Source organism: Mauremys reevesii, linkage group 2 (assembly GCF_016161935.1).
Source record: "Mauremys reevesii isolate NIE-2019 linkage group 2, ASM1616193v1, whole genome shotgun sequence".
NCBI classification, from domain to species: domain Eukaryota; kingdom Metazoa; phylum Chordata; order Testudines; family Geoemydidae; genus Mauremys; species Mauremys reevesii.
Window position 1 is genome coordinate 47189874 of NC_052624.1, and position 107526 is coordinate 47297399.

The 107526-nt window shown below is 42.2% G+C and overlaps 1 protein-coding gene across 1 annotated transcript; it reads left to right on the forward strand.

The window, feature by feature from the left end:
- Positions 1-34684: 34684 nt before the first annotated feature.
- COL1A2 (collagen type I alpha 2 chain) lies at positions 34685-84796 on the forward strand. The gene is made up of 52 exons (XM_039526219.1): positions 34685-34932; positions 37680-37687; positions 38352-38369; positions 39061-39096; positions 40919-41002; positions 42652-42708; positions 46305-46349; positions 46456-46509; positions 46822-46875; positions 47258-47311; positions 47921-47974; positions 48275-48328; positions 50077-50121; positions 50418-50471; positions 50588-50632; positions 52856-52909; positions 55091-55189; positions 55291-55335; positions 55441-55539; positions 56128-56181; positions 56280-56387; positions 57335-57388; positions 57528-57626; positions 58787-58840; positions 59090-59188; positions 59997-60050; positions 60770-60823; positions 60964-61017; positions 61473-61526; positions 62441-62485; positions 63820-63918; positions 64965-65072; positions 66866-66919; positions 68810-68863; positions 69535-69588; positions 69699-69752; positions 69859-69966; positions 71437-71490; positions 71602-71655; positions 72797-72958; positions 74542-74649; positions 75836-75943; positions 77949-78002; positions 78109-78216; positions 78392-78445; positions 78815-78922; positions 79621-79674; positions 79821-79928; positions 80860-81106; positions 81744-81934; positions 82814-83056; positions 83850-84796. Exons 1-52 carry the CDS (start codon positions 34863-34865, stop codon positions 83994-83996), a joined length of 4089 nt encoding a protein of 1362 aa, XP_039382153.1. The 5' UTR covers positions 34685-34862; the 3' UTR covers positions 83997-84796.
- Positions 84797-107526: the final 22730 nt, after the last annotated feature.

Here is a 107526-nt window from a genome sequence, read left to right on the forward strand (position 1 = left end):
GGTGACTGGAGAACTCGTAAGTGGATGACATCAGATACCATTAAACCTGATTAATTGGGAAATACAGTGATGATTTTTAAACACGTGTTAAGATCAAAAGAATTGGGAACACGTGGGACAAAAGATATCTTTGTTTAAAAATTGATCCAGACCCTTAACCTGTCTTGTTTTAAAGACTGGGGAAAGCTTGCAGGCCATAAATAAAACTAGAGCAAACCATACTGATTTTTCTAAGGTAAAAGAGAAACTGGAGCTTTTATTTAAAGAAAAAAAGAATGACACATCCCCAACCCTTTTCTTTTCTGGGTCAGCTTACATATCCCTTCAGGTATATGGTATTTTAGAAAAATCCTATCTGAATAGGAACAATTGTTTCAGATTATCAGATAATTGTAATGTATTGGAAGATTTTATTATTGAAGTGCAGCAGGGCCTTTATGCAGATGCTTACAAAGATGAGGTATTCACAAGTAAATAAGCAGCACAAACTCCCTAACTTACTGGCCCTTGCTGGCCTTAGTGATGGTAGTTTCTGCGGTCCAACAAGAATCTGAAGGAAAGAAGTAGCCCTGCCTTCCCACAGCAAGTATCTTCATCCCATCTCTGCAGCCTGGTCCAGTCTTCAGCTTACTTTCCACTTTCCATTTCTCACAGCAAACACAGAGGGGCATTTTCTTTTCATCTGCAGTAAAACTTTAAGGATGAGCTCCCCTTTCTGATACAAAACCAATCTCCCGGGATTCAACAGTTCTGTAAGGGTGAAATTCACCCCTGTGCAGTGAGCCAGCGTGAGGCTTTGTACCACATATGTCCCATTTCGAGGGAACAAATGGGATTTAAGCTGCATATAGGCATAGTTGCTGGAAGTAGGAGTGCTGGCTTGCCCTAGTAATAACAACCCAAATACATGGTTTCTGCTTTCAGCACCCCCACTATAGTTCCAGCACCACTGCATGTAGGCCTTATGCTGGTCCTCTGCACCAAAGTGAATTTCCTTTAAAAAAAACAATAGGGATCTGTTTCTCCACCTTCCTCTCAGATCATGCAAACATATCTCAGTGAACAAGGAGGGCTTCCAAATTCCCCCAACCACTTTTCTTCTTCCTGTAATTTGAAGGGAAAATGTAATTACTGCTAGGATAAGGTCCATGCTTTTGAAAATATGTAAAGACTCTGATACCACCTTGATATACAGGCTGAACACCCAAAGAGACAATAGCTGAGATAAGGGAAAGCACAGAGAATATAGTGATTTAGCCTTAGTTTTTAAACTTAAAGGCTTAAGTCCCATACAAAGGCATACAGTTACATCTGCTTTGGGATATCCTGTTTTCTGCACGAGCAATGAAACTCCAGCAATCTGTTTATGCCTGTTCTTTTTCCCTTTAATCTCAAAACGAAGTTCCCTCTGTAGGAGGTTAGAAAAGAAAATATAGTCTCTTGCTACAAACTGTTAACAGACTCTTGGTTTGCTTTGCTCACTTTAAGTATTTTGCTTAGTTTGGCCTGTCACTCTGTTTTTGCTGGAAACTTCATTTTTCTCTTGGTCCGCTTTCCAAAACCACAGTGCACTGAAAATGAATTCCTACTCCAGGGTGTCGCAGATTTAAGGACTTCTTGCTTTATACGTTCATTTTATCATATACCTGCTCTCTAGATTTTAACAGCTATATTTGTACCAATGCAGGATACTTGTACCATTTTGTTCTTAACATTTTAAATGTATACTGTGAAAGTATTAGCTAGTTACAAAGGAGGATCCAGCTGGCATCTTTAATGGAAATGATTACAGCAGAAACATTTGCAATCACTTAAGAGTGGGCTCCCATAATGCTTAGCAGAAAAGGCTGAAAACAATTCAAAGTCAATGCACTGTAATCTAAACGGGGAAGACAAAAATGAAAGACAATTTGTGGCAAGCAAAGGAGAAAACTTCCTCAATGTTTAGGGCCTGCTAGGTGCAAGATTCTTAAATATGTTTCATCTGCCCTACTACATATGCATAAGACATAAACATGTATGAAACACAAATATTTTGCAGCTTGGCTACAGACATTGACATCTGTTTCTGCTTAAAGTTATACCTCACTTTGGCGTGCATTCAAAGATCAGCAGTACTCTGCAATGCAGTGGAAGTTTAAAAATAAGTATATGGGCCATATACTCAAGTGGTGTAAATTTGCATAGCTCCCTTGAAGACAATGCAGTCTTTCCACATATTCTCTGTCTGTTTTTGCTTTTGCTCTACAGAAAGGTATGATGGACAAAGTCCACACTAGAGCTCCAGTCTTAAGAACATAACATAAGAACATAAGAGCGGTCATACTGGGTCAGACCAATGGTCCCTCCAGTCCAGTATCCTGTCTTCTGACAGTGGCCAATGCCAGGTGCCCCAGAGGGAATGAACAGAACAGGTAATCAACAAGTGATCCATCCCCTGTTGTCCCTTCTCAGTTTCTGACAGAGAAGCTAGGGACACTTTAGAGCATGGTTTTGTATTCCTGCCCATCCTGGCTAATAGCCATTGATGGACCTATCCTCCATGAACTTATCTAGTTCTTTTTTTTTTAACCCAGTTACACTCTTGGCCTTCACAACATCCTCTAACAAAAAGTTCCACAGGTTGACTGTGCATTGTGAAGAAATACTTCCTTTTGTTTGTTTTAAACCCGCTGCCTATTAATTTAATTTCATGATCCCTATCAGAAGGAATAAATAACACTTCCTTATTTACTTTCTCCACACCAGTCATGATTTTATAGACCTCCATCATATCCACCTTAGTTGTCTTTTTTCCAAGTTGAAAAGTCCAGGTTTTATTAATCTCTCCTCATATGAAAGCTGTTCCATACCCCTAATCATTTTTGTTTCCCTTTTCTATATCTTTTCCAATTCCAATATATCTTTTTTGAGATGGGGCAACCAGGTCTGCACACAATATTCAAGATGTGGGCGTACCATGGATTTATATAGAGGCAATATACTATTTTCTGCCTTATTATCTATCCCTTTCCTAATGATTCCCAACATTCTGTTAGCTTTTTTGACTGTCGCTGCAGATTGAGTGGATGTTTTTAGAGAACTATCCACAATGACTCCAAGATCTCTTTCTTGAGTGGTAACACTAATTTAGACCCCATTGTTTTATATGTACAGTTGGGATTATGTTTTCCAATGTGCATTACTCTGTATTTATCAACGCTGAATTTCATCTGCCATTTTGTTGCCCAGTCACCCAGTTTTGTGAGATCCCTTTGTAACTCTTTGAAGTCTGCTTTGGACTTAACTAACTGGAGTAGTTCTGTATGATCTGCAATTTTTGCCACCTCACTGTTTACCTCTTTTTCTAGATCATTTATGAATATGTTGAACAGCTCTGGTCCCACAATTTACCTCTCTCCATTCTGAAAACTGACCATTTATTCCTACCCTTTCTTTCCTATCTTTTAACCAGTTACTGATCCCTGAGAGGACCTTTCCTCTTATCCCATGACAACTTACTTTGTTTAAGAGCCTTTGGTGAGGGACCTTGTCAAAGGCTTTCTGAAAATCTAAGTACACTATATCCTCTGGATCCCCCTTGTCCACATTCTTGTTGACCCCCTGAAAGAATTCTAGTCTTGTTACAGTTGTATACAAACTACTGTGTAATGTTTTCCTGGGAATCATTGGAGTTAAGATTACTGTGCTCAGAAAAAGCCCCGCATAGTCCTAGTCATCAGAATCATTCTTTTATTGGACTTTAGACTGAAGAGTTTATATATATTAGAGGTATAAATGGCTGAAAAGCATCAATGCTAAAATAATGTGAAAATAAAGCAAATTGCTTGGGAGATGACTCAGTGTCCTCTCTCTCTCTCCCCTGCCCCCATTAAATGGGTCATTTCACATGCTAGGGAATTAAGAAATTAAAACTGGGGGAAATCCTGGTTTATATCTATCCAGGGCTCTAAGGTTCATATAATGAACCTGCTGCCTGTTCTCACCCCCCTCCTTGCATTTCAGGGTGTGTTCTCCCTCTGTTGTGTACATAGAGCAGCGTTGCCAACTCCCATGATTTTAACATGAGTGTTACCATATATACTGTTTTACTTGGAGACAGCTCTTGGAGACAAGTGATTTATGTAAGAATCTTACCTTTCATTTTAAAAAAATTGTGAAGAAAAGCCAGAAGACAAATGAAAAAGCCCAGTTTTTAAAAAAATATCTTATGATTTGGAGGGGACGGACTTATGATTTCTGAATGTTTTGGGGTTACCAGTTACTACATGGAGTATAATATAGCTTTGGAGTAATTGGGCCAGAGAGAGTGATAAGGACTCTATAGCTTGGTGATTGTAGCACACAGCAGAGAGGTGGGAGACCCAGGGTCTAGTGATCCTGTTCCAATGACTCTTTAATTACTTATACACAGTGGAACAGGTTCAACGGGAGTGAATGAGGGGTCCCCACATCAGATTATCCCATAGCTCAGTGAAGAGACAGATTAAGATTTATTGGGACCCTGGGCACAAAGAACACTTGGGCCGCCCACACCAGCCCCCTGCCATGGGGCCCTACCCCGCCCCTCCGCTCCTCTCCTTCCCCCTATAGCCCCGCCTTCTCACCTAGCCTAGGGTGACCAGACAGCAAGTCTGAAAAATCAGGATGGGGGGGCGGTAATATGTGCCTATATAGGACAAAGCCCCAAATATCAGGACTGTCCCTATAAAATTGGGACATCTGGTCACCCTAACGTGGCCAAAAGCTGGGCCATGATAAGAGCTGCCCAGGGAGCCCAGGCCGCTGTGGGGAGCCCTGGGCCCTCCATCTGCCCTGGGAGGCGTGCCCTGAGGGGCAGGGACACAGGCCAGGGGCTGCTTTTGGGCACCCTGGCTCCCCACCCAGGGCAGGCGGAGGATCTGTGCGGCTCTTATTACAGCCTCAGGTGACCATACATCCCATTTTGGCTAGGACTGTCCCCTTATTAAGCCCTGCTACAGACATCCTGACTTTTTGGCAAAACTGGGCTTTTGTCCTGTTTGTTCTTGCTAATTGTCAGTTGGCAAGAGCAAACAGGATAAATGCCCAGTTTTGCCAAAAAGAGGCTCGGGAGTGGGGGGCGAGTTGCAGGGCGAGTATGCGGGGAGAGGCTCAGGCCAGGTCTGCATTGGGGGGAGGAGGTAGAAGAGAGGGCTCAGGCCAGGTCCACGTGGGAAGGTGGGGATGGGAGAGGGGCTTGGGCCAGGTCCGCATGGGGGGGGTGGGAGAGTCTGCACGGGGAGGAAAGTGGCAGGGGAGAGGGGCTTGAGGCAGGCCCACACGGGGGGAGGAGGGGGTCGGAAGAGAGGCTCGGGCGAGCGGCTCAGCCAGCTCTGTGAGGGGGGGGGCACGGGAATACGCTCACCCTGTTACTGCTGGGCTCTGGCTTCTGACCTGGCTAGAGGGTGGGGCCTCAGGGGAAAGGGAGGAGCAGGAGGCAGGGCCAGAGTTTCAGAGCTCCTCTGGGGGCCTCCGAGTTGGGTGGGGCCGTGGGCACAGGCCCCAGGGGCCTGTGTGGTAATCCACCACTGGCTCAGTGGTTAGAGCACTTTCCTGAGAGATGGGAGACTCTGTTCAAATCCTTTCTCCCATGGGGTTGGGGAGATTAAACCTGTGTCTCCCATATTCTGAGCAAGTGCCCTAACCTCTGGGATATAAGTTGGTCACGATCACCACTGCTGCCTCCTCCTTCAGACAAATTTTGAATGAGCCCAGGTTGTGGGTCGCTCTGGGGCTTAGGTGAGAGATAGGTCCCAGTATCTAGAGTGAGGCCTCAGAGCATAAGCTCAGAGTCAGAAACTTAGCCACTGAGAGAACTTTTACTCTGAAAACTGTGGTGCAGAGTGAATTTAGAAGTCTATAGGGTTAAGCAGCAACAGACTGAGGGTTTTGTGGATCACAGTAGAGCCTAAAACTGGGGCTTAGATGCGTAGGTCTGGGGTTTAGGTGCCTAGGTACCTTTGTGGATCTAGGCCTAAGTGACATGCCCAAGGTCACATAGGAAGTCTGTAGTGGAGCAGGGAATTGAACTCATGTTGCTGGCTTGTGCTCCAACCACTGGGCCATCCTTTCTCTTGAAACAGGGCCTTGGAGTCTCATAGTAAAAGTCTGATCCTCTACTGACTGAGCTGTCCAGGCTCATAGGTTATCTCATTGACACCTCTGATCCTGTCCTCAGTCACGTGGACTCTCTCTCCTTCCATTCGTGATCTTAACATCCCTGTGTCAACTACAGCAGCATGTTAGGAAGTATTTAATATATTTTAGCTGTCTTTTAATGTGATTTGCAGCACCAGCCAGCTCAGTGGACTGCCAATATGTCAGCTCTGCGGACCACAGTTTGAGAACCCTTACTATGGCATTTACAAAAGTCAAGAAACAGAAAGGTGTTGCCTGCCTGCCTGCCATCTATCTATCTATCTATCTATCTATCTATCTATCTATCTATCTATCTATCTATCTATCTATCCCTTTCAAAAGTGTATGGAAGGTGTTAGTCCAAATTTAATTCTAATCAGAGTGTAGGAATTGCCCAACTGGTTCACCTTTTCTGGTATACCATCTCCAACAGTCATCAATACCAGCTGCTTCAAAGGAGGGTGTAAAACCCCCAGTAACTGGGTGGTAAATTCTAAGGCACTGAACATGGATGAATCCTGCTGAGATGTGCTTGAAGCCTACATAGAGATGAGTGTAATTACTGCTGATTCCTAGTGATTCATCCTGTTATCTCCAACCTAGATATAAGAGGGAAAGGAGTGTGTCTCTTGGCAACAGCAGGAACTGCAGATTGGGCTAAAGGAGGCCCTGCACAGAAATCCTAGGAATGGCTAGTCTTGGGCAGAAAGTGCTTATTCTGAGGTTTATCTATATCTCTATCTATATTTACATTAGGACAGTATCGAGCACCTCACCATCTGTAATGTACTTGTCCTCACAACACCCCTGCAATGGAGGTAAATAATTTAATCCCCATTTTACAGATGGAGACCTGAGGCACTGAGAGACTAGTGACTTGTCTAAGGACACAGCCTGTAGCAAAACAGGGAATTGACCCCCAGGTCTCCCAAGTCCCAGAGTAGTGCCTTAACTGCAGGGCCTCCATGCTGCTCTTTGTTATTTAAGTCACTAATACAGCCAAACAGAGGAAGGGGGGTTGTTTGGATAACGTACATTCTGTATATTTTCTGTTAAGAACAGAGCGGGATCTCTGCTTGCTTACACTGCTATAATAAACAACTCTGCAAAAACATATTTATGAGGGGACTTTCTCAAACCCAGTCAGTTAGTGTGTCTCTTATATCCTGATGTAAGTAACTGGTATCCTGTATATATTTTTACAAATCCCATCTAGTGTAATTTTGGATAATATAAATGACTAACTTTTTGTTTCCTATTAAGCTCTTTCCTTCCTTACTAGTTTTTGAATTATGAGAGAGGGTAAACAAGAGTGCCCGGCTGATTTTCACTGTATTCATGATTGTAGTATATACCCCTACTGTGTCACTTCCTTACTTGTCTCTTCCCTACATTAAATAGCCCTAGCCTTTTCAATTGCTCACCAAACTGAAGTCTTTCCATGCCTCTAGTAGCTTCCATTGCTCCCTTTTTATTTCTGCTATCTTGTTTCTGAAATTGGGGGACCTGAACTGAACACACAGTGAAAGGTGGTGGTATATTATTTGGGAAAATACTCCTAATAGATGGAAATGAAAATTCCTCACTATTGTAGCAAGCAGAAAAGAACAGCAAGTGAATACCTGGAATGGGATGTTTTGTTCAGAATGTGTAAGGTTCTAAAGTGTTTAATGAAATAAGTTGAAGAGTAATGAAAATATATGGAGCTTTATTTCATCTGCTTAGTCTGAGGACTTTCTGGAACTACCTCCTTGAGTCCCTAGTCACAAAGGCACTATGTGTGGTCTCAAGATGTTGTCCAGACTGTACAATGTCTCTGTGAGAATGACTAAGGGAGAGAATGTATGTATTACAGATTAGATGGGTATTGGTTATGTTCCACACCTGTGATATGGGTGCTGTTCAATATTCACACACTCCGTTATTTTACTATCCTATAACAATGTCCCAATGAACCAAATAGTGGATGAACAGGCTGCTGTAAACATGAGGCACAGTGGGAGAGCAATGTCAAGTCCCTAAGCTCTATAGCACAAATCATTATAGGGGCCTCAATTTAACTCTAATTTTGTGTTTGTAATTTTACACTGTCAGTCAACAATAATGACTGTGCAAATGATGGAATTTAGACCAGGAACCACCATGGCATCTCTGATTTTGAGCCCAAATGAGCTGATAGTTTTTTGCTGCTTGATTTTTGAGGAAAGAGGTGGAGGGAAAATCCCCAATAACAAGAATTTCAGATGGACCAGAAAGCAGGATGGGGAGATATTACAAAAGGGAAAACTAATAGGAAAGGAAAATGTGTTAGTAATACTAGATTTTTCTTAGAAGAGATGGCTTATTGGAATTCAGTTATTTTTCACATTTATACAGTGGTATGTCTTTGATAAAAACTAAATTTGGTGAGTGTTAGAGTGATACCATTAGTAAAGGGAGAAGATGACGACTTTGGCAGCATCATTTTGGACATGATGAAAAAGTGGGGAAAGCGAGGAGATTACAGCCATTAAGGTGAGAAATCACCAGAATATGATCTAGCATTTTGGCAATAGGATTTATGCAAGTACAAATTAGACAACCTATTAAGTATGCAGCATCTGGTCCTCAAGCTATTAATTTCACATTAAAATTAACCACATTTCAACTACTTATCCCTCCTAAAATGTGCACTATAAGATATCATTGGTCTGAAACATGACTAAGCTCACATAAAAAGTAACTAGCCAGACCAGGATGTGCAGAAGCATAAAGGTAGAGTGGAGGGAAGGAAGGGTTCTTGTTTTATCTCAGAGGTTTTTGATTTATCAGAGCTAGTTCACACATCACCAGATCAGTGATACCCAAGAGAAGACTGAACGTTTCATTAAGAGCAGTACATTACTTATTGACACTTAACCAGATTATGGGCATTCAGAGGTGAAAGTATTAGCACAATAGGTTAAGTAATACTGTTGTTCATTTGTAAACCAAAATCAGCATTGTGGAAAGACCTCTAGATGTTTTTTAGCTGAACTGAGCAAGCTACAAGCCTCAGCTAGCTCTAAAACTTTGTTTGGATCTCTGTTTAAATAACTGGGGCACTGCTGTCTGGCAAGAGTGGGTTTTTTTAGATTACTTTAGGGTATGTCTACACTACGGGATTATTCCAATTTTACAGAAATCGATTTTTGGAAACAGATTGTATAAAGTCGAGTGCACGCGCCACACTAAGCACATTAATTCGGTGGTGTGCGTCCATGTGCCAAGGCTAGCGTCGACTTCCAGAGCGTTGCACTGTGGGTAGCTATCCCATAGCTATCCCATAGTTCCCGCAGTCTCCCCCACCCATTGGAATTCTGGGTTGAAATCCCAATGCCTGATGGGGCCAAAAATTTGCCACCAGTGGTTATGGGTAAATGTCGTCAGTCAACCCTCCCTCCATGAAAGCAACAGCAGACAATCATTTCGCACCCTTTTCCCTGGATTGCCCGGGCAGATGCCATAGCACGGCAACCATGGAGCCCGTTCAGCCTTTTTTCAAAGATGGTTACCAGCCCTACTGTACCGTCTGCTGCTTTGCAAGTTGGCAATGATGGTTACCAGTCATACTGTACCGTCTGCTGCTGTCATGGGTGCTCCTGGCTGGCCTTGGTGAGGTTGGTCGGGGGCACCTGGACAAAAATGGGAATGACTCCCCAGGTCATTCTCTTCTTTAAGTTTTGTCTAAAGGGAGAGTCAGTCCTACCTAGAATATCAGGCAAGCCTACTAAAGAACCAGAGAGGCAAACTGCCACTCTGGGTCAGAGCCCCAGAGATCCCGCAGAAATGATGAGCTGCATGCCATTCTAGGGGATGCCCCTGCAAAAACCCCACCTGTTGCTTCCCTCCTCCCACACCCCTCCTGGGCTACCGTGGCAGTTATCCCCCCATTTGTGTGATGAAGTAATAAAAAATGCATGAATAAGAAACAACACTGACTTTATTGCAAGCAGAAATCAAAGGGGGGAGGGGAAGGCAGTTGGCTTACAGTGAAGTAGAGTGAACCACCATTCTGCAATTGCTAAGCCTATAGCTGAAAATGGGAATCTGTGACAAGCACTAGGATAGAAGCACAGGCAGGACTGTGTGTGGGCCTTTGGTTGACACTGGTAAAATACAAAATGTCCCAGGATATGTATGTTGGGGGACAGTTCTAAACGGCAGCTTAATTTTTTTATTTGCAGCAAAATGTAGAGGACTAAGTATCTGATTGTGAGCCCTGGTAGCAAGGAGTAGGCTGGGATAGGCGCGACCGTGTGGTGCTGCTGACTAGGAGAGCAGCCTGAGGCAGAAGCCTCCAGCTGCCATGCTATTCCAGACAGGACTGAATCTCCTTTAGACAAAACTTAAAGAAGAGAATGACCTGGAGTCATTCCCTTTTTTTGCCCAGGCTCCCCCGAGGCCAACCAGGAGCACTCACGGGACGACAATGATGGATATCAGTCCTGCTGTACCGTCTGCTGTCCGCAAGGCAAGGCAAGGGGATGCTGCTGTGTAGCGCTGCAACACCGCATCTGCCAGCAGCATCCAGTAGACATACAGTGACATTGAAAAAAGATGAGAAACGATTTTTTCCCTTTGCTTGCACGGGGTGGGGTGGGGGGCTGACGACATATACCCTGAACCACCCGCAACAATGCTTTTGACCCTTCAGGCTTTGGGAGCTCAGCCCAGAATTCAAATGGTTTTCGGAGAGTGCGGGAACTGTGGGATAGCTACAGTTGTCAGTCACTCCTCCCTCCGTGAGCGTCCATTTGATTCTTTGGCTTTCTGGTACGCTTGTCTCAGCTCCTTAAGTTTCACGCAGCACTGTGTTGAGTCCCTGTTGTGGCCTCTGTCCATCATGGCCTTGGAGATTTTTTCAAATGTTTTGGCATTTCGTCTTTTGGAATAGAGTTCTGATAGAACAGATTCATCTCCCCATACAGAGATCAGATTCAGTATCTCCCGTAGGGTCCATGCTGGAGCTCTTTTTTGATTCTGGGACTGCATGGTCACCTGTGCTGATCAGTGCTCCACGCTGGGCAAACAGGAAATTAAATTCAAAAGTTCGCGGGGTTTTTCCTGTCTACCTGGCCAGTGCATCTGAGTTCAGATTGCTGTCCAGAGCGGTCACAATGGTGCACTGTGGGATAGCTCCCAGAGGCCAATACCATCGAATTGCAGCCACACTAACCCTAATTCGAAATGGCAATACCGATTTCAGCGCTACTCCCCTCATCGGGGAGAAGTACAGATATCGATATTGAGCCCTTTATATTGAAGTAAAGGGCTTCATTGTGTGGACGGGTGCAGGGTTAATTCGGTTTAACGCTGCTAAATTCAGGATAAACTCATAGTGTAGACCAGGCCTTAGAAAGGTTACTGGCATGTAAGAGTGGATAAATACAGACTATGTGTCACTCCACTTAAAAGCTATCTGATTATTAATCAATTAACTTTGAAGTATGCATTAAGGGGAACAAGCAGGTTTGGTTTTTAAGGCAGCCTTATTAATAGCAGGAATTCCAGGAAATATATTTGTCTTTTGTTGTTGTTTTTTAAACAAAACTCTTAGGAGTGGATGATTAGGAATCTGAATGCGTCATTGCTATATGCCAAAGAAGCTCCTACTAAATGTTACTCTTTTTTTTCAAAATGTGATAACTCAAAGGCTAGTTATTTAAATATTTGAATGTTTTTCAAGCTCCCTAGATAAACAATAAGCCTTTGTGTATTTGTTTCTTATTCTAACATTTCTGATGTTAATTTTGTCTCACATTTTACAAACTTTCAAAAGATGACTCCATTTGTGTTCATGAAATTCTGCAGGCTATTGGCTACCCTGAGGTGGGTCTCTCTCAATATCTCTTGTTGGAACTATTCTACATTGTATGAATAATTAAATATTCATTGGACTAGAGAGTGATACTGACTGCATAGGCTGGTAGTTATGACATTCACTGCAGCTGTGGGAGAACCAGGTTCAAATTCCTACTCTGAATGGGGCAAGGAGGGGAGTTGAATCTGGGTCTTCCACATCCTATGGGAGTGCCATAATCACTGGGCTATTGGTTATCTTGAGGTGGGACTCTCTTCCTTGCGCTAAGCAGAAATTCCATCCTGGGCCTGCAAAAGTTTTTTGTCAAAACTTTGATGTGGTACTGAGACTTTCCATAAAAAGTGTATTGGTTTAAACTAATGGCATTTCCCATTGAAAAGCATTTTATCACAAAATTCCTGACTGGCTCTACTAGATTATGTGATTAATACACAGCACCATGTAGGGGAAGATATGGAGCAGAATGTGTCTTAGAGGCACTGGAGTTCTCAGGGAATTGTTCATTCTATCTCTCTCTGGAGATGCTCCTGACAGATGCAGGGGTGCTGGATCTACGGGTACTGAGGGTGGGGCAGCATTACCTGGCTTTAAGTGCTTTCCATCATATACAGGGTTTACAGTTTTGTTCAATGGCTTTCCGCATCGCCACTATAAAAAATGTTCCAGTGCCACTGGAAAGATGTTGACTTCAGTGGGAGTGGAGTCATTCAGAACACCTCACGGGATCGGACCAGGGAGTGAGGAGGGAGGGGCTGTACATTGCTCGACTGAACCTTAAATTTTAAAGTCACAGCTATGAAAGTTAAACCATTCTTAATTGCAGCAGAATTAATAGATGAGCTCATGTTGTATTTGAAAGGGCCAATCCTATCTCCATTGGAAGATTGGATCAAAAGTATATCATTGTTTCTTTCTCTCGTAATCATAATCTTCATAAGTTATTTGGTGAGTTACATACCTCCTGCTTAGGAAATCCACCCAGCATGTGTGAGAGAAATGTATTTCTATGGAGGCACTTGGATTGCTCTTTGTTTAATTAATTTGCCAGCCTCCCAACTGCTTCATTGGGACCATGCACCTGCTGCAAATATTCATATTCAAACCTTGAGGGGGAGAGAATGCTTTTCATTTGTTTTTATTTTCTTTTGAGCTCATAAATATGAATAGCAGATTCTGAGAGCTGAGCACTCCTTGGAGCTTAAGGAGACGGATGTAATAATAGAAGAAGCCTATTGCAGTGATAGCAGCCGTGCCACATAGCTGACTAGATGGCACAAAGCCAAGCCATAGCACTTCAGACCTCTCCATAGGCTAGAAGCAAACGTGGCTCAGCAGTAAATTCTCCAAACCCGAGCGCATGCTCCCAAATGAAAGAATTTCAAGGAGACTTTGCCACGCTCTCCTTAGGTCTGGCATAGTTGCTTTTGAACACATTTCCTATCCTCCATTTCTCCCGCTTCTGTATCCTTCCAAATCCGCTTTTTAGCACCTCTTGCCAAAAGAGACTGATCATGTTGGTGAGAGCCAGTTCAATCTTTTCCAGACTTGTCTCTCTTAAAACCCTGCACAGTGAGGTACACAGTCTCTAAACAGGAATTTTTGAGCATTAGCAAGCACAGTGTCAGGTTTAGTCATTAGAAAGAGAAGAAGTAGAATGTTGCATGGTATTCAGGGTGTCCAATGGTAATTACAGCTTAATGGTATTTTTGCATAGCCTCCTCTAGACAGGAAATGCCAGCAAACACTTCAATCTGAAGCATACGCAGTCACAATAGTTACAGTGAGTATTGAAGAGTAAGACAGAAATTCCATTTTTGACACAAAATACAGCAAAGGGACTAATAAGAGGTCTCCTTGAGTCAGGTGATGACATGACCATCTCAGCTTTCATTTAAGAAAACAAATCTTGCCTTCATGGTTGAAGAGAGAACTTTGAAAATGTAACCCAAGTGTGCCCTCACACACTCAAATCTGAGGAGAAACGAGAAACCCAAATGTGTTTCTCTTTTGTAATATATCATGAGTCTGGGGGGGTCTGACTCATGATTTTTGCACACTTGGAGTTGGCAATACTGATATCTAGACCACACCCCCTGATCACATCAACAGGCCCCTGTCCTCCCACCTCAGGGAGAATCCTGTCACCAGGGGGTCTGTGGACTGCCTTTTTCCACATATTTTAAGAGAGCAGGAATTGGGGCAGCAAACATCAGCCCCATGCTCCCTCTCCAGTGGTGGGTTTTCTGGCATGTGCCTGTACCTACATGGCACTGTGATTTTGGCCTTCAGTGGCATGTTTTCACTTAGCTTAGAACTGGATAGATCATATTGTCCAAGACATACAGTGCATACAATGCAATTACTGTGAATGAATCACCATTAAACTCTAAAATGGGAACTTTGTTGATCATTCTTCTTTAAATAAAAGAGTACTGCTAGATGCCCTTGCCAGACGGAGACCATAGTTCCAACCTACCCTTCCCAATTGCCATTCGTATCTTAGAGTAATGTATATATTTAGTTCTTTAAAGTGTCTGGTTTAAAAAACCATGAGTCATGTGGATTTGGTTGCAAGCTAAATAGCTATTATACTGACCAAAGGGTGTGCCCTTCCATGGGCTTTTCATTTTTTGGGACCATGTTTATATGCAGCAAGCTCAGTGTCTGTGAAACACGGCACAGCACTGATTAGGGGGAATCAGGACAATAGAAAGTTTTATCTAAAACAGGTTCTAACAAAGCAGCTAAGTAGTGGTTGTATATTTTCAACTCCTATGGGTTCAGGATATACCACAATTTTTGTATACATATATAACAACCCTCTTTCCCCCTAAAAAACATAGCTCAGATGTTTTCTGGGTCTAACACTCCTCCTTTTCCCTGAATCACTATATTAAAGAAATAACACTCTAATTTAGAGAATTTGCAGCCATCCAGCTTTCTCTTTAAACACTGCTGTAACTACCAGGTTTTTTCTTACTGATCTTTTTTCCCCCCTTTCTGTACTTTAAAGTCAGAAGCATAATCTAAATGAACTTTCTTTGCTTAAACAGTGAAATCAAAAAGGACTTGAAAACGTTTTTTAAAAACTGGAACGGGGGGAAATGGCTGCATCTCTAAAGCATATTTGGAGTTTTAGAGAGATACTGTATTTCCCGGCCAGCTGCAATGCATCAAGGCAGACCACGAAATGGCTTTGTAGCAGTTCCCAGAGCACACTGGAAAGCAAGCCAGACAAGACTGTTTTGACTTTTTTGTTCAATGGTAGGGGAGGCAGAGAAAAACAATTGTGCTGGATGCCCCTGCAATAGGCTAATGTAAATATATATTTAATAACAAATAATATAGAAAACATTACATCTTGGGTTTTACTTATACATTGACTATATATTAGACAGATTCAATACAACCTGGATGCTATACTGTTAATAAATATGAATGCCTAAAAATATGGCTAGTTTTGGTCAGATACTGCTCTTATATATATTGGTGTAACTCTGGAATCATTTCATTGAGTTAACTTCAGATTTACATTAATGTAACCAACAGCAGCTATTTTTTTTCTCAGAAAACAAAAGCCATTCCTCTGATGTTGACTAGGGCTGTGTTTTTACTTTCTTCCTCTTATACGTAGAGAAAATGCAGCCCTCGTTGCTGTAGAAGGGGCGGTGAATTGCCTGGCTGCAGTACTGTCTCTGTCTATCCGACATAAAAGTTGCAATGATCGCAGGGCTAAGGAAAGACAGTTTCCTCCCCAGGATTTGAAAAAGTTAAAATTGCAAGAATGTCTGAGCTGAGTCCTGTCTAACTCCCTGCCCCCATCCTCCAGGCTGCATTTAATTTCAATAAACTATTTGGGGTGGAAACCATTCCAGAGGTCTAGTGTGACTCATGCTATCCTCTCTGCTTTACAATCTTTAAAACACAAGTCAGCTTTATAAAAAGTTCTATCTTATCTGATGAAAAATAAAATATGCAAGCAACTTCTCAGTCCCTTAAACATATTGAGCTTGATCCGGCCATCCTTTACTTCAGTGGCACTTCTCCAGTGAGCAAGGATTACAGGCTCCTGCCTCTTTTTCCTAAAAGAAAGTATCAGATTTTCTGGGAGTTTTACTTGCACAAGATGATGATGTGGATATTTTTCATTCCAAACTCCCATGCTATGGGTGAAATCATAGCCCCACTGAAGTCAAAGAAAAAACTCCCATTGATGTCAGTGGAGCCAGGATTTCACACTGTAACTTATTCATTCCAAACTTTTACTAATTTAGGGACCAGTCCAACAAAATAGAAAACTTTCTCTATACCAGAGACAGCTGCCCAGAAGTGCCCAGAACTAATAGCTATTGATACCTCAGTAAGGCCCCAGTCCTACTAATACTTACCCTAATACTACTAGTACATGGAAGGAGTCTCACTGAAGTCAGATTAAGATTCTCCCCCCTCATCTGCACACAAAAACACAATGCACCTATCCAGTTATGCAATTTTATACAAAACTGTGATGAAAAACTTGTGTATAACTGCAGCTGGTGACCAATTTATATTGTGAAGTGTGATGACTGATAGCCCTGTATAACTGTGATCCTAGTTAGCATAACTGTATCTGCTATTCCAAGTAATATTTCTGAATCTTGCTAACATTTATATAGACCATTTCATCCTGAAGCATTTTACAAACAAGAAACTAGTACATATTTAGGGCTTCTAGGGTTTTGGAGTTTATTCATTTCTTTTTTCAGGCTTTATTTTGAGCAACTTTTGAATTTTATGTAGATGTCCAAAATCAGGGTTTTCTCTTTGTGTATACTGTAATGAGTAATGTATGTTATTATGTATTTTAATGAGTAATCTCTTTGTAATGTTGCCTAGTGAACTTTAACATACTACTGTTTCAAACAGCACTATGGTAAAGCTCACTAAGGAACCTGGGTGCTAACCAGTAGGGTTTACACAGACCAATTAATGTACAACACATTATAGCACTTTAGCAATCACACACACCCTGTAGTGCATATTACCACTCCATGTAGACAAGCCCTTAGATACAAGTAACCATTTCCAATGGTTTTCCAATGTTTATCTAACTGATTTCTTTCTTTTGTTTGTGTGTCTGTTGGGGGTGTTTTATCAGTGTTAATCGGTCAAAATCTAAAATTAGAAGACCTATACACATTTCATGCTGTACACTGCACACTTCCTCCATCACTGAAATGCAGTTACCTCTGGGCTGAAATAAATCTACTGTTTAATGGTACACAGTAACATTACACAAAAGTTTTTAGGAAAGAAAGTGAAAACTATTAGGTAAAGACAGGACCAAATCAGTCCAATGAACACCCAGAAACCCTAAAATATTGGGTAGCTTTAAACTAGTCACCATTTAGACCCAACATCCAGGGGCAGCTCCAGACACCAGCACGCCAAGCGCGTGCCTGGGGCAGCAAGCCGCGGGGGACGCTCTGCCGGTCGCCACAAGGGTGGCAGGCAGGTTGCCTTCGGCGGCTTGCCTGTGGAGGGTCCGCTGGTCCCGCGGCTTCGGCGGACCTCCCGCAGGCGCGCCGCTGAATCCACGGGACTGGGGACCTCCCGCAGGCAAGCCGCCAAAGGCAGCCTGCCTGCCGTGCTTGGGGCGGCAAAATACCTAGAGCCGCCCCTACCAACATCACTAAAGTGGTTCAACAAGAATATCTCAGAAACCAAAGCACTGGCGAGTGGCACCTCACTGCAGTGTTAAGTCAGCTCCCGTTTTCTGCTTCTGCAGACATCCCAGATCCCCTGCTTTGCTCTTTCTTCTCTCCTCCCTGCCATTCTTACCAGTGAGCCTGCTGCTCTGTGCACAGTGAGCAGTCAGCACGGCTGCAGCTGTTAAGTGCCAGCTAGACAGCCAGTCACTTCTCAAAGACCCTCTGCCCACCTGGCTTCCTACTCAGCCGGTGTTCCCCTCCCTACCCACATGTCTGAATACCTCTGCAAAATAGCACTGCCAATATCACTACATCCACACAGCACAGCCATTCTGGGCCCATGAGCTACTACAGGCTGAGTTCAGGTGGGAAGAATGTAAGTACCCAAAATGAAATTTGACTAGGATGCCTGGGTTATCAACTTAAGAATTACTGCCCTCCCCCCCAAAAAATTGTCTTGGGATATTGAATCTCCATGGGCCACAGCTGGTTAGATCCTCAGTTTCATGTCAAAGATGGCAATTCTAGCAGCACAGTGCCCCTTAGAGCCCTAAGGACAAGTAGATGCATATTTAGAATTCTGTGGTAGGGGAAAGGTGTTGAGATAAGCCAGCTGTTGTCACTCACCTCCTCTAACTTCCCCCTCTGCTCCAGGCCCGCCCCTGTCTCTACCTTGTCTCCCTCGCCTTACTTGAAATGCACAATGTAGGCTAACACAGTGACGTACATGTCTATTTTGTGAACAAACTACCTGACTCACCTGCATGAATTCCTGATATGCAAGACTATACAGCTACATAGTTGCCTATTAAGCCCTCTGTGAGTGCACATCAGAGATTTGCATGTGTGTATCTTGTATAAACTAGGCCGAGAGGACCAGATTCCCTGGTCTGTTCTGGCCCCCTTGTGTCACTCTAGTAGCTCACAGGGTCAGCTGAGGAGCCCACAAGTGTGTACAGCCAGAATAGCAGGCTCTAGGCCACCCTCCCAAACAGCCCCCCTCCTCCCGCCCCTGTGTAGCAAGTAGAGGTGGTTGGGAATTTTTTGACAAAACATATTTTTGTGACTCACTGTGGATGTAAGAGACATAGGTTCAAGTTCCTGCTCTCGGTCAGTCTCTCTGGTGCAAAGATGACTTATTTACACAAAGTGGAATAGCTGCAACTGGAGAGCATGAGGCAGGATGAGAGACTGCTCTGTGTCTTGGTGTTTAGGACCCTCACCTGCTCCCTGACAGATCCAACTTCAAGTCCCTGCCTGGAATCAGGTGGAGCAGGCACTTGAAATTGGGTTCCCACTTCCTATGTGAATGCCCTGGAGCACTGGGCTATTGCCTACTCTGGAGTGGGGTGTACATGTTCTCTCTCTTTTACTTTTGTGAAAAATCTCCAGCACTCTCAGTTTCATTCCAATGCAAAATGAAAACAAATTCTGATGTGTGGCTGTTGGAGCACATCTTGAAATCCCTCGGCACCCACATCACGGATGTAGTGCAAGCTAGGTGTGGGGGTAGTCAAAGCTGGGTAGGGATCAATGGGAGTTTCCAGTCCTAACTTCAGAGATCCTCACCCACTCTCACACAGCCATGGCAATACTGTTAGCTTTCTGCCAAGCTACTGTTGGCTGGCAGACAATGCCTGCACTGCAGCCACTCTGGTGCAAATCCCAGTGTGCGTGTAACACCGACAGATGCCGGTTATCATGATTGAATCTGGAGCTTAGGGCATGAGCTTCTGTTGCATGAGCTAAAAGCCCTATGGCTCTTAGCTGAGGCTGTAGAGAAGACTCATAATCTCTCTCTCTCTCTTTCTTTCTCTCTCGGTGCCACTCAATGGGACAGAACACCACACTCAGGAGGTGCGTAGGTTACATGCACAAGATTAATGCTGATTTAGGAAGCATTAACTGATCTGAACTTTAGTATAATATGAAAGGGAACATGCAGTTTATAGAGGCTGGTTCCTCAGCCAACATGTCTGTCTGTGGACTGCCTAGAGAGGACACCAAGGGCTATGTGCTGGAAGGGAAACATTCTGCATAGCCCTCATTCCCATCCATATAACTTGTCTGTGGTTAAGATTCCCTCCACATCATGTGGATAGGGAGATAATGAAGGCCTATGATGCTATATCTTATGATGCTGGTTCTTGCTTAGCAATTATACCATGAAAGGGTCAGTTCTACCTACTTCTATAATGTGTTTCTGGGATAAGATAGTGTTTATAGATTACTCCCTGCTAATCTCTTTACAGATGTGCCTCACTTAAGTTTTTGCTCAGGCTTCGTGTTATGACAGATCTGATATGTGTCAGTGAATACATGCCTGCTTTCCTTTCCACAGACAGGCAGCGAGTCCTAGAAGACATTTGACTCAGTGTTTATTCTGATCTTTTTAAAAATTTGGAGTGTGATTTCAGCTATTTATAAAATAGCATCAAAGGCACAATAGTTAAAAAATAATCCGGATAAATGTTCTGTTCTATTTTAAAATTACGTGGGGTTAAGAGTGGTGCTTAAAATCATTTCAACCAGAGATAGAAGAAAATTAATTAGATTAATTTTGCCCATCCTGACTTCCATGCAGGATTATTCTCTATGGTATAGTCTCAAGTACTTTGTCTGGTCCAGTCTTGGATGAGGCAAACAATGGGATTTCCACCATTGTTAAGAATTTTTTTCTGATATTCACCCTGAACATTGTTATTGAGTTCCATCCTATCACTCCTAATTAAAATGTATCCCCTTGGACCACCCTCAACAGTTCCTCTCCCTCTTGGGGCTCAATTATAGCCTTGGTTAAAAGACTCCCCTTGAATTACATGAGAGATTCAGACTCTCAGGAGGGAGAGGAATCCAATAGTTTTTTTTCCACCCTTAATTTCTATGTGTGCTTCAAGCAGTGCTGCTCTGTACTCTAGTCAAAACTTAGCATTGCAGAAAATTCCACAGTCTAATCCTATGATTCTAACCACCTCACTTTTACCCCATGACATGAAAAGTGCAATAGAACATTTATTCTAAATATCTTTAACTACTGTGCCTTTGACAGTGTTTTATAAACAGCTGAAAACCTATTGCATATTTTACAAAAGAGCAGAACAAACAGTGACTCAAATGTTTACTAGAAATTCTACAGCCTTCAGATACTTGCCGTTTTTAATAATCTCACCCTACTATAAATTCTCAGTAGTAGCTGGAGGCAGAATATACTCCTAAAGGAGAAAACAATGAAATAGCTCCTACAGTAGATGAGCAGGATGATGTTTCAGACACCAGAAAATAGATTTAAAATCTATTTCCCAGTCCAAACCTTACATAAATAATTCAATATGAAGAAATAGCCTAAAATTTGCGGTTTTTTTAATTGTAAATTACTTCTTATTCAATTCAGCCAGAGTGAGGGAATGAAACTTTACACCATTTACTAGCTGATTCATAAATCTGAATCGTAAGAACCTCACTGGGGACAAATTAGCCTTTGTTACCAGCCAGCAACTACATTAAAAATTGCCCAGTCAAGAGTTCTTCTACAGTAGTTATGCCAGAATGGGGGAACAGGGGAGTACTGCTTTTCTATATCAGTTTTATTCATTATTCATTATCAATGAAATCTACATTAACCAGACAGAAAATGTCTTTAATCTGACAGGCAAGATTACATGTACAAACTTGCATCTTCCAGAAGGAGACTACTACTGCTAGTCAGTCAATCAGGCATTGATCCTGTCTCCACTGAATACAATGAGAAAACCCTCTTTGATTTCAATGGGACCAAGCTCAGGCCTTCACTGTTACTATTTAACAAAATCCCACAGTGCTAGATATAGCTTGACAAAACTCAGAGTTCACAAATATAATCTCAACAGTTGGAGTTGCATAAGCATTTAGAGGTGTAATTCCTTTAATCTCTAACTCATTTTACTGCATGCATAGCCCAGCATGATGATGTGTTTCATTACACCTAGTGCTCCTCTTGCATTTGGGGTAGCAGTCTGATTTTTGCTTCCAGCAACTTGGAAGGAACCGAGAAATCTGAGAGTCTGGAAACTTTGCCAACAAAAGTTCAGCTGGGCCAATGCAGTCTAAAAATCATCTGGAATGTGACACCCTCAAGTGCTTTTCAAAGTAAGTTATGGATTTGGAAGCAGCTGCGGAAAATGTAATTTACCCTTACTCAGAGCAAAGAAAAAAGTGAACTTCCTTACAAGCTAAGACATGCATGCCCTCCTCTAGTTCACTTTTCTCTTCACTACATCCCAGAATCTTCTGACATCCTGCATATCAAGTGTTTGCGTAGTATAGCTAGAGTTCAGAAATGCTGTGTGATTAATCTTGCCCTAAATTTTTCAAGTTTAAACAAACAGTAAAGCCCAAATTTTTATATATGTGTTTGTCTAAAGTGAGTATGCAAAATGCACACATGCAAATTGAGGCTGCATGTTTTCTTGCACAAATCCTTGAGTTACACAAGCACATCAGGTATTTCAGGTGCACAACTAGGGTGTGTGCAAAAAATATGGACATACTTCTGTGTAGTCACTTTTAAAAAAATTAGACCTGGCTATTTACTACTAAAATATTAACTAAGGATATGACTGTCTCATATTTTCCACCAAGTGCAAAATAATAGCTTCAAGCAATATTTCACAAGAGAGCTTAAATTCTGAGTTGAATTTTATAAACTGGTGTTTAAAAGAGCACTCAAAAAATTAGAATATGACCAGGTACCCCCTAAACGATAGAGCAATGCATAGCAGAGCTAAAAGCCTTTTATATTTGGCTTCTCTCCAGTTTCATGGAAAGGGTAAAAGGAGGGAGCCAACTTTCATTTGCAGCCAGTGTATTTTTTTTAGATGTAAGCAGTGCATCATCATGATGAATTCAGTGAGGGAGTTCAACTCCAGTTGGCTGCATCACCCAATGTCCATTTCCCATTAACTTAGAGGGCAGAAAACACCGGCAGTCACACTCGCCTTCATGAATGGTGAGCTTTTCACAGGCGAGTGATTGAGAGAAATTGGAAAAAAAAATAAAAAACCTAAATCCCCAAAAGTCACTGCAATGATGTTGCTTTAACCAATGGTCATGATGCTAGCCATTAGATTATTAATCCATTTCACACCTAGTCCTGCAACCTTGATCCTCATAAATATGAATTTCAGAATCAGATCATGTAGTTCAGCCTAGCTTAATACTTCACTGAAGTTCACTTTACTTTCAGTTATGACTAAAAGAAGCACAAATAAAATAAATAAAAACTTGATTTTTGTAGGGAGTCCAATAACTGGCATTTTTAAAGCTCTAGAACTGGCATGATTAAAGGTCTAGAAAACATGACCTATGAGGGAAGATTGAAAAAATTGGGTTGTTTAGTCTGGAGAAGAGAAGGCTGAGAGGGGACATGATAACAGTTTTCAAGTACATAAAAGGTTGTTACAAGGAGGAGGGAGAAAAATTGTTCTCCTTAGCCTCTGAGGACAGGACAAGAAGCAATGGGCTTAAATTGCAGCAAGGGCAGTTTAGGTTGGACATTAAGAAAAACTTCCTAACTGTCAGAGTGGTTAAGCACTGGAATAAATTGCATAGGGAGGTTGTGGAATCTCCATCATTGGGGATTTTTAAGAGCAGGTTGGACAAACACCTGTCAGGGATGGTCAAGTAATACTTAGTCCTGCCTTAAGTGCAGGGGACTGAACTAGGTGACCTCTCAAGATCCATTCCAGTTCTATGATTCCATGATTTCACAACACCTAAAGTGACAACTACCAACAGTGGGCCAGACCTGGTCCAGTCTAGTCCCTGTTATGCCATCATAGCAATACAAATAAGACCTAAATGTGCCCTACATAAGAACCCTAAGATTCCCTTGGCTTGGGAGGGTGGATGACCAGCAATTCCTGCTTGTATATTGGCCCCTAGGAGCCGTAACAAGTTGGCTCAATTTAGAACAAGCCACTAGTTATGGCCCCAGGATCTGGGTGTGGAAAGCTGTCTTTGATGCCTTGGTCCCGCTCAGATGTTCCAAGCACCAGTTGACTGAGATGTTTTGAATTCTGAAAATTCAAATTAAAAAAACCAGGCGAAATGTGAATAATTTTTCCTTTTCTGCTAGCTCGACTAATGAGGATTCAGCCCATGGTTGTTAGTTACACCTTAGGGAGTGGGATAAGCTTCACTTCTTGTTAGAGATGTTCTAAAACAAGAATCGCATCCTAAACTACCTCTGTCTCCTTCCAAAAATGGATAGTTTAGATAAAATGGTACCTGGACTGAATCACCCTTGATTTCGAGTTTGCTTTTGGAAAACTAAAACCTAATCAATCAGATCAGGGGTGGGCAACCTGTGGCCTGCTTCCCGCAGCTTCCCTTGGCCGGGAACGGTGAACCGCGGCCACTGGGAGCTGCGGATGGCCATGCAAATGTAAACAAATGGTCTGATTGCCTGCGGGAGGATTACCCTGACAGGCCGCTTGCAGCCCACAAGCCACAGGTTGTCCACCACTGAATTAGATGTTGCAAAGCAACAATACGGCCTCCTCAGCACATCTCTACTAATTACATTGTATATTTTACTTTTTCTCAGAAAATTTAATTTTAGCTTTTATGGCGGGCACACTAGAACACTACTGAAAAGTAGTTTAGACCTAGTCATATATATTTTGTAAATAAACAAGATTCAGTTCAAAACCTAATATGATTAGAAATATTTTCATGGAATTCTTTGGTGTTTCAATATTCCCCAGAAGTGTTGGGAACCCAAACCCAAATATTATAATAATATATGAGAACCAAAAAGTGAAACAGATCATTATAGGACAGGCAGATAGACACAATTAGAGTAAACGTTGCAATATATTTGCATTTGTATCCTGAACGTTCAGATATTTATAACTTCTTGGAAAAAAACATTGCCTATTCACCTGGAATTTTCTATTCTTAGCCTCAGGTCATTGGTGGATTTTTCTGACAACTTCAACTACATTTAAGTTAGGGAAGTGAAGAAAAAAAACTGTACTTTTCTCACTGAGCTAACATAAAGATGGGCAAGGTATATATATTCTGTGTGCAACTCCTGGATTCTATCACATACAATTCGAAATGTTACAGAAAACAAATAGTGGACATTAGTAGCCAGGTATACATCCCACTGAACTGTCAAATTCTTTGGATGGGGGTGATCTTTTTAATGAGATTCTATCTAATACATGTACCTAATAATAAACTGCTCAGCCACTCTAGTGTGCTATTCGATATCACTCTTATGCTAGTCACTCATTTTTAAATTTTTATTTTTCATAGCCTTTAGCCAGGCAGAGAGGGTCAGCTACTTAAATATCTCTAAACTTGTTATTGAAAAAACCTCTCAGCACTGTCACAGTGCATCAATGTCCACAACATTTCTTGGTGTTGAATAGCCAGTAGCTTGCCCTGCACAAAATTTGAATAATTACATTGCCAATGAAAAACCTGTTATGAAAACACTAAGGTCTATTTCCGGGGTGCACAAACTGGGGGGTGGGTACAAAAGGTTCTCAGAAGTGGAGGGGGCTAAGAAACTCCAGCCTTTCACCCTTTTAAAAAACAAACAGAGAAAGAAAAGCACAGACTGGCTTATTTTCAACAATCTGATAAGTTTCATCATTACAGAAGGCTTACTGTGCCTTTAAAATTAATTTTGATTCTCATTAATTTTAAAACAAATTTAATGATTAATAGGTGATATTAAGACATAAACTGGCAACATATATAATACTAGTTGAGAGCCTGGGACCTCTTGAGTGAGTCAGATGCTCTAACACTAAACCGAATGAATGGTCTCAGCTCAGTGTTTCCCCTCCACCTTCCAGCCTGAAAAACAGTTTCAGATTACAAGTAATGCACAAAACCCCAGTTTCACATTACAAGTAAGGGAGGGAGGGGCACAAAAATCCTGTGAATGTAAGGGGGAGCACAATTGGAAAAGTTCTAATAGAAACTGCTTATTATTTCACACACTTGCCTGCCTTCTAAAGGACAGTTTGGGCCAGAATCTTATATAGATATTCAGTGCAGGAGAGGGTGGAAAGAGCCTTCACTTTGGGAGTGAAAGGGCCAGGCTAGCAGGAACAATTATAGTTCCTGTATCCAAGGGCACATAAGCACTAGTCTTACCGTACTCCTACAGGCCCAGGGGCCCAAAGGGGTGGAGAGGAGATGTGTTCAGGGCCCACACCAGTGCACAGAGCAGGACCAGTGCATAGGGAGAGTCTGCTGTATGGTGCAAAGGGACACTCCCAGTGAATGCTGGAGTCTACATCCTGCTGTTGAGCTGGCTTAATTCCTGGTGCTCCTCTGGGGTAGGGTAGCTCTTCACCAACTACATCACAAAGGCACATCTGTGCCTTAAATGGGGGTGATCTCCATTTCAGTCATCCGCTTATTGAAAGTGTTCTCCAATCAGACAGCACCAAAATGGGCCGTAATATTAGAGACTTGTCAGTGCATTTAGCATTCAGCACTCATCATTACTGTGTGTGTCTTCTCACTATCTTCATAAGTATAAAAGCGAGTGTGCTCATCAGGATTGTTTGTGAGATGTAGCACACTACTTTCTTTCCTTCATAAAAGCACCTATATAAAACTTCAGTAGTAAAGGTGTAAAGCATTTTAAAAAAGCCATTGCCAACCTACTAAATGAAATCTGAAGAAGCATATTCTTCCCTGGTGTAACTCCATTGGTGTCTGGCTTGCTATCATTTAACCTGGTTTTTCGACCAATTATTTTTATTGTGGTTGTTTTGTTTTTTGAGGTTGAAGATCATTTTAAAAGTACTTTCTGAGTTTTTATGTCCTTTTTGCTTCTACTATAGATCATAATCCTGTCAATACTAAATTTGTCAGCCTGGTAAATAGAAAGGGAGAACAAAACTAACTTTATGCGGTGCTTAAAGTAGACAGAGAAGTAACTCTAACATTCTGTCATGTGGCTTTTTCAAAAGAACACTACATCAGCCTGTCTCCACTACCAACAAAGTAAACGGGATTTCCCATTCAATTACTTCATTGGGAACAGAGTCAGACCAATGGGGAGAGCTCTTTTTAAATTCCAGTTGATGGTTTATAACTGGAAAATGGTCTAGAGGTGAGGTGCATAGGGTTCCAAAAAACAGCTTGCTTCCTAATTTGCTGTTGGAAAAGTGTGAACCTTCAAAAATTGCCACATAAATATTGTCTGTCTCTGTATTAAAGTCTGACCGTTGACCTAAACTAGAAACATTGGTTGATAGGGATCTTAAAAGTAGACAGCACATGCTGGGACTGATGCATCTAGCAAAGGAATGACAAAATGGTTTAGTTAAAATAAGAACCAATCAGAGCCTTCAGTCGGGATTTGAACCAAACCTTGATTATATTGGCATTCCAGGAAGCTTCGTGGCCCCTACACAATATATAGCATTTGAAGGATTAAGAGAAGATGGGAAATACTGTACCTACATTAACTAACAGCTACTACCATCCAGAAACCTGTTGATTGACTATCATTGCTAGAATTTGTGTCACATTTGAGTAGGATAGCCAGTTTTAGTGGGGCAGTCCTGAACTAGTCCATTGAAACTAAGATTTTGTCCTCACTTCAGTATAATAATGGAAAGTTCTCCTTTTTGTCTGCTCCTCTTGTCCATAGAATAGTCCTTCTCCCTGGGCTGTCAGGTTACAGCTGTCACCAACCTCCCCTCCCCACTTCGTCATCTGTTCTCACTGGAACCAGCAGTGATAGTTGCTCCTCCTGAGAACAAATGAATTCAGCACAATTATTATTTATTTATTTTCAACAGCCCATGATGATATTGGAGGGATGGAAGCCTTAAGACAGCAGTGACTGTAGCTCTGTTCTTTGTACTAGTGGAGAACCTGTTGGGCTTGTTCTCATACTATTAAGAAGGACCTCATTGGGCAACTTCTCCAAAGGAATTTGTGAGGAGAGAGACTAAGCTCAAAGCAACAACTTCCTAATAAAGGAACATAAATATCCATTGTTGTTTCTTATCAGGAGTGAACATCAGACTGATTGGCCTTGTGTCCTCTTTTACCACTACCAGTTTTGTTACAGTTCTCCAGATTATCTTCCAGGAAGTGAAATAGGATCCATCAATAAGAGGTGCAAGAAACAGTGCACACAGTTGAGGTAGGAAAAGGAAATAGAGAGCACTGAATTCTTTCAATTAAAAAAAAAATTCTCACCCTCCTGCACTAGTTTTTCTAGCATATGTGCTTTAGTTGAGAAAGGCATAAAACATAGTATAATTTAGGCATTGCCTTCCCTATTGTGGCAGGATACAATAAATATAGAAATCCACATTTATACTGGCTAAATTCTGAGGGTTTACCAAACTGTACTTTGCCTTAGAATTAACTATCGAAAAATTTGGCTGCACAGTGAAAAATAACTACTCATTACTGATAAAAGAACCAACCAGTAATTTCTAAAGTAAAATGGATACTGCCATCTAAATCCTAAATTATTAAAATATTAACTATTGCAGTTTTCCGTGTCTCTGTACAAAATCCTCTATGCAAACACAAAACAATTTCTAGTCATAATAAAGAAAACATAACTGGCTATTTAGAAAAAAATCTTCCCTATGTCATCTAGGGAGCACCTTCCCTTGGATATGCATCCTTCATATTTGGATCCTGTTTGGTATGCACATCTACAGTCTAACATAGCCAGCTGTACAGGTAAAGACATGTTGCATACTGCACATGTCATCTAAAACAAGACAGAAGTTTTTTTTATAGAAAGCAAATTAAAGTGAATTGCGCTTCTGAAGTGACTGAATTCCTGCAGGCAATGGGTAAAATTTTCAAAAGTGCTTAAGTCTCATGTTTAAAAGAGACGTAGGCTCTCAAATCTCACCAGTGAGACTTACTTTGACACTTTTGAAAATTTTACCCAATGAGAAAGTTCTTTCCTTCTGGGGCTACTTTAATAAAAATTCCATGACTACTGAATGATTAAGGCCTTTTTTTGCTCCTCTCTTCACCGTGAAACTAATGGAGGGAGATGTCTCGGTTATTAATATCTTCACTGTTTCAAAGCAGGAGGAATAGAAAGAATTGAGGAAATTAAATTACAAAGTAAAATACATAAAATGATATAGGGAAGCTGAAATATAGCACCTAGATGACTTGTCAGTGACAATTTCATCATGTAGTGGACCACATTGATCTCTGATGTAACTTCATTGAAGTTATACTAAGAGTGAATTTGACCTGATCTCCCTTGAGAAATATGCAATGTTTATAAAGGATAAAGTTGTTCATGGATGCCCTTGCATGGATGCACAGTGAGGAGGAAAGCCCTCCGTTTTGCATGCCCCATACAAGATCTAGGCAATTGCAGTCCTCACTACTCTCCCCGGGGCAGGGAGGGAGTGATTGAGAAAAGACAATGCCTTGGCTCTTGCAGCACAATTATTTACAGAATGAGGCCAGTGAAGCACAGGAAGTCAGTTGCACCCCACCAAAAGGGTGCAATACTGAGCCTGCCAACTGTTTCTTCCCTGCCAACTCAAGTGCTGGAGCTCACGTCCCTACTACTTCTGACACTCTGATATTAAATCCACTGCTGATTAAGCTAGCAACCAATAGCAATCAGTCCCCAGCTAGCTCAGGAAATAAATGTGTTTTTATATTGAATCCTAAAGGACCAATTTTGACTTTTCCATTGTGAATGAGTACTAGAGTTGAATTGCCCTCCTCCAAGAAGATCTTGTTGTCCCCAAATAGTTCAGTCCTGGCGACAGACAGCAAGGACCTCCTATTGACTTCAGTGACAGATGAACTGGACTCCAAGAGCATTCCAACCAGTCGTAAAGTCCATCTCTGTATATAGGAGTGGTGGTTTCAGAGATGTAGACTCTTTCCTTTCAGCATATTATAGCTCTGTAATGGTATATTTTCTAGGAACAAAGGATTTGCCATACTGGATTAAACTACTGGACTGGACAACTATTTCAGATTGAGGATTAGTTTATAGTTCTTTGAAGAAATGAGTAGGGAAAAATTACTCTTTCCATGAGTGAATCCTCCCACTGGAACTTATTGCAAAGAACTCTATCTTTCTGACCATTTATATCAGCTTTTTTTAATAGACATGCTACAGGATAGAAAATTATAAGAAATAAATCTCATTTGGCTTTCTCTGGAAGCTCCTATCTTTCTAAATTTGCTTTTGTAGCAGAGTTGTCAGGGGATATTTTGTATTAGCAATTTCAGTTTGAATTTTGCCTAGGGCATTGCTGGCTATAGTGTGTTTAGACAAGATAATTTATTCAAATGCTGAATAAGATGTAATGCAAAAATGAATCCCAAGAGTGGGGTGGCTGATACTATATTTTTCTCCATTTTTTTTTATTTTAATTTTGGTTAGGGCTGGTTGGTCAAGACATTTCTGTTATACTAAAGGCTGCAAGGTATGTCATGTTACTCTTTCCAATTAATTTCAATGTGCCTGTGCTAGCAAAAGTATTTACAAAATAAGAACTTTGCTATAGCCATTATTTTCTGCCAGAAATGCATATAATTTTCCAGTTCACAGTGTGGTTCCAAAAGGAGGGAGAATTCACTGAAGACCCAGTGTTCTTCAGAAACACTTTAATCTTTCCAAGCATCAGAGATGGTCTTGGCATTCTTGAGTAGACTTGCTAAGCAACATTTGACACCTTCTCCTGAGCATACCTAACTGCTGTATGCCATGATCACACCACTATGAATGAGACCAGCCTGAAGATTTTGGGGGAGAAGGATCAGATTCTCTTTTAAGGAGAATAAGAATGATGATTCTTTTGGACACACCCCAAAATGAATGAATTTTGCTTAACTTAGAATGTGTGTGTGGTGGAAGAGAAGAGATCTCGCTAACCCTTCTCCCCTTTCACCAGCCCAAGAAAGAAAAGAGCTGGAGATTCACTTTAGTAAAGAACAGAAAGCTGAGCTTCTCTCTTACACGTCTACCTCCCCCAAATCAGGATGGCCCAGGGCTTCATAGACGCCAAAGGCCAGCTCTGAGTCTGAGAATACCATTCAGAATGTGCTATTACGCGCTATATCCCAAATTATGTCTGGCTGATGTGTGGATGCACAAGGAGGAACAGATAGCTGAACTCTGTTCCCTACTCTCTCTGTGCAGCTGCCAAGTACAGTCAATCTCTGCCCAGAAAGAAGCACAAGACCTACTTTCACCTAATCACCCAGAAGGGCTCCAAGTCATCCTAATGGGGCTAGAGAAGAGGTGAGTTCTTTGTCCGGGACCCACAAACTGACCAGCAGAACAGGCCAGGCACAAAGGGCCCGACTGTGAGTGGCCCCAGCATGGCTGCAGAGAGAGGAGAAAAATGTTTTTCTCCTACACATGTACAAGGCAGATTTTTTTACCCTACACTGAGCTCCAATGGAACTACTTCAGATTACACTGGTGCAATAAAGAGCTTCCTCCTTGACTGTAGTTTTTCCAAACCTGCTATGGGTCTAATGGAGAAACCGACCAGTCAGTAGGGAAAAGCTATGCTGATTGCTGAAGGACCACTTCCTTCTTCAGTTCATGTAAGAGGTTTCTCCATCTCCCTCTCCTCTGTATGCAAAGGACTGGAGCACTCCTGTCTCAGAGCCAGCTGGCTTTACAGCTCACGTGTGGTGATGCAGCGCTGGCAATGGTGTCATTCCCCTTCCTGCCCCCTGCATCCCACCCAGATCTGAAAGGGTGGGAGGTGAAAAATCCCTGTCACCAAAGCAAGGGCAGGCTGATGTAGATGTTTTTTGAATGATGGTGGAAATGGGCAGGCGAACCTTCTCCCACATCCTGGAGGAGCCCTGCAAATCAGACAATAATTTATGTAACTATAGATTCTGCTTTTTTTTTTTTACCCCACAAGATGCTGGCTGATATGGAATTTGGCATTTTAATCCCAGTCCTGCAAGCTGTTCCATGTGACTGGACTTCTGCACCAGCACAGAAACCCATGTTGGATGTGTCCTCCTAGGCCTTTAATACACTAAACTAGACAGGCCGCCTTTATCTGAAATAATTCAGATGGATTAGAAATTATTTTATTTGAACAGATTCAACCCACCTGTTCGGTGTATAGTGATTTATGCTCCCACTGAAGTCATTTAGAGTCAAAATTATATTTTTAATGCAGCAAAGAGACACTACCAGGGTACAGAGTCAGATGATTGATTTCAGTGGGACTATCCCAAGCATAAAGTACTATTTATTGTGAATAATAGTGTCAGGAACATCCTTATTATTTTCTTTCTTGACATGAGCCTCACTGAGTGAGTTTGATACAGTTTAAGAAATTTAAATATAATGGAATTAAATAAGTTAGCTGGGTTCTCTTTTTTGTCATATTGTATTTCAGTCACTATCACACATGAAATACACAGACTGCAGATAGTATTTAAGGTTTTATGCTAAGTATCATTGTTTTACTACTGTATTATAGTCTGTTAGTCTGGTGTAAGTGCTGGAACTAGGAGTGTTGGGGGCCTGAAGTCTAATCCATCATTTAGGGTTTACACTCAGGGTAAATAGCACTCAGCACCTCCTCTGTACTAATTTTTCCAGCACCCCTGTTGCTGTGTGGTAGGGTGTATTTTGTCAAATGAATACATGATTTAAATCTATCCTGTAGCCAGAATAGGTATAATTAGATGTTTTAGGTAAGAGTGTGAAGGTTTGTTTGTGATGCATGTTTTTAGCGTCAGTGCTCTTGTTTGTTAGAGCAAGTCCCATACCATGACTGAGTATTGGTCTGGATATAAACACACTTCCATAGCGATGAGCGAGGGGTCACTAATTTCTCCTTTGACCGGTTCTGGTAACGCTACTGGCATAGAGCATGTCAAATAAAACAACGTGGCATTAGCTGCTGAGTCAATGTGGCGTGCCCGTTAAACTTCCGCTGCTGCTGCATCTAGTACAAAGTGAGGTACTTTCTGCAATGTCCAGTGGCTGCAGCAGCTCCCATTTTCCCACTACCCAGCAGCACCTGGCCGAACACAGTGGCACTTCAGTATACACCTAAACTCTGACCGGAAACGTTTCAGCCAAAAGGAAAACAAGAGCTCAAACAGCAGAGATGCATCTCCAGTGCGCAGAGTTAGCATCTCCGAAGAACAGCTGCTTTCCTCTGCCATGGGCTCCTCTGAGCCGCCCTGCCCCATGTACACAGAGCAGCCTTTTGGAGAAGCGGGGATCTGTTGCTGCTAGTTCGTGTGTCTGGGCAGGAATGTCTCTGCCTTGGAACAACAACAACAAAAGGGGAGGGGGAGAAGTTGTGAACAACTGCAGCCCGCAGGCCCCTTTCTCGCCCCTGCTGCTGCTGGGAGCTGGGGCAGGCTTGGATCCCAGCCCCCCGAGGCTAGTTGCCTTTGCAATTAACCGCGTCTGTTCTGCTCTTGGCTCCTTTTAATGAAGCTTCGGGTTTTGAGGAAGGGAAGCAACTTACTGGAGGGGGGTTGGGAACTGCTCCGCGGGAGGCAGATCGGGCTGCACCTGAGCTACCTACAGCTGTCTCGGGCCAGGGCAGCGGAGGCAGGCAGACCTGAGCTGTTGGAAACCCAATCTTGGCACTTGGGAATGACCACGTCAGCTTCCCTTTCAGCCACCGCAGATCACAGCGAGCGAGGCCGCCTGCTGCAGGGGAAGAGGCAAGCGAGCCGAGAGATGCTGATGCTGGAGACAGATTTAACCCCAAGTGCCTCTAGCTGAGGCCATGGCATAGAAAATCTGGCACTGTAAGAGACTGGGGAAAGCTCATCTCCTAGCGTCCCGCGCCCTGCTTCTGTGTTGCACTGGGAGCCAGAGCCCTAAAGCTGGCAGAGGTGGAAAGGAACGGGGGGGACTAGGAGGTGAGGGAGCAGGGGTGTCCGGGACCCAGACTCAGGGCACTTAATTGTAACGGGTCGTAAATATGTGGCATCTTTGATTAGTTAAATTTCTGTTCCAGATGAAAGGGGGCACATGGGGTGGGGAGGAAGGGGGAGACCAGGTGGCACAGACAGGAATGATGGAGCACTATGTATATGTATGTATATAATCTGTTAATAGCGTTAGCGTCTATACAGCCCACTGCAGAAAACGTTAAAAGAGCTGCACTTTGCTAGCTAGGCGCTGCTAACGAACAGCTGGGACCATTGCTCAGACTGTGTTGTTTCTTTGGTAACCGCTCAGACTGTGCACCCACGCAAACTCCCACTCCTCTCCGTGCTCTCCGTGGGGCCGAGGGTGGCACGGAGAGTGTCAGTGGGGTGGGAAATTGGCAGGACCCGTTACTGAACGAGGTGGTTCTGGGGCTGGTTGCCAGCCTGTGCCAGGCGGCGGGAAGCAGGGCACCGACCCCAGTGGTTTATTGAAGGGGGGCTGGGCTGGCGGATCAGGGGTCTGAGGTGCAGTAGTGCGGGGACGCATGGGGATCCGGATCTGATGGGGTCGGTAGGAGCGTCCGGCTTGTGCTGCTCCAGTGTGGGACTCCCGGGGAGCAAAGCCACAGCAGGCTCCAGGCCGATCCAGCTCTTCCCTGTCGCCCTCGCTGCTTCCCCCTTCCCCACCCACCGTGAGACGGGCAGGGCGCGAGGTATCGCAGGACCTGGACAGCTCCTGCTTTGAAAGCAGCTTCCCGGCGGCAGCTCGAAAGCTCCCGAGCAGGTTGGCCGCTCCCAGCCCCCCAGCCCCCCACCCCCCAACGTGGAAGCCAAACCAGACAGCGAGTCAGATTTTCCTTTTTAAAGCCTCAAAGTGGCCACGTCCACACGAAGAATGGAACCAATTTGCCCCCCCCCGCCCCCCAGCCCTGTGCCCCGCCCTCGCTCCAGCCCCCCAGCTGCTGCCAAAGCTGCCGGGGCAGGTCGGAGATAAGGAGCACGTGACGGCCTGGGAGCCTCGCGGGGCCCCCAGGGCTGCTGCTCCGCCATTGGCTGCGAGGCGTTCGGGGACCCGCCAGCCCGGGGAACCTCCTGCCGTATAAATACGGCCGAGCGGGGCTTTATTATTTTAGCATCCCGGGCAGCAGGTTTCTGCTAAGTTTGGAGTTACTCGCCACGACTGTATGCCTGCGTCCCATAGGTAATATCTAACCACCGACCAGGGGCTCTGCAACACAAGGAGTCTGCATGTCTAGCAACTAGACATGCTCAGCTTTGTGGATACACGGATTTTGTTGCTGCTCGCAGTAACTTCATACCTAGCAACATGTCAATGTAAGTGCTTTCAGCTTGTTTGCGGTGTGGGGAGGTCTCTCTTTTTTGGGAGGGGGGGTGTCCTAGACTCCCCACTCTCCCTAGACTTCTTGTCCTTTGAGGGTGAGGAGCGGGTCGGGGGTCTGTCAGTGTGGAGCCACACAGCCAGCATCTAATGTCATTGCCATTGAGCCAGTGCAGATTGACCTCCCAGTTCGGATTGTCACTTTTTTAAAAGCCACACACACACACTCCCAAAAAAACCGCTCTTTTTCTGTCTGAGGATGGCTGGAGGCCAAGGAGCCCCCCCTTTCTCCTTAAAGAAGATGGGCTGTTTTCCAAAGGAGAATGGAAAGTCTTCATTTGTGAGCAGATGCTTCAGCTCCTAGCAGGGGGATATTTATAGGAGGCAGAGCAATCCTCCTAGCTGCACTATCATTATACTTGTGTAGCACTTCGGACTAACTTTTTAAAAGGTCCATGGGGTGCGGGGAATTGGAAAGCAACAGCTTACCCTCTCCTTGCAAGAACAGTAACGTTAGGGCGTTGTACATCTTTGTTTGGGCTGCTGCTGCTGGCTTCTGCCCAAGTGGCGCCCTCTGGAGGGAGGAAACGAGTAGTGCAGGGGACCCCGTCTCAAAGTCTGTGGAGTGGGAACGGATTTACTCTGGAAAAGAATAGAGAATGTCTCGGTTGGTTAGCTCCAGCCCCAAAAGGAGGAGTTATTAAAGTTCAGATCCCTCGGGAGTTGGCTGGTTGTTTTCTAGAAAAGTTAAAATCCTACATTTGGAGAGAGAAAGAAAACACTTTGTTAGGAAAAAAATCTGACAATATGAAAAAAAATGTTTCTTGAGCTCTTGTGTAAAAGTGAACTAATATTCCTAGTATTGCCTTATGGAGACACTGAGCTCTTCTCTTGCACGCTCACTTAGCTCAGGAATAGTGACCCCTTCTGGTAAACTTTCAAACCAGACGTTAGAGGTCTTAACAAGTCTTATCTCTTAACTGAATGAGAAATTCAAGAGTCCCTTTGCTTTAATGCAATGTTTGAAATTCATTTGCACACCTAACACTTGTTTCTTTAAATGACCTTCTATAAAAATGAGCTGTGCATAGAGCTCATGTGGAAGCATCTCTAGACAAGTGATCTAACTGGCTAAATACATCTGTGCCAGCTGTATTCCTTCAAATGCCACATGGGTGCCATAAGTAAGCTTTTGAACACAATATTCCCATAAATTTCCCCTAAAATATCCAATATGTTACACACAAGCAAACTCTGTTTGTTCTACAGATGATGCTTTTACTCAATGACATCCTTTCTGACAGATGGTTGATCTGTCAAGAGCATTAAGTCAGCAATGACTTTGCGATGATGACCAGTGTCGAATAACTGATTGTCCAGAGCACAGAGAGGGATCTAAAGATGTAAAAAGTTATCATTGTAGTATCTTTACGACCATACTGGCTTCCTCTCTTCCACTATTTTTTTAAATTTTATCTACCGTACTTATTATCAGTTTGACCCTCGCAACTCCCTGGTTGAGGCTAAACATAGACATTTTTCTCCCTCTGGTGGTAAGAAGAAATAGTAACACATTTTGCAAATCCAGTAACGTTTTAAGAGAGAAAGAGACCTTCCAAAAACAAAGGGGATTCATGGGGTAATCCCATTATGTCAGTCAACCCTAAATTTAAGAACATCTGACCTTTTCCAAAAGCATAATAAGGTGAGAATTTATCCTGAAATAATTATTTAACACCCAGAATTTTACATTTTTAGAGTTCAGTTTCGTATTTGGGAGCACACCAAGTTGATGTTTTAGTAATATGTTTTACATATCAATTTTCTGTATATTGGATTATACCAGTCATCTTTCTGTTAAACTGTACCAACCACTGGCATTGGTCTTGATCCTAATAAATTGCCAAACTAAAAATTTAAGAGATGCAAACCCAATTTTTAAACATATCAATTCTGTGTGGTCAAAATGTAGTGTAAAGTACAGATTAACATGCTCAATTTTGAACCAGAATAGACACTTTTTGACTAAATTGCTTGCAGTTTGTAAAAATTAAATAAAATGAGAAAAACATAATTTTATAGATTTTTCATTTTGGGGATTTAAAGCACTAAAAAGCAGTGAGAACCCTTTGAACAATTTGTTATGTAGTACTAAATATCAAAAGTGTCCATAACGAACATTATTTATCATTTAATGGCTAATCTAGTTACTTTCTTATACAGTGTATCTGTAGTCATTGTGCTTAGAATTCTCATATCAGAAATATTGGTGAGTTGAAGTAGGCCCCTCCCACAACTTCATAAAAATGAGCTTGGAGCCATTTACAAGAAAATGGAAAATTATTCCTTTCAGTCAAGCATCAGTGTTGCTGGATTTGTCCCTCTATCTGTCTCTATGTCTCTCTCTCTCACACACAGACTTGCTCTCCTCTCCTTCTCCTCCTCTTTCCCCCCGCCCCCCATCCCTAGGCCCAATCGTTATTTTGATGGGAGATTTTCCTGAGAAAGGGCTGCAGGATCAGGTCCACATAGTACATCCAAGTCTTACAATATAAAATGTAGGTCTGTATTTAATTTCCTTAGTCAATCTGTTTCTCCACATAAAATCTCAATAATTGCTACTGTAAACATTTTAATAATATTAATTAAATGTTGGGGTATTTTACAAGCATTGAAATGTAAGCTTTTTAAAGTTATTGTAACCTACAATCTATTTTTTCTTCTTTTTCCTTCCTTTTTCCAGCAAATGAGGTCAGTATAATTTCATTCAATATACAATATTCACCCTTAACTAACTAGCTAGGCACCATTTTTCTTCAGAATTGGCATTCACTTACCTTAATTCCCAAGATGATCATGGAAAAGCTAGCGATCATTAAGTGCTATAGGGACTATCTAGAAATGTGCCCACCCCAATCTCCAAATGGGCAGGGCTTTTTTAAGAGACTGCCTTCGTAGGTGAAAATAATATAAAGAGGAAATAACATAGCGGTGACATTTGGATATTATACATGGCCCTTGGGTTGGAGATTATTATACTTTAAAGCTTAAGTAACTCTATAAACGTCATTTCATCAAAAGGATTATGAATGAATTCAGGTGTGCTTTTATTTATACCTTGTTTGCATGCTGTGGTAAATATAAACTAGCCAATTTTATACGTAGGTTTTTAACAGATATCTGTATGTAGTAATAATCTAACATAATGTGTACTATGTACATAATTCCTCCTAGATTTTAAAGCAATTTCACAAATATAGTCATTTATATAGATATATAGATATAGAATTTTTTTTATAAAATATAGAACTTGATTTAAGAGGCTGAATCTCTGTGTTTGTACATTATAGTAATTTAATAGGATTTGGGATGGAACTGTTATTAATTTCAGTTTTGTTATAATTCATTCTTTTAGGCAACTGCAGGGCGGAGGGTAAGCATTGTTGTTGTTATTTATTAATGATTAAGTATTTTGGTAACATGAAATATTCACAGGCAAACTAACATTTTGTTGGATATAGGTTGAAAGGAAACATATTTAAGCTGTTTTTCAGACACTTGACCAATTTAGCACTTAAATTATTAGACAGTAAAAAGAAGAAAACAGCTGTTGGGCTATATTTACACCAGTGTAAACATAGATTCTGGATTTACACTGTTTTACCTGACAGCAGAATTGTGCACACAGAGAACTAAGTTATATTTAGGAAAGCATTCTTGAGAACATTTCAAAAAGCAATTGATGACAAATACACATTTTACACAACAGTGATGCCTATAAGGACAGAGAAAATACATGTTGTTTTTAGAAATAAATAACATGTTAGTGCTAATTATTCAGTGTGGAGTAAAACAAAAATCTGCTTTACATGGATGTGTTTCCACAGACTATTCTGTGCTTATCTGACTAAAATATTGTTATAGTCTACTCCTCCTTCTCAATAAGTTAAAGTTACTTTGATAGATATAACTGATCTTTTCCCTACAAGTGACATATATATTAGTAGTTTTGTCACACTTTCACAAATTGATTATTCTAAGCAATACAATTTGTTTATATGCATTCATATATCTTGATGGAGGACTGCACAGCAAATTACATTGTTTTCTTTCTCTTCCTACAGGGTCCCAGAGGAGACAAAGGGCCACCAGGAGAAAGGGTAGGGAACCACAGTTGTTGTTCAACTATTTTTGTTATAACAATTGTCTTTGGGGGAACAATAGAAAAGAACCAACCACATTAAAGCACAAGTAATGAAATAAATTCACTTCTGAGAGTTTTGTGTACACACTTTTATAAAAAGGTATACTACATGGCAGACCAAATTCTGCCCTGAGTGACACTTGTGCAGCTTGGTTAAGTTCTGCCCAGGTGTGAGTTCAGAACTTGGCCTAGTACCTTTGGTCAATAGTCTTTAGAATAATTTCCAACTGTACACAGTGGAGGTAGGTAACATGAAAGTGGAGAAGAAAAGCTGACATGGAAAGGTGCAGACTCAGAGCTGGTTCAAAGCATTGGATAAAGATAAAACTATGTAAAACACTAAGCAGAATAGACAAAGTCTGCCCTGAGAAGCTTTCACTTATTGTAAATCAAATATACATGACTTGAAAAAACTTTCGTAGGCAAATATATATTCTACTGGTCTACTGAGAAGGAGGTGTTCATTGGTAGATTTTGTTTATGTAACTGTAAATGAAGATAGTTACATATCTAATTACAACTTTCACATACTCCTATTATTTACATTCATTTTCTTTTTCTGGTTTGCTCTGGTGTCACACAGCAGTTTCTTTGGGAGGCATATTTTTTATCTTCACAAGGTGCAGTAGTGATGGCTGTGATTTTGTATCATTTTATATCATGGAAATGCCATGATATGGTGCATATTTTGTGTAGCGATCACCTACAAGCTTTAAAGCCCACACTGTAAACCATCAAGAAGAATACATATAGTTGGGGCTGTATATTTGCCTTACACTACTTATTTCTACCTAAATCCATTTAAGAATTATTTTCCCTATTGTAACAATGTATAGATTGTGTGTGTGTGCATGTGTACAGTGGTCCCAATCTTGCTCCAGCTGAAGTCGATGGGAGTTTTACTGCTGATTTCATTTGGAGAATGGTTTGGGCCCAAAATACAGAGTAAGCTAAATGCTGTCCTCAATCACACCTGTGACTGAAGGCACAGTGTAGCAAGGTTGCATGGATTTGGCTCACAGTTTGGTTGTGTATATGCAGTTTCAAGCAATTATAGCAAATGAAGAGTATCATCCATTGCGGTAGAGGGACAGAACAGAAAATCTTTATAGCACTCTGTTTTGCTTCTATTATCAGATTTGTAACTATATTGGGCCAGATCCACAGCTCAATGTAAATTGGCCTCGTTGCATTGAGTGTAATGAAGCTATGCTGATTTACACCAGTTGAGGTTCTGCCCAGCGAGCCGTCGCTGACTTCCCCCCAGTTCTCAGGGGCAATTTTGTACACCCAGTCATTTGTGTCCACAGTTGTTGCATGACCAGTTATTTGTACCTGCAGAAGACTTAATTTGTGACATTTGGGCACAAGTGATTATACCAGTGTCTGCTGCCCATACTCACTTTGAATATCCCCTTAGTGCTACTTAGTGTGAATAAGGATGACAGAATCTGGCCTTGTGTGTGCAAATGGTGGGTACAAAATTTGACAGTACTTCAAAATTGAACACCCCAATTTAGCAGCCACTTTTGAGAGCATGGATCTAATAAAATCTCCAAAGAGCCTCAATGCTCTAAAACATAGGAAACGTACTGTTAGGGTAAAACAACATGGCAATGGAAGTTCAGACTTTTTAGAAGTTGACAGTCAGCTGAAGTTGCACATATGGGAATGTTGGAGAGTATGTCCTAGCTTCTTTCTTACTTATGATTTCACAAGTTCAGAGTCTTCTTCAACTACTCCTAACATTCACTTCATTTTCATCTTTTTGACTCTAGGGTCTACCAGGTGTACCCGGCATAGATGGTGAAGATGGTCCACCAGGGCCACCAGGACCCCCTGGTCCTCCAGGTCTTGGCGGAGTAAGACATCCAGATTTTCATTACTGAAACTGATCATCCACGCATTGTAGCATCTGATGATTAAATATACCTATATCAGAAAATAAAGGCATTTCTCTTTAGAATAGGATAAAACATTCTGTTGGGCTTGGAATGGGATGGGATTCTTCATTCCATTTCACTGAAATGTTCTTCAAGGGGTATATTTCCCATGATGAATTTGGGACCCATATAAATGTCAGTAGGGTGCTTAGCACATGCATGAAGGGGAGAATTAACGCCTTGATTCCCTAATGCTATTTTTTTTCTTGTCTGAACATCTCAGATCTGTGCACCCGTAACATATTTTTGTTATTCAGGAATTAACTAAATGAAATCCATACTGATTAAGCACATGGGCAAACAAGACAGCACTTTTTGCTGTTGGCTTCAGGTGAGGGGACGTTAGTATTGAAACCAAGTGTAGAAATAATATAAAATATATAAAATATAAATAAAATAAAAATCTAGTAAAAGTACTGTTATGGTGAAACAACATGGCTATGGAAGTTCAGACTGTGCTAGCTTTTTAGAAGTTAACAGTCAGTGTTGAAGTTGCATATATGGGAATGTTGGAGAGTATGTCCTAGCTTCTTTCTTACTTACTAGTAAATAAACTACATCTTTCTTCCCTCTGAATTTTTCAGTATGAACAATATTAGTGTCTCAGAGCTTAAATGGATCGTGTCACGTCTAGCCTTCTTGCAAAAACAATGTGTGCTTCACGTGTTCTCAGAAGGCCGTGATATGCCTGTTTAACCCTTTGAGTGCCCTACATTAGCGTCATGAGAGGCATAAGGTCTTAGAGATGACGTGTTAATGGGCAGGCACTGTAAATCCCTGGGGCACCAGGGAGATTAACCCACTTTCATCTTCACTGGGAAAAGAAATGGGGTTTGTTGTTTGTTGTTTTTTCCCTTTTAGCAGACATAAAACTGAAATAAAAAGATTAAGTTAAAATAATAGGAATTTAAAAGGAACCCAAAGCATGAAAGGAATATTTTCTATTTCATCTTGGTTTAAAGAGTTGGACAGAGCATTTTCTCTCTAAAGATTTCAGTAAGGAAAACTTCTCCTTCTATAAAAATCTGCAAGGCTCATGTTGATGGAAGTGAATAAAGTCCACTATAGTTTTCTTGAGAATGTAGGCACTTCAGATATTCTGAAAAGCTGCAGAGCCCTAGCTCACTTGAAGGCTCAAAGGGGTGGAACATTAAGTGCAGCTGATTGGTGCAATGATAAATGTACATAATGTCTCAAATTGAGACTTGTCCAAAATGATTTAGGTGATTTAAGAATATTTACCTCTTTCAAATGGGCGTAAGTTATATGTTCTGAACTTTCAACTCACGTTATCAGTCTCTCTCAGCTACTGTTGAATAAATGTTGCTGAGAGAGTTGTGTGAAATGGCATAATTATTACTAAGGAAAATTTAATTTTTTGAATAAACACAAATGCACTCAATAAATGTTGTCATTATTATAGATTTTAAGGAAATTAAAATAAACCATTATCCAGCAAATATAACAAAAATCAGATAATCTGAGCATATAAAATAGATCTGAAAGCCTGATAGTATTAATGAAGTTCTTATGTGTAATATGAATTTCAAACATTTTCTCTCCTACAGAACTTCGCTGCTCAGTATGATCCATCTAAAGCAGCTGATTACGGCCACGGACCCATGGTAGGCGAACATTCTCCTTCATTTGACAACTTACATAGATATGTTTATTAAATATTTCATTTGGATCCTTACTACATATCTTACATGTATCATAACTGACAACATAGTTCAAAATGTATGTGATGATCATATCAGAGTCTGAGTCAATGTAAAGATTTTGCTGCTCTTCTGATGTAGGGCAATTGAAAATGTTTGCAGTACATTCTTAGATCTAGACCCTCTGCTGGTGTATCTCACTGTAGTTCCTTTGATATCAGCGGAGCTATGCTGATATAGACCAGTTGAGGATCCGACCCTTATTTTGTCAGGGAAGCTCATGTTCTGATCTTAGGTAATTTCGTTTTATTCACTATCCCTTTCCTCATAATGAGACATAAGAAAATTGTGTTTTGGGAATGAAGAATGTTGACAGTGAAATGAATCTCAGTCATGCCAAGCTGGACCTGGTAAGAGCTACCTCAGCTAATTCATCTCAGCACCATTGATATGATGAACTTGTGGAAGCAAGTTCTGCCCCCATGACTGTATGACTCCGTTGATTTCATTGGGGTTGCACGGGTTTAATAAGGGCATAATTTGGTCCCTGTATTCTGTGAGTCATTTACTCTCAATGCTTATCACATCTAAGACTAATTAGGCAAAACAGACATATAAAATACGTCTCCCAGTACAGAGTGATTTGAGTAAAGATCAAATTGTTTTTGATAAAAAACATATAGGCAAAGCCCATTCTGAGGGAGAGCCTTTTCTACCTACTGCTGCTAAATCTGTAGAAAGGGACATTTTAGAAGTATATTTGCTTCTCCATTTGGATCATGTTGTGTGTGTATGAGGATAGCAGAATATGGGCTAAATTCTGCCTTCAGTTACATCTGTGCAACCCTATTGTAGTCAGAGGTGTAAATTAAGGTAGAATTTGTCGCTTGTCTCCAGGAACAGTGACTACACACCATAGCAGTGTTGCCAATGTACCTAAAATGTAATCAGTGAGTTAAATTCTGCCCTATTTTACAGCTGTCCAACCCCCTATTCAAGTTACTAGTGGATGTATGGTTGTAATTCAGTGTAGAATTTCTCCCCAGCATGTTCAGCTAAACTGTTTAGTACTGAGATTGATCAATTAGTGTTTCCATTCCTGAAAACAGCTTAGATATGAAACTTTCATAAAAAGATGTTGGCACACCTGCGTGTCATAGCATTAGTCACACTCATTCCCTCCATAACCAATATGTATCACTTGTTCATATATATATGAACTCTGTTAATAGATCATAAAAATGTATCTGTACTTTGGCAGTGTATAGAGAAACAAATAGCAGGGTGTCTTGTAATGCTTCAGTGACAACTCTGGAGAGGGATAAAACAATTTACAACTGAACAGCTAGATGGAGGCTGTCTTTGTCCCTGAGAGGAAGTGAGAAAATGTAGATGAGGATTCATTCACCTGTGACTGTCACTGCTGCAAAGTGCTAACTAAAGAATTTTCCACCAAGAGTGAACAAATAGAGTAAATCACCCCCCTACCAGCAACACCAATGGTGCTACATGCAGAAAGATGAGCCTACGCCCGCTTGTTATTTAATACTTTTTTCTTCTGTTCCAGCCCTAAATAAAAATGTACTGCAGTGAAAATCAATCTGCATTCAAAGCTTTCCTTATCTTCAATGGGAGTTTTGAGTGCAGAAGCACTGAAAGATTGGACAGAATGGAATTTATACATATTCAAAATGAATCTGAGCCATGCCCATGTTTACTGTACTCCTACCTTCCCCACATACCAATAATATGTATAACCAATCATGTGAGAGTAAATAACTGTGGTCTCCATGAAAAAGTTAAGATTAGGATATTATTGTGAGGTAGCGATGGGTAAATGATTCATTTTTAATGGAAACTACTATTCTACAGGTACTGAATGAGTAAATTCTGTTAGCATGAATAGGAATAATGCACCCATATGGCAAGAAGAATGGACTCCTTAATCATATCCAAAACTTGTGTGATTTCATAGTGAGAAATCTCTTAGATCTTGAATTTTAGCAAATTCTGCTTGTAGGAAATATTTTATTCTTTATTTCTAAATGCCACAGAAAAAAATCATAGGGAAAAAAATGGGGGTGGAATTCATCTTCATACAGAGAGCCAGTGCAAGGCCTATGTATCACTCCAGTCGTACTTAGACCCTATTTGAGGGTTTAAGTGAGACAAGTAGTCCACAGGCCTTGTGCAGGGAGTCCACATAGCAGGAATTTTACTCCAAACTATTACATATTTTGGTAACCATATCATGTATTGTAAAATACAGTTTGTGCAGTCTCACCACCTACTAAGATTTCTCTCGACCCTATAGGGAAATGCCCTTCTTTCAATAGGCATATGTTCCCTTCATTAGTTTTAATGAGGACTGTTCACATTTTTAAGAGACCCTAATGTTACATAATCTAATGTATTGAAAAACTGTTATATATTCTTTCACCTTGCTCTCAGAATATCTAAAAATGTTCCCAAATATGTATTTTAGATTATTATAATCTGTTAATTCTTAATTATATCAGTTATGACATAAAGCACTCTCGATCCCATAAAATATGAATTTGTATGATAGAAGTTTAGATAGATGAGTTGGGGTGGCTTATTTGTTTGTTTCTGTGTTTGCTCTGTACTATATGAAACAATTGTTAACAGATTGTGTGCTAGTCTATTAACAATCCTCTTTAAGGACATAATTTGGGTTCATAATATCCGTTTAGCACAATAAACTAGTAACACTTTATGGATTGCCTTATGAAGTTCAAAAAAATGCAAAGTGGAGAATTTAAATAAAAATAATTTGTCTATATCTGGCAAAATATTACATATGCAATGTATACACAGAATCACTTTCCAAAGTCGTACACTGACAGGGATTTTGCAGCATATAGTAATAGTAGCATATATAACCATTCATTATCTACATTTTTTTTCTCTTATTGCCCTGCCATGATACCAGTTTTCATTTTTCAGTATCTCTTCCTTTCCTTTGAAGAGCCACTGACAAGGTCGAGAGACCCTAAAATGTAACATTCTCTAACAATGGCTTTTTTGTTGTTTGTTTATGCCTGTGGGGATGTGCAAGTTGTGACATCATCCTTTCCCACTGTCTGTTTGCTCAGAAGAATAGTGCAGGCAAGCCAAGAGGAGGAATGACTGTGTACAAGGGCACTTGTATCATATCCTCACCTACAAGCCAAAAAGAAAGTAGGAAGTCTAATGACTTGTCAGCATTGGCAGTGTGCCTTTGATAGTTTCATTATATCCCATATATACTGGGATGAGTTGGTGGTAAGCTAGTAGGCAAAGCAGAGTCAGGGAACTCCTAGGTTCTGTTCCCAGCTCTGCCTTTGACTGGCTGTATGCTTGAGACACATCACTTTAACCTCCAGTGCTTCAACTATTGCACAATGGCAGCTATAATCTCGTCCTACCCTTCGGGAATGTTGTCAGACTTAATGAATTAATGTTTATAACATATTTTGTTCTCCTCAAATGAAAGATGCTACATAATGGCCAAGTATTATTATTATTATGCTAACGGGTTTTTTATATGTTTTTTCTAGGGTATAATGGGACCCAGAGGCCCACCTGGAACAAGTGGACCCCCTGTAAGTGTATTCGGATTGCAGTCATTGGGGTGGGGAGGAGTATATGCATATAGAATATGAATAGTTTATTCTGTAAGACGATATTAAGAAAACTTATTTCTTCTAGGGTGCTCAAGGTTTCCAAGGACCTGCTGGTGAGCCTGGTGAACCTGGTCAAACAGTAAGTAGATTTTTCTCCCCCTTACTGTTAATTTGAAGTGGATCTGAACTCTGAATTTTTTGTTTATGTGCATGTCCAGGGGTATTTGAATTTGTTGTTTCTGTTTGCTCCTGTCACAGAGATAGGTCTGAGCAGTGAGGCTCAGACTTCCACGAGTCTAAAGTCAACTGGCTTCCACAAAACTTGGGATGGAAGGACTCAGAACCAGGGTCCCATGTCAGGCCCATCTCTAATTCAAATTGAACATCAAAGCAACTGAGCGGTCTCACTTCAATTGTCCAACTTCACATAATCCTTGTGCTTTTTTTATAGGGTCCCGTTGGTGCCCGTGGTCCGGCTGGTCTTCCTGGAAAGGCTGGTGAAGATGTAAGTAGTTATTAAACACCATTCATCTTCATTAGAGTCAGATGTTCCTGATTAAAATCTCTAAATTAAACTAATCTTATTTAAATGGCACCCGTAGGTGTTCTGGTGACAATTACTCGAAAGTGTAAAACACACACCAGAAAATAAACCACAACTCCCCAAACCATTGATTTTATAGAAATCATGTTGCATTTTGCAAACATAACGTAAAAAAGACAAATGTTAAATCTTTCCATATGTGACTTCAAGCCTCAAAAATACAGGAAAAGTGAAATTAAAGCAAATGTAGCATCCATGTATTTAAGATAACCTCCACTAATGTTTAAAAAGTGGTTCCATTTCCTTAGTTACACAACTAGTTTTCTTTTCTGTCACTTTTTAGGGTCACCCTGGAAAAGCTGGAAGACCTGGTGAGAGGGGCGTTCCTGGTTCTCAGGTGAGAAATCGCCTATCATATATTAAACAGAATAATTGTCTCATAGTTGATAAAACCTGGGGACATTTAGGAAAAGGAATATATTAGCAGACTAGTAATACTGGCCTGAATGGACTACTCTGCTATTCTGCTGCCATTCCATACCCTAAGGGATTCTTCTGTATGTATATTCTTATGTATGGAGCTAGAGAGTCTGTGTATCAGAAACGTTTAGGGGCTCGTATTAATTTTTTTTTGGTGGGGGGAGGGAATTGCACAGAAAGAGGAGAATAGATCCTTTAGTGTAGAAGACTACACTAGTATAGAACATATTTGATGTCCTAACAACAGCTATGATCTACACCCTATGCATCCCACAGAAGAACTTGGCAATTGGCTGCTTATTGTTAATTTTGCTTAGTAGTTAAGGGCCTGACCCTGTGAAGGATGGAAATTGACAATGCTGAGTATTTCACAGGTTCAGGCTCCCAGCCTATAGCTAAAAGCTTTTTCCTAATTTAGTAATCTGGTCAATACATGAGTATATTTTGTGAAAGTTATCGTTTTTCTCTTTAGCTATAATTGCTAATGTGAGAGACAGTCCTTCACTCTCCCTCTGTTTCCTTTAAGGGTGCTCGTGGTTTCCCTGGAACTCCTGGTCTGCCCGGCTTTAAAGGAATTAGGGTGAGCATATTTCTTACCTATGTGGTCAAGTCTGAAAATATCTCAGGATATTCAAGTCCCCAGAAATCTTTCACAGATTAATGTATGTGAGAGATATTGTAAATATATGGACTAGCAAAATGAGTCTTATTAAACCTTTGAGTTTGTCCATGATATAACAAAATGGAAGAAAAAACAACCATATGATTAGCATTGAGGGATAGTGGAAAGATGGACCTTCCACATGTGAATGACAGTTTGTAGGCATGAATAAAGATTTGCAACAAGATACATTTTAACAACGATTTTTATCCAATATAGGGACACAACGGTCTGGACGGTCAAAGGGGACAAGCCGGTGCTCCAGGTGTCAAGGTAAAAACTAAATCAGAATAATGGCTTTTAAAACATAGGGCACTTACAACTTCTTCCAGCAAAATACACATGCTATTATCTCCAATTCCTCTCCTATATTGTCACCTAAACATTTCTCAGGATGAAATAATTCCAACATCAGTTGACCCATGTAACAGAAACACATGCCATTTCTTAACAAGAGAGATCATGCCTGGGGCCTTGATCTGTTACTCATGAGAGTAGTTCTACTGAGTAAGAGCTGCAGGACTGGACCCCTAATGATTAGCTTTCCAGCATGATTAAAAAAAATCATGATTCTTCTGCCCCTACACCCTAAGTCCCACGCAAGAACTGGGCAATTGGTTGCTGTAAGTCCATTACAATGAAAATCTTTCCCCTTCCTGAAAAATGTTGTTACTTAGCCAGGTATTGTGGTGCTGCCTTCTGTTAGAACATTGACGGTTAGTGATGTTGCTCTAATTTAGATTGAGTTGGTCTTTCTGAGCTTTTTTCTTCACAGTGCCACACTTCAGCAACAGATTTAAAGAGCAGCCTTGCAAAACTGAATTTAAACATGGCAGAGAAATGCAGAATCACATAGATATTTTTAACAACTTATTAGGTTCCCCATCTAGTCATACTTTCTTTCCTTCATACTTTTCCTTCCTTTTCATTTCAGTCCTTCATAGCAATGTTGATAGAAACAACCAACTGGGAGATGGCATGCTTCTGCTTATTTCACACTAGAGGTTGGATTTTGACAGTTATTAAATCAGCAACCCACAAATTTCACACAAAATTCCTTTTGTCACTTTTTTCTGGGGGCTTGGTAATAAATGCTGTTGATTATAGTACAGAATTCTCATCTCTCTGTGCAGCATGCTATCTGATTGCTGACTTCTTTAATGGCAAGCTATTAGGCTATCAAAATTTCTGTTAAATACTTGTAGGGGAAAATCAGACAAAAAGTGAAATGAATGAGAGAGCAATTATTAACACATAATGTCTGGAAACAGATTAAGCCAAATTCACTAATGGTGTATCTGTGCTGATTACAGGGAAGTTACATGAGGGTTAAATCTGGCTTTTTCACTTCTTTGCAGGACCCATGATTCAGGGAGAACAGATATATTCCCAGGGACTAATTTACATGAATCCATGACATATAGAGTGCAAATTATACCACTGATTCATAAGGCTAAATGAGCCACTATTTAGGGAATTTTAGCTCTGCTACACATTAGACCTATTTATACCTTTTTATTGTCACAAACCAAATACATCATATGGTATCACTGCATACAAATATATGTTACGCTGTCAACCAGCAAAATTTATTTGTTCTCAAATTACATTGCAACAGTTCTTGCAAAACTATATTGTAGCTTCATAATCCTTCTACAGAACAAAATATTAGTGCTCTAGCACAGTGATTTATTCACCTATGGGACAGCATCCAGGGCAACATCTAGTGGTCAAAGGACAGCGAAAGGTGTGTTTAGTTGGCTGACTCCCATACGTATCTCTGATCACTTGCCTCAAGATACAAGGCAGCGGGGGAATGGCTTACTTCTGGCCATTAGATGGAGTGGGCTGACCCAACATTTGTAATCTTGACCTAAGGCAAAAAAAAGGGAGGAGGGGGGTGATTCCCACTGAGATCAGTAAGAGTAAGATCAGGCCCTTACAATCTCTGTAGGGCCATTGAACAGTCCATTAGAAATGTAATTTAGGCCTAACTGATGAACAATTTTTATTGTTAATAGGGTGAACCTGGCGCCCATGGTGAAAATGGTAGCCCAGGACAGGCTGTGAGTATTTGCTATTGTTCATAATGTAGAAAATTACTAAATCTGTAAGATATTTCTCAGCTAACTCTTCTAATGCTTGCCAATCACTGTGGTCAATTTTGTTAAAGTCAGTCATCCTAATATAACAGTGCATGTTTAACTGGAATGACATTCTTTGCCTGATCAGAATTAAAATCTGAAACCTATTCCTCTGAAGGATGTTAATACAGTGATGGAGGCAAAACTGAAGTCATGTCTTTCTCAGTGAATGTTGTGCCACACATGTACAAAATAACTAATTAAGTGTATTCTTCCAGGGTGCTCGTGGCCTCCCCGGTGAAAGAGGAAGAGTAGGTCCTGCTGGAAGCATTGTAAGTGACTTCATATCTGTATATTTTACTTACCATAAGTCATATTTACTGTGCCTTTTCAGTAGGTATTCTTTAATCCTGTGTCAGAAGTTAATTCTCATATTTTTCTCCTGTAGGGTGCTCGTGGAAGTGATGGCAGCGCTGGCCCCGCTGGTCCTGCTGTAAGTTATAACTTTGGTCATTTGGGGCAGAGAAGTGGTGTTATTTTAGGTCTTGTAGCCATCTCCTGAATTATGCAGAATTTTCCATTGTTCAATGAGATTATCTGTGTGGCCTTTTCTGTTTATGATTGTCTGTTAACCAGCAGGGAGTCAGTAAAATATGAAGTATAATGTCATTTTCAGTCACCACTTGCTGAGATTCTGAGACATTAACATTGGCAGAACATACCTGACATCTGAAAGGATCAAATTGTACTCTCATTTACTCATTTCTATACCAAATGGACCAGGCAGCTGGGATTTTATTTTACTTTTCAAGGGCAAAATAAGACCATTTTAATTGTTTCAAAGGCAATTTTCTCACACTGAAACAAATTCAGATGAGTTACTACTGATGTAAAATCCTAAGTAGCGGCTGACTTAAGTGAAATCACTCTGGATTTACACTGATGTGCGATCCAAATCAGACCTCTGTGTGTGCAGAATTACTAACTTTGGCATACCAAATTTCAATGTGTAGGTGATCTAATGTCTGATCCTCCTTGAGACTTACTTTAAAAAAAACTCAAGTGCTTTTCCACTTCCATTCTCCATGCCTCTCAGAATTAAAAACATTCCAAACGTCAAGATGATGGAAGTTCAGCAAATGGCTACTTTTCATGCATATTACTTCTGATATGGATTTTTAGCATACATTTATTGCATATGTATCATACAGGGTTTTTTTAATGTTAGCAGATACAACCATTGTGGTTATTACCTCTGGGTTAAAAATCATAGAAAAGGGGGATCACGGTGGTTCCTTCAGTTATATAGTAGATTGGATAGAAATAATCTACCAAATTCTCCTCTCAGTTACACTGGGAAACCCCATTGACTTCATCTGGATCTATAGGGGTAGTTGCTGTTGATGAATTACCCCAGTGTAATTGAGAGAAGGTCTTAGCTCAATAGAAACAGAATGAGATGATGACAGTACCAATAATCGGTGAATCATAGTTATGCTTTCCCTTAATAATTTAAGAAAAAATAACACTTTTTTGTGTCGTTAAGAAGAGCAAAATAAAATGAAGGCTATAAATCCACCAAAACAAAGAGATTTAGTGCTATCCCTAACTCATCTTGTTGTGTCTAGGTTCTGTATGCCAGAATATTTGTCCCATAATAATTCCAAGCATCAAGTCTCATAGCAGCACCTAGATATGACAGGGCCAGTGGAACGGCAGGTTAATGCTGAAATCTGTGCTTTTTCTATTTTTAAAAACAGAACCACTTTAGTTGAATAAAGATGTTTATGTTAATATCATCCTGAGAGTCTATGTCATAAATATAATACAATTTGCCACCCCTCGGCCACACCCCAGTTCTGTATTGTACTTAGCGGAGTAATGATTGAAACAATTGAATGGCTAAAGTGCTGCATAACTGTTTAAGTATGGCAACCCACAGTGACTAGTGCTTACTGTGGATTGTCACAGTTACAGAGCATAAGTTGTCTCCTATTCATCACAGTGGAAGTGAAGTTGCCTTTTGTCTCATCCACCCACAAATCCTGGTTTCCTTTTGGAGGTAATCATGGTAACTATTGTACAACCCATTCTCATCTTAGGGTTAAATCCTGCCCTCTGCTTCCCTATGGCCAGATCTATCACCTATTGAAGTCAATGGAAGGACTCACATTGACTTCAGTGGGAGTTGCTTCAGGCACTAGAGTGCAAGGTAATGCAAAGAGTTGAGGGAACCTTTCCCTCTCCCATGCAAACAGCTGGCCAGTTGCCCTACACAACACACATGCCTAGTGCAGTGGGGTGTACAGTTGATAAGCATCAGCAGCAAGAAGTAGCTGGTGCACTGCTCCTGGCCAGAATAACATGCTCCCCCTTTGTTTGTTGTGGTAGTTTGCTGTGAGGAATCTTGCCTGGCACTAGCAGATGGCTGCCTCTGCCCATCTTGTACTTTCCTGCCCTGGCCATGTGTTTTGGTTCTAGGACAGGAGTCTTCCCTCATTTACAAAGTCTTAACCCACAATGCAAATATTACTCAGCATCAATCCTAGTTCTAATTGTTTATAGAAAGCTGAACTTGTCACTTCTGAGATTTAGAAGATGCATGGATAAGTAATTGATCAGATACATTTGTATTTTGGCACATATTTATTTCAGCAACTAAGGTGCCTGTGTTTTCAGTAATCTCTCTAAACACTTTGTCTCTTTCATTTTGTAGGGCCCCATTGGTGCTGCTGGTCCTCCAGGTTTCCCAGGTGCTCCTGGTGCCAAGGTATGAATATCTTCTTTTAGAGGAAGGTGAAATGTACCATCTAATTCTCATGCACAGCAAAATGTGCACTCACATCTGACACTGCAGCACTTTCAAACCAAACATTATTGTTACAGATCAAATGAGGAAAAACCCTTACAGTCTTTTGGAAATATTATTACATATATACATAAGTAACCATATTTTGAAATATGGCAGCTTTTCCACACAGCTAGACTATTTTAATTTATTTTTTCCTAAATAATCACAGGGAATGTTTGCCCCAAATGATCATAGGGAACATGTGCCCAAAAGGATTACATAAAACATATTGATTGCATACAGGGTTGTAAAGTCCAGCCGTGGGCTCTTTGGTACAAATCTGTTCCATATTCAGCACTCAAACTGATTGCCACATTGGCAGTGATGTAAACTGAACTTCTCGGAGCAGAATGAATGCAGAATAATCAATAGAAGAAATGCCAGTAAGAGACTCATACTCTGGACCTCAGAGCAGGATTTCCTCTATAGTTAATGATAGATTAGATGAAATCTGAATCTAAGAAGTGAACAGATAAAGGCACTTATGGAGATATAGAGCCTGGTTCATCACTACTTCACACCTTGTGCAGTTATGTATACCTGTGACAAGTGGAGGTGAAACATGCCAAATCAGCATGGGAGCATTTTACACCCACTTGTCACAGGTATCAAAAACTACACAAGGTGCAGGTTGGTGGAGAATCAGGCTCCTTATTTCCTGAGTTCCAAAAATTACTATGAAGAATCTACAATTAAAAATAATTATAGCTTCACTTTAACCCTCAAGTAAATAACTTGTCCCCATTACAGATTATAGATCTTGGAGTTCTTATTGAGTTAAAACTCCCATTAAATAAAATGGGATTTTTTTGATGGAGAAAGGATGGCAGGATTTAGGCCAGCGAGTCAAGTTATGTCCCATTTGGGAGTTGTATTGACAACTTGCCAAGAGGCCAAGGGCTACACTGATTTTTGAATACGCTAGAGTAGTTTGCTGGTGCTACCCTCCTCCTTAACATAGATATGCTTCCCACGAAGATTACATGTCCCAGCAGACAAGTCTATCTTGATTCATATTTAGATCAGAATGATGGAGAATTGTTTGCTGGGATCCTTAGTCTTTACAAACTAAAACTCTGTATTGAAGATGACGCATGCATTCTTGATAGAAGTCAATAGCTTTAGAAACGAAATAAAACCTTACCCAGAGTGTATCCAGTAACAGCAGAGAGTCTGTGCAGTCAGTTTATGAATACATAAGTAATCAGAACAATTATGAGTCCGAGGGCTGAGTTTTAAAGAGTCTATCTCAGCTAAGATAGCCTCTAATTCTGATGTATTGTTGAAAAAAGAGAAAAAGGTAAGATCCCATAAAAAGGTGTAATTGATACCCTGCCAGTAGCTTATTATAAATTCAGATGCAAAAAATTAAATTGGGCATCCCTTGCCTGGAGGAACTTTGAGACCGATTCACGGTTGCCCTGTACCTTCTGTCATTATTTGCAACAGTGCAGACTGGTTCCATAATTGACTTGCTGTGTGATCTTGGATAATAACATATGGTCTGATTTTTCAGGGGTGCTGGGGACCCACAGCTCCCATGAAAGCCACTGACTTCCATGGGAACTACATAGGCTTCCAAGGCTCAGTGCCTCTGAAAACAGGTGAAAAGGCTATGTCTACACCGTGACCTAGGGATGGGATTCCCCGGATCGTGTACGTATACTCACGTTAGTTCTTGTTAAGCTAGCACAAGTATAAATAGCAGTGTAGCTGCGGTAGCATGGGTAGAGGCAATGGAGGCACAGCTGAGCAGTGCCGAGTGCACACCCACCCACCTAACACCAGTGGGTATGTATTTGGCACGGTTCAGCCATGCTTCTACTGCCACTACTCGTGCTACCATGGCTACAGTGCTAGTTATACTCACGCTAGCTTTCATCGAGTACATGTACATGACTTGGGGAATCACACCTCAGCTCATAGTGTAGACATAGCCTCAGTTTCTTCATATCTCACACAGCAATAACAAATGCTGACATTTATTATTAATCTCAGGTTGCAGTGGTATTACTAGTGTATGCTGAAAGACACCATGCTGTGGTATATCTACTGCACTGTTCTTGTAAATGAAAGGTCTGATACCATTTTCTCAAATAGGGTGATATTGGAGCTGCTGGTGCTGTCGGTCCCAGTGGTCCTGCTGGTCCAAGAGGTGAGCCCGGACTTCCTGGTGCTTCTGGCCCCGTTGGCCCTGCAGTAAGTTAGCTTCAATCTTGCTATCCGCAAATGTGAATTCTTGGAGCTTGGGGAGTAAGCAGAAGATTATATTAACCAATACCTTTTGTCTTTCTTATTAGGGCAACCCTGGTGCTAATGGCCTTGCTGGTGCTAAAGGCGCAGCTGTAAGTATCTCTAAATTCAAGCTGAGTTGCTTCAGAAAGCATGTTTCAATTAAAGTGACAAAGAAGATAATGAGATTGTTATGTTCTTTCTTTTTTGCTTAAAAGGGTCTTCCTGGCGTTGCTGGTGCTCCTGGTTTGCCTGGTCCTCGTGGTATTCCTGGACCTGCTGGCCCAGCTGGTGCAGCTGGCCCTAGAGGACTTGCTGTGAGTGGCATAGTCTATAGTATATCTCTATTTTATAATGGCCAAAGTCTCCACACTTATAAAACCCGCTGGATATATTTTATCTTTAATGACAAACATTTTAGTTTTTCTTTCCAAGGCATTTCAAGTTACACATAGCAGCTTACTTCCATGTTTTGCCACCTCTTGGCTTGTTGTGACTTAAGAATTCATATGTTGCACATCCTTACGGTGTGCTGACCATAAAGCTCAGTAGTTCTTGCACACTAAAGCTATCCAAACCTGTGTAAGGCAGTAAGATGCAACAACAGTCTTAGTGCCAACTGAGCAGCAGGACCTGAATGCTTTAGGTCAATTGATGTTATTTTAATTGATATTTTAACATATTGTTTTCTACGAAAACTAATTCTTTAGTTCCATGTGTGTTAAACCAAAAAAATCCATCAAACACATACCAGGAATGGCCCCTGATTGTCTATCAAAATAGAATGATGCAGGATACCCCCATTAGATTATTGAATAGTTCTTTGCTGCATAGAAAGCTTGCACAGGTGGAAGAAAGTATTTTTTTAGGGTGTTTAATTCTGTGACCTCTTTGCTTGACTCTAGGGTGAGCCTGGCTCTGCTGGATCCAAGGGAGAAACTGGTAACAAGGGTGAACCTGTGAGTATGGTAGCACATGAAACATGTTTCAGTGAATGAATTTTACTGTAGCCTGTCGCATAAGATTCTGATCTTTTTCTCTGTTCACATTAAAACAGGGTGCTGCTGGTCCATCGGGTCCCGCTGGTCCAAGTGGTGAGGAAGGCAAGAGAGGCCCTACTGGTGAAGCTGGTGCTACCGGCCCCTCTGGTCCAGCAGGTCTAAGGGTAGGTTCTCCTTGCACATTTCAGTCAAAAAAAGAAGGGAAATGACACAGCAAAGCTAGAATGACAAATACAAATAAAGAAATGAAGTCATTAATGCTGCTATCCGTACTATTCTGGCTAAGTCTAGCCCCCTTGGAATGTGCCCATTGAACAGATATTGTATCCAGTCATCTGAGCCATTTCCGCATAGTACATATTAATGCTGCAGATTATGCTTGTCCTCAAAGTATATGTTTATGGTTGGTTTCAATTATTGTTGTTTGTTAAATATTTATTGTTTTTAGAGCCCCACAAATGCACTTAGCCCTTTAAAAACACATTGATACACATAAATGTAATCGAAAGCAAGGGACTCGATCCTGCCAGGCTGGGAGTATCTCTGACAAGCTGTTGATGGCACCTCCAGCTGGAGGGGAGAAAGACCAGCTTCCTGCAGGAGGCACTCAGCCCCTCCTAGGATCAAGTGCTCACCCGGAGAGGAAAGAAAAGGGAATGCTAATCCCATATGTGTTTCAGATGACGATCAGTGATTGGCTATAGATCGAAAGGCCCCGATATTGCAATCTGAGCTGCATGGGCAGTTCCTTGTACTCATGTGGAACGTCCCAGGAGTCAGTAAGGCTCTGCTTGGGTGCAGGGGCCCACCTGCATGGATCAGATTAGAGGATCATGGCCAAAGTCTGGCCCCATATCCAGAGTTGAATTTTACCAAACACTGAGGGTGCTCAGAACAAAAGTCCTGGTTCAATCCATTAGAGCTCTGGGAAAACACAAAGTTTGGATCTCTCTCAGGATCCAGATTTCCCCACAATTGAGGGTGCTCAGATCCAGACTCATCTGAGATATCAGCAGTTCTGGTTTGTATTCTGAGCTTTAGCAAACTCTGCCTTAGCAAGTGACTTAATCTCTTTTCCATTCTTAATCTGTTTTGTGTTTGTTTTTCATAGGGTGTTCCTGGGTCTCGTGGTCTCCCTGGATCTGATGGCAGAGCTGGTGTTATGGTGAGTTTTTATACAATTTACTTCTAGTCAAGTAGTGTAATGCAGGATTTCTTTAGTTATATATATGGATGATAATTATGGCTAATCATCTCTGCCTTTGTTTAAATTTTTTTTTAATTTTTCTTTTTTTTTTTGGTAGGGACCTGCTGGAAGCCGCGGTGCTCCTGGTCCCGCTGGTGCTAGGGGTCCTGGCGGTGATTCTGGTCGCCCTGGTGAGCCTGGCCTCCTCGGTCCAAGAGTAAGTCTGAACTCAGTAGCTTTGCTAGAGAATTGCAAAAAGGGAAATGACTTCCATTTTGTGGGATAAACTATTCAAAAATTAGAGAAGATTTTTGTCCATTATCACAGAGGATAACTGGCAAATTTCCATCAGCCTGTCATTATACAGAGACCTCAGTGACATTTTCTGCTTCAGTCCCTGGGGCCATGGGTCTGGAGCTGGCAGCCAGCGTGGCCGCGGCAGGGTTCCAGCGATGGGTGACAGCCTCCTCAGAGTCCCCGACAACCTCCTCAGGGGGCCTTCCTCAGGGTTCCAGTGACAGACAACAGCCTCATACATGTGGGAGGGAGGGAAGAGAGGGAACCCTGCAGTTCTCAGTCACCATGGTGGCAGGAGACACTATGGAGCTGCAGCAGCAAAAGTCACAGACAGGTCACGGCTTCCGTGAATTTTGTTTATTGCCCATGACTTGCACTATATGTGACTTATACTAAAAATAACCATGACAAAATCTTAGCCTTAGTTATTACTTATACAATGTGGTAATTATGATCATAGTTCAAATTTGTGTGTCTGTTAAAGTTTTCTCTAAGCCACATTGGCCCATGTTGTTAGTCATGTTAACTGAAAGAACAATAAATCTTGTCCATAAATTCACATGAGTTGATAGATTATCTAGGTTATCTATACTGCTCCCATTAAAGTCAGTAGCAAAACTCCCATTGAGTTCAGTGGTGCAGGATCTGGCCCTAGTCTGTCACTGCCTTCATGGCATTGGTTTTATTCTCTCTAATTCACCCTCTGTAAAATTTGTCTCCGTCAGCTTTCTAATGAATGTATAAACCATTAGCCCCCAATTCTGCAAACACTTATGCACATACTTACCTTTAAATTTGTGAATGTTTGCAGGATTAGGGCCTAAATGAGTTTAACCAAGTGGCACACGTATTATAAAATACAGTATACGGAATTAAAATGACTGTTTTCAATCTCTGTGGGAATATATTACTGAGTTCTGCTTTAATGTGTTTTTTGGTGCAAACAATAGGAAATAAAGACTTACCGTATTTACTGCAACTTATTTAGATAGTATATAGAAAAAGCTGGAGGGGAGGGGTTGTTTGTTTGTTTTTAATGATCTGAATGAATTTCATGACAATAAAACCTTTCTGTTTTAGGGTCTTCCAGGTCAACCTGGTAACCCAGGCCCTGCTGGCAAGGAAGGTCCCGTTGTAAGTATTCTTTTCTTTACATTAAATTTTCCAAATATATATTAAAACTATTGTCACCGAAAGGAGAAAACATGTACTGAGTGACTGTATATTCAGATATGCTCTCCAATTTTTAAAAGTAAACCATATACACTCGATCTTTGCTGTTTCCCCATAAGGGTAACTCTTTTCCTTACATCACGGAAAGAAACTGAACCATGAGCCCATGATTAAAAAATAGGTATTCAAAAGTATGATTGATTTTTTTAGGGTTTCCCTGGTGCTGATGGTAGAGTTGGCCCAACTGGTCCAGCTGGTGCAAGAGGCGAGCCTGGCAACATTGGATTCCCTGGACCAAAAGGTCCCAATGTAAGTACAATAGAGCAGAGTGAGCCTACTTCTTGGTAGAGAGTTATCTTCATAATAATTATAGTTAAGCACTTGAATCTGCTTGCATGCCATTTGCATTGTTATTTATTGAGTATAGTATACTTAATGCTATCAGGACATTTTTGTCTCTCTAGTAGTTTGTGCAGTAACCCAAAATAGAAACAATATTTTTTCAACAAACCGGTAGAAAATGTTTAAGGCTGTTATCAGAATAAGTGCATATTACAAGATATGTTCATTTTAGTGCTGCTCTCTATATTTATTTGTTCTACAAACGTTGGTCCCCTGCATGCATTTCAGCTATAGAGGAACTGCAGGTCTGGCCCTTCAAAAGCTTTCTGGATATGCCTGAACATATACGGTCTGACCTAAAGCCCATTGAAGCCAGCAGAAATACTCCCATTGACTTTAGTGAGTTTTGGATCAATCCTGTAGGTGTGATAGGTAATTTTTACACTCAAGCCCCTGGATTTATGGTGTTGCCTAGTGAAAACCACCATGTACAGCATCTCAGAGAGCAGAACTGAGTCCTGCCAATATAGATGAATGGGGATTTGAAAAAAAGGACAAGATAATTATTTCTATTGTATAGATGTTTTCTCCTACCTCTTCAACTATCCAGTGAAAAGGTTTGGAAATATAAGAATAAAGGAACATGATAATAGATATTGTGGCATGGAAAATAACCATCTTTGATTGGCACTTTAACTGTTTCCAAAATGATGACTTGTTTAATTTGTTTGTGTTTCTCCCTCCCTCTTCCCCCCCACTCCCTCATTTACTGTAGGGTGAACCTGGCAAACCTGGTGACAGAGGCAATGTTGGTGTTGCTGGCCCACGGGTATGAGTATATTTTATCTAGTAACATATAGATAGGAGGTAGGAGAGCAATAACATATATTCAAGGCCCCCACAAAGAGAAGATAGCATTAGTTTGTGCAAGTGAACCAAAGAAGAATTGATGAAATTGGAGAACACTCTGTAAACATGTATCTAACCATCTATCAGTATACATTGGACTAATGTTAAATGTGAATTACTCTGCTTGGTTCACCCCGTACATTAGATCTCTTCCTATGTAAATCAGTTCTGAAAAGGAAAGCTTATTCATTTCCAATTTATCCCTCAAATCCTGTTTTCTTCATATTATTTATGAGATTTACTAAATCTCCAGTGGAAGGGATTGCTTATCATCCACATCCTGCCGTCAAGAACTCTTTTCTTTTTCTATGGCTGATGGATCAAATTCATTCATATAACTTCACTAAAGGAAGTTTCAACCAGGGATGAATTTGACCCCATGACTTCTAGTTAATTCTAGAACCATAGCCATCCCACAATACAATTGTGAGCACTTCTGCTATCTTCTTACAATGCAGCTATTAAACACAAATGGATAGAAATCTGAGCAGAATAAAGACTCTTATTAACTAGACTAGTTGCAGGTACAAAATAAGCTGTTGTGGCCCTATACTTTCAGAACAAGTGTGTAATTCAGAAAGACAGGAAAGCTTGGATTTATAAATGAGTCATCAAATCTTTCTCCAATACTGTGTTTAGGGTGCTCCTGGTCCTGATGGCAACAATGGTGCTCAAGGTCCCCCTGGCGTTGTTGTAAGTAACAGCTTCTACATCATAAACCTAGTTGCATAATGTTCTTGGTTTAATGTTAAACTACAGGACTTCCAATATGTAAAACCTTCTCTTGTATTTCCAGGTCCTAGTTAAGCATTTTTCTTTTTAATTCCTTCTAGGGCAATCCTGGTGCAAAAGGTGAACAAGGTCCAGCTGGCCCCCCTGGCTTCCAAGTAAGTAAATATTCACTTGCCAGACGTTATCCCATATATTTTATCATTCATAGTAGCAAACACTAGAGTTAATATTTAATTCTCCTGTTCTTTGTAAACTCACCTTCGCCCATTCAGAACTTTCTGGGTAGATCTCTATATAGCCAGCTGAAATCTCAAATATTTAGACTTCTTCAGTGTAATTGTGTCAAAGCACTCAATGTATGAATAAACGTCAAAAATATTTGGGCCTAGATGTCCTTTTTTACTCCCATGCAGTGGGACTACACAATTGTTCTTATAACTTAGGACCAGATCAAAGGCCCATTGAAATCATCTGGATGATTGTTCTTTCATGTTCTATACTTGGCCTCTTACTGCTGCTTTGCTGTAATATGTGTAGGCTCTTCTGTAACAGTCTGAAATGCATTCAGTATTTCAGGTAATAACTTTATTCATATGTGTATTTCTTTTAGGGTCTCCCAGGCCCCTCAGGTTCTGCTGGTGAAGCTGGTAAACCAGGTGACAGAGTGAGTAACACAAGCAGTAATAGTTAGAATCATAGAATATCAGGTTGGAAGGGACCTCAGAAGGTCATCTAGTCCAACCCCCTGCTCAAAGCAGGACCAATCCCCAGACAGATTTTTGACCCAAATCCCTAAATGGCCCCCTCAAGGATTGAACTCACAACCCTGGATTTACAGGCCAGTGCTCAAACCACTAAGCTATCCCTCCCCCAACTTGATGTGCTTTGATTAAACTCATACATAAGGTGAAGAAAAACTAAGTCTAGTTTAGATCCTCCATTTATCAAAATGAAAAGTGTTCCATATTGTATGCAAAGTTTCTATCTAATTTATTATTAAAGGCAGCAAAAAATCAAGATGTTCACTTAGCAGTTGAGAGTATTTCATATTTCAGAGTTCTAGTTTGAACAAAGCCAAACCCTGATATGACTTTTCAAGCCTGATCTGACTTACACTAGTATTTCAGGTTGAATATCTTTAAAAATAGACTGACAATAAATGGAAATTATTTGACATAAAATTTCCATTCCAAAACTTCAGTATCTGCTATTCCTCCAGCATTATTCTAGTTTATGCCAGTGTAATTTCATTAAAATCTACTGAATTACATGGGCATAAAATTGAGGTAACTCAGTGGTGAAGCAGGCCTCCAGAGTATGCATAAGATTGAAAGCTAGACCTGCCAGTGCCATGGGATACTGTCTGGCTGCATGTTTGGGGAGGAAAGGGTCTCTGTGCCCTTTCATCCTCCCCCACCTTTGTGCACCGAAGACCAGGTTGTGATGTGCCATATTTGTCATATGTTATTGCACTCAAAAGTATTTCTAACTAGTATTTAAAAAACAAATGTAAGACCACAACAATCATGGCAAGCCTGCTTTAGAAATCAGCTTAACCCATGTTTCTCTTTTGTCTAGGGTATTCCAGGTGAATTTGGCCTCCCTGGTCCTGCTGGCCCAAGAGTAAGTTACTCCTCATAGTACATTTTCAAACTCTGTCTTGAAAAAGCTTTATTTATGTACATTTCTAATAAGACTTGATAAACTCAGGAGGAATGAGAATTCTCAGCCCCAGTGCATGCGCCGGGCCTGCTAATCCTCCCATGTAGTGGGAAAATAATGGGGATGGCCTGCTGCTCCCTCCCATGTCATGTTTGACCTCTGCATATGCATATAAGGCCTGGTCCAAAGCACAGTGAAAACAATCAGTTTCTTTGTGTTATGGATCAGGTATGTTGTGCACTAAACTACTAGCCATGACCCCAACACACCTAGTCACTTCCAAACCTACCTTACCTCCAACCCTAGCATGATAGTGTAAAGAGATGCTGCAGAAGCTTCTCTGCATTGCACAAAGTAATCCAGAATCCCCCTGCTCGTGCTCAGAAGTAGACAAAACACTATACTTCTGCTGTGGTGGGCATAGAAGGCTGCTCCACCTTTGGACATTGTTTCTTTAAAACACATGTTTAACTAGTTGCTTTTCAAAATATGACCATATGGCTACTAGCTGAAGCAGAGAATTCATGGCAGTATTGTTCTCCTGCCATGCAGGAAAAGCTCTGATTGGGAGACATAATTTACATTTTATTTATGTTGTCTCTAAACTGCTTATCAGAAAACTATCTGGTTGGCTTCAAAACATTTAGAAGCTGGGAGATGCCTTTTTTTCCTTTTAAAAACTGTATACATAAACACTTAATGTTCTTAGGGGTGATAATGAGCATTACTGAGTTAAAACAGACAATAAAGATGCTTGTTTGATAGTTACGATGGCCCTAATCCTGTGAGCTGCTCCATATGGGTGGACCCACATTAGAATCCTAATCCTGCCCCCAAATTGTGCACATGGATATTGTTAAGAGAAGTTGTGTGCACCCTGTCCAGAGGCAGAATTTGGTGCTTAGAAAATATTTGTATTTTAACTGGCAATCTCTCTCAATTTAAAAGCTTTTGGGGTTTTATATTGATAGGAATGTGTCAAAAACTATGGACCAGATTCTCTAGTGCCTAGTGAAGTCATTTATACCTGTGCAAAGTGGGTGTAAAACTGCCGTTCTGATTTGTTTGCATTTTGCACCCAGTTTGCACAGGTATAAGTGACTACACAAGGTGCAAGGTCTTGGCAAACCAGGCCCTTCGAAAGGGTACATGGAATATAATTTACACAATATGAATGCCAGTGTAATTTTTTTAGTTTGCACAACTCACATCAAATAAAGAGTTTGGTGCAATCAACCAATCGTTTAATGGCTCTGATTTATAAAGGACAACTCAAACCAACCTGTCTCTTTCAGGGTGAACGTGGCGCTCCAGGTGAAAGCGGTGCTGCTGGTCCTGTAGGTTCCACGGGAAGCCGTGGTGCAACTGGCCCACCAGGCCCTGACGGTAACAAGGTATGACTTTGCAAACTGCTACTGCTATGACTACTGAAACCTTGCTGACCGAGTGCATAACTCCACTTGATGCTGATGACAATCACCTACATATATCCTTGAGACAGTGGGCCAGATCCTCAGGTGGTGTCAAATGGCAAAGCTCCATTGAGACCTACTGTGTACTAGTTTGTTATGCACTGAACATTTTCCCTTCACAAAGAATGGGAGTGGGATTCCAGCTAGGAATCATTGATACAATTTATGTTAGCTAAGTGTTCCATTCGCCTCTTTTGAACTGGATTTGTACTGTGCCTGACTCTTTGTGCCAAACTTTCATCAATGCAAACATTAGCACCTACATTTCTATATCTTAATTACTGATATCCGTGGAAACGTGTGAGCCCAATGATGAGCTGACACAAAACTGCCCCCACAAAAACAAAAGCCTGGTTGAAGCCCGGGTGAATCTGATGCTTAAGTTTCACTTGACTCACAGATCAAATTGCAAAAGCTGGAAGCAAGAGCATCATTTAGTGACTGAGGATCACAGCTAAAGTCACAGAGAAACAAGGAAAGCCAGGCATTGTCTTATCTTTGCAAAATCTCATCAGTAAACTTGAGTTTGGAATCCAGGCTCCATTGTCAAGACCTCCAGATTCTAAAGAGTCAGGGAAATAGTTTTGATTTGGGCCTTTTCTCTAGTAGAAAATTGGGGTGATGTGGGAGAGGGGGGCAGGTTCCTGGGCAAAATGGAAGATCACTGTTGTTTTGGAAGATCAGGCTGTTCACCTGAAGCAAAATTCAGCCGTGGAGTGAACAAGCACTACTCCACTGCCTTCAGGGAACTCTATTGAAAGCAGTGAATTTGCACCCATTTACCACAGGGATAAATTTAAAAAAATCTTCTAAAATTTGAGGTGGACTATTTGAAGATAAGAATGATTTATTGAGTCAGTCCTTTGAAAAATTCGAAGAAAGATGGGGAATTCAATACTAAGATAATTTTGCTGAGACCCTTATAGAACAAATCATTCCTTTCTTACATGTTCCCTTGTTACTGCTAGGGTGAACCTGGCAATGCTGGTGCCGCTGGTGGTCCAGGCCCAGCCGGCCCTGGTGGAATCCCAGGCGAGAGAGGTATTGCTGGTGGCCCAGGAGGCAAAGGTGAAAAGGTAAGTCACCAGTTTCAACCAGTTTCATTGCCACTGAAACACATGTGCACAGGTTGCGGGGGACAGGGGAGGACTGTTTGTGTTTTTAAACAATTGAACATAGAGGTCACCTGAATATAACTTTCACCAAAGCTGAAAAGTTATGTGAAACTGTATTTCACAGAAACCCACCACTAGCACATGAGTAAATGGGCTATTTTCTCAACAAAGTCATGATCTTGTGAGGTGCTGAAAGCCTCCTCTCTGATGCCGGCACCTTGACTACCCTTGGGAATCACTAGGAGTAGAGGTCACTTATCACTGTTCAGGACTGGGCCCCATGAGTTTACTGAGAGATATATTAAACTTGTCTTCCTTGAGTACTAATTACAGTCAGAATGGAGCTATGTAAAAAGGGCTCCACCTACTTTGCTACAACTCGTTGAGGGCTGAGCACTAGTTACAGGACCTGTAATATTTATGATATGTAGTTAGCAAATGTAGAACGACTACACGTAGGCAGTTTCATACTTAGGGCATGGTATTTTCCTTCATCTGGCTCATCCATTCACAATTTTATTCTTGGGAAATGGATTAAGAAACTCTTATTTTAATTTTGGAATTAGGAATGCCCTTCAGTTTGCCTGAGCAACTCACCCCCATTCATATTACTACTGTGTATAAAACTCAATGATGAACTGCAAAATCTACTATCATTTTGTCAGATACTCCAAATGTGAAGTGCCTAAGTGTATGAGTAATCTAGGTATCCAAGGGGAATCAGAGAAATATCTCAGCAACCAAAGCCTTTCTCAGTCTGTGAGAGTATGAAATCTAGTGAATGACCTCTAAGCCTGAGGTTGGCAATATTGCTTCATTTGTTTTGACTAAAGGAATCAAACTGCATTCAGCTAAAGATGCAGTCAAAAAGGGATGAGGCCTGGAATTGCCTGACACTCTTTATAGGATACAGTATCCAGGTAGCTGCCATGTGGATCAATGCAAAGCATAGTACATATTTGAGAAGAACAGTTAGGACTGAATCGTATTCTGATTCCTTGAGGCTACAGTGATGGCCAATGACTATCCTTCTTGTGACCCTCGTTCACTATGTAACCATTTATATGCTCCCATTGTGTTCAACAATTATTTTTCCTGCTCGAAGCATAAAGTATAATGCGGATTCCCAGGAGAATTTGTACATACTGCTTTTATGGGCCAAAGGAAAAGGGGGAGGGAGCAGCCTGATTCATATCTCACATTGGTGCAAGCCAGATTGAGATCAGTAGCAAGTCCCTCAACTTTTTCACAGATTATAATTTATAATTGAATCTTTAATCCCATTCAAACACGCTATGACCTGGGAGGAAGGTTTATGGCTATGGAGCAGGATTTCCATGTTAGGAGAAGGGGAACTGAGCTTGCAACTCTTTTAACCTTTCTTTTGTGCTTTTTGGGGTGGCCCTATGTCATTCCTCTTCCTCTGCAACTTCACTCCACAACTCACTGCTTAGCACAAGCAATGGCACACTGAGCAATGCATTTGCTATTAAACTATCATTAAGGATAGTCAGATTTCAGTCTGCATGTTAAAAAGAGAATGTGCCCCAAAATAAAGATTTCCTTCTGCACTCAAGATACACATACACTAACTGCACATAAAGGAAGGAAGGAATTATGTCGCCATGTATGAATAAGAATTGAATGGGCACCATGATGATGCAGTTAGAATAGAGAGTTTAGATCTCTTTTTGTCTCTGGCCTTCATTAACAATATAACATCATGGGGTTTGTTTGTTTTTCCCTGTTTCCAGGGTTTACCAGGTGCCAGAGGCGAAGCTGGGGCAACAGGAAGAGATGGCTCTCGGGTGAGTATATCAAGTCATTCTATTATCACTGAATTTAGCTCCGGACACTTCAGAAATGCTTTTGTTGAAGGGGAATGAACAAGATTTACAAGAGCATATTCAAGCCTTTCCTGGAGTCTAAGATCTGTTCAGGTCTTTTGCAAAGTCAACATTACAGGGCCAGCTTCAGGCACCAGCTAAGGAAGCAGGTGCTCGGGGCGGCCAATACAAAGGGGCGGCCCTCCATCTGCTGTGGGGCGGCCCATCCGGGTCTTCGGCGGGAATTCGGCGGCGGGTCCCTCAGTCCCTCTCTTTCTCTTTGAGCTTCTGCCAAAGAGGAAGAGAGGGAGTGAAGGACCCACCACCGAACTGCCACTGAAGAATGGAGCGGCACGATCGATCTGCCACCGAAGTGCCGCCGATTGGCTTTTTTTTTTTTCCCCGTTGTTTTGGGTGGCAGAGAACCTGGAGCCAGCCCTGGTCAGCAACAAAATGGTGTTTAGACTTCAGCTCTCCATATTTTAAAGAAAAGCTTTAAAATACACCAGCAAAGTAAAATAATAACTTTATGAGTAATACTGAGAAGGATAAATCTGAAGTCCCAGCTTTCTCCAGTGGAAGGGAACCAGAGATGTCTCAAGACACTAAATGTTTTGCATTAATGAACTTGAAGATCTCACACTTCATTGCTTCCATAGGCTGAGCTCCTTGAACACCCCAGGGACTCCTTGCATCCCTCCATTCCAACCTCCCACAAGCTCCCTGTATGCCACCCTCCCATCCTCCTCTATTTCAAGAGTCCCTGCAATTCTACCACTCCTTTCCCCCATGCCTGGGCTCTGTGCGCCCTCCCATTCCTCCCTTCCCCCATCACCAGCACCATTTCTTTTCTTTCTGCCTGGTGATAAGTCATTCAGGGTGTTTAAACTGTACTGGAAGATGGACAGGGCTGAGACAGTGTTGGAAGGTGTTGATGGCTGGCATCAATTGGTTTTTTGTTGTTGGTTTTTTTGATCTATAGACAATTACAGACTTGACTGAAGCGGATGGTTCTGTTAACCAAATACCAGGGGCTTTGTGTGCCCCCCATCCGCTTTTCTGATTTTCACAAAAATCAATAGCGTTCTGCCCACTGATGTCTAGAACACTCCCTAAACTTTCAAAATTGATTAGATGCTGTGTTTTTGCATTTTCCCATTGCATACAGATAAATGCCATCGAGCTGAGTATAGGGCCTTGCTTTACTCAGACAGTTATGCAATGTGATGTTACCCCTTTAGTTACAAATTTTCACACTATATGGGCCCAAAACTGCAAACCCATGAATCACAGGAGTAAAACTCATATAAGCCAATAAGTTGTTCATTGAAGTCAATGGGTCTAGTCAAGTAAGGTTCCAGGATCAGACCCTATATATCCTTTATACGTTAGATGAAGTGGAAAAGGGGTAAACAATAGACATATACAAATTAAGGGCCCAGCCCTGCAATTGTTCAGTGTGTGGACTCCAACAAAAGTCAATGAGAGTTATGAGTGTAGATCAATGGCAGAAACAGTGAGGTAACAATGAGCTCGTTTTTCATTTGTTCTAATTGAAGATCTCTTGTACCGCAAAGGCACATTAGTTTTTTTCAAGAAGGTGCTCATTTTAATGCGAAGGTTCAAAGAGGCCTTGGGATACTCACAGTCCACATGGGAACTTGTACTCTGGGAGCAAGAGAGTAATGAAACATTTTTTCCTCCCAAATTTTGCATCATATAACTTCATAGCTAATAAAACAACATTGTCACACTGCTGTCTCCAGAAGGAAGAACAGAAAGGAAAGGCAGTGGAGCAGAAAGAATGGTCACTCTTGCTTGTGGGAATGTATGTAACCAGAAATCATGCCACGTTTCTGTCTTGCTCTTTAGGGTATTCCTGGTGCTGTTGGATCCCCTGGCCCCGCTGGTGGCCCTGGTGATCGGGTATGTCTCTGTTTGCTTTTTTGTTACCAATGTAACTTTTGCATGAACATTTAAAGGATGCAGGGGAAAACATAACCAGTCTCTGTTTAGAATAAAAAGAAATTCCATTCTAGCTAGCATTGTAAATAGACGTTCGAAATCTTTCATATACTGCCCATATTGGGAGGGCTACCAGAGGCTATAAAACCTTGGCAAGTGAAGAAGGATTGCCACCGCGCTGCTCTGTCCTAGGCAAACGGGTCGGGGTGGGAAGAGTTGTAGGAGTGAAACATAGAGAAGGTTCTGGATTGGGTCCTGCCTTTCTGATTACACACTTAGCATTCTGGTCGGGAGGGGAGCAGGCAGGGGTGATGGAGGAACACATATCAGCTCATCATTGTTTTGAAATACACCGGCATTTAATCCTTGGTGACAATTTCAGGAAATGTCCAAAAACCATGCAAAAAATGCAACTCAGTAGCATTAAATAGGTGAAAACTGGCGTATTTCTGATGAAGAGTAATATGTAGCGGTGATCTCTTCTCATTTGCAAGCATAGGGGAGATGAGTACATAATTCCCCCATGAATCAAAGATAAGGCCATATTATCTAGAGGACGTCCCCATTCTGCTTACAGTCAGGGTGATTGCCAATGGCACATCATAATGAAAATGTTCTTTGGTATATTTTAGGGTGAATCTGGTCCTGCTGGCCCTGCTGGCCCTGCTGGTGCTCGTGGTACTCCCGTAAGTAGCAACTTAGAGAACATTTCCAGATGCAAAAATGCTACATTCAGAAAACAACTACTCTTGAGTGCTGACAGCTTTATTCCTGGGTATTTCTTCTCTCACTCTAGGGTGAACGTGGTGAAAGTGGTCCTGCTGGCCCTAACGGATTTGCTGGACCTCCTGTAAGTACCAAGTGTACAATTCACTGTCAAACGCTGCAACCTTCTGTTGTTGTGTTCCTTCAAAATATATTTTAAACGTTTTTTTTATTCCTCTCTGTGTTTTTAGGGTGCTGCTGGCCAAACTGGTGCTAAAGGCGAGCGGGGTCAGAAAGGACCTAAGGGTGAACTTGGTCCACAGGGTGCTATTGGCCCAGCTGGCAATAGTGGACCAGCAGTAAGTAAACTGAATTTACTATTAAAATACACTGACCCTTGATGAAACTATGCAACCAGGACAGCTGGCAAGTGGGCTTTGAACTTTAAACAGTTTTGTTTTGTTTGTTTCTCTCCAAGTTTCACACTTTCAAAACTAAAGTTTTAAGCTGCGAGAAAGGTGGTGATTTTGGTTTGCAAGAGTTTGTGAGAACTTTGTCATCAGTTTATTTGGGAAAATCAAATGAATTCCCTTACCTCCAATGACTCTGATCTTGATTCATAACACTGAAACTTTGAGTTAAAAGCAAAACCATAAATGTGTCCAGGTTACTAAGAAGACCTGAGATCATCAATACACCTGCAGTCAAGTTCCTTGTTAACAAATTTTAATAGTTGTCATAAAGGTTTTTACTCATTTCTCTTAACAAAAGCTGTTATAATTTACACAGTCTATTTCCCATTTATAAAAATGCACCTAGCCAAGACTGTAGGCTCAAGTGTACAATTTAATTTTTTAGAAGTACATAGAACAAATTCAGGTTCAGCCAGGATCAATATTAAATTCCTCCTAACACAAGTACCAAAAATCCCCTTCACTTTGTTCATGTCCACTCAACTGACTCCTTCAGACAGAGGTTAGGAAAATAAGTTTTGCAACATGCTATGAAGGTCAATATATTGAGGCTGTGTTAGGCCAAACAAAGAGATGTCAGTAGGTAAATTCCAAAGTTGAGGATCCCTCACTAAAGGCATCCTATCAAAGATAAATATGTTCCTTAGGGGCTGGACTTTCAGACCCATACTCCTCTTGTACATGTGCCCCTGCACATGTGGTTTTGATGGAACCGTTGTCACATCCAAGTGATGTAATGTAAGACGTGGGAACTATGTTGAAAAGATGCTGAAAGTCAGGACCTAGATCCTTAACTATTCCCATTTTGAGACTTTACAAGAGGAAATTTCTTTACGGGATTGTTTAGGGCTTTACCCTTCTCCATATGCTTCCAGCTAGAGCAGTATCCTGTCTTGGCTTTATTCAATCTATATAGAGTTGTTGTAATATCCATACAACACATATATAAGTGGTTTCTTCATGCCCTTTGCCAACTAAGCCATTGCTATTTTGTTTTGTTTCTGAGTTTGTGGGTGTGCATGTAACATTTGGAAGCCAGTTTAAATTGAAAAATCTTTCACTTAAAGCCTGAAGCCCTTGCTCAGTTTGTACCAAGTCCTTGGTATGCTGACTTCCATGAGTTCACCTGCATAAGGTTTGAGTGAAAGCTAAGCAAAGGAACTCAGGATTTGTCCCCAGTATTCAAATATGTACTCTGATATTGGAGCAGGTAGAGCAATCCTGCTTCCATTAAAGTTGATGGCAAAAATCCCATTAACTTTAGGCAGAGTAGGATTGGGACCTTTTTCTGTATCTGGAACTTTGGAGGTTTTTTTGTTTGGTTCATCGTTTTCCCTTTCTCCTCCTCGCATACAGGGTCCCGTTGGTGCTGCAGGTCCCGCTGGTGGTCGCGGTGACGGTGGTCCTCCTGTAAGTCTTTAAGCTTCTTACACCTCCATTTTCTCTTGACTTTGAATCATCGTTCAATGATTCACCTTCCAATGATTCAGTCCTCACCTTCCCCTTGATTTTTATTTGTAGGGTATCACTGGTTTCCCTGGAGCAGCTGGCAGAACTGGTCCTCCCGGCCCTGCTGTAAGTAATTGGTGAAAGTAGTTTATCAGATGACAGACAGGCTGAACCCCATTATGGACAAATCCCAATCTCAGTTCCATCTATATAAATCATTGACATGAGAGGAGTTAATCCTGAATTACACAGGTGTAACTGAGATCAGAGACAGGCCCTTAATTACTTAGCACCAGGTGTTTAAATGTGCTTAGGTTCATAGAGTTGCAGATGGGTACTTAGAGGGAATTTCAAACCTCTTCCCCCCCTCCCCAATTGGGAGTAGATGCCTAGGCACTTTTGAAAATCCCATTAGGTATCTGTCTGCATTTCTAGGTGCCTAAATACCTTTGTAAATTGTGTCTTTTGTGCTAGTTTCTGCTACCTGTATTCACACTGAGTAGCAACTTACTCTGGGAGCAGTTCCATTAACTTCAGTGGAAGTGTTCCTAGGGTAAGGCAGTCCTCAGCTTGGGAAAGAGTGTGGCAGAAAATCACTTTTTGCCCACATTTTCAAAACTGAAATTCTGCCCTCTTTAAAGTGCCCTAAGTTGAGCACCCAAAAATGAAGGGACCCAAAATCACTAGTTCCTTTTGAAAATTTGGACCCTTAAACTTTGGGTGGGAAATTTTTTTCTTTAAGATCTAGTATGTAATCTAATAACACATGCAAAGGCTGGCACATTCATCATGAAGGTGCTTCCATTCATTTGAAAAAGACCTCTTTTTTTCCCTTGTCTGACATTCCTGTATTTAATTATGTTGGATATCACCGCATGTCTGACAGAGCTAAAAGCTGCTATAAAGGGTCCAGCCAGACTGGAAGAAGAAAATACCCTGTTATAAAATTGATTACAATAATGTGAATAATCACAGCCAGTAGGCACAGAACCAAGACTATAGTTTATTCTGGGGCAAATTGTACCACTCTTATTTCACACTGCTCCTTGGGCAGTTCCATTGATTTCAGACATACATGGTGAGTAAGGGAGGGAGAGGTTGGAACTTCTAACTTTGTAATGAAAGTTAGACCCCCCTAAATACCTTTGAGGATCTGGGCCTAAATCCCTAATAAACTATTGCTGAGTGCCTTTTTTGTTTCATTGAGAAATGATGAATAATCTCTGTCTCTTCAGGATAGTGAACTAATGTTTATATTTAATCCTAGGGTATCACTGGTCCCCCTGGTCCTCCTGGCCAATCTGGCAAAGACGGTCCTAGAGGCCCACGTGGTGATACTGGTCCAGTTGGTCGTCCTGGTGAACAAGGTCCTGGTGGCCCAGTTGGTTTCGCTGGTGAGAAAGGTCCATCTGGAGAGCCTGGTGCAGTTGTAAGTCACACAACATCTCTTCTCATTCCTAAATGTTGCTTTTAATGTAAATATTACAAATCCCAGTACAGGTCTTGTGCTTCGGCAGTTTTCTCTTTTAGCCCCTATCTGGCGAAGTGTGTAAACTCATGCTTCCCTCTGAGTATGTCCCTAAATCCCGCTGAAGTCGATGAGACTTAAGCACATGCTTGAAGTGAAGTACATGCTTAAGTGCTCAGTTGAATCGGGGCTGTGAAAGGCAAAGTGTGTTGTAAGTTCTCTGAGTCAGCTTCTGCTGCCTTTACTCCTGCTGAGGAGCATTAGTCTGAGAACACCCTTCTGAGACCAATGGGGCTATTTGCAGAGGAACATACTATTCGGTCTGAGTAAGGGTGACAGAATTTGGCTTCTGCCATTAAACTATGGGGCAAGCATGCTGTTTTTCCACACAATAAAAGACCAAATATGATGCTAAGGAAGGCATTTGTAATTGTATGTTTTAGACAATTTCAGGTCACTTATGCATCAGAATCCCTAATAAGTGGATGGAGGTCTAAGTGATCTAAACTGTAGGTTTTAAATTGTACAACAACAAAATTGATCAGCGCTCTTCAACTTGCACTCACAGAATTACTAGCCCTGCTAAGGCCAAAATGATATTTTGAGGTCTTAGAGTATAGGCTACCTTGGGTTATCACTGTCTACTTCTCTATCAGTTATTCTTTCCATGATCTATTTTATTTTCAGCAAACAGTTAATTCTGTTGTGCCACACATATGATTTGTGCATGCAACTGACAATAATGCTAATGAAACTGTGTAGTTAAATCTGTATGCATCACACTTAAAAAATTCCCCCTTATATCCAGTGTAAATCTTTGTAGAACATTTCTGAACAAGAAAATCTAATTCTGTATTGGAAATATTGGATAATGGAGCTATAGGCCTGATTCCCCACTACTTTACACCTAGCATAGTCATTTGCACCTGACTTAATGAATATGGACCCTAGCTGGCTATTCTTGGACCAAACTAGCTCACCTCTTCACAATTTCAGCAAAATAGACGAGTACAGCAAAGGACCCTCAACAGCAGAGTGTATGTTCACATTAGTATCTTTAAATCCTTCCAAAGACTAGAGGATCAGTTTTTGTACTATAGCATCTCATTGAATAGATTTATCCTATCACTGTACTGAAAAATACCACATTCTTTATGCACAGCCCTCCCTCTATGGCATGCCAAAGGCATGGGCTATTACAAGGGCTCAGCAGAACATGGAGAAAAATAAATTTTTCACCAACAAAACTTTTCATTGGAAAATATTTTTGTTGGAAGAGTTTTGAGCAACTATATATATTAGAGACTTTAACTTTGAAATGTAATGCAAAATACAGAATGTCTAACGTCTCTTGTATGGGAATTATTGCTGAGAACTATGTAGTGAGATTCCTCTGAAAGTACTTGGTTCAATTATGGGATCAAATCAAATTGCAAAAATTTAGTGTTGGTAAAAAATCCATTCAGATTTGCAATGCCACTGCAAAGCTCCCTTTTCAATAGACAAGGACCATAACATTCAATGTTCTCTTCTTCCTTCCTCAGGGTCCTCCTGGTACCTCAGGACCTCAGGGTATTCTTGGTGCTCCTGGTATCCTTGGTCTGCCTGGCTCTCGGGGAGAACGTGGTCTTCCTGGCATTTCTGGAGGAAATGTGAGTCCAGGACATCCATTATATTGCTTTTATCAGACAGCTCCAGAGATAAAATTGACATTTTCTTTAACATTTAATCTAGGACATATAGAACCAGATTCTGATCAATGGAGCCAGAACAATGTAAAATTGATGTGAGATCAAAGAGTGGCTCACTATATTTAATGCTTGCTTCAAAGACACAGTAAGACTGATTTTGAGATTTGGGATTTAAAGTATAGTAGAACCTCACTAATTCTGACTAATATGCTAATCTGTACATCCCATCACTTAATTTGCACCCAAAAAAAATCCCTTCTTACATTTTGGAATGCCTTATCCCCTGTTCTTTTTAATTTTGTGTGTTTACTTTCCCACTAATTGCAATGCACAGTAATTGGTAATGGATCTCTCCATCATTAATGTCAATTAATGAGGTTCTCTTTTACTTTGTATCCCATGGGCTAAATCAAGTCAGTTATACACTTATGAATTAAAATGTTCTTTAGATGACACACAGATGCTCATGTCACAAATCCACCTTCATCAAGATCTTAGAGAGACAAGGTGGGTGAGGTAATATCATTTATTGGACCAGCTTCTGTTTGGGGGAGAGACAGGTTTTCAAGCATATGCCAAGATTTTCCAAATGGCAGCAGTCTAGGACCTCATGCAAAAATCCAGTTCCAACTTTGTGTCTAACTCGCATGTCAGATTACCACAATCTCTCTCTCTCTCTCTCACACACACACACACACACACACACACACACACACACACACACACACACACACACACACACATGGATATTGTGCATTTCAACAGTCATTTTCAACTGTAACCACCTTATTTGTGTCTGGAAGTGAGGACATCAATTAGGCATGCATTTATAGCTAACCCTCGGCATTTCCCCTTTTGAAAACCTGTTCCAGGATGTGTAATATTAATCTTTCACTATAAAGCTTTTCTTTCCCGCATTGCCTGGGGGAGGGAGAAGGCACAAAGCACGAAGTAAAGAAGATTGCTTTTTTGTAATCAGATGCATATATTAGTTTCTCCAAATTCTGCTTTACTTCTGGAACTCCTCAAAGAGATATTTCTTCTATGGGTGCAGTTCATGGGCAGAAATAAATATTCAGAAAAGTGTTGCTCGATAAAGCCAGTACGTGAAATGCAATACAGTGTCCTACTCTTTTTCCCTTCGTAGGGTGAGCCAGGACCTGCTGGTATCTCCGGTCCTTCTGGTTCACGTGGTCCCTCTGGCCCCTCGGGTGCTTCTGGTCTGAACGGTCCCCCTGGTGAAGCTGGCCGTGATGTAAGCTACATTTTATATCATTTTAGGGAAGAGGGGTGGTAGTTCAAAATAATGGGAAACATATGTGCAAAAACAGGACATTGCTGGAGAAAGTTCTGCTAGCAAAATTACATCCTACACAGTTTTAGGAGCAGATTAAAGCAGGATCCTTGGAAATCCAGGCCCCACATCAGCGGGGTCCTAGATGGAGCAGTGAGTCCAAATCATAGTGGGAAGGCAGTCAGCTTCCCTCACCTCCTATGCTGCAAGCTCTTCCGGGCAGGGATCATGTCAGAATAGGGCCTCGAACATGATTGAGGCTCCTGGGCACTATGGCAATATGAGCCAAATCAAGGACTCAGGAGTGGGAGGAAGATAAGAGTCTTCCTCTTATAGATAGAGATAGCTATCAGATAGAGAAGCTGAGAAAGATAATCTATCCTGGGGTAGATGACTGGGCTAGAAGGAAGAATTTATCTGGGAGGCTAGTTATCCTATAATTTTTAAAGTACTCAAAACCAAACATCATTTAGACATAATTCACCCCTGCAGCATTTGTATCTCTTGTAGTGAGTTAGTGAAATGTAAAAATAACATTGAATGAGGAATGCAATACACATAATCCTAAAAACAAAGTCTTACCTTTGAATTCAAAGCCAATGTTAAGGGACAGAAATTAAGCTCATACCTCGAGCCTTCAGAATGTAAGCTGTTAATGATTGCACAACACCTTGCATGTTTTAAGCACTACCAGAGAAACAGTGAGAGTTAACTGCATAATATCTCCCTGTGTGCTTGAATTGACGGGAAAGAGCCCAGAAAAGGTAAGGGTTTCAAAATCACATATGCCGTCTAAAAACGTTAAGGAGCAGACTATGGCTTTTAAGCCTCACTTCTATGCAGTGGATAACATGAAGCCATCTGTCCAGGAGGAGCACCAGAGAGGCACAATCAGTGCTGAAGCTGCTTCTTGTGGACTAGAGAGAGTGTGGGGGGAGCCATCTGCTCCCACTGATGTACTGGCCTTGCTCTGCAAGCTGGAAGGGAGGGCTATTGTTCCACCTCCTCTCTGCCCTCTTCCCCTTCCCTGGGGGGGAAACAAATCCTTGAGAGAGGAAACCCTTTGCCCAACCATGCTGTGAGGAAGGCATCTTGCCCGGCCATACAGCAGCCATGCATAATCTAATCCTCTGGGGCGTAAAAAAAAAGTAGTAAATAAGTTATTCTGCTTCCTATAATTGTAGAATAATCCCCTCGATTGGTACATATTGCTTAAACTTAATTGATAAGTTTAAGCGATGCCTCAGGTTATTAGATGCTCACAGGATCACAGTGTGATCAGAGAACATTCACTTTATTTCATGAATTTCTTAAAACATAAATAACTCTGTGATGTTCACATCAAAAGTTAAACGTCCATAACATCAGGGAAGCAGCTGAAATCAACCAAAAGGTCACAGAGGAAGAAATGTATGCTTGCTAACACGAGTTGGCACTAACGAAGTACCACAAATAGAGTAATTGGGCCATGATTCTACTGTTTGAAGTCTGTGTAATGATTTCACCACTCCCTTGCCAGCCCCCACCACTGGCACTTTTTTCAAGTAAGCAGAGTGCCCTTTGCTAGGGTGCCTGTTAAGTGAAGGCTACTGCTGTATTGATATGAAGATCAATTGAAAGGCTGGAGGTGAAAAACAATTTTCTTCTTCTACTGAATCTGGCCCCTGCCTTCTAAAATATTTGAATTCCATCCGATCATTTATACGACTTTAACAGATTTGAAATGTCTGAGGATGGCTTTTATACGGCACGTAAAATTGTACAACCTGTCAGTATCCATCCAGAAAGTAGGTAGCAAATATAATATGTGAAGTTTGGCTTTGGTTGGTTGATTGGTTGTTTTTGTTTGTCAAGATTTGTGCTCTTTTTTTTTTTATGTCTGAGTTTCATATTCACAAGGAACTGCAGTGGGATGCACAGCTCTCGTTGATGATAGGGTGACTGGTTTCTTATGCTGTTTTAACAGGGCAATCCCGGTAATGATGGTCCTCCAGGCCGTGATGGCGCTCCTGGTTTCAAGGTAAGCTTTCTCCTTTGTTTCATACTTGTGGCAGATATGTGTCGATCCTTATAAGAAGCCAGTATTGATACACTGTCTGCTTCCTCTCACCTTCCCTTGTCTTTAGGGTGAGCGTGGTTATCCTGGCAGCAATGGTCCCGCTGGCGCCGCTGGTGCTCCTGGTCCTCATGGTTCAGTTGGTCCTTCTGGAAAGGCTGGAAATCGTGGTGAACCTGTAAGATAAGACTTTAATTTCTCATATTACTTAAAACACTTGCTAGTCCATAAAACAGATCTTAACCATGGAACGCTTACTGCTCACTTGTCCTGGCAACAAGTAGATACACGGGGCACTGAGCTTTTCCATTAATATGATGTTATAGCTTACATGTATTTTTTGTGCGTTTCAGGGTCCCGTTGGTGCTACTGGTCCTGTTGGTCTTGCCGGTGCAAGAGGTCTTGCTGTATGTAATTTTTTTTTAATCTCTCAGCAAAAAAGTTTAAGTAGGAAATGAAAATGTATGCTTCATTGCTCATTAAGGACCCAATCTTTAGTGATAGAGTCCTGAGAGGAGCATTATGGATTTGAAAATATTTATATACCTAGAATTGTTCAAATCTAGATCTGTATCTCCCTCCCCTGGGACTGATCCACACTCCCTTGAGCAGATTCCACATGTGTTAATAGAATCTATGTTCAAGTTTCACGACAAGAATATGACATACTGTAGACTACTCATAATTCATTTTCATGTTGGCAATGTCTAGAAAACGTTTCAAAACATTCCGTTTTATGTTTGTTTGTTTTCTTTTGTTGTGTTTTTCTTCTCCAGGGCCCACAAGGCCCACGTGGTGAAAAAGGTGTACCAGGTGATAAAGGACCTAGAGGCATGCCTGGTTTTAAGGGACACAATGGATTGCAGGGTCTGCCCGGTCTTGCTGTGAGTAAACATTTGTAATAATTTAGAATGGGGAGCACAATGAAAATAAATAAAATTACCACAATGTATAAAGATTCATATGTGCAACTCTGTAGGCTGACACCACCCCACAAATCTTTCAAAGGCTGTGAAATATGCCTAGATAGTTTAGTGTTTGTTGCCGTCCACATAAAATACCAATTTTTAAAAGGCCTCTAAAACTTTTCCTATGAATGTCATACAGCACACTTGAAACATAGAGACACAATTTTAGAGATTGGTTTTGAAATGTGACCAACATTATATTTAAAACCATATTCATTTATTATAATACAATATTTACCCGTTTCTGTTATAATGTTGTAATACTTTAGCACAAAAAAATGCAAGATCCTCGTATAGATTGTATTCTCTTTAAAAATGTGACATTCCTTTTAAGAATTTTGACCTTTAAATAAAAAACTATTTTATTTATATAGAGGAATGTTACTGTCTTAAAATATCTTCCTTAGATTCCAGTTGATTGTATGGTGCCTTTCCCTCCCCATGCCCCCAAGAATAGCTACTTTAACTCTTCCTGTACTTCACTAAGGAGGCAGGATCAACACCAGCTTCCCATTCTCAGAGCTCCAAGCCTTGGGGCATGGCTGACCAGTATCATATTAATATAACTGTGTATCAGTGTTTTTAATCCTGGTGTGATTTTTTTTTTCCAATAGGGCCACCACGGAGATCAAGGTGCTCCTGGTTCCACTGGCCCTGCTGGTCCAAGGGTATGGAAATTTAAGTGAATACTCTCTATTCATTTGGAATATGGAAAGGGCAAGTAACCCTCTCCAATGCCTCTGACGTTTTAAAAATATATTCCTAATTCTCTTGTATTGTTTACATTCATTAAGAAGTTGTTGTTCTGTTGTAGGGTCCTGCTGGTCCTACTGGTCCTCATGGTAAAGATGGTCGCAGTGGACATCCTGGTCCTATTGGACCTGCTGGAGTGCGTGGTTCTCAGGGTAGCCAAGGTCCTAGTGTAAGTTTGATTTTTTTTTTGGTGATAAATTAAGGGCACAAGCTGAAACCATCACTTAATAGCCTCAGTGGTTGGCGGGGGCAGGGGAGTAGGAGTTAAGAAGAGAAAATGGAAGAGATTTCTATGTTACTTTTTTCTCAAACAGGAGCAGACTTTTTATTTCACATTCTAACATGTTTCCCTACAAAATTAAGATTTGTTATAGGATAGCATTAAAGACAGCTACAGTACAACTACTTATGGGGGCCTACAGATGAAAGCACAGAACTAGGATTCTGGAGAGCTGAGTCCTAGTCTTGGTTCTGCCATTGACATGTTTTGTGACGTTGGGCAAGTCACTTAATCTTTTTGTGCCTTGGTTTCCCCAGCTGTAAAATAGGGATAACTATATTGGTCTTAATTTGGAAAGCCCTTTGAAACCCTCAGATTAAGAGCACTGTATACATGAAAAGTGATGATATGATTATTATTATTATTCCTATTCCATAGACTGACTATATGTCTGATCCTGGCCCTCACATTTCTGGTGTGCCATTCAAACATTTAAAGTAAATAGTCACGTAAATTAAATATGGGCCTAAGATGAGAAGACTGAACCAGCTGTTCATTTAAGTTCTCACTCTTTATACGAGAATACGAACCTTAGATCTAATTGCAGAGTCCTTATCCAAGTTGATGACCGCTTACTGCTTGTGAGTACATACACAAAGATGATGCAGTGGCCCTAAATCTTGCATCTGTTACCTTTTTACCCAGCAATACCCATCACAAAGCAGCTCCCTACCAGCTATTTGAGACTAGAGCTGAGGATCCTGTGCCTTAGAGTAGGGCTATTCATGCAAGTAAGTATTGGGTGTAGTGTGCATATCAGTGCAGTGCCCAGACTTATATAATGAGATACTCTTTGTCTTCTGACATTGAACCTCTTTAGGGTCCACCCGGTCCACCTGGTCACCCTGGCCCCCCTGGCCCCAATGGTGGTGGATATGAAATTGGCTATGAATCTGAATACTACCGAGCTGATCAACCATCTCTCAGACCTAAGGACTATGAAGTTGATGCCACTCTGAAATCATTGAACAACCAAATTGAGACCCTCCTGACCCCAGAAGGCTCCAGGAAGAACCCAGCCCGCACCTGTCGTGACTTAAGACTCAGCCACCCAGAATGGACCAGTGGTACGTTAATGCTAGATGGATGCCTCTTCTGGTTCGCTGGTTGTGTTCAGCTTAGTAGCATTCTTTCAGTGTGGTTTCCTGATAGACTATGGCCTGATGTCAGCAGTTTTATTCTTTATGGGTGAAATGTACCCCTGTGCTGAGAACCAGCACAAGGCATATACACTTTAAGTCTTCTTAAGCCCAATTAGTGGTATTAAAGTGGTGTATAGTACTTGGGCTGGCCATTGGCCAGAGGGTAAATTTAACTCTTAATACTCTGGACAGGCAGTGGATATTATTAAACTAATAAATCATCAATGAAACAATAACTCCTACCTGTACTGACAGCACAATTACACAAGCTCACCCTGAAGAGTTTCCCTTCATTTTCACTGTGGTGCAATCCTCACCACAAAATCAATATGATAATGATGTATGCTCAGCATTCGAAAGTAATGCAGTGTCACACATTAGCAATATTCAAATACAGATTTCTTGCGATTTGCAGGTTGCCACTGTAATATTGTACACAACTTTAGTATCTATGTTATCCCTCTGGGTATTTATGCCGTGTCTATTACCATAGTAGCTGAGTGCCTGCATGAGGCTGAATGCATTATTAGTGACCAGGTTGTTTGGGGTTTTTTTATGACAGGTTTCTACTGGATTGATCCCAACCAGGGGTGCATCATGGATGCCATCAGAGTGTACTGTGACTTCTCCACTGGTGAGACTTGCATCAATGCTAATCCAGAAACCATCCCCGCTAAGAACTGGTATGTCAACAAGAACCCCAGGGACAAGAAGCATGTGTGGTTGGGCGAAACTATCAATGGTGGTACACAGGTGAGTGGCCAAACAGTGCAAACTCGAGTGAATTTGTTTCCTACCGTGCTGTCTAAAGAGTTGGCTGCACAGTAACCCTTTGCAAAAGCACATACTAATGAAAACACTCTCCTAGTGGAGGGACAGGAGGGAATGCACTAGCCTTTCATCTTTGGAGATCAGAATTCAAAGTTTGGTTTTGGTAACAATTGCAAAATGGGTTTATTGGAATCATCTTAGTTTCCCTTTGAGAACATTATAGACTCACAACACAGTTTATCACAACTTAACATGTTTACTAGTCAGTGCTCAATGGAAGCCTGGAATTGGTATATCAGGCATGTTCCAAGTCAGTATGGGGATATAGGCGCTGAATAGGAATATGTATCAAAAATCCATGCGGGACTTTTCTTACATTTTTGCAAACTTTATAATTTGCAGTCAATTTATCTTTAACATGTTGCTCTGACTTATATTGGACATGCTTGGGAAGACCTTTACAATATAAACACATCAGTGGATTCTTCCTAAAGTTATGACATCGTAACTCTTCGCACTGCCATAATTAAAAGAAGAGAGATGCCCACCAGCGTGTGGATGTTTACATTTGTAATTTCCAGTAATATAATGAAAAAAACAGATACACAACCCCCAACTGTAAATAATTCCGTTTGTTCAGTTACATAGATCTAATTAGGTTATTTTTTAACTGAATAGTTTTGGTCTTGTGGTGAAATCTCAAAGTGCTCAAGATCACAAACCCCTGAATTCCATGGTTTTCACATTCCTGTAGCATCCCTGTTCACTTCAGACACACACACACACACATCATGTGAGCATATTATATCCCATTACAGTTCAACAAATATTTCATTTAGAGTTCTTCCCTCCTGTTTTTAGTTTGAATACAACGAGGAAGGTGTGACCTCCAAGGACATGGCCACCCAACTTGCCTTCATGCGTCTGCTGGCCAACCATGCCTCCCAGAACATCACCTACCACTGCAAGAACAGCATTGCATACATGGATGAGGAAACTGGCAACCTTAAGAAGGCTGTTATACTGCAGGGATCCAATGATGTTGAACTACGAGCTGAAGGCAACAGCAGGTTCACTTTCAGTGTTCTTAAGGATGGCTGCTCTGTAAGTACTACTGGAAGCATGGTTTCCTGTTTACTGTAGTGGTAGAGTTGGATATTGATATAGAGCTAGATTACCAATCTCCTCTGCAGGACATTAGTCATTAAAGTTCATATTGTGTCAAAGATAGTTAGTCTCTACTGTTGAATCCTACCACCCTCTCAATAGGTGTGCACAGGCCAAAACACCAAAATATCCCACTTTCACTGTACAGGGGAGCCGCAAGGTGGAGAGCACATTATAGGCATTTCACCCCTCTACATACCAAAGAGAAAGCTGCATGCAGCTGTCTAACCCAGAGCACAGAGGGAATGATGTGCAAATGGGAGAAGTGGCAAAAGTCCACACATGTAGCATATCCAGTAGTCCAAAATCCTACACTTGCTACTCCTCCATATCCTGCCTAGCTACTAGAAAGCATCTCCATACTATCTGCTTCAGGCAGAAGCTGAGAATCCTGTTCTTCAACCCTTCATTCAGTTCTTGGAGCTTAATGACCAATGACTGTGGCAGTGTCCTCTCTCTGAGGATTTGATCTCTAGTGCATATATTACTATATTAAAGACAGAACACAGAATCTGCTGCTGTGGGTGATCAGATAGCGGATACATTAAGTTAAAAGATTAAAATAAATGTTTCTTTTTATGAAAGATCTGTAGTTCGGCATCTAACTGATGACCTGTGCTAATAAAATTGGTTGTAACAGATTTCAGAAGATATTAAATTCACTGGAAGAAATGTTGGTACCATAAACAGCACAATAATTCTTCTAACTATCACTATTATTATCTTACAGAGAAAGACCAATGAATGGGGCAAAACAATCATTGAATACAGAACGAATAAGCCATCTCGCTTGCCCATCCTTGACATTGCACCTTTGGACATTGGTGGCGCTGACCAAGAATTCGGTTTGGACATTGGCCCAGTCTGTTTCAAATGAATGAACTCAAACTAACTTAAAACCAAAAAAAAAAAAATCTCTCTTTGCCATTTCTTTTTTTATACTGAAAGCTGACTCCTTCCATTTCTTCTGTTCATCTACTTGCTTAAACTCTGGGCAAAAGAGAAGGAGAAGGATTGATTGGAGCGTTGTGCAATGCAATTTAATACAGCCCCAAAAGGACTCAGAAGTCTTTCAAGATTTTAACACCTTGTTTTGGGAAATGTCAGCCTTTGTAAAAAAACAAAATAAAAAATCATGAAAGTTTGCACCACTTGTGGCCTTTGAATATCTTCCACAGAGGAAGTTTAAAACCACAACTTCCAAAGGTTTAAACTACCTCATACACTTAAAGCCAAGTGTGATCCACATTCAGAGTAGGTACTTCTCCATATGATCTGAGGTGCTTTTAGTCCCATTCGTAATACAAAGGTGCTAATTTCAGTATGATAGAGGATCTTTCCAATACTTGAACTTTGATGGTGCTAGCAGCATTTGAAATACCACTTTTCTGTATTAAGTTGTATTGTTTCTTTGAAATCTGTCTCAAAATTTTAGTCAGAATGTCCCATCTCACCCCCAGATTAAGCATGTGGATCATTTCTCTCCCCCCGCCCCATCTTCATCCTCTCCTCCAAATTCAGGTGCTCATGCTTTTAAATCTCATATTCATCCTCTACGATGGGTAAAAAGAAAGCATCATTTCTCAAAAAAAAATTGTACCTATTTTGTATATGTGAGATGTTTAAATAAATTGTGAAAAAATTGAAATAAAGCATGTCCAGTGTTCCAAAAGAAAACATTGAATGAGTAAAGTTCCTTGCTTAAGTGCATCAATAGATATTTGTACCCAGTATATGCATTGTTAATTACCTGGCTTCTTAAAGCAAAAAAATAAAAATTAAAAAAAAAAGCAAGATACAGCACTTCTGCTAAAATATCTGGCTACATCCAGGCCCATATTTGGTTGTTCTGAATTATTTGTTTGCTAAATACACTAAAACATTCATTGAAAGCCTGCTTGAGTACAGTTAATAGTGTAGCAATAACACAATGTAATGCATTAAGCGCCAATTAATGCTGACCTTTTTTCTATAAACTATAAATGTGATATAACCCAGGGTCTGTCCTTCTTTGCTAATTCTTTGATTAAATTAGTTAGACAAGAGTGGGAATATGCAATCAGATCCAACATTAGATCTAGGAAAAAAAATATTTTCTTTACTCCAGATAGCAAAATACGTAATTGTTTGATCATGCATACCCCGCCCAACTATGAAATGAAATGGCATTTTAAATTATCTTATTTTATCTCTGCACGCACGCATGCACACACACACACAGTCTTTTCTGCTCTTTCTGGCATTTAGTCTAAGCAGTGAGGAAGTTGTTTTTCTCTTTCTGAACTAAGCATGCAATACATTTGCATAGTTTCATTTGTCTGTCTTTGCCTGTTTGTTGCAATGAGATATTTATTTGCTGTATTTCAAGACCATATGGAAATAGCTTATTGATATGTTTGTCTACTCAGCTCTTCAGTTCAACATCTCTGTTTTGTAAAGTCTACAGACAATTTGGCAGCACTAGGCATCCTGGTGTGACACTTGATAATAAGCAATAATGGATTGTTGCCTTTCTTAAAATATTAAAGAGATTCATGGCCAAATGCCACCTGGGGTGGAGTGGGTGCAAAAAGTACAGAGGGAGCACAGGGATCTGCATCCCACCCACTCTCTGTATCCGACAGCAGCAGCAAGATAGGATTCTTGCTTAGCACTGATGAAGGAAAAAGACAGAGGACCCAGTTTCCCTGGTTCCAAATGGCCATTGTTTCCTGGCTGGTGACAATCTGTTGAATCTGCTATTGGTAGGAGCTTTGACTTTCTTGAATACATATGCAGAAGTCAAACCAGGGAACTATTTAAAAATTGTTCTCTATATTATTAGAGGATGTTTTGCTAAGGAGGATGTTTTGGTAAGCACTAACAGTACCTTCAGCACCATACAAGACACAGGAGATGCTACAGTCCTTACTAGGATGACCAAACAGCAAATGTGAAAAATCGGGACGGGGGGGGGAGGGGGGGGGTAATAGGAGCCTATATAAGAAAAAGACCCAAACAGCTGGACTGTCCCTATAAAATCAGGACATCAGGTCACCCTAGTCCCTACCCCAAGGAATTTACTGTCTTTGTCTTTACATAGCTGGACTGAAATTCTGACTGGATTAGGATTTCTGGGTGTCTGAGATTAGGACAGCATTTCAGAGACAGACAGCAGCATAGAACACATAAGGACAACCAGAGGAGACAAAGCAAGTGGTGAGATGGGCTTTGCTAACAGACATTGTGTGAAGGTAGATTTGCAGAAAGTTTACAGAACAAAGCTCTCTGTAACCAGAGTGGAAGTACCATTGGAGAGGTGACACGCCTCTCTGAACAATGTGGAATCCAAAGAGAGAGATCAAACTAGAAAGGGGTGATGAGGGGGAAGGGCGGAGGGGTGTAACCCCACAGTCTGATACCAAAAAAAGGAACCCCTTTCCAGCCTTGTTTCTGGACAGCTGAATAAGATTAAAGGCCCAATTTCAAAATGCGTTCTTTATTTGTCCACATGGACCTTTTACATGTCAACAAATGGAGCCCAAGTTCAGGCTGCTGAAATTATGGCCCTTTGAGTCTAAGGATCTGAGTAAACTGACTGAAGGGTCACTGCCAGTTTAAACTCTACTCAGTTTTAAAAATAGGTGAGAAGTAGTTTCACGTACTAATCCTGCCCCACAACCCACCAACCATTGTCTTATTTTAGTTCTACAATCATATTTTCCTATTTTAAAAAATATTTCCCCACTGATGTATGAAATACAGTGTTTAAAACTGCAAATATTTTGGTGCTCACCTGGATCAGAGAGAGGCCAATTAGCTTCTAGAAAGATAGAAGTGAAATTATCTCAATAGGGTATAAAATTTTTCCCATGTTTGAGTGCCCTTAGGTGCACCTAAGTACCTCCAGCATATCTGCAGACCTTAGGATGGCTTAGGTGTCTGGTAGAATTAGGCACTGGCCCTATTCATCTAATTAGTGTTTTGGGGAAGAGACAAACGCTAGCTCAGCAATCATTTATGTGCTTAAAATAAAGTGATTTAAGGCTTGGATTTTGAAAGTGGCATAAGAGAGTTGGGCACCCAATTCATAAATTATATTCTAGGCATATAATTGTTGAGCTGGTTCAGGATGGGATTAGTTTCTTGCTATTCCCCAGATATTAAGGAGCTGGATCGCATTAGTGCCTAACCCCACCAGGCTTCCTTGCAGACTCCCTAAAGTGGTGTTTCTAAAACCTAATCTAGTTATTTCTTAGCTACTCAGACAGTTATGTGCCTGTAGTGTGAGTGAGAGCTCCTCACCCACATCCATGTTCCTATAGTCTTTTAAACTAAAACCTTGAATGCACCCATAATGCAACCCTTTAGCATCTTTGCACTTCTCCCTATCACAGACTTTTGCAGACATGAAATGTGACATTGGCAGGGGATTCTGCCTCAGACAAAAAAAATTAGAAAACTAAGAGAAGAAGGAAATGGTGACCCCTATATATTTTAGACTCCACACTGGGGCCATGAGTGAGGGAGTAGTCCTATAGTGGGGGGTTGGACAGGGTTGAGGCAAGAATCAGGATGAGGGTGGGCTGAAGAGGGTTGGTAGGGAATCTGGGTTATACTGGGTTGAGGAAGTGTTGTGACTAGGCGTAGGCTGGACAGAGGGAGGGTAAAGGAAAGTCTCAGGCCCTGGGCGGATTGGGGAAGGTTTGCATGAGTTGGTGCCATGAGGTTGGTAAGAGATGATTAGAGATCATGGGAGGGAATCTTAGGTGATGTGCAATCCAGGGTAAAGGAGAGGCAGGACAATGGGGTCATAAGAAGGCAGTGCTTAGCCCTGTTTAAGTTAAGGAGCTGAAGATACTACCAGAGGCTGAGAGAGCTAATGGTTAGAATGACTGGATACTCCTCTTCTCCGCCCATGGAGCTCAGTGCACCGTAGGATAAAGCTGGAAAGGGAAGATATGTTTAGTTTTCTTCATCTGGCTTTTCTGGCTTGTGGTAACCCAGTACTTTTATGTTGATTAGGTGGAGACCTCAACTTCCTCCCCTCCTCCTCAAAAGAGAATTTAAATCCCTTCTTCATTCCAGGCTTGGCGAACCCAAACATTTCATGCAGCTGACAGAAGAAGAGAAAAGAAGGCCCTTTTCTCCTTTACTTCTGGTTGAAATAGCTCACATAACTTGTAGACACTTAAGAGTAGGAGGGAAACTACAAAAGACAGCTGCTTCCCACTCAGCTGCCTTCTGGCTTCTCGCCTATTCCAAGTAACCTATCACATTGCACCCTCTGCTGCTTGTATGCTAGAACACATAACATTTTCATTTAACCAATCCTGTGATGCACCAATGGTAACCTCTAAAAAAATAAAAACTTATTTTGAGATCATGTGCATTACACATGGAAATAGCATTAGGGAAAATATTTACAAAACAGACTCTATGAGGTATAGCCACACTATTCACAATTGACAGCCACACATGGGCATTATACAGGTCATCCCAAATGAGTGCTGATAAAACCTTTCTCCACCATCAGGTATTCACCACATACATTGCAGAAGAAAGTAACTTTCCTCTGAGTTACACTTTTTAAGATAAGTGAAATTAAATAGGCAGCAGATTTAAAACAAACATAAGAAACCTCAAGAGAGATGGCTCTAGAATGGCTGTTAAAAAGGGTCACTGAAAATCAGCAGCAGCAAGCCACCCTACAGCAATAACAGCAGCAGCAGCTGAAGGGAATTAGTCAAGCACCAACAGGAATAGCAACAGAACCTGATATAGCAGATGCTGGCTGCGCTCCACCTTCAAGGAGCAACCAGGGTGGCGGCAAACACTAACCCCACCCCACCAGCACGATGCCCATCTCAGTGAAACTGGCCAAGAAGGGCCCAGACGATGACCCTGAGGTGTTCCTCACTACTTTTGAGTAGGCGGCATCTGCCGCGGGATGAGCCCAGGAAAACTGGGCTGTGCAAGTGGCACTCCATTTGTTGGGACCAGCTCAAATGGCCTACAGGGAACTTGACTTGGCTATGTGAAGGTAAAAGAGTAAATCCTCAATTATTTAGACATCACTGAGGAGACGCACTGGTGGCAGTTCCAGGAGGTGTGCCCTTCAGGTGCATGTCCATGGATGGTAGCCCAGAAGTTGAAAGATCACTGCTGGCTGTGGTTGAAGCCAGAGTCCCAGATGGATGTACAGGTGGCAGAGCTTGAACTTACAAAACAAGTCACCCAGCTTCTACTGGTGGGAGGACAGGCCTGGTGTTAAGGCATCAGCCTGAGACCCTGAAGAATGCCATGAGTCTTATGGAGCCCTACCTAGCCTCCTACAACACCTCGAGATGCCTGGCATGGGGGGCAGTCACTGAGAGACAGGGAGACAGGCCAAGAGCAGTGTCATGGGATACAAGGCCCGACTTGGTCCCACAAGGACCCTTAAGGCAGAGAAGAAGCCAGGTCCCCTCTCCAGGGCAGTGAGGAAGGACAGCAGCTTGGCAGAACCCTCTGCTGCTTTTAAAGGTTCTGCAATCCCACATGGTAGAACCTATGGTGAAGCTTCAGAGAAGTCAGACCAACAGGGCAACAGCTTGCCATGCCACACCCTGACATCTGTACCATCCAGCAGGAAATGCTTCTCCTGTGGACAGGAGGGCCACTTCTGTAGGGACTGTCCCTATAAGGAATATGACTTTGCAGTCTTGGGCCCATAAGAAAAGCCCTGCCAAGCTAATAGTCCCAGTGTGGGTGAAGGGAAAGAAAATAATAGACCCTGATCCACCGGCAGCTTGTAGATCTGAGGAAGGACACAGAGGGAATGATATTCCTCCAGTGTGTCCCTGGAGATATAAAACCCACAAATTTACCCCTGGGGACAGATGCAAGTATGGCTGAGGGTGGGGGAGCATTCAGCAAGTATGTGGGTGGATTTAGCAGCTGGGTTGGCCTACCTGGTTATACTGGGCAGGGACTGGGAATGACTCAGTGAGGTTCTGACAGGGCAAGTGAAACCTCAACCTTGGGACCTAAGTCCCTCCTCCATGGAATGGGTTGGGGTGAGCAAAGTCGATGATCCTGGTGAGGGACCATCTAGCCATAAGGCTCAACCCACATCCCTAGAGACCTTACCAAACTCTCAACTCAAAGTAGAGCCCTTTAATGCCCATGCAGATATCCTCGCTCGAGACACCAATTTTGTGAGGGAACAACTGGAAGAGCCCACACTCTCCCACAAATATGAACAATTAGCTGTAGTAGACAGGGAAATTGTAAACCCCCAAAGAGAGAAACAATAGCCCCACTTTGAATTACAGGGAGAACGACTTTATCACATAGAATGAGTAAGACAGACTGGGGAAACTGGGGCCCAGCTGCTAGTTCCCAAAATGTATATGCAGGAGATACTCCACTTGGCCCATGAGATCCCCTGTGCAGGGCATCTAGAGAGGGAGAAAACCTTTGATCTTCTTGCAGCCCACTTTTACTGGCCTGGGGTGTTCCAAGATGTCACAAATTACTGCGTTTCTTGGCCAGATTTCCAGGTCTCAGGAATTACATAGACACTTCTCATTCCACTATTCCTAGTAGAACCCCCTTTTGAGAGGACAAGATTGGTCTAGTCGGCCCCGTGGAAAAGAGTTCAGCAGGTCATCAATATTTTTAGTGATGGTAGCTTACGCAACATGTTATCCAGAAGCCATCAACGAATGGCTACGCAGATGGTGTCGGCGAGAAGGGTTTGGATTCTTTGACAATGGGATGGTCTTCCAAGAAGAAGGATTGCTAGGCAGAGACGGGCTCCACCTCACGAAGAGAGGGAAGAGCATCTTTGCAAGCAGGCTGGCTAACCTAGTGAGGAGGGCTTTAAACTAGGTTCACCGGGGGAAGGAGACCAAAGCCCCGAGGTAAGTGGGGAAGTGGGATACCGGGAGGAAGCACAAGCAGGAGACTGCAAGAGGGGAGGACTCCTGTCTCAGACCGAGAAAGCGGGACAATCAGCGAGTTATCTTAAGTGCCTATACACAAATGCAAGAAGCCTGGGGAACAAGCAGGGAGAACTAGAAGTCCTGGCACAGTCAGGGAATTATGATGTAATTGGAATAACAGAGACTTGGTGGGATAACTCACATGATTGGAGTACTGTCATGGATGGATATAAACTGTTCAGGAAGGACAGGCAGGGCAGAAAAGGTGGGGGAGTTGCGTTGTATGTAAGAGAGCAGTATGACTGCTCAGAGCTCCGGTATGAAACTGCAGAAAAACCTGAGAGTCTCTGGATTAAATTTAGAAGTATGAACAACAAGGGTAATGTCGTGGTGGGAGTCTGCTACAGATCACCAGACCAGGGGGATGAGGTGGACGAGGCTTTCTTCCAGCAACTAACAGAAGTTGCTAGATCACAGGCCCTGGTTCTCATGGGTGACTTTAATCACCCTGATATCTGCTGGGAGAGCAATACAGCAGTGCACAGACAATCCAGGAAGTTTCTGGAAAGTGTAGGGGACAATTTCCTGGTGCAAGTGCTTGGGAACCTGGGGGGCAGTGACCATGAGATGGTCAAGTTCAGGATCCTGACACAAGGAAGAAAGGAGAGCAGTAGAACAGAGACCCTGGACTTCAGAAAAGCAGACTTTGACTCCCTCAGGGAACTGATGGGCAAGGTCCCCTGGGAGAATAACATGATGGGGAAAGGAGTCGAGGAAAGCTGGCTGTATTTTAAAGAAACCTTATTGAGGTTGCAGGAACAAACCATCCCGATGTGTAGGAAGAAAAGTAAATATGGCAGGCGACCAGCTTGGCTTAACAGTGAAATCCTTGCTAGTCTTAAACACAAAAAAACAGCTTACAAGAAGTGGAAGATTGGACAAATAACCAGGGAGGAGTATAAAAGTATTGCTCAGGCATGCAGGTGTGAAATTAGGGAGGCCAAATCACACTTGGAGTTGCAGCTAGCCGGAGATGTTAGGAGTAACAAGAAGGGTTTCTTTAGGTATGTTAGCAACAGGAAGAAAGTCAAGGAAAGTGTGGGCCCCTTGCTGAATGAGGGAGGGAACCTAGTGACGGAGGATGTGGAGAAAGCTAGGGTACTCAATGCTTTTTTTGCCTCTGTCTTCACAGACAAGGTCAGCTCCCAGACAGCTGTTCTCTGCAGCACGGTATGGGGAGGACGTGACCAGCTCTCTGTGGAGAAAGAAGTACTTCGGGACTATTTAGGAAAGCTGGATGAGCACAAGTCCATGGGGGCGGATGCATCCGAGGGTGCTAAAGGAGTTGGCCGATGACATTGCAGAGCCATTGGCCATTATCTTTGAAAAATCATGGCGATCGGGGGAGGTCCCGGACGACTGGAAAAAAGCTAATGTAGTGCCCATCTTTAAAAAAGGGAAGAAGGAAGATCCAGGGAACTACAGGCCAGTCAGTCTCACCTCAGTCCCTGGAAAAATCATGGAACAGGTCCTCAAGGAATCAATCCTGAACCACTTAAAGGAGGGGAAAGTGATCAGGAACAGTCAGCATGGATTTACCAAGGGCAAGTCATGCCTGACTAACCTAATTGCCTTCTATGATGAGATAACCGGCTCTGTGGATGAGGGGAAAGCAGTGGTTGTGCTATTTCTGGACTTTAGCAAAGCTTTTGATACAGTCTCCCACAGTATTCTTGCCAGCAAGTTAAAGAAGTATGGGCTGGATGAATGGACGGTAAGGTGGATAGAAAACGGGCTAGATGGTCGGGCTCAACGGGTAGTGATCAATGGTTCCATGTCTAGTTGGCAGCCGGTATCAAGTGGAGTGCCCCAAGGGTCGGTGCTGGGGCTGGTTTTATTCAATATCTTCATTAACGATCTGGAGGATGGTGTGGACTGCACCCTTAGCAAGTTTGCAGATGACACTAAACTGGGAGGAGTGGTTGATACGCTGGAGGGTAGGGCTAGGATACAGAGGGACCTAGACAAATTAGAGGATTGGGCCAAAAGAAATATGATGAGGTTCAACAAGGACAAGTGCAGAGTCCTGCACTTAGGACGGAAGAATCCCATGCACTGTTACAGACTAGGGACCGAATGGCTGGGCAGCAGTTCTGCAGAAAAGGACCTAGGGGTTACGGTGGATGAAAAGCTGAATATGAGTCAACAGTGTGCCCTTGTTGCCGAGAAGGCTAATGGCATTTTGGGTTGTATAAGTAGGGGCATTTCCAGCAGATCGAGGGATGTGATCATTCACCTCTACTCAGCACTGGTGAGGCCTCATTTGGAGTACTGTGTCCAGTTTTGGGCCCCACACTACAAGAAGGATGTGGATAAATTGGAGAGAGTCCAGCGGAGGGCAACAAAAATGATTAGGGGGCTGGAGCACATGACTTATGAGGAGAGGCTGAGGGAACTGGGATTGTTTAGTCTGCAGAAGAGAAGAATGAGGGGGGGATTTGATAGCTGCTTTCAACTACCTGGAAGGGGGTTCCAAAGAGGATGGATCTAGACTGTTCTCAGTGGTAGAAGATGACAGAACAAGGAGTAATGGTCTCAAGTTGCAGAGGGGGAGGTTTAGGTTGGACATTAGGAAAAACTTTTTCACTAGTAGGGTGGTGAAGAACTGGAATGGGTTACCTAGGGAGGTAGTGGAATCTCCTTCCTTAGAGGTTTTTAAGGTCAGGCTTGACAAAGCCCTGGCTGGGATGATTTAGTTGGGTTTGGTCCTGCTTTGAGCAGGGGGTTGGACTAGATGACCTCCTGAGGTCCCTTCCAACCCTGAGATTCTATGATTCTAAGCCATCCCCTGCAATTGACCAACACAAGCACAATAGAAAACAAGTTAATGAAAATCTTTTCCAGAGAGGCCTTCCATGGAAAATCTTAATGGACCAGTGGCCCAACCTTATATTCAACCTAACACCAGACTTATGTGGCCTCTTGAAGATAGACAAGTTAAAAACATTGGTCTTCCATCTGCAGACTGATGACTTGCTGGAATGTTTTAACAAAAACCTCAAGAGGATACTAAGGGTGTTCATCACCGCAGACCCCAAATGCTCAGATCAACTATTGCCCCCAATACTGTTTTGCCACCTGGAAGGTTCCCCAAGCATCCACAAGTTTCTCCCCTTTCAAGTCGCTATATGGCTAACAGCCTAGAGGTATCCTCTATTTTTTGTGAGAGTCTTGGGAAAGTCAAGGGCCACAAGCAGAAAATCTAGTCCAATATGTCCTCCAGTTACATGAGCGGCTTAAAAGTTGGGGGCCTTCACCTGTGAGAACCTACAGGCATCTAAAAAATGCCAGGCAGCAGCCTACAACTGAGGAGCATGGTTACAAGTGTTCGAGTTAGGGCAGCGGTTCTGGGACCCCCAAGCTCCCCTGCTCAGCCCTTGCCTCACCCCCTTCCCCGAGCCCCCGCCTCTGCCCTGGCCTCTTCCTTGAGGCAACACCTCCATTCTCTCCATCTCCCCTACCTCCATCGCTCGCTCTCCCCCACCCTCACTCATTTTCACTGGGCTGGGGCAGGGGTTTGGGGTCCAGGAAGGGGTGCGGGCTCTGGGAGGGAGTTTGGGTGGGGGGGGTGCAGAGGGATGTGCTGGCAGCTTCTGGGAACTGCATGGACCCAGGGTCCTCGCTCCTCCCCCTCCCAGTGCCTCCTTCATGCTGGGGAATAGCTGTTCCCCAGCATGAAGGAGGCACTGGGAGGGAAGGGGAGGAGTTGAGGGAGGGATGGATGGGTGAGGAGTTGATCAGTGGGGCCCGTAGAGTACTCTTGGGGATCTCCAGGGTCCGCGGACCCCAATTTGAGAAACACCGAGTTAGGGGATCAAATTCTGCTATTGTTACCAAGCATGGCATCCAAGTTATTGACCCAATGGCAGGGGCCTTTCAAAGGTGCAGTGAAGTGTAGGCCCCATCAATTATAAGGTCTGACATCCCGAGAAGAGAAAGGGCACCCAAATCTACCATGACAACTAAAGGCCTGGTGTGACAGGGAAGCCTTCCTGATCACTCCCTTTGCCACCCACTCTGAACTAGGACCCGAGATTTCGACGGCACAGATGGATAACACTGCCAAGTTGAGGGAGATGTTTGGGGTTGAACAAAAGGCCCAGATGGAGCAGCTGATACAAATGTTCCCTCAAATATTCTCCCATCATTCCTGGTCATATATACCTAACATACCCCACATTGAGACCGACCCTGGGCAGATGGTGAAAGAGAGCCCTTGGCCTCCACCCCAGAAGATGTTGAACACTGTCAGGATCAAACTAAGCATGGTAGACCTGGATGTGGTGGTGGAGTCCCACGGTGAATAGCAAAGCCTCATCCCAAAGCACAATGGCACAATGAGGTTTTTGCAATGACTTCCTCAAGGTCAATGAGATATCCAAGTCTGATGCATACCCCACACCACAGGTGGACAAGCTACTGGAACGGCTTGGGGCAGCCAGTACCCGTCTACAACTGACCTTAGAAAAGGGCATTGGCAGATCCCCTCAAGTCCAGAAACCAAGGAGAAGACCACATTTGCCAAACCCTTTAGACTGCTAACAATGCCATCTGGGCTGCATGGGGGGGACGGCAACCGTTCAATGGACTGGGTACGCCTTCCACATGGACACTATGCCACAGCTTATTTGTATGATATAGTCATATATAGCCCAGACTGGGGCAGCCATGTCACCATGATGCTACAGTCAATTGCTGAAGCCAGCCTGACTGCCAACCCAGCCAAGTTTAGATCTGGAAATATTGAAACCATGTACCTGGGAATATACGGTGGGAGATGGACGTATACGCCCACTTGTGGACAAACTATAGGCCCTGACCAACTACTCCTGGCCAAAAAAAAGTGAGACAATTTTGGGGGTTGGCTGGATACTACAGATGCTTCATGCCTAACTTGATCATCCTTGCAGCCCCCATTAAGAACTTGACAAGAGATGAGAAACCTTCAGAAGTTCAGTGGTCGGATGAGTGTGATGCGGTCTTTAAAACGCTGAAAGTGCCGTAACCCAGTGCTCTTCAACCTAGAATTCTCAAAGAAGTTTGTACTTCAGACAGATGCATCAGACATGGGAGGTGGGGCAGGTCTCTCCTAGACCTTTAAGGGAAAGGAACACCTCATACGGTACTTAAGTTGACAGTTGTTCCTGCATGCAAGAGCCTAATCCCTAATAGAAAAAAAAAAGCCAGAGCTGTTAAATGGACCATAGACGCCTTGTACTATTACCTGGTAAGGAGCCCCTTTTTGCTCATTACTGACCGGGCATCCCTCAGATGACTGCATACGATGAAGGACATGACTGTAAGGATCATGCGTTGGCCTTCCGGCCATACCAATTCCAGGTGCTTCTTTGGGTGAGCCAGGCTCATGCTAATGCCGATTTCTTTTCTCAGAGTACAGATGCTATAACGGATGAAGAGAACAGGCACACCTTGGATAAATGAGCTGCAACTATACTATGCTTCTTGTATGGAATCATTTCTTCTAAAATTAAGTAGTTGGATCTTATTGTATTAGACAGACATAGATAATTCACAAAACAGGCCACATCTCCCAAAGAGATACAATTTACAATTATGATAAACATTTAATAAAATAATGCTTATGTATATGAGGTCTTAATTTGGAATCCCCCAATTTAAGACATCATATAATTAAGCACTACAGTAATTCAAGTCAGGCCATTTACCTACTGTAGGCGGCTAAGCATGGATTTATGTGCCTGATTTTATTTTTTGGTAGAAAATTGTGATACTTTTGGCTCTAATTACATGAGCTGTTCTTGTATAAAGATACATGCTGTGAAAGTACTAAGACCTTTCCCATCTTAAGGACTTATATGGGATGTAAACAATAAACTGTAGACTATAAATAGGTAAGTCGTAGAGCTGGTTGGAACATATTTAATGAAGCTGACATTTTTTCATGGAAACATATCCATTCATATGAAAAATTGTGCCTGATTCAGAGTAACCTAGGATGAAAAACTCTGAGAGCAAGGACTTAAAGCTGGATCTCCTCCACTCCAGGTGAGGACCTTAAGTATCCGGGGGGGAGAGATCAGGACGGGGGAAGAACAGACAGACTGGCACATGTGCACACACACACAAACACAACCCTCCATCTCTCCCTGATTCAAAAACGGAAACAGACATTTTGACATAATTCTGTTTTTGTGAAAATGTTCTAAGAGTTTTATTTTCACTCCAGTGTGGAAAAACTACAAATCTAAAAACCTCGGAAGTTGCCGCAAAATGGAATTACCATCTTCTAGTGAAAAGTAAGTCACGATCCCCTCACAATTATTTTAAATGTATGTAATTGTCCATTTAAAAACAAACTTTTAGAGACCATTCATTGACAAAAATTTCCTTTCATTCAAATAGTGGAGAAAGCAACAGTCCTGGCAATACAAACACACTTCCACCATAGTGCACTGAAAAGTACTATTATTATTTTTAATTTTTGTTTTGTTGTAGAGCTTAGCCATCAGGATCCTATAGAAGTCACTTTTCATAGCAGCTATTTAATCCAATTTACATTATGAAGGGCTGGCATTTGAAATGAAATTGTAAGGACTGTGTACAGAATTAGGAAAATGAAATAGAAATAAATATCCACTTAATATTGAATAAACTAGTTCCCTTGGAAATGTTTAATGATCAAAAGTGAGCCATAAGTCACATCTTGAATTTTGATAGAAACATATAATTCATTTTGAACTTAGATGACTGATACTTGTGCCAGAAAATGACCATAGATTTTATGTAATGTTCCTTCATAAATCACAAATACAATCTATGTTGCAATCTCATGCAGAAAAATCCTCCACAGAAACAGGATTAAGTAAAACTTTGCATAGGGTTGTCATAAATTACTCCTGTTGCTAGGAAATTGCTAATTTTAGGAAATCAGCCACTATAGTTGCAATACAATAAATAAATAAATAAATAAATCTTGTACTCGACTCCTGGTTTCAAACTCTACAATTAAATTCTTAATAAAATAGGTCTTATTAGTCAACACATAATCACAGAAATGCAACAATATAACAAATGTTAACATCTAAATTCACTTCCAGATACAAGAGTTTGCATTCCCACAATTACTCTAGGGTCCTTATGTTAACTTTTAAACATATATGTTACCCATCCCACCACACCTCTTGTTATTTTTCAGGCTATAGAAATTGTTTTCTTGGCTTGAAATGAAACATATAAATCTTGTATATAGCTTATTTTGCATAATTAGTAAAACAGAGCGGCTTTATTACATCACTGTAGATCAGTGGCTCTCAACCTGCAGCCCACTTAGCACAGAGCTGTGGCCCAGATACATGCTAAAAAGACTAGCCTTTTGCCAGGGTAATGCAGCACACCCAGGTTTTAGGTGGCGCTCCACTCCTGGGGTCGGGTCCGTCTGTCTGACTCTGTGCAGCTGCCCAGCCCAGCGCCCACGGCTCTGCTCCTGGCCCCCCTGTGGGCAGGGATGCTGGGCATAGAGGACTGTGGGGGTCTTTGGGGGGGGGCACTGTGGTTCTTGACCTGCAGCCCAATGTAACACACTGTGGGCTACCGCCCTGTGCGGGACCAGGCGGCTGGACCCCGGACCATGCAGCGTGGGACCAGGCAGCTGGCAGCTGGACCCTGAGACCCTGCTGTGTGGGGCTGGGCAGCTGGACCCCAGGGCCCTGCTGCCAGCATTTAGGCGGAGGGAGCTGGGGCAGGGGAGCGCGTGGAGGGCCGCCTGCAGCAAGTAAGGGGGGGAGGGGCGGAATGCAGGGGAACTCCCCACCCCAGCTCACCCCTGCTCCACCTCCTCCCCAAGCACGCCATCGCTGCTTCACTTCTCCCACCTCCCAGGCATGTGGCGCCAACCAGCTTAGGCGCCGCAAGCCTGGGAAGCAGAAGTGAAGCAGCGATGGCGTGCTCGGGGAAGAAGCAGAGCAGGAGTGAGCTGGGGTGGGGAGCTGCTGCATGGCTCCCTGGGCCAGGGAGGGGAGCTGCCATGGGGGGGGGGTGCCTCAGGGGGAAGGGAGGGGTGGGGAGCTGCCGTGGGGTAGGTGCTGCAGGTCTTGGGGAGGGGGTGGAGCAGAGATGAGCTGGGGTGGGGAACTGCTGCACAGCTCCCTGAGGAGGGAGCTGCTGTGGGGGGGTGCCTCAGGGCAGAGGGGAGGAGCTGCTATGGGGAGGGGGTTGCCTCAGGGCAGGGTGGGGCAGGGAGCTGCTGCAGGGCTCGGGGAGGGCACAAAGTGGAAGTTTCGCCTAGGGCGCAAAACATCCTTGCACCGGCCCTGAAAACTAGTTTGCAGTGCCCTCCACTCCCTGGCTGCCCAGAGCTAATGCTAATTGGGCCACAGGCTGAGAACCACTGCTGTAGATGAATAGCTACAGTGCACCACCTATTGGCTTAAAAAGTAATTACTGGGTGTTGGAGAGTATGTAGCTTTCATAGGATATCAGGGTTGGAAGAGACCTCAGGAGGCCATCTAGTCCAACCCCCTGCTTGAAGCAGGACCAATCCCCCACTTTTTTTTTTAACCCTAGAACCCTAATGGCCCTCTCAAGGATTAGAGTTTACAACCCTAGATTTAGCAGGCCAATGCCTCAAACCACTGAGCTATCCCTCCCCCCTTTGCTTAAAGTCAGATGAACCATTTTTTACTGTCAAGACTACTAGATGCCTGACTGTATCCTCAGTCTTCTGAGTTACTTGTAGCCAAGAATATCACAAATACTAATTCTGCAGTAGGTCAGCTCTTTTAGAAGAAATAGTTTGCTGCAGGTACTGCAAACATCTATTCAGCTAACATGTAGGATGCTGCCATGCAACAACCCCCATCTTATTTGAAGTTGACAACACATGCTGTAACAGCGTTGTGGAGCAGGTAACAGCACAAGTATTAGAAACTCTCTTTAAATTAGAGTTATGGCAAATGGGTGTTTTTTATTTACAAACATCCAAGCAAATCATTGTGGGTCTGATCCAGCAAACCCTGATATGTATAATGAGGGGGTACCTGTTAACAGTCTTCAGATATCTGAAGAGCTGTTATAAAGAGAACAGTGATCAATTGTTCCACTTGTCCACTCAAGGTAGGATGAGAAGCAACTGGCTCAATCTGCAGCAAGGGAGATTTAGTTTAGTGTGACGGGGCATGCAAACCCCACACTGGAAGACAAGGAGTTAAGCAGGGGCAGCTCTAGACATTTCACCGCCCCAAGCAGGGCAGCACGCCGCGGGGGGCGCTCTGCCGGTCGCTGGTCCTGCGGCTCCGGTGGACCTCCCGCAGGCGTGCCTGCGGAGGGTGCGCTGGTCGCGCGCAGCCACCGAACCCTCCGCAGGCACGCCTGCGGGAGGTCCACCGGAGCCGCCTGCCACCCTCCCGGCGACTGGCAGAGCACCCCCCGCGGCGTGCCACCCCAAGCACGCGCTTGGCGTGCTGGGGTACGGAGCCGCCCCTGGAGGTTAAGGAGCAGCTCTGGGCTCTAGCAGCCACACCTGCAAAACCTGCACAAGCTGGAGACAGTTTAAAAAGGGAAGCAGAGCTGCTCAGTGGAAGTAGCAGGGCAGGGGGAAGTGGGCCTCTGTTCTGGGAAAGTACTGTGTAAGTGCTCTTGTTGCCTGAGACTGGCAACACAGATAAAGACTGCAAAGGAGAGACTGGTGACTGATTGTGATGGTCAGAAACTTTATATGTGGTTCTTTAATTTACCCCTTGGGAGAAAAAGGGGTCTTAGGTAGGAAGTGATCCAGGGAGGCAGTTGCTTACCACCCCAAAGTGCAGGACTTAGCTGTCCACTATTGGGCTCTGGATTGGAGCCTGGTGGAGAGAGTGGGACTAGGCTCCTCTGCCAACTCCAGAAGGTCTGATAATAATGGGAGCCTTTGCCTGGGTGGAGAATCCAGCTGGGGAAGACCCAGCGTGTATGTCTGTGCAGCAAAGAAAAACCCATGGCTGGCCCCTGCCAGCTGACTCAGGCTCACAGGGCTCAGGTTGTGGGGCTGTTTCAGTGCTGTGTAGACTTCTGGGCTCTAGGACCCTATGAGGTGGGAGGGTCCTAGAGCCTGGACTCCAGCACAAGGCTGAGCCCCATGAGCCCAAGTTTGGGTTTTCCTTTGCTGTGTAGACATACCCTGAATGTTCAAGGGCCCAGACCAAAGTCCCCTAACTTAAGGTGAAAGCCCTTGTTATATCCTTGGGGGCAGCCGGTTTAGGAAGAAATCACTTGAGGCCAGACAGCAGACAGCTAACAAAACTACCATTTTATTTACAGACACAGAGCTCACCCAACCAGCCGAAGCTGGCTGGGCTATCCCCTAATAATCTAACTCAGTTGCCATAGGAACAAAAACCATGACAACCAAATACACAACATATTCCTCCCCCCCTAATAAGAACATTCCCTAAATAAAACACACACTAGACTAGAGAAGGAGGGTAGACTGCCTCCATTCCCGGCTAAACCCTGAGGATTATTTTGCCCCATAACTGTGGGTTCGCCCTAGCTAAAGAGCCAGCCGATGAGGAGGCCTTCTGTCTCTAGGTGGATTACGGTGAACTTCTGGTGTTGTTGCACCTGAAAGTACCATGGGCTCAGGGTCCGCAGCACGAACAGGTGAGGAGATGGTATCAGCTCGTGCTGGGCAAAGGGGTATCTCAGCCGCCAGCAGTAATGGAGGAGAACAGTCAGGAACAGGTGATTCGTGATTCGGTGTCTCACCAGAAGAGGTGAAGTCAGACCACTTAACTGCAGATGTGTCCTGAGGACTGGCATGAACTGGCAACAGCTGATCTACATGTCGCCGCCAGGTAAGATTTTCTACAGTCTGGACTGTGTAGGAAACAGGTCCTGTTTGAGTGATGATTGTGGCAGGGACCCATTTAGCTCTGGAAGTATAATTCCGAGCCAAAACTGGCTGTCCCGGGCTAAAGGTTCGGTCTTTTGCTCTGGGTGCCCGTCTGATGACTTGATATTGCTGCTGATGTTGCACAATTTGTCGGGGTTCAGAAGGTTTCAGCAGATCAAAGCAAGTGCGCAGCTGTCGTCCCATCATTAGAAAGGCCGGGGATGCCTGGGTCGTAGCATGAGGTGTGTTTCTGTAGGAAAGTAAGAAGGTATCCAGACACTTTTGAATGGAGTGTTGTCCCCTTGCTGATTTCAAAGTGTGTTTAATTGTCTGCACAAATCTTTCAGCTAATCTGTTGGTGGATGGATGATATGGTGCTGACGTGATGTGGTGTATCCCCTTTGCCTTTATAAAATTTTGAAACTCCTGAGAGACGAACTGCGGTCCGTTGTCGCTCACAAGTTGTTCTGGCAGACCAAAATGACTAAAGAGTCCTCGTAGTTTTTGGATAGTACTTTCTGCAGTAGTGGACTGCATTATAGAGACTTTTGGCCATTTAGAATGGGCATCTACTGCCACCAAGAACATGCTTCCTTCAAGGGGGCCAGCGAAGTCAATGTGAATACGTTGCCACGGGTTTTCAGGCCAGTCCCATGGGTGTAGGGGTGCCCACTGGGGTGCATTCCTCACACCCTGACATGACATACAAGCTTTTGCCTTTTCTTTAATAGCACTGTCCAATCCAGGCCACCAAATTAGCTTTGTGCAATTTCCTTTATGCGCACTATTCCACAGTGACTGGAATGTAGCTGTTCTAACATCTGTGATCTCAGTGGTGGTGGAAAAAATGGGACCCCGGGATTTTCACAGTGTTACTGTAAGATTTAGTCTCAGGCTTAAGAGGGTGTAGTAAGCTGCGTAGCAGGGAGTAAGTTTTAGCCCATACAACACTTCAGAATATTGGCACCTTTTTTGCTTTTGTAATGTTATTTGCAATAACAAAAAGCTTAAAACGCTCAGTATACACATGCCACTGCTCTATATTTTTATTAAAAGGTTTCAGTGGCCTGGTCAGAGTAGCCATGATTTTTAGTTTTACTTTCACAGTCAGTGCAAACAAGCAGGTTTTTTTTCGTTTGTTTGTTCTTTACCTTGACTTTTACTTCCTTTTGTTACTGGAGCAGCACCGGAATCCCATCCTCGTCACCACTTGTTATATCCTTGGGGGAAGCCGGTTTAGGAAGAAATCACTTGAGGTCAGACAGCAGACAGCTAACAAAACTACCATTTTATTTACAGACACAGAGCTCACCCAACCGGCCGAAGTTGGCTGGGCTATCCCCTAATAATCTAACTCAGTTGCAATAGGAACCAAAACCATTACAACCAAATACACAACAGCCCTGAAGCCCTTGGAGGTGCTGAAAGACTTCTCTGTGACAATATCAAGTTAGGAAGGGACTTCAGCCAACCAAGTTTTTCACTACTAGACATGGCTTTATTTACTTCCTGTTCTAAACTGTTGTGTAGAGTTGGTGTATGCCAAAAGGTGTGGACTGGAACATTTGTCCTGGCTGGAGGGCTGAGTCACAAAAGAAGGGACCAGAATTGTAACTGAAAAGGGGGGATGTTAGCAGGGCTGGCTCCAGGCACCAGCATTCCAAGCTGGTGCTTGGGGCGGCATTCTGCAAGGGGCAGCAGTCCCTGTTGTTTTGCCCCCAAGCAATGCGCCAAATTGCCGTCACGGACAGCGGGGGCAGTCCGTGTGCCGTTAGGGCAGCAGGCACATTTCCACAGTGGCGGCAATTCGGCAGCAGCTTCTATATTTAGCTGTCCGCGGCAGCTTCAGCTAAACATAGAAGCTGCCGCCAAATTGTCGCCGCCACGGAAACGCGCCTGCCACCCTAAGGGTACACGGACTGGCCCCGCCGCCCGCAGCAGCAATACGGCGCGCTGCTTGGGGCGGCGAAAACTGTAGAGCCGGCCCTGGATGTTAGGGAGGGAGACAACCTGCTGCACCCCTGTTCACTAAGTAGCATTGGTGGTGTGTTCCCTTTTATAGTTAGATATTAAACCCTTTCTGACTATAAAGATAGTTAAACCCTAGAATAGCTTATAAGGGAGGTTGTGGGATCTGTCTTTGGAGGTTTAAGTTTAGGTATACTTGGTTCTGCCTCAGCACAGGCGGCTGAACTCGATGATCTCATGAGGACCATTCCAGCCTTGCATTTCTATGATTCTATATAAATCTCCCATTGATGTTAATGGCAGTTCTAAGCACAGTAACAGTGGGCTTCCAGGCTCAGGCCTTTTCTCTATTTCTCATCTCATGGATTCCTAGACCTTGTGATTCACTTGAAGCAGGGCCAGCTCTACTGTTTTCGCTACCCCAAGCAGCGCGCCGAATTGCCGCCGTGGACGGCGGGGGCAGTCCGTGTGCCGTTAGGGCGGCATGTGCGTTTCCGCAGCGGCAGCAATTCGGCGGCAGTGTCTATGTTCAGCTGTCCACAGCGGCGCAGCTTCTGTCTTCCGGCTGAAGACAGAAGCTGACGCCAAATTGCCGCCACCATGGAAACGCGCGTGCCGCCCTAACGGCACACGGACTGCCCCCGCCGTCCACGGCGGCAATTCGGCGCACTGCTTGGGGGCAAAAACACACGGACTGCCGCCCCTTGCAGATTGCCACCCCAAGCACCTGCTTGGAATGCTGGTACCTGGAGCCAGCCCTGACTTGAAGTTCCAGGTATGAACAAATTCAAACACTCAAACTCTGCTGAAACTATTATATTTTACCCAATTTTTGGTGAACCCCACAGATTTCTCATGTTTGCCATGCTAACATATATGCTCCACTGAGGTCTATTCTCAAACCTCCATGAACCTTTCCATGACCCTGTCATGATTTGGTAATAGCTCAATTAAAAACCGACCAATTAAAAATGTCTCTCCCCACCAGGAGGTGGCAGCTGTTACAGGTGTTTGCTGACTTTTTATCAAACTCAGCTGAGTTGGATATTTGTGTTGAAAGTAGTCCAGCTGCTGGCTTTCTGGGCCCATTTGGAAAAGTCCTATACGATAACCTTTTTTATACAATACTTTATGAAATTATAGACTCTAATGATATCCCAGCTATAGAATTCTATAGCCTGTCTAAATCAACCCTCTAAAAAGACTAATCTATATTAAATTTTGTGAGGCAGAGCCTTGGCCCTACTAGGATACACAAATGAGCTGCAAAGCTAACTTCACTGGCTATGTGGGGTTTCTTTTGTGTAAGGGGAATCCCAAAGTGAAAAAGAGTGGCTCCATACTAACCCCATCCAAGTCTAATAACCCCAACTGTTAGGTGCCATAGTGGGAAGTAAGGTGTATGGACAAAGCACCCCTATGCTCCAGTAGTCTTCATTCATCAAAATGGTCATCTGGGAGTCACAGAATAGCCCTAAACTGCATTGGCCTCAGGACTGGAAAGCCATAAAAGTAGCAAAGTCACCTTTGCTCCCATCCTCTCCTCTTCCCCCACAAAAGTCATTCAGATTCAAGTATCGAACCCAAAAGGATTTGATTAATTTTTGTAGAACCCCTTTGCTTTCATCCTATTAGAGGACTTTTCCATAAAGAACTAGGAACATGATATGGACACTTGGATCCATAAAATAAAGATGTGAATTGTTGTGCCAAACTACATTTGAATGTTATTTATCAGACATCTAAACAGTAAATGAAGTTATTCTGAAGTGCAAAAAAAAAAAAGTTAGGTTAACATTAACTAAACAAGAAGCAGGTATTTTACAGAGCTGCACGAAGCTTATATGTTTTACCTACTGGGCACTGATTCTGTTTTACTTACTAGTACATTGATTCTGTTTCTTAAAATTCCACAAACTCAAGAGCTTCATGTGTTGTGGAGCCAGTGTTGCCAACTACCATGTCTTACAATGTTTGGTAGTTTTTGTTAATGCTCCAGCTCCTGGAGTCATGTGATTACATTAAATCTCACTTTTCATTTGGCCATAACTTTAAATTGACCCTCTGTAGATAGCATATCTTTATAATGTTGACTTCTTCCACTTCTGACTTGGCTATATTTTTCTACATGTTTTAATTAGATATAATTATACACTGAATCATAAGTCCAAGTGCATAAACATCACTTGGGTGAAAAAATCTGAGATGACAAGAAATGTTATAAAGATATGTGTGCCTTCAGTCATAAATAAACCATCCTATAATTCTTTTTGTTTTTTTCCATTCTGGTTTTTGTCCCATATGTTTGCCCTGCATTGTCATTTTGATCTTTATGTTTGAATGACAAGTTCTGCAGTGAATAGAAGTCAATTTTACAAGCACACAATTTCACTGCCTGAAATATTGTCTAAACAAATCAGTAGCATTTGAGGATGGCAAAGGAAAAGATTTTAAATAGAATACTGCTAGAAAGCTGCAATGCGAAACTCGAGTGTTCTGAGCTGCCAGTCCAGGCACTTTTATATGCCGTTTTCTCCTGCAGTATTCGTGGCATTTCTAAAGCATTAAAATGTATACAAATGGGAAGATTCAACTGAAATTAAAAAACCTGTGATCAGTGTTGGCCTTAAACTCTGGTTGAAAATTCTATCTGGTGGTCATCTACAGTAGATGTTGCCACTTGAATCAACAGTGTCCTCAAGAGTGTCATTTGTGACATTGTGACAGGGTTCTGGGCACGAACTGCTGCACCAGCCCTCTGTCACACCAGCTCCAATTAAGGGAGGCAGACAGAAAGGGGGAAACCAGAGAGTGGAAGGAGAGTGGGATCTCTTTTCTTTCCTGGCTGCAGAAGCTGGGAAGTCCTTCAAACTGAAACCCCCATACTGTATATGGTGAGAAGATGGTGGAATTGCACCCTGTAAATAAACTGAACCAGAGACTGCTGAACTTGAAGGTCTCTCAGTGTTTTTTGGCGCAGAGCCGAGGCAGGACCAAGGGGGGCCCTGCTATGCCCTGTGAAGGACTTTGAATTTTGTTTGCATAAAGAAAAAATAATTGGAGGGAAGTTGGTTTTTTAAGCCAGTGATGCAGATTGTGCATGAATAAGTTCTGGCTGAAAACCTCAGAGCATTGCCTCTCTTCTTGTGGAATGCTGCGGTAGCTAAAATCAACAAAGTTTGTGGAGCTAATAACCAATCACTTTAAAAGGGAGGGTGCTGGGTGCTAGACAACTCACTACCCCCTTGGTATGACAGCCTGAAGATGTTGGTCTTTAGGGTATATCTCAAGGCAGGTTCTATTCTCAGAGTTTTTTAAGGTTGGAAGCAGAATCCGTATGTGTGCAGTGGGTCGTGGAGAAAGGCAGTTCAGATCTAGTGCATTCAGAGGGTTGACATAGATTCTGATAAATCTGTCTATTTATAGAAATGAAACTGGTACAGGTGCTTGCTACATTTTTATAAACTGAATGAAAACAGAAAATATTAATAAATAAAAACTGTTATTTTGGGGAAGTGCTACAGCCTGTTATTCAGGAGGTCAGATTAGATGATCACAGTGAACCCTTCAGGCCTTGAAATCTATGAATCTATGTGCTCATTACCAACTGACTGCTGTATTAT

Excerpts from the sequence above, each read along its gene's own strand:
- COL1A2 (XM_039526219.1), top strand. The coding sequence starts at position 34,863 with ATGCTCAGCTTTGTGGATACACGGATTTTGTTGCTGCTCGCAGTAACT. Across the intron at positions 78,003-78,108 it reads ATGGCGCTCCTGGTTTCAAG|GGTGAGCGTGGTTATCCTGG; the intron begins GTAAGCTTTCTC and ends CCTTGTCTTTAG. Across the intron at positions 79,929-80,859 it reads AGGGTAGCCAAGGTCCTAGT|GGTCCACCCGGTCCACCTGG; the intron begins GTAAGTTTGATT and ends GAACCTCTTTAG.